The 144,179-nt window shown below is 36.0% G+C and overlaps 2 protein-coding genes and 1 non-coding gene across 4 annotated transcripts; 2 read left to right on the top strand and 1 right to left on the bottom strand.

Annotated features, from left to right (window-relative positions):
* Nucleotides 1-28,393: 28,393 nt before the first annotated feature.
* RpS17 (ribosomal protein S17) lies at nt 28,394-56,176 on the top strand. Its single transcript, XM_069840246.1, has 4 exons — nt 28,394-28,545; nt 28,768-28,919; nt 55,800-55,971; nt 56,054-56,176. The coding sequence occupies exons 1-4, from the start codon at nt 28,543-28,545 to the stop codon at nt 56,120-56,122; spliced, it is 396 nt and encodes a 131-aa protein (XP_069696347.1). The 5' UTR covers nt 28,394-28,542; the 3' UTR covers nt 56,123-56,176.
* A 614-nt stretch (nt 56,177-56,790) lies between these two features.
* Nucleotides 56,791-116,930, top strand: LOC138709460 (ubiquitin carboxyl-terminal hydrolase 3-like). Of its 2 annotated transcripts, XM_069840244.1 has the most exons (12): nt 56,792-57,057; nt 74,801-74,948; nt 86,371-86,592; nt 89,939-89,983; nt 90,072-90,233; nt 93,069-93,296; nt 95,434-95,611; nt 103,949-104,087; nt 104,597-104,715; nt 109,977-110,170; nt 111,274-111,314; nt 116,024-116,930. In XM_069840244.1, the coding sequence occupies exons 1-12, from the start codon at nt 56,967-56,969 to the stop codon at nt 116,146-116,148; spliced, it is 1,692 nt and encodes a 563-aa protein (XP_069696345.1). In that variant the 5' UTR covers nt 56,792-56,966; the 3' UTR covers nt 116,149-116,930. The 2 variants fall into 2 exon arrangements, with proteins under 2 accessions (XP_069696346.1, XP_069696345.1); XM_069840245.1 differs by lacking the exon at nt 89,939-89,983 and having other exon boundaries at nt 56,791-57,057.
* A 13,461-nt stretch (nt 116,931-130,391) lies between these two features.
* TRNAT-CGU (transfer RNA threonine (anticodon CGU)) lies at nt 130,392-130,464 on the bottom strand. The gene has a single exon. It is a non-coding gene; the product is annotated as a tRNA-Thr (tRNA).
* Between the last annotated feature and the right edge of the window lie 13,715 nt (nt 130,465-144,179).

The raw sequence follows: 144,179 nt of genomic DNA, 5'->3' as shown, positions 1-144,179 counted from the left end.
ATCAATTTAGAAAGCGTACTAACACGATACGTTATAATTTTTAAAAAATCCTTAAACATTTAAATTAAGTCAATCTCTATTGAATCTACGTAACTTAAAGATTAATTTTTGGCCCTACAGAATACATCTTTTATGGTAACAATGATTATTAGAGGAGAAAAATTCGCTCCGGCGCCGGGGATCGATGTTTCTGTAGGACCAAAAATTAATCTTTACGTAGATTCTTCGCCCAACGGTGCATATTACTGTGGAATCCCGGCCACCAAAGTCACTCAATTGAGTGCGCTCCTTGTATAATGGCAGTTGACTTAATATAGGCCGATTATGTCAACATATAATCTGTCGAACTTGGGGTCAGGCCACAAAGGGAAAACACTAAAGGAGAGAGATTCTATCTAGTGCTGTGGATTAAACTTCGGCGTAGCTCTGTGGTTAGAGCACTTGGTACGTAGAACCAAGGATCCGAGTTCGATCCCCGGCGTCGGAGCGAATTTTTCTCCTCTAATAATCAATCTCTATTGAGTTTTCTATCCAATATAACATGCAAATTACCACAAAAAATGTAGTTAATACAGAATATTATTATTACCATGGATCAAATTTAAATAATTTCAATAAAATACTCTATGGAACGTCATCCCGAAGTCAATATGCCATGTTGTAAAATATAGGTACTGTATAGTTCACTGGTTACACCCTTTAACTTAAAGGCTATTCGCAAAAAGTTTGTTTCATAATGAAACGTTAAGTTTACTTGTCAATGAACTCTGTAACAAACGCTTATTAATTCCAGCAAATAGCTACGTGTCTGTTCCCTCCTAACACGTGCAGACGAAAGAACTTGACAAGCATCATTCAATTTAAAACGAAATGTGAACTGAACATTCAACGTTCAGATGAGGAAGAAGTACACACACGTAAAGCAAACCACGTATTTTCTCCTACGTCTGACACCAATAGTAAGGTTCCTTCCTGAAACAAATTATTATTATTATTATTATTATTATTATTACTTCGGAAAACGTGTTATGTGTCTTTCACGTGTTAAGTGATATAGTGTTAAAAGTTGTGTAATCAAGATGTATTATTATTACATTCTCACTTTACTTCAAGGGGTTTTCAGAGCTGTCTAAAAACAGTCCTGACTTCAGATTTATGTCGGAACATAATGTCCGTAAAACGTGCGTTTCGCTTTAAAATATCCAAGTGAAAGTGAAATACGGTAGATTCAGCTAATACCTCCACAGAATTCCGTTTAAATATGTCAATGACGACGGGAACTAGACACTTTACGATAATTAAATGTACCGCCAATTGTCTTTGTGCTAAAATGCACAAATACTACACAATTATCACATAAATAATAAAATTCTTCATATTTCACTTCAGATGAAAGGAAAGGTTGAGAAGATTAGACTGAAAATGTAATTGGAGGCGCAGTGTAATTGTGTCGTATAATTGAGTTGATAATTAAGTTGATATGTTAGCCTTAAATTACAATCCTAGAGGCAAGCGTGAGGTGGGAAGACCCTGGAAGAGATGGACACCCGCTGAGACATCGCCGGAACAGGCCGAAATGGCCTAATCCATGACGTTGATGATATGTAATTAAGATGATATGTAATTTAGTTGATATGTAAATAAATTAAGGTGATATGTAATTAATTGAGATGATACGTAATTAAGTTGGTATGTAATTAATTAAGGTGATACGTAATTATTTAAATCAGTAATAGTTGGGTGAAATAGAAGTAATTATACGTTAGATTTACTTTTGCTTATCGTAGGCGTTATTATAGAATAGTTTTTATTTATAGTCCTAGGTTTATTTCATCTACTATTTATAGATTTACGTTTATTTCATTTCATTTATGTTTATTTTATTTTATTTCATGTAATTGTAATTATTGTATATTATATATCACTGCCACCGGGTGTATACCCAATTGTAGTGCTAATAAATACATACATACACAGATCGTTATTCCTTAGCAACAATTCACTTGTTGAAACTAAATTCTTCCACTGAAACATTTCTCTCGTAAGTTATCTGGTTCACACCTGTGGAGTAACGGTCAGCGCGTCTGGCTGCGAAACCAGAATCGGGTTCGAATCCCGGTCGGGGCAAGTTTCCTGGTTGAGGTTTTTTCCGCGGTTTTCCCTCAATCCAATACGAGCAAATGCTGGGTAACTTTCGGTGCTGGACCCCGGACTCATTTCACCGGCATTATCACCTTCATATCATTCAGACGCTAGATAAGCTAGGTGTTGATACAGCGTCGTAAAATAACCCAATTAAAAAAAAAACAAGAATCTGTAATAGCATATATATTCGAGATATAGCCTACAACAGGCGTCCTCAACTGACCGTGACATTTTAGTTATGTGCAGCACCTCGCCTGCTGTGTAGCGAGTCTGCAGGCGCAGAGAGACAGTTCATTCTCTGTAGTAGGGCTACACAGTGGAGGACCAGAAATGTCAGAAGAAGGGATGTCAATAATCCATCCACGCAATTGAATTTGTTATTATGGGAAGAGTCATTTCTATTTGCTGAAAAGTCGGGAGTGCCCACGTATTTGATTTGTGGTGAAGTTCTGAATAACAGAAGGAATTTTAACCTACAATGATATTATTCGTCCTATCACTCAAATGATTATGAAAAATATAAGGGAACAGAGAACGAACAACTCTCATCCAAAAATTACTTATAACTAATGTGCATAATAATAATAATAATAATAATAATAATAATAATAATAATAATAATAACTTACTTACTTATAAATAGCTTTTAAGGAACCCGAAGGTTCATTGCCGCCCTCACATAAGCCCGCCAGCGGTCCCTATCCTGTGCAAGATTAATCCAGTCTCTATCATCATATCCCAAATCCATTTTAATATTATCCTCCCATCTACGTCTCGGCCTCCCCAAAGGTCTTTTTCCCTCCGGTCTCCCAACTAACACTCTATATGCATTTCTGGATTCGCCCATACGTGCTACATGCCCTGCCCATCTCAAACGTCTGGATTTTATGTTCCTAATTATGTCAGGTGAAGAATACAATGCGTGCAGTTCTGCGTCGTGTAACTTTCTCCATTCTCCTGTAACTTCATCCCGCTTAGCCCCAAATATTTTCCTAAGCACCTTATTCTCAAACACTCTTAACCTTTGTTCCTCTCTCAGAGTGAGAGTCCAAGTTTCACAACCATACAGAAGAACCGGTAACATAACTGTTTTATAAATTCTAACTTTCAGATTTTTTGACAGCAGACTAGATGATAAAAGCTTTTCAACAGAATAATAACACGCATTTCCCATATTTATTCTGCGTTTAATTTCCTCCCGAGTGTCGCATAATAATAATAATAATAATAATAATAATAATAATAATAATAATAATAATAATAATAAACTAAACATTACACATTCTTTCCCTAACTCTATCGGTAAAAAAGTAACTAATTTTTGCAATTCGTTATCTTAAAGTAAGTTAAAGCTCATTTGGCATGTACTATGTTTCTAGAAAGGAAAAATGTTTATTAGATATACTGTACAGGAAAACAATTCTCTTATATAGGATGTAGTTCGATGGAGAACAAGTATTGAATATAGTTTATTAATTTTTAATAGCTGTACATATTTGTGGCCCTTATTTTCATATAATACTTCAGTTTACGGTTGTTGAAAGAAGGAATAATTTATGTTAAACATAAAATTTAAGAAACTGTTTCCAGCTTTAGGAACAAAATGGGTTGTTAAACTCAGTGTATTATCTGGGTGATTTCAGCATATTTAATGTGCTCGGTTTGTTTACTAATTTGCCTGAATAAATTAATGATTGCATGTTTCAAATTCTTTAAGTTATAGGATAAATTTTATTACGTATATTTCAAATAGAAACACATGGAATGATGCATAACCAATAGGCTATAAGATTATAAGGGATACGGACAACGCTTGAATAACTGTACTGGTAGACCGCCACTGAGCGGGTTTCAACTATCATCCCCTCCCCTCCCCTGCACAGCAACAAATTCACGTGTAGACTTGTGCACTGTGCAGCTCCAGCCAGCACGAGTGTGCGATCGGTTGACGACGCCTGGCCTACAAGGACGGATATGTCAAATGGAACTTCTTTTTCTCTTGTACGGAGGCTTACACTTCAACCTGAGGCCTATTGTGCAAGTGGAACTTACAGTTCTGCAGTACAACTCGAATTCAAAACAAGCAGGGCCATATTCATAGACATTCTTAGCGCGGGCTTCCGGTGGATGATCAGCGAACTAACGTTTTTCGTATTCATAAACCAGTGTTAGCGATATGATATGCAGACCCCGGAGAAAGAATTGCTTACAGGGAAACGCGCGATTTAGTATAGCTAATGTTTATGAACTGAGGACTCTTGCACGCATCACTATGCAGGTAGGAGTAGTGCCGGCGTAGCTTAGTACAACGCAGTCAAAAGCAATCGACACGGGTCTTCAGAATACCGAAACCAAAAGTACGCAAGATAGTAGCACTAAGGAAATATGTTCGTCAATATGGAGAAAATGTGTTTTCCATCAATAGTAATGAACTATTTTGTGAAATTGGCAGCCGACATGGCATGCAACGTTAAGAAGCATATAAATAGCAATAAGCATAAACTCGTATGTAACAGACAACAGAATTTAAGCAAGGTACACCAGGAATCTCCTGCACAATTACTTGAACGAACATTTCGAAGACGTGTGTGACGCGTTTATTGCTTCAAATATTCCATTAAGGGAATGCATAGGTGAAATTACTAAATCTTACAGTTTTCATTTTTTTTTCTCAAAGACCAAGGACACTAGAATAAAATTATGTGACACGTTTCCTTATTAACCCTTTCTAACCCAAATTAAATTTACAAGCAATCCATGTTGAAACAAACAGCTGTATTAGGACCAATTCAGTGACCAAGTTACGGGAGTGGCAACATTTGAAACAAAACTATATTGATGAAAATGTATTGAAATAGAAGTTATCCAGCAAAATTTACTTCATATGTAACACACATATATATAAATGCTATAAAGTTAATTATTGCCATATGGTATCTATAGGTAAGAAAGGGTTAAGATGAAATAAATGGCAGGAATTTTTTTCAACGTGATTTTCTTTAATTTTCGACGTGTGGAACCATAATTAATATATAAATGGTTCCACACGTCGAAAATTAAAGAAAATCACGTTGAAAAAAGTTCCTGCCCTTTTATTTCATCTTAATAAGGAAACGTGTCACATAATTTTATTCTGGTGTCCTTGGTCTTTGAGGAAAAAAAAAATGAAAACTGTAAGATTTAGTAATTTCACCTGTGCCTTCCCTTAAACCAATAATAAAATGCGAAACTCCGTGACTTTTCAGAAAAGTGCACTGGAAGACAAATTCCTAAAGAAGAATACTGCGGAAGAAGTATGTGCAATATGCATATGAGAAATGTCTGCGTGAAGTGAAGTGTAAATTACAAAATGAGAAGATATTGGTTTCTTTCTATTGATGAAAGCATGGACTCCGTTGGACGTCATGTTGCAAATGTAGTTGTGGCTGTCCTTAGTGCGGAATGTTGCTGTAGACCCTATCTTTAATAAGTGAAGTGTTAAAGAGGGTTAATTATTCCACCATATGTGAATTTTTTTATAGTGCTATGGAGTTGCTATGGTCATCATGTGTGCAATTCGAAAATGTGTTACAATATATTACAGATGTTGCAAGCTATATGAAGAAATCTGCTAAGTTTCTTGAAACACGTTATCCGAATATGATACACGTTACATGTCTTGCATATGCATGTCATAGTTCATTGCAACGCATCAATACGTAAATAATATTACCAGTATGTGAAGTACAATGAAATATTTAGGTCTCTTAATGAGAATAAATTATTAGAATTGCACTTTGTATGCTTCATAGTTAATCACTGGAAACTAGTCAAAAGGAAGCACAAATAATAAGACTTTCATGTATTACTTCATTTCTCACGAACCAAACTGCACACTGCCAGCGTCACGCTGTCTATCGTTATTTACCCCAACCCTCTCAAAGCAGGTATGCTATGTTGCATACTAAGCTGATAGCAATACTTTTCCCGGGGCCTAATGATATGAATCTCGTACAAATAACCAGTCGATAGCCGGGGCTAGTTTAGCACGCTCGTAGCGCGGGCTAGCGAAATATCTATGAATAGCACCCGCAGAGACAGATTATGTAGAAATTACAGTAGAACGATCGCTGAATTGCTATCCATCAACCTGACATCTTTACGAAACTCACGATGGTAATCAGAACTGTGCACTCACAAATATGTCATGGTGACAACACGATAAAGGGAAAGGTAACAACAAGAGAAAGACAGTTGACTTTAGACTTCACATAATTTTATACTACATTTTTATCCAATGTGAAAGTGGATCAGAAGAACGTGCACTGTTTAATAGACAAACACATTTGCGTGTTCTGACGCTATGAGAGAAAAAAAAACGAACATACAGCACTATTCGTCCTTCTAGCATACTGAGTGGATAAGTAAAAGTTTAGCTTGTCCTCGCAAATTGATATACCGGTCAATTTTTCTTCGCGACGTGGCAATGAAGAATTTCATCGGCCTTCACTTTCAGAAGAGGAGAATTATTATGATTATCCGTCAGGTACACCGAGCAAAGAATAAATAATTGTAATGACTTTAGGCTTATGTAAGTCTTTCTGAACTAAATAAGTTTAATTGGAACATAAATAATTGATGAAGTAAAAAAAACGTGAATAACACCTTGACCTGAAATAAGCTTTAAAAATTAAATCTGTAACATTCTTCCTAAAAAGAATCAATTACTCAACAACTAAAAAGAAATTCCAGAAGAGATTTTACTGATGTGTTAGTCGAATTCACATAAACATTGCTTTTAGAGTGGATTACTTTAAAACATATATAAAGGATAAAAGAAAACGTACAATGGGATATAACTCTAAGAAGAAGCATTTGATATCTCCTAGTTTAAATGATGTTCAATACAGAGACAAAGTCGTTCTACGCACTAAACTAAGGAATTCAAGAAATGTATTTCACGTTGTGTTTAATTATAAAGCTTTTTCAACAGTATCGTAATTTTATTTTATTTCTTAAAGTCAAAGGGCCGTTTCACAGACATTCTTAGCGCGGGCTTCCGATGGATGATCAGCGAACTAACGTTTTTCGTATTCATACACCAGTGTTAGCGATATGATATGAATCCTGTACAAGTAACCAGTCAATAGCCGAGGCTAGTTTAGCACGCTCGTAGCGCGGGCTAGCGAAATGTCTATGAATATCACCCAAACAGTTTAATTTGAATTATTCACAACACACACAAACATAACGCAAATACTCGTTCGTACACACAGTGAACCGTAAATGTCATTAATTTCAGGAGTTATTCTTTGAGATATTTCAAATAACAATGTTTAATACAATTTTGCTCGTTTTTCTTTCCTTTTCGAGATAAAAATTGTTTTATATGGAACATTCCATAACGTTTTTCGGGAAAGTCATTGATTTAATTCCCGATATACTCGGTCAATTTAAGAGAGCAGAGTATTATGATAATAAGTGATTGAAAAAAATAGTTTTGTGCTTTAAATGTGCAGAAATTTGATTCGAACAAATGCAACTCTTCGTTCTGCAAAGGAATTATACAAAGTTCGGATCAAATTTGTCCTTGCCATTGATTTAATTCCCGATATTCTCAGTCAATTTAAAAGAACAGTGTATTATGGTAATAAATGTCTGAAATAATTTTACTTTGTCCGTTAAATGTGCAGAAATTTGATCCGAACAAATGCAACTCTTCGTTCTGCAAAGGAATTATACAAAGTTCGGATCAAATTTGTCCTTGCCATTGATTTAATTCCCGATATTCTCAGTCAATTTAAAAGAACAGTGTATTATGGTAATAAATGTTTGAAAGAATTTTACTTTGTCCTTTAAATGTGCCGAAATTTGATCCGAACAAATGCAACTCTTCGTTCTGCAAAGGAATTATACAAAGTTCGGATCAAAATTGTCCTTGCCATTGATTTAATTCCCGATATTCTCAGTCAATTTAAAAGAACAGTGTATTATGGTAATAAATGTTTGAAAGAATTTTACTCTGTCCTTTAAATGTGCCGAAATTTGATCCGAACAAATGCAACTCTTCGTTCTGCAAAGAATTATACAAAGTTCGGATCAAATTTCGGCACATTTAAAGCACAAAGTAAAATTCTTTCAAACATTTATTACCATAATACACTGTTCTTTTAAATTGACTGAGAATATCGGGAATTAAATCAATGGCAAGGGCAATAGTTATTTAAGAGAAGTTCGTAAAAGTTCTCTTTACGAGGGCCAAAAAGAAGACTTTACGAATGTGTGTCATACAATGTTTTTTCTACGATGGCACAAATTTACATTAAATAAAAATTTCAAGTTGGAGAGGTTATAAGATCACGATGGCATCTAAGCTTAAACTATTAAGAAGTAAATATCCATGAAATGGCAATCTCTTTTATTCATGTTCACGATTTCATGGGTGTATAAACTGGCCATATAATCAACAAATTGGTTAGAAACAGTTCAATGATAAATCTTGTTACAATGAGTACCACATGTAACTTCATAATTAAAAGGGATAAAATGTGGATATGAATATTAAATTTGTTAGGTCTGTTTATTTGTGTTACGTGTAATATTTAAGTACCGATAACGAAAGATCGAGGTGAAGCATGAATTTCTTACTGAACAAAGTTTGTACAGTGAATATTACATTTTCTTTGGCAGTGCATAAAATGAATAGCAGTGTTTAAAGTGACTACTTACTTACTTTTTTCTCACGCAGTAGTGTTTTAAAGACTCACTTTAGCCACTGATAAGTCTAGGGGGCGGATGTTGATGAAAAGTCTTCTTATTTTTCACATTAGGACGATGCCTATTAATATAGAAAAACTTTCTATGTCTATGTGAATATCAACGTAAAAGAATAATAACTTCTATATTGCATTTTTTGACATTTTTTAACTAACAGGTCATTTTTTCGGCATTTTTTGGTCATTTTTAATACTCTGAAGAACTTTTAGATAATTTGAAATGCATTTTACTCTTTTCTTTACCGATAGATCTGTTAAATCATTTTCTAAGCAAATAGGTCAGTAGTACTGAATAAGTGAATAACAGTGAAATTTGAGTTTTATAGTTTGGAACAGACTCTAAAGTCCATCCCTCATTCCACTCAAGGCTTCACACAACGGAAGTAATATAAAATGCTTGACAAAAGCTTAGTTTAAGTGAGGGCTTTGACCGACCACTCCTGATTGAAACACATTGTAAACCCTCATTAAAATCTAGAATTTTTCCTTAAAACCTTCATTTTGTTGCATGTTCTTTCCCTTTATCTTAGCTAAATTCCAGGAAGTTGCCTCCTCTCTCCGAGATTTGCAGGGCAGTCATTGTAACAAGGTGACTAATTTTTAAGAAGTTGTGGTGCGAGTACGGTGAATAATATTTAAATGTCATTTTCTTTTAATTTCATGTCATTTTTCCATTAATTTAAGGGCATTTTAATGATAATTTTAAGTAGATTTTTAGGTCATCAACACCCGCCCCCTACTGATAACGTGGGTAAAATGCAACTTTACGCACTATCGTAGAAAAAAATATTTTAGCAAGTTACGAGTACAACCTGGTTTGGGAAATTCTATTCCGACAATACTATGAAACTATCTACGATACGGGATAGCTTACTTCCCCTTCAGGGGAAGCGACGGCAAGGATTTGATCTATTGCTTTCGGCCGGTCTGAACCCGTGGAACTCGAATCAAACAGCAGCAGTAACCACTGGATCTCCGAGAACAAACGTGTGCAGTAGGCGTTCACCTGTTTTAATAGCAACAATATCTCTAATCCCTCTAATGTCTATAGGGCTCTATGCTTTCTTGACCTCCGCACTACCCATAGAATGAAATGCGACACCTTTTGCCTCCGGAAAAAACGCGGTACTCAATTTCATGGTAGGCTGAGTGAACTTCGGGGCCGTTTTCGGCATCGATAAATTCCTGTTACCATCCAGGATTAAACCCTGGACCTTCCAGCCAGTTGTTCTACGAACTGAACTATCCGGCCGCCTAAAAATGTAATATGTTTCATTACAATAATTTGGCATCGTTAACACTAATTTCACACACCTTTTAATATTACGGAAGTAATTATATATTAATAACTGCTAAACAATTAAAACTGTGTAATTGTTTAATTAACTAATTTATAATGATTTAATTAAATAATATGCACACACCAGTCCCTGTCTGGCACAATATTGTTTTTCAAATCACTGGCAAGGGAACTGTCCCAGGTCGTGTAGCTTGAATTTAATGAAAATGCTTATTTAAGCTAATGTTCGTTCGTTGAGAAACGTGGTGATGCTCGTCCGTTTCGCTTTTTCATCGTTTACGAAATATACCGACTTGAAAATCGTTGCTACTTATACCACTTCTTGCGCGCACTCGGATCCTCATAGCTCCGTGACACCGTATCACAGCTCTCGCATTAATGCTCTAGTCAATTTGTTTTCTCTTAACTCTAAGTAGTAGAGCAATCCCTGGCATCTTTTACTCATTCGTACACCGTCTAAATCCATTGGTATGCAGTTGGAAGTCTAGGAACACGACTAGGCTACATATACACTCAGGGACAAAAAAACCGGACACTTTAATATTTGCTGGTATTTTGCACAACATTATCTTATCATACAATATTATGGTAGCCATCTGTTGTTATGGAGACGTGTATACTTTGTTGATTGTTTTTTGTTTTATAATCAAGCCATTACAACCAAATATTCCAATTTTGCTTTCGGAGTCTCAGCTATAACAATTTTGTCTCAACCATTTTGTGCTTCATTATCGTTATCATTCGTTATTTCTTTATTTTTACATTTTCTGAGTTTAAATGGGGTTGTAACATTTGTCTTAAAACAAGATGCGACCTGAAGATGTGGCTCGAGCTGTAGCCCTTTACGATGATGGACGCAGTGTACGTTACATTGCAAATGTTATGAATATGGCTAGAAGCACAACCCATGATGCCTAAAACGGTATAGAGAGAGACCCTAGAATATACCAGAAGACCAGGTTCGGGTCGTCCAAGAGCTACAAATCCAAATGAAGACAGGTATATGGTGTTGAGAGTTCTTAGGGAGCGCAACCTGCCAGCTACTAGTGTAGCCCAGCAATTTGTTAACATGCATGGACGCCCAATTTCGGCCAAAACAGTTAGAAGGAGGTTGAAAGCAAGTGGACTGATATCAAGTAGACCTGCAACTGGTCCCAGACTTCTCAGGATGCATCGAGTTGAACGACTGCGTTTTGCAAATGATCACAGAGATTGGAGAAATGGACAGTGGAGCTGTGTTCTGTTCACAGATGAGTCCCGTTTCAATCTGTGCTCACCTGATGGACGTGAAAGAGTTTGGAGAAGGAGGGGAGAACGATTTTCACAGTGTTACATTTCCGAAAATGTGCCGTATGGAGGTGGTGGAGTGATGGTTTGGGCAGGAGTGTGTACGGATGCTCGTACAGAGTTGGTTTTTGTTGAAAATGGAAGACTAACAGCTGATAGATATATAAATGAATGTTTGGCTGATCATGTTGTGCCATTTGGCCAATTTGTAGGCGATAATTTTGTTTTAATACATGATAATGCACGGCCGCATATTGCCCATGCGGTCGGAGATTATCTCCAAGAAGTGGGAATCCATGTTCTTCCATGGCCAGCAAGGAGTCCAGACATGAACCCAATTGAACACGTGTGGGACGTGTGGGACATGCTGGGACGGCGTGTTAAGAATAGACGACCGAGACCAGAATCGTTACAAGAGTTGAGGCGAGCACTTGGCGAAGAATGGGAACTTAATCCTCAAGAAGACATTGATAACCAAATTGAGAGCATGCCAAGACGTATGGATGCAGTTATTCAAGCCAGAGGGGGTAATACCCGTTACTAAAAAGAGTTTTTAATGTTTAAGGCACCATAAAATGAAAAAAAAAAACAGACCAAACGATGCCATAGTTATACGCCCTTTGTAATTTTTTGTAAATTTTCTCATCAGAGATTTTTTTTTCAAATGTTGTCGTATAAGGCGCTAAATGAAACATTATTTTGTTTAAATGGGTTTTGTTTCATTTTGAAATAATTGGCAACAAAATACAAGCAAATATAGAAGTGTCCGGTTTTTTTTGTCCCCGAGTGTATTATGCTTTCAAGAACCGAAAGGGGAATTTGGACCTAAAGTAAAACAATGTCTAGACAGTTATTATAAGACATTAAATGTCGTGGTCGATGCAAGTACCTAGTTCCGGTAAAGTGACAAAAAAAATCACGTGAAAAGATGGTTAAGAGATGCATTTCTCCCGGATATTAAAAAAAGACACTACTTTCTCTGGATTCCAGGAGTGGTCAGATAGATGACACTATATTTACTTTTGAAGGAGTAAACAATACTTTAGATGGCAAAATAATTAAAACACAAATTATCCCTCCAAAAACTACAACATTTTGGATGTGTAATTTTTTACGCAATATAAAATTGTAATTCGACGGCTAGAAGAGTACAGTGAAACCTCTCCTTACCTTGCGGACACCCCAAAGATACGGACATTCCTCAAATACGGACAGATTTTTATGTCCCAACTAAAATAATATAGAAATAATGATAAATTTAACTCTCGTTTACGGACACACTCAGATACGGACAGCTGTTTCACAGTCCTAAAGCTTGCTTCACCTCCTGACTGTGGACAGAACTTGATTTTCAAGACCTAATGTGTTACAATAATGGAAAATTTAGTTTTGAGAACTGTACAGAAATTCCTTAACATGAAAAAACATAACATAAGGGTCTCGTAGGCTACCACTAGCCCAGCCGGCTACCCCTTGTTAGCTGGAAGCGAGTGGATAAACAAAGTCATAAAATTTAACCTGTCTGATGGGTCCAAGGTTTCCGCGATCGTGAAATTGTATTCGACACATGATAGGGTTAGTAGGATTATTCTCTTCACTTCAATCAGTTGTTCTGTTTCGAGAGACATGGCACCTGAAAGTAAAGGTAAGTTGAAAACTGTAAATTACAGTACTGCATAACTGTAGACCTAGAATAAAATTGCATGGCACAGTACTGTATTTGCATTTTTCAGTTTTATCTTCAGTACTAGTTCAGAGTTGTAAAGAATTTACTGTAGTACTGTATTTAAAATTAAACTACAATAATAAATTGCATTTAAAGCGTGAAGGGATACATAATGCATATTATAAATTTACTGTTAGATTGGGGAGCCTCCCTTCCAATGAAGGACACCTCCCAGATGCGGACAGATTGTTACGTCTCTTCAATGTCCGTAAATGAGAGGTTTCACTGTATTTCATTACTTACTTACAAATGACTTTTAAGCAACCCGCAGGTTCATTGTCGCCCTCACATAAGCCCACCATGGAGGCTTATTATATGAAGAGTCCACTGCAAGAATGATGGATGTCATTTGGAATACATTTTGCAGGAGAAGCAATTGAAAGTTTGAACTGCTTAGCGCTCAAAGCTTAACTGAGATTTTCCGATCATTACTGGACAATGACTATCAGTGTTAATGCCATATAACTCTGTATGTACAATTGTACATTCTATATGTCTTAAGCTATGCATTGACAGTCTTGGTTCATTTTCGACAAGAAAGTGACATCCATCATTCTTGCAGTGGACTCTTCATATGGATTCGTAACAAGCTGTTTTTTTTACGGTGATGGGTTGTTAGCCCTTCGCCCAACCCCCAAGCTGGAGGACCACCCCTTATCGGCTGTCCACGACTGCTTATTCAATATATTCGCAGCGACCCTCCATATCTGGAGGCCGTCTCCTCTATCCGCAACCTGAGGACGCGCCATGCCGTGGTGATAGGGACCCACAATACATGGAGAAGAGTATTTCATACATAAAATTACCTGTGAAAACATTCCAGACACATTTCACGACAATGGCATCATAATGACATTCCATTCTGTTGTGTAGCAACAGTTTCATTCACCTGTCTGAAATATATACTAATATACTCGTTTGATAACGTTCTTGCAACAATGTTGCAATGTTTGTTTGTACTGTTCAATGGCTCTTTGTTCCGCCCACTTCATTTTGAATCGCACTATCATATTTAAGGCGAGTCAGAAAGTTAATACATATTTTAAATTGAAATTGAATTTGTATTTCAGCAAGAGTATTCTATTAATGTGAGTTAAGAGAAAAATAAAATAGACTACAAAAAATAGATAATGTAGAGCATTAATGCAGGAGCTGTGATACGGTGTCGCAGAGCTATGAGGATCCGAGTACGTGCAAGAAGCGGTATAAGTAGCAACGATTTTCAAGTCAATATATTTCGTAAACGAGGAAAAAGCGAAACGAACGACTATCACTACATTTCTTAACGAACGAAAATCAGCTTAAATATGCATTTTCATTAAATTCAAGCTACACGACCTGGGACGGTTCCCCTGTGAGTTGAAGCTACTAATTCTTGTTATTCATATTCGATGATAATGATTCTACCTTCAATATACCAGGGTCGTTTCGTCTGTTGTTCTTATTAAATTTAGTAATATGATTATTCTTTCTTCTTCTTCTTTTCGGTTTACCCTCTCTTTTTCCGTCTTACACGCCACTCAGGGAAGGGGAGGGGAGGAAGAATCACCGAGTAACACACTAGTGCGGCTCTTCCTCATCATGTGATCATTATGGCACAGAGCTACCACAAAGACATCACAGGACAATCACAAAACACCCAGTCCCATGGAGGGAAGATAAATTTATTCCATTTCCCACGCCGGGATCGAACCTCGAATCGCTTGGTCGGGAAGCGCACGCGCTATCCACATAGCCACAACGGCGGACTTAGTATGATTGTGATTTTATTAATCAACGCTATAATATTCACAAGCAGCGGGATCGCTGGTCATGCGGTAAAGTACAGAGGATAGCCATCACAGCGCAAACTTAAGACAATGAGTACGTTCAACCTCCAAGAAGGAGAAGAAAACTCGCTTTCCCCTACCGGGTATCAAGCATGGATCTGCTAGATTCGTAGTTGAAAATGATAGTAGGCCTACTTGTCATAGCGGAGGACGAACCATATAGTACCGTTGCAAAGTAACAGCACAGTCTAGTATATAGTCACGAAGCTCAATATGTGGTAAATATGCATCCATAGATAGTTGCTAACCACTAGGATCGCTACTATCGCCTCATTACAGACAATGCGAAATATTACCTGCACAGTCTATTGTTTCTGGTACCCTCATAAACTCAAGCTTCGTGACTGTATATACTAGACTGTAGTAATAGCTGCAAAGAAAACAATAGTATAAAATATGAGGTTGGGAGTAAGAAGCCATACTTTACAATATGTCTGGGATTAGATGGAAGATAGGTCCTCGAAATAAGTGAATGACTAAGTCGTGTGTTTGATGACACGCAAACTATTTATAGATACTACGAAGTTCTGTTAAAAAGTCCACCTCTTTTTGTAGAAATAGCAGCATAATGATAACGAACTTGCCCAACACGTATTTCTCTCACAAGCAAACGTTCTGATGGGGGAAGATAGTTTTTTTTTTCTTCCACCATGTTAATAATGTCAAAAGATGTTCTTATACAAATTTTGGTCACTCGACCGCAATTACGAGGGCCGTAAAAATTAATTCGCCAGTGTTCGCTAACAGAAAAAAAAAACACAATTTCATTAGACAAATTTATTGGAACTGACACAGCAATTGTTGAGCTATTTTTCAACATATTTTCCATCGGAAATGAGACATTTCTCATGTCATGGGATCGACAGAGAAAGGTGCAGACGCAGTCAAACGCTGGTTCCGATCTGAGGCGACTGACTTCTACGACACAAAAATTGATCCCATGGTATGACAAATGTCTCAATTCGAGTGGAGGATATGTTGACAAATAGCGCAACAATTGCCGTAGGCCTATCTGTTTCAATAAATATTTCCATGAAATTGTGCTCTTTTCTAAAAACGGCCCCAGGGAAAATCACTTTCTGGACGACCTCGTAATTGCGATCGAGTGGCCAAAATTTGTATAAGCACTTCTTTTGACATTATTAATATGGTGGAAGAAAAAAATTATTTTTTTTTTATCTGCCCCCATCAGAACGTTTGCCTGTTAGCCGATCTAGGTTGCACTGTGCTGTAACTAATCTCAGATGAAGAGGCTAGATAAATGTATTCTGCAATGTGCAGTTCCAATCACATTGCAACATACTTTCATTCTCTATTCCAAAACACGCTAAAATTCAGCATTTCTACAAAACATGGTCAAAGCCCCTATCAGATTTATATACGCTTTAATGCCTCTAACCACGCACTAATTGCGTTTTCCTAAAGTACAGTACCTTCAATCTATCTCTCCAACACATTTTAGAGCGGTAATGATTATTTCAAAAGAGTCCTCTGACCGGGAAAATTACAACCGGAAATTGTCGACCCGTTTCTCTTTTATACCCAACTGTGCAGTTACTAAATGGATGTCAATAGCTGCATCACACACCTAAGTCAATTCAATAACATTACTAACTTATTTATAAACAGGCCTACACACAAAAGTAAATTCTAAAACGAAACGCTAACAGCGCTGGAAGACGCTACATGTGATTATACTATAGTTGAAATGGGATGCATTCTCAACAGCACGAGAATCTATTGGAAATGAGTCACATTTGACCCTATATTAAACTACTGTATAAGCCAAAATGAAAACGGAATATCGGCAGGCAAAAGAAACACTAAGGCCCAATTGTATAAAACTCCCTGTTAAAGATCAACTTTGATCGAAAATAGGAAAGTGAACTGAGTTCAGACACTTCTTCTATTGTATAAAACTTTTCTGCGATCAAATTACCTTGGTTCAAATGCAATCTAAGTTCACGTGAAAAGGATATGGCAACATCGCATAAACAGGTGAAGTATGTGATGCGCGGGCCATGTTGTACAGGTTTGTTCAGTGTTGCCAAATTAGCGACTTTAACTCTTTTTCAACGACAATTTCTTTTAACTTTCATATTGCTTAAATAGGGATTTAGCGACCGTTTTAGCACCCCATAGTAACAAAAACGTAATCTTTCTTTGTTGATAATAAGAAATCTAGAGACTTTCCAGCTACTTTTTGGCGATTTTCCGTACTCTGGAGACACTGGTTTGTTTCGTGCATTGTAAATAATGGCGGACAATAACAAGAAGGTTGATCGCTCTCCAAATTGTTATCATGTTATGGTGTTTGATACTGCTAAACATAATAAAGCTTTATAAAACGGCAATTTTCGTTTAGTAATATAGTTAATTGAAAATTTATGAATGTACCTATCATATCCATTAATAATTAATAGTTATTACAAACATAATATAATTATAGGTTATGTTATTTGATACTACTGAACACGATAAAGCCTTATAAAATATAAGAATGTTTGTGTATTTTTAAGGCAAGAAATTGAAAAAAATATATATAAATGTAACTACCATATCTATTAATATTAATAATAATGGTTATTCTTTTTGCACAATCTGCCACTCGTATATTTCAAACAGAAAAGAAATAACTGAACTTGGATCATCTAACTTAATCGGAGAAATTTCTTCAGTCAAAGTTGACTTTAGTTTAAGACAAATTAATCTCAGATTATACTTTATACAACACAAAATTCCAAGTTCAGCCAGAACGAGGATCAATTTAACCTCTGATCTAAGATTAAATGGTTTATACAATCGGCCCTAAAAATGTTAGCTTTAAACTAACGAAACCTCAAGGATTAAGACCGAAGATCTATATCGTATGGTTTATATTATTATTTGAAATAACATCGACTCTGAAAGACTGCAAATCACAGACGGAACTATAGATACTAATTCCATGCGCAACTTTCCCATCGAGTAGGCCTATTTGGTTTTAAGAGTAACAGAGAAATCGAATTTAAAAAATAATAAAAAAACCATTACTTTTAATTTTACTTTTATAAATAATCTAAGTCTAAATTTGAGTTAGCGCAAGAACAAGACGTTAACAGAAACTTTAATACATGTTTTCTTGTGTAAGCTTAATGAGTTGCTCTATAGTGTTCTTTAACCCTTATTGGGCTTTAATTTAATTTGTAATATTGTTGTCAGTGTTTGTATTTTATATTTATGTGTACTATTTAGTAGGATGAAAGAGAAGGCCTTAATCCTATCAGATTAAATAAATGAACTATATAATAAAAACTAATAAAATACATGATATAGTCCACACCTGTGGAGTAACGGTCAGCGCGTGTGGCCGCGAAACCAGGTGGCCCGGGTTCGAATCCCGATCGGGGCAAGTTACCTGGTTGAGGTTTTTTTCCGGTGAGCAAATGCTGGGTAACTTTCGGTGCTGAACCCCGGACTCATTTCACCGGCATTATCACCTTCATTTCATTCAGACGCTAAATAACCTAGATGTTGATACAGCGTCGTAAAATAACTCAATAAAATAAAAAATAAATACATGATTTATTAGAGTAGCCCTTAGAATTTTGCAAATACTTTTTTTTAAGCTAACTTAACTTCCCTGTTACTTTTAGTTGCTCACTGTCAAAAGAAGACACTTGGAAATTATTTATTTTTTGTTCCAATTAACGCATATTACTTTTATTTGTGTTGTATACTTTTCCATTACACACACACACACACACACACACACACACACATATATATATATATATATACATACATACATATACATATATATTCAGATGTGGCCTCCACAATCTCCAGATTTCAATCCGGCCGACTTTTGATTATGGGGTTACCACAGTCTAGTATATACAGTCACGAAGCTTGAGTTGTGAGGATGCTAGGAACAATAGACTGTACCGGTACTATTTCGCATTGTTTGTAATGAGGCCATATTAGCGATTCTAGTGGTTAGCAACTATCTATGGATGCATATTTACTACGTATTGAGCTTCGTGACTTTATATACTAGACTGTGCTACAACCACGATCGCGATTAGATCGATAATCGAGATTAGTGACTGTAGTCTAACACTAGTATAACGGACTATGGAATGGAAGATCCCAGATTCGGGTCAGGGTAGTGGCAGGATTTTTGAGTCATCATTACTTCCAGGAAGACTCCGAAGTGCATCCTTCTGTCAAATCGAATATCGGTTCTTCCCGGGGGTGGGGGGGGGGGGGTAAAATAGCGGCCGAAGCGTGGTGCTGACATCACCTCTTCCTCCTGCCAATGTGAAGAAAGCATGTAAGCTTTACCTCCATGCGCCATTCGACAACACGGAATACCTTTGTATAAGTTGAAATTATATAATTATATAACACTTGTCAATAGGGTCAGTATGAGAGTTCCTTGTAGTTACATTGGCTGTAAGAGTAGTGTTATTTAATTATTTAGGATTTCAAAGAACTTTGTCGAACCATCCGACATAAGGCTATAACTGTAACAATTTAATATAAATATTTGTTTACTAATCTATACTAATAATAAATCTGTAGCCAAAATTTTTCTGGTAATTTTTTATTTTCCATAAATAATAGGTGTTAACATGTATAATTAATCATCCTGAAACCGAAAATCGCTTTTTTGAAATTTTTGTTTGTTTGTATGTCTGTCTGTCTGTCTGTTACCTTTTCACGCGATAATGGCTGAATCGATTTATATGAAAATTGGAATATAAATTAAGTTTGTTGTAACTTGGATTTTAGGCTATATGGCATTCAAAATACTTTATTTAAAAGGGGGGGGTTTATAAGGGTGCCTGAATTAAATAAATCGAAGTATCTCGCTTATTATTGATTTTCATGAAAAATATTACATAACAAAAGTTTCTTTAAAAATAATTTTCGATAAGCTTTATTCTATACAAAATTTTGATAGGACTGATATTTAATGAGACAAATGAGTTTTAAAAATTACAATAACGCCATCTCAGGCGCTGTACTGAAATAAAAACAAATGACTTTGTCTATAAGGGGCCTTGGACAACAACAATCGAAAGCTATTAAACATAGCCTAAGAGAATGTCTCTGTGTTTGTATGAAGTAATATCGGAAGCTAATTAATTGTTTAATAATTATTTCATCATTGGAAAGTGTAGTGTCTCTAGATGGACATAATTCTACAATGTTATTACAGTAACTTTGAAACATATAGCAAGTAATATAAAGTATACACATTAAATCTAAATGATATGTCAATCTTCATTAAACTATGGTTGCATAAATAACAATTAAGAAACATGTTAAAGGAATTGTCATTGCACCAAATGATTGCTCTCTGGACCAAAATGGCCGCATTTTAATTAGTTAAATACAATTTAAATTAAGTAACATATTAAACGATTTATCCTTCTATCAAACACGAATGTTCCCTGGATCAAACGCCCTATTTTAATTATGTAATATATATATATATATATATATATATATATAATTTGAACTGGTAATGGAAATTACGGGAAAACGGCTGAACGGATTTTAATAAATGCCCCTCATTTTGAAGCTTGGAACCCAAAGTTTTTCGGAAAAGTAGTAGTTTTCAGTGAAATGTCAATTTTCCTACATCATTTTCCTTTTTTTCCAAAATCCATCTTTCGTCAGTTTTGAGAACTAATTAATTGCATTCACGGCCGACTTGATTGAATTTCAGAACAAAACACACACTACAATAAACAATAGGCTATTACACGAAGGCCATGACCTGCAGGATTGCCGACATATTTAGAGCTCAATTCAATTTCTTATTAAAAACTGATTCTGCAGTGTATAATTTTCTGAGTACAACCGTGTATTGGATATTCAAATCTACGAAACTTGAGGTGGTTTGATGACATTGTTACCATTAGAAATTAAATATTATTATAGTTAATATCATGATGCGTTTATTTTTCATTAATTGTACATAATATTGATGCTATATTGATGACATGAAAGTGAAACGTTTTGTGGTTATGTAAGTAAATGTAGAGAATATCTTAATTTAGATCTTCATTTCTATAATTTACTGAGTGGCTGCTATATATAACTACAAAACTTAAGTAAGATAATAATATTGTTATTAAAAATCAAATATTTTTATACTTATTAACCCAGTGTGGTTGGGTGTTTTTCCATATACTTAATGACAGTGTAGTGTAGATATTTATATGTGTCATTGTCTTCAGTATTGGCTCGAGAGAGCGCAAAAATTACAGTTCCTAAGGAAAGATAAAAAGGTATTACTTACTGATAAAATAAGAGGCCTAGAAAATGTTGTAGTCTCCAGATCATTTCAGCAAGATCTCTTAGTAGGATAAAATGATTTTACGCTCTACATTTCAAGTTCTACATGCAGCAGCTATACGAAAATGCTATTGTTCGAAAGCTTAGCAAACCTGACATATTTTTTAATTTTGCCTACAATCCACAATGACTGAAATAGCTACTGATATCGTCCTGACATTGATACTTGCGTTTTCGCGTTGAAACTAAAAAACTGAAGTTGGATAGGTTCAAGAAAAAGTATTTGGCCTAAAAAAATCCATTCAGAGGGAGTATGTTTCATTATTATGGAAGCAAATAACTATCAAAAAGACCAGTATAAATCTGAAAAATATTTATTTGAACGTCTAACGAACTTAGTTTGCAGCAGCATTTGCTGCACAAGCCACTAGTTACTTTATATTTATATCTAACAGGTGCAGCGGAGCGCACGGGTACGGCTAGTTCACTTAATAAATAGGCTATATAAAGCTTGAGGGCAATATACATTACCTATATCTATTAATTATACGTATTAGTCTCTGTTCTACCTTAAGAACGGTATTTTAATCCTATTGTTGTGCCCAGCCTCCGACTTCGTCTTCAGATGTAAAGAGAACACAATGACGAAAGCAAGTAACGGTACCTTTTAAGGCTCTGTCGCTACAGTAAATGCATGACGAATATAAACAATAACAGTACAGTATATCAAACAATGGCATAAATGAATTTTAGAAAGTTAAAAACAAAGCTCTTTTCAATTAAAATGATTTCGTTAACAATAGATAAGAGATGCCAACTGCAACATGCATCGTCCTTGTGCTGTCTGAATAAGTATCGGTACAGTGTCCAATGCAATATCTTCAACTTTCTAATGCGGAAAGGACGAGAGTAGTTTTATCAGTCGCAACTCTTGTAAGAGGCTCTTATCTGAATATCCACTTTCATTAATCACTGATCATTCGTAAAGTCAACGATTGGCAAACACACTCAGTCGATTTGATCTACTTAAAAATACCGATAATCAATTAATCGTTCTTTATAATATTTTAACATTCATGTAAAAGAATTAAGTAATCTTAGATTCGTTACATTCTTCTGAATCTCGGTTTTACAGCCACGAGTGACCAATTATCTAACATATTATGTACATGAATTTTTTTATCCTCGTGAAAGTTAAGTACACGGTGGGATTCCCGTAACATGTGGTTGACCTCCACCTAAGAAAATATTGGAAACAATGAACATACATGCTCTTGACAGAATTCGATTCTACAACCATGGTTTCCGCGCTGCATTAGACCTGCCCCCTTGCCGTTGCGAACATAGTACCTTAGATTGACTGGATTTAAACAAAAGTTTCGATAAACTTAATTCTTATGTCGCGACGCTGTTATTCCCGGCGTGGCTCCTCCTCTTTGCTTACGTCTTGGGAAGTGAAGGCTCTATAGTCTAGGTAGGTAGTATCGTTCACCATTTTTGTTCTTTCGTTGCGAGTTAACATACGAGGAATCTATTTGCCACACCGTCAAACATTATCATGTCGTAACTCCTATGACAATAAATCAAACGCACTGTAATTCAGCAAATAATTGAGCGGCAAATGTCTTCGTGTGCTTTCTGCGAACGCCAACGAAAAAGCCAAAATGGCGGGCGATTATATTATTTATCGAGCCTTAAGAAATGAATAACGTCTTCAATAGCGAATCACAAGACGCACACGTTTAAATGCAGCCGATCTGCAACGCGATTGGCTGCCGGAAATTAGAGCGACGGGACTATAGCTTTAAAATCACTCACAAGCTGATTTAGAATTCAATAAAAACTGACTGAAATAAAACCATTAACGTCCTGAATGTATAATCAACTTCGACCATTAAATCCAACGATAAAAAAATAACTCTTTGTTCTCTTCTATGCGCCAAGTTATTATTATTAATATTATCATTATTATTATTGTGAAAACATTAGCTAGGCCTAAACGTCAATGGCTTCAAATTTAAACAGAAATACTGTACTACTTTTTTCAAGATTAATTACCGTAGGCCTATTTTCTACATAAATAGATGTGGAAAATAATACATAAAATTATTTAATAAAATAAATAATTCTGTTAAATTTGAACGGCAAATTCTGTTAATTCTGACAAACTTTTTTTTCTTTTTCCTATAACAGTTACACTTCTTTTTAATTTTTCATAAATACCTGTTATATCTTAGGACTTCAATAGAGAAAAGCAGTTTTGAAAATCAAGTGGACACAACTTTGTCTCAATATGATTTTAAATGTACTATACCTACTCAAGACATCATATTGACAATGGAGAAATATCAGTAGATACCTCATGTGGCATTTAAACCCAAACTACTGCTTCCACGCTTATGTTATACTGTAGTCTCGGCCATTGCCTACAGCTGCCCAATTCTTTGCAACTACAGAAGTTACTCGGAATCAATGAAGGGAAAAGATGGTAATCTTAATTATGCAATAATGCAGGGAGCTGGAACCTTGATCAACTATTAAGATAACTTGCTTATTACGTGGGATCATCATCATACAAAAAAAAAAAAAACATTAATAAATGTAACATACTTCTATGTTGTCTGTAATGTAGCTACATCAAGTGAAAATGGAAGTTTTTAAAGTTAGATTAAAAAAGAGTTAATAATGCCCTAATTATTTTCAACTTAATTCCAAATCTGATCAAGAAATGTAAATAACATAGTAATTAGATATACCTACTGAGTGAAATAGGGCTCTGAAAACTACAGAAAACTGAAAATACGAGCATTAATCGCAATCAACTCGCCGAAAATTAGTAAAGAAGCTTAGAAGAGATTTGGAATCTAAAATCTTTTATCGTTAATGAAGTCAAGTTGTAATATCAAAACTTCGTAAATAAACATACATTTCATCTTATTACTAACAAACTTATTCACACATTATTATTCTAAGCCTATTACGTAAATATATATTTAGGCCTATACAAAATACTTCTATAAATTACTGGAAGACGTAATTCGGATGATTTCACTTCATTAATGTTCGATTTCATAGCACATATTAAATTAAATAATCACGAAAATATTTGCAACAACATTTCTTAAAGCTGAAAAGCAATGATATCACTGTGTTCGTTTAAAGTGCGGATTGCTGACTTCTATATTAAATACAATATCTCTAAATAGGTAGGCCTACTGAAAAAATGAAAGTTTATTTATGGGGCTATCGATTATTTATATTAATATGATACATGAATAACAACTGAAAATTTAAAATCTGCCCATTCAAACAACGGTTTAGATGCAAGTTTATCTACATTTATTTAACAATGTCTAATCAGAGCTGAAATCTGATATACAAACAGACGAAAATAAAAAGTTTCCGGGAAAAAAAACAATTAACACAAATAGTTTGTGGCTTAAAATAAGAAGAAAAGTCGATAAATTCGCACAGCTTTTGATGGTGAGAACGTCGGTCACCATCTTTACACTACTCCAGTGGACGAACTATTATGGTAATTTTAAGGCCTAAATATTCTTTCACCGAAGTGTGTTTCCATGTTATGCATTTCACTACCGGTAACCTATTTTATGTTGGATGTTTGTAGAATACAGTACTATGACGGGCTCATGTTTTCTTTCGAAGTTTTAAATCTTAGCCTACTTTTAACACGGACAACGGTAACTCATTAAACCTTCAGTGTCAAGTAGCTGTTGATCTTTCCAAATGACCTCAACACCAGTAAAAAACCAAAAGCTTTTGTAAATAGTAATATAATTTCTATAGTAAAATAATCGTTGTTTTATTTCAAATCACCGAATAAAGATCGATAAGAATAGTTATTGCTCTAACCTTACGTTATCGCTAGCAATTAATGAACGCGACACGAAAGCGAAAACAAAATACCGAACAACTGGGATAGCTTTGTTTCATTTTTCACAGTGTCTTTCACGGGATTTCATTTAATACTTCTACAAATCCAGAAATGCATTAACTAAACTTTACCACACATTTTACGCGTGTTTAACATCTTTTGTCGGTTAAGAAATCGTTACTGTTCAACACTGTAATTCCATACACAATTACAGTGGGTGTGGCTCAATATTTATAGTATAAATACAAAACATATTCCACATGTCATTATTGGCAAAGAAATTATTGCCTATTTACTGTTCCAATATGGCTCATCAGATTTTATTTGCAAGGAAAGTAGTAGTTACTATCGAATAAGAAAACTATGCAACACGAAATTAAAATGACTACTAATATGTGTAAAATAACGACTGAAAAGTATTTAGGTGAAAGAGAATAAAGGAACTACAGTACCACGGCGATATAATTCTAAGATCGGAAGATATAGATACAACAACAAACTATTCCGAAGGAATGCAAGTGAAAGTTGAGTAAGCTGGCGATGCGTTGTACTTGGCTTTCTGAATAGTAACAATATTGCCATAATGGGATGTCGCAATTTACTTGTTACCGCGATATTCACGTCATACTGCAGTAGTGTTTTTAAACATAAAAATATAAAATAATAGTAGTACATTTTGCAATGTCAGCCGATAATCCCACGTTACATTAAAAGTTTTAAATCCGTAAGGTTACAGTGAAAGTTTAGAAAGGAGTAAAAATTTCTAAAACACAAAATGCTTAGCGTGATGTACGTACCGATCATCATGTTTAAGTGATAAACAATGAGAAATCAAGACATTTGCTTAAGTCACATTCCCTAAAGTAAAATCACAATTAGTTATCAAGATCTGTCGAAAGAAACGCATCCATACGCACTTCGCGCAACAAAATCAATGACTTCAATAAATTCAGTCACATGTCAATATGAATATCCTACAATAATCTTACCTGTCCATGATTCCTAAATCCATGTTTTACTGCAATTGCATCTGCCTCTTCCTGTCCATGTGGTATATGCACAGCGAATTGATTCTGGTACACTGGCGGTTGCCGACAGTGTCCAAATGACAGAAACGCCACGAACAAACACAGGCACGAAATATAACACCACTCAGAATGAAGTTTCATCTTGAATAGTTTTCAGCAATCTTCAAACTATGGACAGTTGCCACACCCCGCGTATTTGATCTGCAATAACAGAAAAAAATAATGCTTTGGAAAGTGTTCCTACATTAGCCAAAATGATACACATAAAACATTCGACACACGTTCTGCAACATTAACTTCCCCACTAAAGAGGGGGCGTTTCCCATCCCGCATAAAACAGCCGCTTATTTATATGTATTTAATATGTTTCTGCTCTAATATACTGCATAATTTCCTATAACTATTTTACATCTATTGGCAGATTGCAGCAGGGCTCTAATATTATGAAATTACAATGTCATTAGCCTCCACCAATAAGTAAATAGAATTTAATAACCGAACTGTATTTTGTTGTGAATAGTTTCGTTTCTTAGGTATTTTGTTATGATTCTAAATATCTTCTGTATAACATCGTAATGTAAGTAATGCCATCCAAAACTACTCATGTACACAAAACAAGCAAACCTGTTCTGACAGAAGTTCGCCAACAAGTTTGAGTGTTCTACTTTCGACTACAAGAACACGGTGTTCACACATTCATAACTAAACGCACAGATTGTTGTTACGGCAGCTATTTACAAAAACTACAACGTTATCTTTTTGTTCTTAACAACATGTTTGTTTAATGTTTGCAAACATTCGTAACACACGCACACGAATAAAATGTAAATTACTTCGGAGCACCGAACTTCCCAACCACCACAACCCAAGTGTCGTACCTCACTATTCTCCAAGGTGACGAACAAATGCCTGTAGCTTTGTTTCTCAGGGCTACCAACTGCACAAATAAAGCGCTAACACTTTGTATGACGCTAGATTGAAGGTAAAGTTGAGCCACAGCGCAAACTCGGCTCCCAGCCCCAATTCAATAAATTATTGTCACCTGAAAGAATTCAGTAGCTGAGAGAAATGAAGCTAATTCGAAGCAGGTTAAACAATAGCTATGAAAAACATATAGTTCTTGTCTTGAAAAGATGTAGAGAGAATACCTTTCCATTATCAACATAATGTCCAGAATATCGAAACTTGTAATTAAACATTTATCTTTGTTCTTAACGACAGGAATATGTATATTTTATTTTCTTTGTTGATTGATGCATGTCATATATCGTAGTACTCATCACCTCCGTTGTCGTTGCTGTCACCATCATCATCATCACCACCACCACATTGCACTTTATTTCTCTCTTCTTCACCCTCATTTTCCTGCTATAATCTCCTCCTCCCTTCTTCCACAATCACTGCATTTTCTGGCTTAATGTAGATATGGATCATTTTTTGCTTTCCTGTATCTTACAATTGACAGTAAAATTCCATTATTCTGTTCCAAATGATGCAACGTTACAGCATAGGAATTAAAATAGTGTTAAAATTGTATTAATTTTTTATTCCAAATGAGTACGAGCATTCACGACACAAAATTTACTGCCGTTCTATTACTTATTAGCATATTCCTTGTAAAATTCATTACTTTAATGGTCTTAAATGGACAATACTCAAACTATTTTGAAACGGCTTTGTTTTAAAACGAGTCGAAATGTCATTGATAGGAATTCGAGTCGTAGCAGAAGATGTTTGAAATACTGTTACATTTTTACTCTTCGTGTACTGGTAAATCCACAGAACGATAGTCTGCAAAAAGATTGTCTCTGTGTACCTTAACCTCTAAATATGAACGAACGGTATCCCACATAATATATCACTGATGACGAGATAATGACTTCAGACTAAATATGTAATTATCGAATATGTTTCACTATGAAAATACATTAAACACTGACATGTCGTCTGCTTCTTGATCTTACGTCAATTTCTTATTTATTATTACCTGAAAGCCTTTTGAGTGAATAAATAAATTTACAATACATACCGCGAAAATCTGTAATACCTGTCATTCATGTTGTACTTAAAAATTGACATTGATGTACATAATTACTTATTTCAGTTTCCCGCCTTCAACTCGAGTTTATGACGTCTCTTGAAATGTGTTCTATGAATGTTGGATGCACTGCAAATGTTACGACGTATATTCCATCTGGCGATATATTTGTGAAGTACTAGTGGCGGAAATACGTCAGTTACCCATCGGCCACTTCAAGAGGTTCTTTTTCCTGAATAGGAGACAACATGGTATGTATGGTGTTTGTTATTGAAAATTAAAACTATGTTTCATCGTCAATCCTACTGCATAAATACTATACATCGCATGTTAATAACGTAATTACAAGTTTTTACATCCTGTTTTGAATTATATCTCCTAGCTGGTTATAACTTTTAAGATGATTGTGTAGAACATAACATAACCTTCCGTATGTATCACTATGCGTTTTATTATTTACTTTTGTTTTACAGGGTCGCGTCAGGACGAAGACTGTGAAGAAAGCAGCAAGAGTTATAATAGAAAAGTATTATACAAGATTAACATTGGATTTCCATACCAATAAAAGAATATGTGAAGAAATTGCAATCATTCCAAGCAAACCATTAAGGAATAAGATTGCTGGGTAAGTGGTGTAAACTTAATTCTCCGAAATTTAAATGAGATACAGTGAAGTTAAAGTTTGCACTGTGTAATTTGATATATGTAATTTAAAATTTCACTTGTATTTGCATTTCGAAACAATTTGAGCTTTGGTAAGTTCAATTTTGGCGCTTTATAGCCTATGTAAGTTAATAGCGGTAGGCCTATGATTTATTCCTTTTATAAGTTAACTGTGCCTGTTTTGAAAATATTGTCAACACATAGTGGATAGTATCTTAGAATGTTTGAAGATTGTTGTCAACACATAGTGGATAAGTATCTTAGAATGTTTCTTAGCCCTGAAAATCAAAACTAAAATAAGGTATAAATTAGGAAGTGTGTTGAAACATAACTAGTATTAAACTATTTTGGGAAGCAGTGTTTATTTTTCTCTACAGAGGAATTAATACATGTTTATTCTGCACTTTATGTAGATTAGCCTATTTATTTTACGTTAACCTGAAGAGGGACTGAAAATTCACTTTCTTGGTTTTAATCATACACGTTTTCTTTATTTCGTCTTGGAGAATAATTTTTATTCTCCCTTACAATAATATTTCGATTAAATATATTTATTGCTAGTCGTTAGCGAGTGAGAATACCAAGTAATTATATACAGGTTGATCTCAACATTTTCCTTGTACCGCTACTTTTGAAGGTTACACCTCTACCATATTTCTTTTCTCAATTGTAATCTACCATCTTGCATACCTTCACAATAGATAGGCCTACAAATTACAAGACTAAAACGATGTGATCAAGTTGCACATATAGCCTGCAGTATAACTTGCTACATTGTATAGGCTGTACATTTTATTCTTAAAATGTCCGAGACAAAGGCAACAGCACAACAAGAGAGTTTTGTGAACTTACATGAAGGCGATGACGATGGCTAAAACGTGCTTATATTTTCTGCCTCCGAAAAAGTTGTATCATTATAATAAACCTGCTAGTTCATACCCATAGAGTTGGTCTGTTGGATATAGACTGATACCTATATGTTCATGTCACATTAGACCTCATACACTACATTAATCTCACTGTTGTACTGCAATGAACAATTCAGATATCAAATATTTCACCAAACTGTTAATAAGTTCTGCCGAGTATTGTGCATATGTTCAGTAACTACGAATGCAAAAAATCCATGTCGCTCTATTTAATTTTGTTGAAAACAAATGAAACAGCGAATGATTTCATGACGTGTATCATGTGCTGCAAATAGGGTTGCCAGATTCTCAAATTGAAAATGAGGAACAAAACTTATATTTACTGTTTACTGGGGAAAAATATTGCCTTTAAAATATAACCACAATAAAAGTTATTACAGTAAACTTTTAAGATATTAGGGAATTATTTACCTATTAGGTATGCATGGGTTGTTCTCCTGAAAAGATACATTTTACTGTCACAGAAACGTTTCTCCGCAAATACAGCTCGTCCAAGTTAAGTCTGCGAGTGGGGATATCGGGATGGAATGTAGAGGCAAAACACAGTTGCCACATAGGTCATTTGACGCTCAGATTTCAACGTGTGCACATCGTTTAAAATACACTACAGAGCGCACACATTTGTTGTCCTTGTCTTCAGATAAAGGCAACAGTTACGCTGTCTCCCCCCTCATGCAACTTCCTCTCCTACGCCCATGCTTGCCAATCAGAACGCCAAACCTCACTGTCAAGCAGAAGTAGAAGTACAGTCTATTTCAAAGCATCTTAAATTGTTACCGCTCTATGAACTGAAGCACAGTAGGAAAAATTTGCTGTCATATGAGACTGTACTGGTCTCCTCTAGTTACCACCTCCTTTCACTACAGAACTGCCTCCAACTTCCCCTCTCGGCTCGCAGACTTAACTTGGTCGAGCTGTAACTCTTATCATTCAGTATTTATACTAAAATTAAAAGTAAAACTAGCTGAACATACATATACAGTTGAAATTGTAAATTTTATTTTATTTTTTTATGTTGTCAAAGAGCGCGAAAAGTCACGTTCGTGGACTGTCCACCGACTTGACTGAAATTCTTGTGACAAGTGTAGTAAAACTCATTGTTTTGATATCACCTACTGTCACAACCCTGAAGCAGATTAATATAAGAGGTTGTAAATCAAAACTGGAACTAAATTATAAACCAAAACCGCATTATTTCAAAGCAACTTAGTCAAGGATGTGAATAAAAATAAGTGACATTATTTTAGCTACTGTTGTGATAACAATAATTTACTGAAGAGTATCTGTGACCGTTTGAGTATGCAATAAGCTTGTTTCTCTCTTGAGCCCCCTTTTCTTGCTCTATCACAATATGTGACAATATTATTTATAATAATTTTACAGAAGAAACAGTTTGAGCTTAACTTTTTTACCCGGCCTACTTGGATATTTATCCTCTTTACACCTGGTAAGCCACGGAATTTTAGTATCCAGTATTCACATCTGAGCGCCAATTCGTTATGTTAATAGTAGAACCCATGAGAATCTGACAACGCAATTAGTCGGCCTGGGTAGTGCAGTCGGTATAGTGCTGGCCTTCTGTGGTCGAGGTTGCAGATTCTATCCAGGCTCAGGTCAATGGCGCTTATGTCAGTAGATTTTCTGGCATGTTAAAGAACTCCTGTGGGATAAAATTCCAGCTCACCGGCGACACTGATATAACCTCGGCAGTTGCGAGTGTCGTTAAATAAACCATAATTTAAAACAACGTAATGTTGCACTCCTCTGATTCACTACAGCTGTTAGGCCCTTGAAGGTCATATGCAGGAGGTTTGTAGTCTAGAATAGAATTATATGCCATGGTCTTATTGTTACATAAAGTCAATCGTACTATAAACGAAAAATGCGTGAAGGACTTACTGAAAAATTTTATAGAATGGTGCAAATAGCCTACTGTAGACTCTTGCTAATGTGGCCATTCCTTGCACATAGATGTGGCCGATTATTGAGAGTGTTTAAAAATGTCATTAAACTTAATGTTATAAGCTGCTCCAACTACTATATTTGCACTTCTAAATCGAAACTAGGATGTTCCACACATGGCCGACGTGTATACGTGTCCACTAGACTCTCGTCTGACCCTCAGCAATCTGGCCTTTCAATTATTCAGCCTCATACTATCACTTCTAGTGTAATAGTTCTCCGGGAAATTTGCACCAATGTCATGTGTTGTTACACTATTACTTACATATGTATACACTCGTCAATTTCTTTTTCTCATTCCAATCATTTTAAGCATTTTGATACACATAACTATCTCTCTGAATTAATTCTAGAACACGCGACACTGAAGTTTTTTAGGCGAAAAAAGATGGAAAAATGGTCTAATTAATATTTGAAATGAAGTGGAACGCTTAAAAAATAAAAGCAAACCATAACTTTATTTCACTTAATAGGCTATAAAATGCAAGGCATTCCAAAAGCCTAAACTAACCTAACCTGTTACAGATTCGTACATGCAAGGTATATGGAAAGCCTAAATTAACCTAACCTAACTAACCTGTAACAGATTCCTGCACTGTAGAACTTGGAAAAATACAAGTTGGTTGTTACAGTATTGCATGCTATAGAAAAGCCAAAATTGCTTCAATAGTCTTACAAGTACAGATGCCTCAAACTAGCAAGCTGCCTCGTTCGCGCAGGCGCATAGAGCACTTCTCCCCTACCACTGTCCGCCTACTGCTGTGCACTGTGGACTAGAACGGTACAGTTCAGTTCTAATAACAGTCGAGAAGACTGTATTCTGTGTAAGAACGTGTCTATGTGTGGCTGTCATTTGTGATAGAAATATTTCTTCTATTATGATGAGTAGTACATTATCAGGCAAAGTTCTCCATAGTCAAACGCTATAATCTACAGTATAATTTGGGCACATATAACTAAAATAATGATGGAACATTTAAGTTAGTCATATATTATACTAATGAATATACTTTTGCAATTAGAAAATAAATCATTAACACCAATAACATTAAACGAATTATTATGTATTACAACACTGCTCAACATATTATAGGGAGGATGCAACTTGAATACATTGCCAGGAAGTCAACTTTTCAGATAATATGACTATACACGGGTATCGGAGCGTAGGTGGGCCCCCTTCTTCAGCTGTACTAACTCTCCTCTCCAGGCAGCTTCCTAGCTTGAGTTATCTGTACTGTACTGCATTTCACCAATCATGAGCTGCACATCAGTTGCGTGCCTTGTCATTGACCTAGTCCACACTGCCACACTCTTTCAGTATTTCACTGTATTGAAACAGGGGTAATATGTCTCGAGTTAAATCTGCTTTTGGAGAGTATGTGAACTATAACATTATCAGTGTATGCTCCATGGAGTCTCATTCTCTCCTCCATGGATGCATAGCAGTGCCGTGATCTTCCCCTCATCGGATGCAGATTTAATTTGGTTGTCATTCACATGAAACACTTCTGCTATACTAACAGACTTACTTCTTTTTGTATACGTTAAGTTCCTCTATGAGGAGTGATTGTGTACACTTTACTTTTTAATATTACTTTGAGATAAAAATCACTGTGTGGGATCTGGAGAACGTGGCCACAAATACCTGCTAATATCCAGGCCATGAATACATCATAGGCATCCAACAAGGAAAACTCTGCGCAGAAACCAGCGGGCATGATTGTCTCGTGCAGATGACGTATGCTCCTGTTCCCAGCATGCTCTCACGCCTACTGCAGGGGTATAGCATGCGCACCGCAAGGAGTTCGAGCTGAGTTTTGCTTGTAGGATACCTATAGTAATATGAGTTGTGACATTGCCTTGCTGAAAATAAGCTGTGGAATGTTACGCATTCAACTGCCTTGGTGGCTGTGTTAGTGCATTGAGCTTATAAGGCACGGTGCCCAGGTTCAAATTCTGGTTGATCCACTCTGAATTTATAATTTGTATTGGGCAAGCTCCTGGTCACGGCAGCACCAGAGTTTTCTCCTCTGGGTACTCCAATTCCCTCATGATATACCGTCAATACTCCATTATCATCATTCATTAAGAGAGTAATGTGCCTGTGATGACTGAGTGGTCAAACTTTCTGCCTGTCATGCATCCAATCTGGGTTCGAGTCCATTGCAGAATTCTAGTGACACTTGTGGCGGGCAAGATCGCAGTTCGTGTTCTTCTCGGGGTTCTCCTGTTTCTCCATATCACACATTCAATTCAATCCAATCTTATTATCCAGCTGTTTGCTGACAACATAAAATCCACTATAGTCTATTCATTTGTTGTTTTTCACGAGAAATGAGGGATATTTTGATCGGTGTTCAATATAGATACCTATTGCCAGTAGCCAGAGGTGGGGTGTAGTCAATATATACTGCAGGGCTTAAAAACTATTGATTCCAGAACTTCAGAAATTACTGATATCATCATAATTGCAGCAAAACAGTCTATTCCCACTATCAAACAACAATCTTGTAGGCCTATGAACATCTGGTGGAATAATGATTTAACTTACATGAGAAAACAACAGCAATCTGCTTGGCGACAGTGGATGAAAACTAGGACAGTTGATGACAAAATAAAATATAATAAAGCAAGGGCAAATCTCAGAAGAAATATTCATGAAGCCAAAAGAACAAGCCGGGTCTTTAAACCCAAATACTCCGCCTACAACTGTATGGAAAAGATTTAAAGCCATAGAAGGCAAGGGTTACGAACACATCACTCAAAGATAGTAATCAAACAATAATAACAGAAAATGCTAAAAAGGCAGAACTCTTAAATTCACGCTATGCCCAAAGGCTGAGTAATAATTCATCATGGCCTAAATATATGAATAAAGAAGAACAATATCTTACAAGTAATTTTCAACTCATTTTTCATCATAATGATATAACAGACAATGCCTGTACCACTGAAGAAATAAACTTGGTAATATCAGAGCTACACAATTCTGCTACGCATCTACATCACTCTCAACATTTCTCCATTCCCTCATTCCATTGAATTCCCGAATAGTGGCTGGCAATGCATGGAGGTAGCTGGCCTAGGGACGAGTGGGGTTGCCTGCTCAAAACCTGGATATGCAGCAAACCTAAATGTAGTTGGCTGGTGTGGGTTTGGGAATGCACTGGCTTGAGGGTTAGTGTAGTGATCTTTGAAGGTCGCAGTGCTAGGTGATAGTGCCTCCCTCCTGAAATTCCACTCCAAGAGTGTGAAGTATATTCACTATCACTATGTGCAGTTCGGAGCTCCTTTGAACACTCACTTAACAGATTTACGACTTGCTACAAAATACACCTCTGACCATCCCATCCCATTCCCCCATTTTCATGCTCACAGTTGCCACAGTCAGTGACATTCTTGTGCTAACTGACGGGATTCTTGGAATTCGGAAAAGACGCGGCAAATCTCCCTCCACGTGGATATGAAGGGAGTCTGTCAATTTTTCTAAACACGGGTTACAATTGGTTACTAACAGGCGAAGACAAGATTTCTATCACAGTAAGGAAGACATTTATTTATGACAACCAATTAGTAGTGGACAGTAGGTCTGTCAGCAAAGTCTTTCTGTGAAACTGCACTCCATGATATAAAATGAATGTGGATCTACCACCTGTGGTGTACTCTGGATAGTCTGACGAACTAACTGATCTATTCTTTCGGCACTAGCGACATTTATAACAACTATGTGAATGACAAGTTAAGGAACCTGCCGTTGGACAAAATTTAATCGTTCTGTGTAATGTTAATTGTTGAAACTGTTCCAAAATATGTATTTTGTATCTCGCATAGTTGAATTTTTGTTCATGAGAGAATGGCCCAATAATTTTATGAGCACTGAAAGGACACCATACCACCTTTTTTTGCATCATACAGTGAAGTCTCATTCACGATTGCTGGCTGTGCTGACTAGTATCTGTTATGTGATGTTACATAGCCATTCAGATGAACCAAGCCTCTTCGGAGAAGAAAATTAACCTGGAATAAATTTTTTTGCTATTTATTTTACAGAAATTAGGTCTGACAATCGTAATCTTTGTGGCTGTAATTCCTGAATTTCTGTTATACTGTAGGACTTTGTCAGCAATTTTGTTCCCAGTCCTGCATGTGCTTTAGAAATTCCTATTTCCTGTGCTACTTATCTCAGGGACTTCAGAGGACTATGTTCCAAGCACTCTGTGTTTTTTATTTTTCGGTCATTCAAATAACCTATTTCCACTTCTTACTGTAGTTCTTTGTTGTTTTTTTTTTTTGTCAATTTACGTCAATTGACTCATGCCCTTAAAAGAAAGGATTCGTTTAAATATTATATCAATTAAATTTGTAATTCTCCAGAAAAGCTACACCAAAGAAGGCACAATTTTCTCTTGCTTTATTGGCTTCTGTGAGATTTTTTTTTTTAAACAATGCCACCAGGTTGTCTTTTCGACATTTCTGGTCTTCTCTCCTGGCTGTGGCTTAATTGTAACCCACTTCTGAGATTGGGGCACCTGGAAGGCAGAGTTACATTACCCCGATGATGTGATAGGATGATTATGATAATGTAGTGTCAGGAGAGGTCTTAAATCTAAACTTAACCTAAATTCCAGACCATGGACGAACACAGGAATAATCCCCTTTAAGGAAAAATTCCTGTGCTCTAACCGGGAATCGAACCTGGGACCTCATGAACTATAGCCAGAAGCTCTGACCACTAGACCATGAGGCTGGTCCTTCTGTGAGATGTATAAGGTGATAAACGCGTAGTTTAGTTTGCAGCCACAAGCATAAGAATCATTACATACTTACCTCTATATGGCAACACTTGAGACGCAATACTAGCAAAACTGACCATTTCCCTAGTAATTCGTCCTGGACTTCTCACATGTTATGTTGGTAATTACAATTAGTAACAGCAGGAGGAGGAGTATTTGTAGGAAGTATTTGTGGCTGCAAACTAAAACCACGTGTTCATCACTATATACAGTAAAACCTCTATTAACCGTGGTAATTAAGGAGGTGAACTGAATGGTTAATCGAAAAAATCGGATAATCCGTATCATAAAATAAATTAAGTGAACAATATTTGTACTTTCGTAATTTTCTCCGTGATCTTGTGTGTAACTTGCAAGGTAGTGGATCAGAAGTTCATTCATTCAAGTTTGGTTGTCAACGACTGGTTTTAAGGGGCAAGGAAAGTGCTTGTAATGGCTGTCAGTGGAAGGATAAGAATAGTAGAGGTCTCATGCTGTCGATTTACGTACTTTATACACTTCATCCTTGATTTTTTTATAAAATCGCGCATAGTTGTAACACCATTCTCGTATTTTGATCCAAGATGAGTCACAGTTTCTCTTTCTCCAAACTAGTCAATTTTATTTGCACTTTATTCGATACTTAGCACAACACGTTTTCTTTTGACATTTTGGAGTACATTTTACACAGAAATTGAGTAGACTAAACTGTGTAAGTGAAAAGGCATGTAATAACACTCTCTAGAAAAAATACGTACTAATATAACGTAAAGTAGTACTTCATATGTTTCTGTAGTAAAAAAGAGAGAGAAGTGTGAGACAGTCGGATAATCCGTCAATCGGTTAATAGAATGACGGATAATTGGGGTTCTACTGCAGTACATCTCACAGAAGACAATTAAGCAAAAGGAAATTGTGCCTCCTTTGGTGTAGCTTTTGTGAAAGAATACCAATAAATTAATATAGTATTTCTACATGCAATCGTATGTCTAATTTTTTGCCTTGTTTTGTTATACGACTTATTCTTTATGTATGTATGTATTCTGCATGTACAACAGAATGGGCAGGAAGTCCGCATACCCCTGTCATCAATATAGATTTAAAATGATTTGACTTCTACACACACACACATACACTGTAGTGCCACAGTTCTTGTAGGATCTTAGCTGCATACATATGTTCTTCCAGGTACTTCTGTTCTCTACTTTTCTTCATCTCTTTACTCCCATCCATGTCACTCTCCACCCCATCAATCCATCTTGCATGCAGTCTTCCTCTAAATCCTCTTTCTCCTGGTTTCCCATCTATTGCTTTTCTTGGCATTCTTTCATCAGGCATTCTGTATACATGCTCCACTTTAACCTTTACACTTTGATTGATGTTACTAAGTCCATTTTGTTATAGAGTTCGTAAATTTCTTTATTTGTTTTTGACCTCCAATCCCCTCTGCGTTTACTGGCCCAAAAATTCTTCTCAGCACTTTTCCTTCCCATGTATTTGTCTTTTATCAGTCTTTATAAGCGTCCAAGTTTAGCTTCCAGACATCATACTAAGTTCTATTATAGTTTTGTTTTGACTTCTACAGATCTAAAATATCGGTATATACTTTTATATGGTCTCTGCATAGACCGATGCGTCTCCAAGTCTATTTGCATGTGGTATTACAGCCAAGACATTGCTCACAGCATTCGTCAACTCAGTGTTTGAAATGTAGTGTCTTGTGCGGTCATTCTGCTTTACGATTTGCCAAAGAGAGTTGAAGACCTCCCTCAAAGAAGATTGTATATCATATACTTTTTCATATGATACACAACCTTCTTTGAGGGAGGTCTTCAGTTGTCTGGCGTGGTGAGATTTTGGCTTCGTGATAGCCATGTTGAAGGTTTTGCAAAGACCATGGAGTACATGTGGATGTTTGGATCCATAACAGGCATGCCATATCATTGTAAATTTATATTGATAACTTTCGCCGACTCCGTATATAATTGTGTTCCCTCAATGAACATTTGTTGACCATTGGGTGGGTGGGGGGGAACTCCGCTCAACCACAGTAAAAGTTGAGGCATTTTAAGTTTTTTAGTGAACTACTTCCAAAATGAAATACAATCTTTTAAAGTGAATCAGATCTGTGCCTGAACATCACAACAGTTTATTTAAATTTTAAGATTTGTTTTATTTATGTAATTGAAGTAACATTTAAAACTGTCCAAAGCTATAGAGTAATGGTTAGCATGCCTGACTGTAAACAACCGTGCCTGGGTTCAAATTCTGGTTGAGGTTTCTTCCAGGGTTTTCCCTCATCCCATTAAGAACAAATACTGGGTAACTTTCGGCACTGAATTCTAGGCTCATTTCGCTGTCATTGTCACTTTCATCTCATTCAGACCTTACATAACTATAGCAGTTGAAAAGGCGTCTTAAAATAACCAATTTAAAAAAAAATTAAATTTACATCCTTCGGGTAGCAGTGTACTGTTGCAGTCCCGGAAACTGTCCATTGGGAAATTTATACAAAATGTACAACCTGTGATGAGCTGTATGGACAGTTTCCACATTTTGTTGAAGCCTCAGATTTTCTGGCTGATTCTGCAACTCTTGAAATGTGGAGATGAAATTCTCAATTTATGAATTTCATTATGCATTCGCTATTGCTGTTTTAGCATTAGAAATTAAAAAAAAAAAGCCCTACTATACCAAAAGCTAATTCTTTTCGTTATGTAGACTCTAATGGCTTTTCATTAATTACTCGTGGATTTTCCGCTGACCAGTGTCTGTAGTTCTGTTTCTTAAAGAAAACTCACAGAATAAAAATTGGCTTCATCACCCATTAAAAGATTGTTGAAGTTCAGATCTTTCTGTGTTATAAACATTCTATTTCAAACTAAATCCAATACCATAGAGCAGTTGTTGCTACTTGAAACATTTTTGCCATGGCCTTCATTAATGTGCAATTCGAAATTAAAACTAATTCGCTTTATACTTCTGTTGTGTGTTTATCAAAACACATCTGAACATGTCTTGTACCCCCTAAGAGATTGCACAGCATTGCAACTGGGCAAGCGGCTGATGTGTTGCCTGTTATGGACCAGACAAACATACATAGTATAATTTTGGTTTTGGAATGTAGAATGTTGTTTGAAGTTGTCACACGTCCAGTAAAAGGTAAATATCTGTGGCCGGGAGGAAAAAGGTCTTAAGTCAATTTTTGTGAAAATGAGATTTTTATATATTTTGAAAGCGGAAACAATTCTCTACAATCAGGTAAAATGGTTAAAGTCAAATAAGACTCCTGACTGGATTTATAGAGCGTTACCAAATGTCCTAAGTACTTTTTGAATCGAGCACACACAGAATAAAGGGCTGAAGAATATTTAATACTTTATTCCTTACAAACATCACATGTTTACTTTCCATGCTTTCCTATTAAAAAGGTCTAACTTGTATTTCAGCTATTTTATCACATACTGATGCCCTTTCTTTTTAAAACTTTAAGCACTAGATAAAGAGTCCTATATTGTTTAAGACCTATTTTGCATTCCTAATAAGTTACATTTCTCGTTTATTTTGACATGAAAAAGGTCTTATGTTACATAGTCCCTTCTACTCAGTTAGGGTTCTAGTCTTAAAAGGGCTTAAGTGCGGCTATTTTTTAAAATAATCAAGAAAATTGTTAAATGAGCAGCATTACTTATTTTAGAATAAATATAAACAAATAATATCCAGGAAAAACTTCTTAAGTAAAAAACCTCTATAAATAATTGACATCAATTTCAATCTTTCTGCTGCTCTCCTGAAAAGTATAAAATTTTTTACTTCAGACCTTTTTCCTCCCGGCCACAGATATGTTGAAGGAGGCCATATTTTTGTGAAAACTTTTCCTTTATAATTAGATTTGAAATCACATTTGCAATTTGTACATAAAGTAAAATATCAAACAGCAATTTCTCCTGTTATGAAAGAGGTAAAAGGAAAGTAATTGAAACTGCATATCTTCAGTTTTTAAACAATTCAGGTTAGGTTGGATTAGTTTTAAGTTAGATGTTTTACATGGGTTGGATAAAAAGTAATGGCAACAGTTCGATATTTCTGACATGGCTTTATTCACAGGGGTACAACATTTACGTACCTTCTATATAGTCGCCCCCCTTATTTATTACCTTTTGCCAAATCTTTGTAAGGTGTCGTACACCATCAGCGCATCCATCTTTGTTGATGTTCCGTATTGACCGCCCTAAAGCATGCATAAGTTCATCTCTGGTATTGTACTGGGTCCCTCGCAGTGGTTCTTTCACTTTGGTGAAAAGATCGTAATCGCATGGATCATATCGGGTGAGTACGGTGGATGTTCCAGTAGTCCGCGTTTTCCGTCTGCCTTGGTGGTACAGCATGGTGCAGTATTACCCCATCAATGTCATACGCCACAATGAACATCTCCTTCACAGCACTTTGTGTAGGGCACACTTTCTTTGGACGAGGAGAACCGGGATGCTTCCATTCATTTGATTGGCGTTTCAAGTTTGGTTCATACGAGCGAGTCCAGGTTTCGTCCATAGTGACGATTCGTCCAAGAAAGTCGTCACCTTCCCTTTGGTATTGGTGCAACAAGGCCTTCCCGGAATGCTTTAACCCATCGTGCAACTGTGCGATATGGCAATGCTGCATCGCCACATGCTTCACGCAGTCCCTGAAAACATTCTTGTGCACTATGACCTCATGCCATTTCAATTTTGATCCAGGAACGTTGCTTTAGTTTTGTAAGGATGGTCTTAGGGCGCTCGCACTATCCCTATGAAAGTGAACATTCTACACACTGCAGTAGATTGACGGAGTACTGTTGCTGCTGGCTGCACTAACTCATCTAACAGTCCTTGTTCATGTCCACACAGCTGGCAGCTCTCGAATGCACCATCGTCATGTGACAGCAGTGTTGCCATTACTTTTTATCCAACCTATGTATTAGTGTTTATCTGCTTCTGTATTCCTTACATAGTTTGTTTTAATGCTAATTTTTCTCATAATTACAGTGCTGCATTACACACAGGACATTTTGTGCATTGATGGCAGAGTGGTACTGTTGTGGAAAGATGCTCCATAATTTTAATAAGATGTTCCCCCCCCCCTTTCCAATGGCGGGTACTTGACTATTCGTCATTCACCCATATGAAGCCAGTCATGTAGACCAATTTACAGTTAGTTGTTGTCCAGGGTGCTCCAGAGGAGGCTGGTCTAAGCTACACCCATGATGAGATGAGATGATGGAGATTTGTTGGGATGCTACGGGAGAACTGTGGAGCTCCCAGAGAAAAAAAAACCACTTGTGATTTTAATACAATGATCCTACATTTTTCAGTCCTATAGAATAGTTCTGATAGCATATCCAACAGGTTCACTGTGTTATGCATAGACTACTCTCTTAAATAGTGTGCCAACAGAAATGTGTATTTTAACACCAAAACAATGTATACAGTGAAACCTCTCCTTACAGACACCCCAAGATATGGACGTTCCTCATATATGGACAGATTTTTATGTCCCAACTGAAATAATATAGAAATAATGATAAATTTAACTCTCGTGTACAGACATTCTCAGACACGGACAGCTGTTTCACAGTCCTAAAGCTTGCTTTACCTCCTGACTGTGGACAGAACTTGGATTTCAAGACGTAATGTGTTACAAAAATGTAAAATTTAGTTTTGAGAACTGTACAAAAATTCCTTAACATGAAAGAAGACAATGAGGGTCTCGTAGGCTACCACTAGCCCAGCTGGCTACCCCTTGTTAGCTGGAAGCGGGTGGATAAACAAAGTCATAAAATTTAACCTGTCTGATGGGTCCAGGTTTCAGCGACCGCGAAATTGTGTTCGACACATGATAGGGTTAGTTGGATTATTCTCTTCACTTCAATCAGTTGTTCTGTTTCGAGAGACATGGCACCTGAATGTAAAAGTTAAGTTGAAAACTGTAAATTACAGTACAGCATAACTGGACACCTAGAATAAAATTGCATGGCACACTACTGTATTTTCCTTTTTCGGTCTTATCTACTGTAGTTCAAAGTTGCAAAGAATTTACTGTAGTATATGTATTTAAATTAAACTAAGTAATACATTTCATTTAAAGCGTGAAGAGATACATAATGCATATTATAAATTTACTATTAGCTTGGGGAGCCTTCCTCCCAATAAAGGACACCTCCCAGATGCAGGCAGATTGTTATGTCCCTTCGATGTCCATAAATGAGAGGTTTCACTGTATTCATCTTTAAAATTTAATGAAACTAAGATATCTTGGTAAATGATTAGTATAGCTCAAGAGATAGTGAGTTGAACTTTAAATATGATACAAGTTTGTATCCCGATCTATAAGATGAACGTCAGGTTATTCCACACAGTGAGTCTTGAACTCGTTTTGCTATACCACTGACAAGCGCAATAAGCCTTTGGGCTGCAGTCCAGAACAGGCATGCAATAAAAAAATATGTCTTTCCGTAAAACCTATGCGACAAAAGTCACGTGCTATGCTATGATTAACTGAAATGCTATTTTTCACTTCCACCCATCTTATGACAGTTCTGTACAGTCTGTGCATGAGTACAGATGAGGAGGCAAGACCTGGCATGATGTTAGCTGTGCGATAGGCAAAAAAATTAGCTATTGAAAAGAGAATTTGTTTCATGATGGTTAATATTATAAGAATCTACCAACACAAAAGTTCATCTCACAAGGGAACTGTCAGTGAGTGCATATCAAAACCTGCCTTGAAATTTCACTGACAAGAGGGACATCTTGTAAGAATGTCACATACCAAAAATCAGCTATGAGTTTCAATTGCAAGGTCCTGACATCGAAGCTGCAGTGTCACCTGATAAAGCAGCCATGCAGCAATTGGGCACCGCTCATCAGCAGTAATGGAGAGAGTCCGGGCGTGCTCTGATGCTGCTGAGCAGCCGTACAGGGATGTACAAACCCAGCGATAAACCTTCATACTTTTTCTGTAGTGGTTTTTGGCGTATGGGCTTTCTATAAGGTGTAGATTCTGTCAGCTAAATTTCAAGGCAGGTTTCGATATGAGCTCACTGACAGTTTCCTTGCCAGACTAAAACCTGTCTTCCCTCTCCGTACTCGTTGGTGATATAGCTACAGCACATGATAAGGTTACAGGACAGGTCTTGCCTCTTCTAGTATAAATTTACAAAAGAAATTGCTTCAAACTTATAAGCCTTTGACATTGTAATTAGAAACACCTTGTTGACTTGGCTTCTCCGGGCCAAACCTGGGATAGAGTCTTACAATGACACATTGTGCGTCCTGTATGCATAGATTATCAAAATCCTAGGTGGCCTGTGTGGCTTTCGTGAATATGTTTTTGACAGGTGGGCCAACCTGCCTCAGCCCTGACAGAATCCCATCCTCAGACGAATACCTGATAAACCCCTGGGCCCAGTGTCCCAAACTCTTCCTATATCAGCATTGGAAACTCGTACTACCGAACTCCAAGACTTTGCTCCAACCTATTTTTAACTATTGTATTTATTTACATTCCATGATATTTGTACAGCTAGAATATGGAACATGTCAAAAAAATCTTACTAGTGCTACAGAGTCTTAATTCATGGTCATAGTTCAGTTGAACTATAATATACAGAAGGGTATTACGAAAGGTTTTACAATATACAATTCAAGGGGTTAGTATAGTCGGACCATCAGATCTGTGCCCCCGTAAGATATGCGAACTGAACTCTAATTCCTTCTCAGCCTCGGTAATTCATTTCTCTCCCTGCATTCCTATCTCTCTTTTTTTTCTACCTCTCTCCCTTTCTGTCCCCCACTACTCACAATTTTGGCCTTCTTGCGGGACAGTTTACAATATTTGCACTTGCAGTCCAGTGTTGTCAACTCAACATGAATACTGTAGCACGGAGTGGCGAAAGAAATATTATTAAGCAAGTACGTAATAGCATTTTGCGATGAAGAGAAACAAACAGGTCAATATCTGTTTCCTATAAATCAGGCAACGAAAAGAGCAATTGATATCACAGGCGAGGCTTATTTTATTTCAATTGATTATTAAAATTTTGAGTATTAAAATTACTTACTTAACTAATACTAATAATACAAAATTTTATGTAATTTATATAGACAGGTCAGAACTCCTAATAAAGAAAATCAGGAGAGAGGGAGTCTGTGCAGGAGATGAAAAGCTAGAATCACCAGGGAAGAACAGACCAAGGGAACTTTTAATTATTGTAGATGATATGAACCGATGTATTTTAAGAAGAAAGATACAAGAATTTTATACTGTTCAGAAAAAAGTTTCAATATAGAAGAAATTACTGAAGCTTGCGAGAGAAGTAATAATTTCCAAGGTTGGAGAGAAAAACTACGGAAAGTGATTCGAGACATGGGATTTAGGTTTAAAAAATGTAGAAATACAAGAAGTATTTTGATTGAAAGAAATAATATTGTAGCATGGAGGACCAGTTATTTATGACACCGTTTGACGGAAGTTTGGCAACATCCCTATTCGGCAAGGTTTGTGGCCTGCTGTTTAATGTGGTGGGAGGAAAGCGGGTGGAATTGAGTTAGTACATGCGTTAACTTTTCCAAGAATGACGACAGCGCTGAAGGGGCACAGATCCAATGATCCGACAATATTGATACTTAATACAAAACAGAAATATTCATGCAATGTTGTTGAATATCATAATTTCATCTACAGGATTGAAGGCATGAGAAATTAGGTACTTCTTTAATTAAAATACAGATTGCAGATGATAGATGAAATGAGGGGAAAATGTAGGTGGAATGATAGAGGAAAATGGGAATTCCCCGACAAAATCTCTTAAATGTCTGCTTTGTCCACCACAAATTTCATCATGACCTGGCTGGGGATCGAACCTGGCTGTCTGTATGGGAGTGCTTGAAACACAGATGCTCAATCTACAAAACAATCTGTTTTGCTTCTTTATTTTCTTTTAATTATATTTTGAATATGAAATGTTTATATAATCACAATTGTACACTTAGAAAAAAACTATAATTGAATCGGGGATTGCAGAAACAGCACATGTCAATACACCACACATAGTGACATGTGTTGTTTCAATTGCATGATTGTTTCCCTTTACATATTAAGAATTATTGTCCAGCAATAGAATACTGACAAGATAATAGACTAACTTTTCTGTTAAATTAATTTTTCAAGCTTGCCTTTTTTATAATATTAGGATATGAACAATCTTAAAACCTCACTATCCGAGCTTCTGTACGGTTATTTAAGAAAATGTGCATTTGTTTACATGGTTAGCATGTTCTGTTTTGCTCAGTTACAGATAAAAGAACATTATTTGCACTTTCCTTTTTGAAATATTCTTTCATTAACAGTTACATGTAATCAGATATATGCTGATACATGCAGTTATTGTCCCTTTTCTTCATTCATCAGTAATAATATTTTGGTCTAATGATAAGTAATTTACATAATATGCAGAATACTACTTTGTCTTAAATGCCTGGTACATTAATTCTAATCCGAAAATATTTCTTTTAACTTCATAAACAAGTTGCTTGAGATGTGTAATAAGTTTAAAGCACCAGCAATCAAAGTAAGCTTGTATTTTTTAATGTTGCTTTTACTTTGTGTTTTGAACATACACTCGATATTCAATTCAATTTTATAACTTTATTTTTATTACTGAAATAGTGGATTACTTTTCAAGTTGGACTTTCATATTTAACTGAGATCTATTGGGAATATTCAAAGTATGTAACTGGTAGTAAATTTTATTAATGGATTATGTCTGAAAAATGTTAATTATTTTATAAAAAGTAATTTAAATATCTATTTGAAAAGACTCAAATAAGCCATTGTTCTTTTCGCATGAAAAATTTATTTGACCATCTGTCTTTTCATTGTATGTAACATCATAACTATTAAATTTTAAGAGATACTACGAAAATAGATAAATTTTCTAAAAAATACCTTACGAAGTGGTGAGTTTTCCCATATTGATAATGAGAATGCATAAGGACTTGTTAATGTTATTGTTTATGTTTTGTTTTTTGATTTTAGAAAATTTGTTAGCTATTGATGTTCCTGCTATGAGGATAAGTTCTTTATTGTGTTTCACTAGACCACTCTGTGAATGCTTAAAATTATCTCTGACATATAATTGGTCTTCCTCATATTGGTAAGAAATATGAAATATTATATACATGCCATTCCTATAGATGATTGTGCGATCATAACTGGTAATATCATCTTCGCTCACTAAGTTGGAAATGTGTAATTAGATCAGATTGAATGCTTAATACTGACGTAACGCAATTGTTTGGAATTTTGTTTTAATGCAGATCAGTGCAAAGGACCATTAAGTGCAGGGTGTCCACTAAAATACTTCAAATTTGTATTACAGTGAAACCTCTCATTTACAGACATCGAAGGGACATAACAATCTGTCCGCATCTGGGAGGTGTCCTTTATTGGGAGGGAGGATTCCCAATCTAACAGTAAATTTATGATATGCATTATATATCCCTTCACGCTTTAAATGAAATGTATTACTGTAGTTTAATTCTAAATACGGTATACTACAGTAAATTCTTTGTAACTTTGAACTACAGTAGATAAGACCGAAAAATAAAAATACAGTACTATGCCATGCAATTTTATTTTACGTCTACAGTTATGCAGTACTGTAATTTACAGTTTTCAACTTAACCTTTACGTTCAGGTACCATACCTCTCGAAACAGAACAACTGATTGAAGTGAAGAGAATAATCCTACTAACCCTATCATGTGTCGCATACAATTTCACGATCGCGGAAACCTTGGACCCATCAGACAGGTTAAATTTTATGACTGTGTTTATCCACCCGCTTCCAGCTAACAATGGGGTAGCCAGCTGGGCTAGTGGTAGCCTATGAAACCTTTATCTTCTTTCATGTTAAGGAATTTCTATACAGTTCTCAAAACTAAATTTTCCATTTTTGTAAAATATTAGGTCTTGAAAACCAAATTCTGTCCGCAGTCAGGAGGTAAAGGAAGCTTTAGGACTGTGAAACATCTGTCCGTGTCTGAGAGTGTCCGTAAACGAGAGTTAAATTTATCATTATTTCTACCTATATTATTTTAGTTGGGACTTAAAAATCTGTCCGTATCTTGGGGGTGTCTGTAAAGAGAGGTTTCACTGTATAAGTAAAATAACTTCAAATTTTTATAATTCAGTAAACATAGTGTCATTTCTTGGAGTATATCAATGCTTCGCCAAATGCCTTATTGTTTGTGTCTGCAATTTTGATACAGATACACAAATACAGCTCAGTTGAGAATTAGATTAATACAGATTGGATTATTTAGATTTTGGTGAACAAGTCAATTTTGATACAGATACACAAATACAGCTCAGTTGAGAATTAGATTAATACAGATTGGATTATTTAGATTTTGGCGAACAAGTCAATTTTGATACAGATACACAAATACAGCTCAGTTGAGAATTAGATTAATACAGATTGGATTATTTAGATTTTGGTGAACAAGTCTTTTTTAATTTTATGGACCTTTTATTGCCGAAATTCATGCTTCAGATATTTTATTCTCAGTAGTACATTATGCAGTCATGAATGCCATTTTAAATCATTAGGTCCACAAAGATAAAGCAGTTTTTCTGATGAGAGTTCAGTCTTTGCATATGATTGGCTTAAGATACAGTATTTGGGCTATGAAGATGTCGTGAGATTTAATTTCCTTGACCTTCATTGGACTACTTACAGATTTCATCCTAGGTGTAGTATTGCTTGAGACATGAAAGAATAGGCGACTATGCTGAGAAAGGAAGTTGTAAGTATAGAATGTGGTATTCCATCTCTCCTACATCCCACTCAGCAGGCAAAGATGTATCACTACTGTGTAGAAGGTTGAATGAAGACATGTTACATTTGGTGGATTTTAAAAACCTCTGACTGTAATTGTACATTTCTAATGCAAACTTGAATGTAATCATGTCTGACATAAACAGAATCGAGCATTCAGAATAGGGAATGTATTCATATTCTGTTGTGTTGTTGTTAACTGATGTAATCAATTGCGGGAAGGACTTGGTTATGTCCTATCATTGAGGTGGTTAATTTTGTTTACATTTCGCATACTGTAGTGTGGCAGTAATTTTGACATTGTAAGCAAATTTTTCGGTACTAGTTGGCTCCTTGTATCTTCCAGGATAAAGAATATACCGCAAAGACTGTAGTTTATCCTACGCAATTTGATTCACGAACTTATATTATAATGTTACACCTATTATGAGATTGCCTGAATTATTTTCTGGTTCCTAGCTTTTACACTAACTTCGTTTAAATTCTCATTCACAACATAAACGTAAATATACTGTACCATGAGTTCATTCAACTTTCTGTTTACAAGTGATGCATTATTACTTGTCAAGTGGGGTTTGGCAGCACCAGAACATCACAAAAACAAAATACTGGGCCACCAGTGTGGCTCAGTCGGTTAAGACACTTGTCTGCCGGTCTGAAGTTGCGCTCGGGCGCAGGTTTGATCCCCGCTTGGGTTGATTACCTGGTTAGGTTTTTTTCGAGGTTTTCTCCAACTGTAAGGTGAATGCCAGGTAATTTATGGCGAATCCTCGGCCACATCTCGCTATCACCAATCTCATCGACGCTAAATAACCTCGTAGTTGATACAGCGTCGTTAAATAACCAACTAAAAAACAAAGTACCGTCAGTAGTTCTGAAATGTTGGGGAAATAAGTTTCAGCACATGGCTGCTGCAATACCGAAAATCTTCACATCGTGATTTTTTTTTTATCTACTACAAAAGAGAAAACAATGTAGGAGAACATTGATACTGACATATGATAGGAAATAGATCAGGGTTTGGGCAGAATTATGCACTCTGTGCTTGCACGGTGTACTACGAGAGACGTGTGCTTATAGAGTGCACGAAAACCGGTTTATTCAAGTTGCGGTACGTACTGTATGTTTCAAAAGAAAATGTTATTCTGCCGAACTAAATAAGAACACAAAGTAATGAAACACTTATTTAAACACAAAACAAAACATTTCTGTTGCACAATAATTCATATTACTCAATTTCTCAAGATTTGGAGAAACTGTATTAGCACAAGCTATGTGAAGAACTGCCGTTAAAAGCCAATCATTTCTTGTTTGAGATTGGTTTATTTTCGTAATAGAAAATAACTCTTCATATCTATAAGTGGAACCAGATAAACACAAAACTTTCTCACACAGCTTATGCAGATTGGGAATCCGTCATAAAACTGAATAAGACTCGATCTTGAATTATATTTCGCTCGCATCTCTCCGATCACATCGCAGGTCAATCAATTCACACTATAATGAAGGGGGGATGTTATCAATAATCATTTGGAATCAGAACATGTAGCAAAAATACGCAAATCCATTTCCAGACAATCTAAATTGTGGAATCTTGATGTAAATTCCTCTAATAGACTGGTTAGAATACATGCATACATTTCGAAATTATCATTGTTCAAAATTCTATGCGCTTAGGTAAGGATGGGAAATGATATATTTCGCACTTTTGCATTTGACATATCTATAACAGCAATTTCTCCTTAGAAGCTACAATTCTATCTGCAATTTGTGTATTAAGAATTTCTTTTCCCTGAAGTCCTAAATTTAGCTCATTTAAAAGCTGTGTGAGATCTGTTATAGCTGCTGGCACACTACAGCACACTACAGTGCTCGCACTTGGAATTCCCTGTGCGCACGGAGGGCAAATGCACTCAAATGCCCATCGCTGAAATAGATGATAGCACAGATCTTTGTTTTTGTGATCATGAATGGGACTCAAATGTGTCCTTTCAGTATACTACTTATTTGTCGTAATGAATTCTGTCAAACATATTTTCGAAGGACTTCTGTTAATATTTCAGCATGTATAAGACAGCATATTTATTCCGTGAAATTCTTATATTATTTAACTCTGTGTTAATTATTACATCTGTCATAATTAAAAAAAACTATTCACCATCACTTAATCTCTTGTACTTCTAATATTGAAAGAAACAAAATGTTTCTAATATATACAACATTTCCTTACATGAAGCACTGATGAGTGGACTACTGTTTATAATAAACAAAGAGTTTTGGGGATCTAAAACCCCTCCACCTATATAGGATTAGTGACACCATTGATAGAAGAAGTCGACCTGGTTGGCAAGTTGGTATAGCGCTGGCCTTCTATGCCCAAGGTTGCGGGTTCGATCCCGGGCCAGGTGAATGGCATTTAAGTGTGCTTAAATGTGACAGGCTCATGTCAGTAGATTTACTGGCATGTAAAAGAACTCCTGCGGGACAAAATTCCGGCACATCCAGCGACGCTGATATAACCTCTGCAGTTGCGAGCGTCGTTAAATAAAACATAACATTAACATTGATAGAAGAATATAAAAATTCTATTACATGTCATGCACAAGTTCACACTGGAACTCATAAAAGTAAAAATACACAAGCATGTAAAATATTGAAAAAACGGACTAGGATTGAACTTTTGCTGCTATGAAAACAAAACAGAGAAAATATTGAGTTTATTCACTTGTGTTTTAATACTCTATCCGAAGAATAGTATCTGACAAAAAATTATCATTCGTCTAACAGTAGAAATTTTATCTAAGATGGCAAAAGTACAGTAGATATGCAATTCTGAGTCAACACTGCCTGTAAATATTCTGTAATACCTACATTTGAATTATTGTTTGCATAGGTTGACAAACCTATACTATTCTCGAATGTAAGTGATTATGTTACCTGTTCATTTTGAAAATTGTTTTACAAAATACCCATCTTTCATTTGCCACAAACGTTACCTACACTGATTTCCAGTGAATGTAAAGTAGCCTAAGAAATAGTGTTAACTCTGATCCTATGGACTTGAAAATAGTATGAAATGTCATTTTCTCGTTAATATTTTAGCCTTTATTTGTAAAATTTAATTTTTCACAGAATTTGCTCTGTCATCTTTAAATGATATTTCTTACAGAATTCATTTGACTTGATACAATTTCTGTGTGCAGTCATGGCTGTGTACTGTATTAATTTCCATTATCATCATCTAGATGCAACTACAGAAGCTCTGGGCGAAAATCAGACATAAGGTTCTTGTGGAGAAAAAATACTTATTAATTGTTAAATAATCTACATTGAACATGACACTTTCAGTTGCGTAATTTTATCTCTTCTGTATTTGGCAATACAAAATTCGTTTATACCAGATGAATAATCAAATATTCTATCTAAGCTTTGTTCGGTATAATTGCCAATCATGATTACCTTCGTAAATCCTAGATTATGTATAATTTTTTTATTGCTTTTTTTTTAATGTCGTTCTGCCAAGCCCCTTGTTTGTGATTTACACAGTTCGTAATGAAGTATACCTTAAAATATATTTCAACCAAATGTTGTATGTTTAGCAATTCATATCTATGTGAATGTTGGCAAAAATATTCCTTTCGAAGTTGTGATAGAATTAGAGCCGCAATTTACATTATTGATATTCAGACAGCAATAAGATCGCAGATTACAGTCATCAGTCATGTTGGCTAAATGTTGTTTCAATTTGCTTGTTCCATTGTTTTAATTAAATGTTCAGCTCTTTAAGTTCTTTACAGATAGAAGAACGAAGTCTAATGTGATTCCTGATAATGATAATGGAGAAATGAAATACCTGCGAAGATTTTTAACTTAGCTTTTATTTAGCACTGAAGTGAGCTGATTTTTATGTTTTCATTAACATAACACTTAAAATTAAATGCTGTATAATCTTAGTCCGAATCTAATATGATTTTGAATATAATAGGATCTAGACTTTGAAAATGTTGTGGAATGAAAAAACTTACAAATTTAAAACTATTTTCAAGTTTTCAGTTCCAGTTTTCAGCAGGATCCCCTTCTAGTTATCACGCACAGTTACCATCTTCCCTTCCTCCTGTTGCCTCATATTCTCAAAAACATTATACTACATTTGGGCCGATACAGTAACATTCCTAACAAAATCCATCTAGAATAGTATGAGGGCAAATCGAAAGTCCTTGCCCCCATTTTTTCAGCTACAATAATAAACATACAGGGAAATCGAAATACAGGCAGTGTTCTAAATTCTTTTGACTATTTTTCCACAGTCACCGCCGTGATTGAAGCATTTGTCTATCACACCGCTAATTTGGAGATGCCGCTGTTATAGAATTCAGCTGATCGAGCACATAACCACCACTGGACAGTGGTCTTTGCATCTACAAGCTGTCATCAGGAAAAAGCACCAGGGGATTCACATGGACAATGTGGTTCTCCTCCATGACAAGTCCAGGCCTCACGTGACACGCAGGACCGCTGCCCAACTGCAGTCATTTGGAAGGGGGATTATGGAGCATTCACCTGTCCAGGCGAGCCCCAAGAGATTACCATGTGTTCGATCCACTGAAGGAGTTCCTGGTAGGCCAGAGGTTCATTTTCGACGATGACATGAAGACCGCTGTCTGGCAGTGGTTCTGTGATCGACTGACCTAATTCTACTACAGCGGCATCTCCAAACTAGTGGTGCAATGGGACAAATGTCTGAATCATGGTGATGAGTATGTGGAAAAATAGTCAAAGATACTTAGAACACTGCCTGTATTCTAATTTCTCTGTATTTTTATTATTGTGGCTGAAAAAAAATAGAGGCAAAGACTTTTCGATTCATCCTCGTAGATGTATCCTGATATGCTGACACATTTTGGGATGCTTTCATGCAGTATTTTGTAGAAGGCTCAAAGATGCACATAATAGCCATGAAATTTGTAATGCTCGATAAAATTTATACCTGTCCTTAAGTATTCAGCTTGTCTATCTCGACAGCTCCTAAATTACCAACCAGAGGTAGGAGTTCTTTGGGGAAACTTCCAAAATGCTTTCAAGAAACCATAACAAACCATCGGATGTAATTTATGAGAGGCTGATAAAGATTCATTTTGTAATTTATAGAGTACATTTATTAGAGCTGCCAAATTGACTACTTTGGAGGTGGACTGCTATGAAGTCAACGTTAAAGAGTATAGTTATTTCCCTGCCGTCATTTCAGTTATGTTACTATCAAGAATAGTATCGAGAGAATGTAGCAATTAAGTAATTTCAGTGGTTGAATTGATAAGTGTGTCTAATACTCGCTCTATTAAGTATGTAGCGATAGGCAAAACAGAGTAAGTTGGAAGTGACTGTCATAAGATTAAGTCAACTGCCTAAAACCATATACAAATTATAATATTGTTATTTCCCCTACATATACTATAGGTAATTGTTTGCAGTTATGTGAAATTGTCAGTTTCGTAAATGCGTAATTATCTTCCATTATTTATTATGGATGACAAAGTGCCTGTATTACATGCTCATAATACAAGCAATACAAATTCAACACGGTTCACTTCTCAGCAAGATAAAGTACAATCATTGCTCTTAAGGAAATGTTGTGTGGGCTCTTAAGAGGAGCATGCAGTGCAGGCACTTTTGTATCCCTGATTCATAAAGTCAATTGTATTAAATGACCACAAGAATTTCTGTTATTTAAAAAATGGTAGTCATTTCAAAGGATCTCTCACAGTATATATTCTAATGAAAATAACTTTAAATTAGTGAATAAGAAGTTATGTTTGTTTCCAGGAGTTTTAATAGATGATAACTACGGCGCATTCAACTGTTCCTTCTGCAGTGCACTGCATATTTGTAAGAACGATACATCTTTCTCTTTTTTCGACCTTCACCCTTGTATGACTAGACCAGACACTGTTGAGGGATTAGTTGAATGCACCATATTTTTATAATAGTGTAACAAATTGTTCACAAATGATATTTCTTTTTCACTTTCATTAATTACATTTACATGATCTCCTTAACTTAGAGCTATTATCTTTATTTTGCTTTAGGCTTTATGAACTAAAAATCTATGGATTTCAGTTCTCTCATACCCTTGAGTTGAGCTGTGCGAAGACGTAGAGTTTGTTGGCAATTGTATAGATACTTTTACCGAAAGCACTAACCGTAGGTAGACTATAGTTCACATTTCTGAAATGAAATTAGACTGTACTTAAAGTTTTCTCCGACTTTTCCTAAACTTTGTATTTCTTCCAGGAGTATTACAAAATTGGGATGAACACAGCACCAAGAACATCTTTTATATCGCGAAATTCTAGGTGTCCACAAAGAACGACCTTTCTCTTGGAGTTAGGGGTGGTCTTAGGATAAGGATTTAAAAAATGCAATTTATTGATATTCCAATTGTTTCTAGAAAATATTGTTGCCCTTTAATGGAAATGATTGCTTCTGCATGCATACAGGATCTGAGGTACAGTTTCCTCCGACGAGTTTAGCGCTGGGACCTGAGGTATTCTTGCCATCGGTGCGGGGGGATTGCAGGTAGATTCTTTTGTTGCTACAGCCAAGCCGAACGGAGTGGGAAGTATTAATCGTCCAAAAATATGCAGTCTTCAGTTTGTAGTAGTGTATGTGTACATCTCAAGTGAGTTCAGCAGTACAGTATATTTAAATTGATTACTTTACAAATTTAATTCAATTCTACTAATCACTAAATTTTATAATATGATTCTTCTTTTCATTTATATTATTGTAGTTGTACAGTATTATGATTTTTCTTTTCCTTTATTTTATTGTATTTGTCTTTTTGGTGGTGTCATGGCAGTAACTTCACCAGAATAGATAGATAGATAGATAGATAGATAGATAGATAGATAGATAGATAGATAGATAGATAGATAGATAGATAGATAGATAGATAGATAGATAGATAGATAAAATTTTTCTACAATACTTTTCTTCTCTGAACATGTACGTACGAATCTCGCCAAAAATACGTTAGAAAACTAATAGGCATACTGCTCTCGTAAATTGGGCGATTGTTTTCAGTATGATTGTACTTCCTTCCAGACTGCTGCTGTCACTATTCCCTCCCACTCCAGCACCGCGCTAGACTAGTCAGAACCGCATTCCTCTCAGCACTAAACTCCTCAGAGGATGACAGTACTAATCACTGCATGAAGACCGCAGTGGTATGAATTCTCGCTCTTTCAAAGATAACAGCGCAGAAGCTTCATTTAAGATCCAAATTCTCACTTCTGTTACCAGGTTTGTCACTCACCTTATGAAACGCCTGCGGCACAGTCAGGTGCGTGGAATCTCCATTAAACTGCAGGAGGAGGAGAGGGAACGTCGTGACAACTATGTCCCAGAGGTGTCTGCTCTGGAGCATGACATCATTGAGGTGGATCCTGAAACCAAGGATATGTTGAAGATGCTGGTAAGTGTTATTTTATTTATTTATTTTTTTCTTCATCACGTATTTGACATTCACTTATTTGACTTTTTTTTATTATTTTCAGGACTTCAACAACATCATTGGCTTGCAGCTTACACAACCTGCAACACAATCCTTCGGGCGTCGACCATAAATGTTTCATTTTTTTGTGTTCATAAATATAAAATAAAGATGTAAGCTGATATTACACTGCTTCTTTCTCATTTCTTTTCCTTCCTAATCCTAAACTCACTTTTCCCATGAGTGGCATTCCACCACAGGACGTGTTATAACCTAAATAGGGACAAGAAAGTTAATGTATTTGTAACAATTGACCTTTTTAATGATTTAATAAATATTGTATGGGTGCCTTAATGGTGAAGGTAGTGATTGGCTGTAAAGGAGTGGCTTTACATAGTTTAATCTTTAGTGAATGGGGATATTTAAACAGATGAGAAATGTGGAGGATGTTTTTGGATTAAATGTTAGCAACACTGAATGCAGTATTACGGTAATTCGACTTACATAAAAGCCCAGACGTGTGCTTGAAACGCTCGGAATGATGTGCGTAAAATTATAGAAAACGAAAGATTCATAACAAATCTTAAAGCTGTATAGAGTCCATAGACCTTGAACATGTAAATGCAATATTTAGAGAGAGTTAATATTGATTTAATTATTGCTTTGGAAAATAATTTGTGTGGTATTTTAGTATTTCATAGTTATATTTTGTCCGTCACAGGTTACTATAATTTTTTTTCGTCACTAATTTGTAAAAAAAAAAAAAAAATCCTCCACTTCGACCTATGCATGCAGACGATTTTGGCAGCGCGCAAGGATACAAACAGGTTCTTGAGCTCGAGTGTTGTGACCCGTAGTTTGGGTCGAGATTGGATGGGGAGTAGGAAATACTGTTCGAAACATCGTATCAGTGTGATAATTATATAAATAATTAAAACTAAACTAGGACTTTAATGAATTCGTAGTTGAAAACACAAATGGAGTGCCCACATCTCGCTGTAAGTGTAAAAATTCAAAATAATCTCCGCAAAGAAAGCACCGATGTCACAAAGGAATGGCATTGCGCAGGTAAGTGTAGGCCCAATATATGTATTCTACGTATATTTTTGGATGTATTAACATGAATTTAAATATGTACTATTTTGGATTTAAAATTCGATTGATATCTACTCTGAAACTTTTAAATTATTAATACTGATTTATGAATATTAACATGATGTCTGTTGACAGGATCAATTAATGATTGTTATAAATTTAGTCATTGATGTAATTTACATTGTTGCAGTTATTAAATGACTCGGAAATATAAAGTTTATTTATAAATATCATAAACAATCTATTACGTACGATTGTCAAAATTGTTCATATAACCTAACCTATCCGTTACGGTACTGTTAGAACTGAGCCTTTGTACGAATTAAAACTGCCATATTATAATAATCCGAAAAAATCGATTTGAATTGACAGTTATACGTTACTTTATTAAAAACTTATACGTTATATTTGTGGCTAATACGTCATATGTTTCAAAAGAAGTCAGCATATCATTCCCATCAGCTGTTCTGAACCGAGCCTAAGGTTATTGATTTTTTGTTCCGAGTAAGAAAATAGTAGCATCATACGTTTCATGAATAAATATGTTGTGTATTTTTATTATTAATATTATTCCTTTTATTGGTACAGCGATAAGTCTTGTTAATCGAAGTAAATGTAATTTTATTGAGGATCATTTCAGTGACATTTTACATTAGTAATGTCCTCTTCATAAATAATATTCTCTTCCATTATTGTGACCTATTGTGTGAATAAATAAATTTATATAGCAATTAATTTATATTTGTTCGTTAATAGTCCAGTTAACTGATATGAAAATTCCCTATAAGCTGCAGAACTCCAGGATTATTAAAATTATTATCATGCTTGTAGGACTATGAAAATATGTAGGCCTACTGCCATAGATACCATAAATAGTGCAAAACTGTAGGACTTGTATCAGGAAGAAGACTTTGTTCTGAAATAAACAAGATGACAGTAATCCCAGTCATACTATCTAGTCCTATTCTTTAACTTCACTAATAACTTGGTACTGAATAGAAAACAATGTTTGTAGTGGTATCATTATGATGAATTGTTTGGTAGGTAGTTGGCTACCCGACTAATATAAAAGAGATTTTGTAGGTTTTAACTTAATAGTAGGTCAGGTTAATGTTTCGGCGGCTGAGCGCTTAATTTTTAAGGTAAAACAACGTAAAACATTTATTCAGATCTTAAATATTAAGATATTCTTCACTTTTAGTTGTAAACATGAAATCAGCATTATGACATTACTGTGTGATAGATTATAATTCTGAAATATTGCCTCAGAAACATGCATTAAAATTTTGAGGTAATTTGTCAGAAGCTTATTGTCAATGCAATGACCTTACTCTTGCATCATAATCGAAATATCTGTACAGAAGGGCTGAGTGTTTCTGAATAAGGAGAAGAAAATTAATATTTTTCTTTTTAATCTCGTTACTAAACAAAGACACTTAAGACCGTTGTTGATAATATTACTGTATGGATGTGAAAGTTGGTCACTCACGGAGAGGCAGAAACAAAGGCTTTGCGGTAGAGATGGATTGTCTTAGAAAAAGCTGCTAGATATCTAGGATTGGAAGATAAATGAGGAAATAAGAGGGCGTATACATCAACCTGAGAGTGTAGTGGAAAGGCTGGTGACACAGGCTCTGCAATGGTAGGCCTACTATCACAAAGTGGAAACTGTACAATATTGTTATATAGAGAAAGATTTTTAAGATAAATTATATTTTAAGTATTTTAAAACATTATAAGAATCACGTTGACCTTTAACAAATCGAAAAAAATAAAATAAAAAAAATAACAATCCCAATGATGAACATAACGGTCAATCAGTACCTATTAAAATACTAAGCTGAAACTTGAATCCATAAACAATAAGATTTGGTTCAACAAAATATATTTAAAAGAAAATTTAAAACAAATTAACTTACGTCAAAATAAAACCAAGAATTCCATAATTTTACAACATAGCTATAATGAGTCGGTGTATCAAAGTTTGGATTCAAAACGAAAAAGGAAAAAAAAATAATCTAGGCAATACAATATTATATAACTTTCATATAAAGATCATCAATATGTTAGGCAACACCCAATAAAATGGGAAATGGTTTAAAAAAATGATTACCGTATTCTAAAATATTAAGAAGAACATTGGATTTCAGTACTGGTACATAAAGTAAAATAGGAACTATTTAATTGTGCAGATTATAAATAACTTATACCTTATTTGGTTTCCTGATTGTTGGTACTTCTCTGATGACCCAATTTGTTTGAGCAAGGAATGTTATTAGTCACTCTGTAAGTTAAATACTCGTGAAAATCCACACGAGATGTCTTATATTAAATTTTACAAACATAATTTCTCTAAGGGACTCCATACATAATAATAAAAAAAAAACTTGATCGAATGCTTTGAGCTATATTATTATTTTTTTCCATTATTTATTGTGATATTAATTTGTGGAGAATTTTGTGTTGAAATAATGTTCTTCCTTTTTGTAAAAGAGCTAATTTCTTAAACTTTAAGAATTTACAAACTACAACTCATTTAACAAGTGGTTCAGGCAACTGTTGCGAACTGGCTGAATGACACCACTTGTAACTGCTGAGGAAATGGATACATATGGGAACAAATTAATTTTTATACTTTTTGACGTGAATACGTCTATAAGTTCAGTCAAACTACAAGCTATATTCCACTGAAGTAAATGGCTATCGACATATGAAGCAGCTGACGTCATCTAGCGATATGGGGAGGAGGGAAGTTGCACAAATTGGCGGGTCATGTGACAGCCGAAGCACTAACTCGAGAGTGAGAAGCGATAGAACGTTCGCAGTAGTGTCACGATTCGTAACGAACTAGACCACAATCTCAATTGAGCAGTAATTAGGAGTCGACAAGTTAAATTGGAACAATTCGCGATTGAAGCTGAGTGAAAACTGTCCAGACCAAAACCAGAAATCTGGTCAGCCTATATATGCCGGATTTTGTCCATTTTCAGTTACGACTTTGTTCATGTGGAAAGTGTGACCATAAACTTTAGCTTTTTCTTTTTTGCTCTAATAATAAATATTTTGAATAAAGAGTATAAGGGTACAGTACATCAGTTATTCATAGATTTCAAAAAGGCATATGACTCGGTTAAGAGGGAAGTATTATATGATATTCTTATTGAATTTGGTATTCCCAAGAAACTAGTTCGATTAATTAAAATGTGTCTCAGTGAAACATACAGCAGAGTCCGTATAGGTCAGTTTCTATCTCATGCTTTTTCCAATTCACTGCGGGCTAAAGCAGGGAGATGCACTATCACCTTTACTTTTTAACTTCGCTTTAGAATATGCCATTAGGAAAGTTCAGGATAACAGGCAGGGTTTGGAATTGAACGGGTTACATCAGCTTCTTGTCCATGCGGATGAGTGAATATGTTAGGAGAAAATCCACAAACGATTAGGGAAAACACGGAAATTTTACTTGAAGCAAGTAAAGCGATAGGTTTGGAAGTAAATCCCGAAAAGACAAAGTATATGATTATGTCTCGTGACCAGAATATTGTACGAAATGGAAATATAAAAATTGGAGATTTATCCTTCGAAGGTGTGGAAAAGTTCAAATATCTTGGAGCAACAGTAACAAATATAAATGACACTCGGGAGGAAATTAAACGCAGAATAAATATGGGAAATGCGTGTTATTATTCGGTTGAGAAGCTTTTATCATCTAGTCTGCTGTCAAAAAATCTGAAAGTTAGAATTTATAAAACAGTTATATTACCGGTTGTTCTGTATGGTTGTGAAACTTGGACTCTCACTCTGAGAGAGGAACTTAGGTTAAGGGTGTTTGAGAATAATGTGCTTAGGAAAATATTTGGGGCTAAGCGGGATGAAGTTACAGGAGAATGGAGAAAGTTACACAAAGCAGAACTGCACGCATTGTATTCTTCACCTGACATAATTAGGAACATAAAATCCAGACGTTTGAGATGAGCAGGGCATGTAGCACGTATGGGCGAATCCAGAAATGCATATAGAGTGTTAGTTGGGAGACCGGAGGGAAAAAGACCTTTGGGGAGGCCGAGACGTAGATGGGAGGATAATATTAAAATGGATTTGAGGGAGGTGGGATATGATGATAGAGACTGGATTAATTTTGCACAGGATAGGGACCAATGGCGGGCTTATGTAGGGCGGCAATGAACCTTCGGGTTCCTTAAAAGCCATTTGTAAGTAAGTAAGGTAAAATATTAATAGCCCTTAGATAATTTAAAGTTGTAAGGTGTGTACTAGCATGTAACATTTTATTACGATTACTTACTGAAATAATGTAACGGATTCCTAATGGCATAATTTTAGAATAACTGTGAAAATTCTCAGTATACTACAGAATAACTGTCTTGAAAACATCAAATTTTTACAGTTCAGTCTGTGATGTTACTTCGTCAATGTAGCAAGGATGAAAGTAATTAATAAAGAAAGAGACTAGATAAATAGAGTCATTGCAAGCGTAGTGATTTTGAGTTGGTTGTGAAGATGTTGCTGATTTGTTAGTAGATCTACAGATAGATTTGGAAGGCGATTTTGTTGACTACGGTATTTATACGCGTATAATATACTGGTACTTCATCACACCAAAAGGTATAAACTACTCGTAGCTTGATTAGCATAATGGTGTGGTTACCAACTTTTTGAAGGCACGACCCACTTTTTGACTAGACTTTTGTTTGCAACCTCCACTACCGTATCGGTACTTAACACAAAAACCTGTAAAATCGAAAACAACTATAATTTTACTGAAAACCAGTGGAAATCATCCAAAGAACAACCAAATCTATACTAATAATAAGTCTGTAGCCGAAATTTTTCTGGTAATTTTCGATTTTCCAAAAATAATTGGTCCTAACATATAATTAACCACTCTGAAACCGAAAATCGCTTTTTTGAAATTTTTGTTTGTATGTCTGTCTGTCTGTCTGTCTGTCTGTCTGTCTGTATGTTACCTTTTCACGCGATAATGGATGAACGGATTTCGATGAAAATTGGAATATAAATTATGTTCGTTGTAACTTAGATTTTAGGCTATATGGCATTCAAAATACATTATTTAAAAGGGGGGTTATAAGGGGGCCTGAATTAAATAAATCGAAATATCTCGCTTATTATTGATTTTTGTGAAAAATGTTACATAACAAAAGTTTCTTTAAAAATAATTTGCGATAAGGTTTATTCCTTGAAAAATTTTGATAGGACTGATATTTAATGAGCTAAATGAGTTTTAAAATTTAAATAACTGCCATCTAATAACTGCCGTATAATGAAATAAAAAACAAATGACTTCGTCTATAAGGGGCCTTGGACAGCAACAATCGAAAGCTATGAAAGATAGCCTACAGAGAATGTTTCTGTGTTTGTATGAAGTAATATCGGAAGCTAAATTAACCGATTTGTATAATTAATTATTATTTCACCATTGGAAAGTGTAGTTTCTCTAGATGGACATAATGCTATAATGTTATTACAGTAACTTCTGATATAATATAATATAATATAATATATGTAATATAATATTATATAATATAATTTAAGTTATTTGAAGGGTTCAGAACCATAGTGGGCCAAACGCCATTTACTGAATACGTAGAAAACAAGGGTTAAAATTAAGTTATTACCATAATTCAATGGAAACCTATAACAAGTAAAATAAAGTATACACATTAAATCTGAATGATGTCAATGTTCATTAAACTATGGTTGCATGTAATAAAAATTAGAAACATGTTAAAGGAATTGTCATTGCACCAATGAGTCATCTCTGGAATAAAATGATGGCATTTTAATTATTTGGATGCAATTTAAATTAAGTAACATATTAAACGATTTATCCTTCTATCAAACATGAATGTTCCCTGGATCAAATGTCCTATTTTAATTATGTAATTACTTTATATTTATTTCTAACGGGTGTAGCGGAGCGCACGGGTACGGCTAGTTAGAAGTATGTGATGAAACAATAACACGAAATATTACGCAAATATACTTTCTAGTATTTTAAACTATTACCGCCATGGAGTAATAGTTTTTCAGTTACGAGCATAACTTTAATGTACAGGTACCTGCAAGACGAGAAACTGGAACATGCAAGCTATTTTCAATTCTCTTTGACTTGTTAGACTGGCCTTACTTGCTGATATTTTCGAACATTTAAACACCTTGAATAGTATACAAATCTGGCTTTCTCAGGTAAAGCTGACTCGAATAATTTCATGGGAAAAATTGTTCCAGGGACAGGTATCGAACCCGGGACCTTTGGCTGAGCGCGCCAATGCTCTAATTTGTATAATACGCATTACTGTTTCGATAACAGAAAACCACAAATATAAGTCACACAGTAAGTGTGCACTCAGTGTTGGGCTCTGGCATTCTGTCAACCCACTTGAGGTGTGTGGATGTAAGGGGAAAATCGAGTCGTGGCTGGTATAGTTATTGGATAGTTCAAATAGTAGAGCGTTGGTGCGCTCAGCTAAAGTTCCCTGGAACAATTGAATTGGTCATTGCTAGAAGGCCCTTTGTCCAAAAATGTTAGTTCTGAATAAATCGAAAAAAACTGTTTTTAAGAAATATTAATCTTCGTAGAGCAATGTGGTGACTATCCATCATAAAGGTATATTTGTGCTTTCTGGAAGCACAATTTTTATTTTGTTGTCATATGTAGTTTGTATAATATTATTAATTAAAAATTCAAATTTAAGGGCCTTTTAGCAGTGAACTTAAAATAATTTCACATTTGGTTAAAAATGGAGTACTGTAATAAAATACAAAATTGTAAATAAAATAAACTACCATTATTTCAAGTTAAAAGTATATTTCTCTTCTTAAAATATATTTTAATTACGTATTACAAAGTTTTAGGCCCTTGTTTTAAATCTAACTTGACGATTTCATTCTGTATTTTCTCTATGTTCTGCTAGTGGAGAATTTACAACTTTCTCATAATAAGGTAACTGTTCATGGGGAATGTAGCATAGAATTTTCTTGATATCCTGCATTTTGTCTGGGTTGATTGCAATCAATTCATCATAAGTAGGATGTTGGGGAAGGACTATGTTTTCAATTCCAGGTAGACAAAGAGCAAAGGTATGCCTAATACAACCATCAATGAACTTGGATGTTGAAACAATATGAGGGAGAGTGGCATTGTACATATATTCATAATAACTCGCAGGGGAGAATGACAACTTCGAACACCGAGGTACCTTTCTACCATAAGATTCTACAGAAAGACCTCTTTTGTAAAACATGGGCCACCAGTTAATGAGTGACTTTATTTTTGTGCATGCGTAAATATTTTATATAGCCTATAAAGATTTTTGTGGCCTAAGGAAATAACATTTTTATGCAATATTCATTTACGTCAATGATTCAGTGTAAATATTCTGAACTTACCTACAATCCTCACCAGTTCGTCTTTCAGCCACCAATTCTCCAGAGTAAGTCACATGTTCAGTGCCTTTAACTTTGGCTTTCTTTAATATATTTCGTTTCCAACTGCAAGTATCACATCTCTTTTTGCTTTTCAAACTCTCAGTCTCCATTTTAATTAGCCGAAATTGCGTATAATATAATAATTTGTATTAAAACACAAATAAAGATCAGAGCAGAATAAACAGACCGCTTCAAACAACGAAGATAGCTGATAGTATAGTAAGTATAAAGGTTTGTCATCTGATGGAAACACCGCTAAATGACAAGATCACAGCTAGAAGGCCCTCTATCCTGGAGTAAGGGCATTTTAGCATGACACGAAAAATGAAATGCTCAACTATGCGTGTGTATGAAGGCTTGAGGAAAGTCCTTTTAGCACAGATTGTGTATTTATGTGTAAGGATGTTGAATCTGTAGTTAACTCATTTTTGCAAAAATACGGAGAAAGGGCCTTTTAGCAATGACCAATTCAATTTTCCCCTTGAAATTATTCACGTTGAGTAGTAGTTTGCAAGGTCAAGATGTTAACATAACAGCCAGGAACAAAGTAAACATTTATTATAAATAAACCTGTTTTCTGATCGACATTACTCGACAAAAAGAAATTAATTAATTTCAGTGTTCTGTACAGAAGAAACAATAGAACATTTGTATGATACGACAAATACGGAGTTTATTTTTGTGAATATGCAATTAAATTTACACAATTTTAAATAACTTTTTCAGTAAGAAAAAATAAATTAAAAACAATTACGACAGTCACAGATGAATACTGGAGTCCACACCTGTGGAGTAACGGTCAGCGGGTCTGGCTGCGAAACCAGGTGGCCCGGGTTCGAATCCTGGTGGGGGCAAGTTACCTGGTTGAGGTTTTTTCCGGGGTTTTCCCTCAACCCAATACGAGCAAATGCTGGGTAACTTTCGGTGCCGGACCCCGGACTCATTTCACCGGCATTATCACCTTCATATCATTCAGACGCTAAATAACCTAGATGTTGATACAGCGTCGTAAAATAACCCATTAAAAAAATACTGGATCCGTTTTTAAAAACTTGCGTGCAACTGGCTGAAATTAAAAAAAAAAATGAAAGAAAGAAATATGGTACCTACTGATGGAATGCTGAAAGTGGATTTTTTTTCGCAAGCGTAGACTGTTTTCTCTATGTTACCTATTCTTATTTTACAATTTTCCCATTTCGTCAATTAATTAATTAATTAATTCTAAATAGCATATTTAGTTTAAAGTTACTATTTAGGAACTGCCTACCATAATCTAGTATACACATTCCAAATTAGTGACGGAAATAACGTGCCCTCCCAGGCATCTTTTTTGTGGAGAGCATAGACGAATTGAAATGAGTCTAAAATTAACGTAAGAAGTTCCAAAATTTGTCTGGATAGAAACACCTACATTCTGATATTCATAAATTCTGTGTTGCGCAGTGACATAAGAGCAGTAATAAATTAAGGTAACAGAATTGCATTCCCTCAGGTATATTGGTGTATTCTATGTACACTTAGCGGCAAAAATAATGAGCCGATTCTTGGTCGATAGAAATGCTAAGTTCTATCGCGCGGTTGACTCATGTAAATGCACTGCAATGGAAGGCATTGCTGTGGTGTTCATTGAAAGTCGTCCGTCTACAGTGTAATGAACCTTACGAGCTGTGTGTGGCCCAGTGGTAAGGTGTCTGACATTCATACCAGAAGTTGTGAGTTCGCCTCCTGGTATGGAAAAATGATTTTTTTTTCATTCTAGTTTTTAATTAATTTATTAGTTTAAATGTGAAATGGCATTTGTTCATAAACTTCGTTATGCCTGCCTTTTAAAAATATTATTGCCCATCACCTGTAGGCTATTAATAAGCGAGACCTGGCCTGTATAAACTAAAATACTTGTTTCACATCCTAAAAAACCGGACGCATATCAAACCTAAATAAATAATTAAATAAACAAAAAACAAACAATTTGTTAATATATTGGCAAAAAAGCCTGTGGTGGGGACTAGTATCTCGTCCACAAACCACCTGCGTCAACTGCCCTCATTCTGCGCGGCATGGAGTCCACAAGATTATGGAACAGGTCTAAATTCATGGCCACCTCCCATGCTTCTAGAACTCTGTTGTCCACACCTGTGGATTAATGGCTAGCGCGTCTGGCCGCGAAACCAGGTGGCCCGGGTTCGATTCCCGGCCGGGACAAGTTACCTGGTTGAGGTTTTTTCCGGGGTTTTCCCTCAACCCAATATGAGCAAATGCTGGGTAACTTTCGGTGCTGGACCCGGACTCTTTTCACCGGCATTATCACCTTCATCTCATTCAGACGCTAAATAACCAAGATGTTGATAAAGCGTCGTAAAATAACCTACGTAAATAAAAAATAAAAACTCTGTTCCACAATTCGTCAGCTATCCGAACGGGTGGTTGTTCTGCCCAGTTAGAGCATATGATCCGTTTGACTGTAGTCCAAAATTTTCAATCGGATTCATATCTGGTGATTCTGGAGGCCAGTCGATCAGGTCGACATCAGGCGTCCTCGTAAACCATCTTTGAATCCGGTTGGCGATGTGTACTGGGTGATTATCCTGCTGGAAGAAAAGTGTTCCTTCTGGATATTATTCTCGGATGGAAGGGATCATTACATTTGCCAAAATGTGTTCGTAGACTTCTGCTGTAAACCGACCGTGGATGCGTTCCAGAAGTCCTGCCCCATCGTATGACATCCACCCCCCAACACGCGCTGCTCACACGATCCGACCTGTTAAGTCGCCTCATGAAGCGTTAATCGTATCTGTGATCATCATACGATAAACTAGGGGAGGACAATTACCTCGTAGGAGAAAATGATATTTCTCCAATCGAAGTCCTGTCTAAGAGTAGCATATATGCTAGACTGTCCACGGCATGCTCCATCGTCAGATGTTCTCTCCTCACAACTCGACACCGTATGCCACGCTCTCTAAAACGCCTCCCCACGGTGTGTGGGGAACATGGAAAGTTGGACGCCATCTTGAGTTGAGAGGCAGTTCTGAAGGGGTGGTTCTCAACTTTTCTCAATAACATGGCGTTTCCTTCCCTTATAGAGATGCGCGGCCGACCAGGAATGAGACGTTTCACAACTTCACCATTCTCGGTAAAAAAAAAATGTAGCCCACCTCTTAGCAGTTTACAATGGGACTCAATCTCTCTGGCCGCCATCGACGCAGAATAACCTACGCGAACCAGGGCAATAACTTATTGACGAAGTTGTCTCTGTGCCATTTTCAATCGTAATGAGACAGGATGTTTTATTAACAGACAGTAGTATTGCTTGGAAAAAAGAGAGAGAGAGAGGTTTATTATTTATCAGAGTTTGGGCATATTCTAAGAGATGTCGCTACATAAATATAGTTTTGCGAGATATATATGGTGGCAAATTTTTAATTAAAAAAAAAAAAAAGAAGGTTGTGGGAGATTCGAGCCTTGAGCTACTACTATTAACTCGTTCAACAGACTACTGCCTTAACGACTTACGCTACTGAGCCTGTTCATGTCGTTTTGGCATAATACGTGGTTTTCCTGTTCATATTCGCTTCGGTTGATTTTGTATTTATTAATTTCATTATTATTTCACTCTTCAGAGGCTCTGATGTGTCTAGAATCAACCCTCCATTCGGTTTGATAACATATTTTAGACTCTTAAACAAAATACAGCAAATTTAAGTGGTTTAATGATGTGTTACCTGGTGAACTACGGCTTTGACGAGACGTGCACGCGCAATGTTATGTATCTGGAACTTAAAAATTGTTGACAGCCCATTCTTTTTGCCTTAAGTGTAGATGCATGTGCTTGTAGAAGCAGTTCCGGAACTATGGAATTATTCCACAGGTGCGTCTCATAGACCAGTGGTAGAGTGCTCGCTTCATGATTCGACGGTTGTGAGTTCGGCCCTTGTTCAGGTTTTCATTTTATTTTTTAATCATTCTTTAGCGATATAAATAATATTCAAATTATCATTTATATTCTGTTTCGTTCTTTAGCGTTATAAATAATATTCAAGTTATTTATTTTCTGTTATTGTTCTTTCGCGATATAAATAATCTGTATTTTATATAGGCCTAAGTAATTATTATAATATAAATGACCATTTTCTTTGTAAAATAGGTTATTTTATTTAAATAATTCATTATATATTTTATAATATCATATGTTAATTAAACAAACCGATATTTATCATTTATATTCTGTTACAGGTATCGTTCTTTAGTGATACTGTATAAATAATATTTAAGTTATTTATATTCTGTTATCGCACTTTAGCGATATAAATAACATAAATTTAATATTGGGTTTGGAACAATACAGTGCGTAATACTGGTGTTAGTTTTTTTCTTTTTATATTGTTACATTATACCATCTTGAAACACAATAAAATGAAAAGGAGTGACGAGGAATTTAACCTGAGACGTGACATCTAAATTCCGATGTTCTTCCGACTGAACTACCGGGGCACAAGTATAGAAACATTTGCAGAAAAATTGGCCCAATCCCCCTCCAAGATTTTCTGATGATTTGTAGAAGCTCGCTCAAGATGGGGGAACAAAGGTTAATTGGGATTTCCCGATCTCTGATCTGATCAAAAACCCTGATAGAACTAATATTTAACCCTTGCGGTGAATTTTGGTGCAGTCTGGAGGGCCCAATTAGTCAAATCCACTCACCTCACCTCCATGTTTGGGCCCCCTGGGATCTATTAAGATGCGAAAGAGACAGTGGTGAGCAGAAAGCAATGGGAAGTTACCGCATTTTTCGTTCCCAAGAAAAACTGCAAACATGAGCAAAAAAAGCTTTTAATAGAAAAAGGAGCATCTTCTTCGGACCTCTGGAAAAAGAACTAAGGAAGAGACTAGTGAAGTGCTTTGTGTGGAGCGTGGTATTGTATGGGGAAGAAACATGGACATTACGACGAAATGAAAAGAAACGAATAGAAGCATTTGAAATGTGGATGTGGAGAAGAATGGATCGTGTGAAGTAGACAGACAGAATACGAAATGAAATTGTGTTAGAAAAAGTGAGTGAAGAAAGAATGATGCTGAAACTGATTAGAAAGAGAAAAAGAAATTTGTTGGGTCACTGGTTGAGAAGAAAGTGCCTGCCAAAGGATGCACTGGAAGGAATGGTAAACGGGAGGAGAGTTCAGGGCAGAAAAAGATATAAATAATAGACGACATTAAGATATGTGGATCATATGCGGAGACTAAGAGGAAGGCAGAAAATAGGAAAGATTGGAGAATGCTGGGTTTGCAGTGAAAGACCTGCCCTTGGGCAGAACATTTATGTATTTATGTCCAGGATGCCTGGAATGTCGTGGCTGATAACAGTCACTATTTGAAAAGACTAGTAGATTCCATACCCATTCGACTGCAAGATGTGATCGAGATGTGAAGATGATAGACTAAATATTGAATCGTGGTTTTTTGTTTTCTTTTTGAATGCTTAATTGTTTGAATATTCTAAGGCAAACGCCAGTAAGTTTGTTTTGTTTATGACACGAAAGATTTTTTTTTTTTTGAGAATAAAATCTTTTTTTCTTTCCATTTGCAGCCATAATGTCATAATAAATAATGATAAAATCATAGCATAATATATGTTAATTACTAAAATAATCATAAAAGAGACAGGAGCAATTATGTATATTTTCTCTCTCTCTCTCTCTCTCTCTCTCTTAAAAGCAAAACAGAAAAGAACATAAAAAGCACTAGGTTGTGTTCGAACACAGGACCTCACAAATACCAGGCCGGAACGCAACCACTACGCTATAGAGTAATACACAGAATACTTTAATTATAAATGTAGATATCAAACAACGTAGTCCAACAACATGTAACGTCACCTGTCTCCGAATTGTAGCGAAGATACCTGAAGGTAACTTGTATCATTTATCTTGTGTTATGGTGCTGACATGACCAGAAAGTCCTGCTGCTTGTAAATATAATTCTGGTTCAAAACGACTTGTCATAATAATGATAGAATTTACCAAGACAAGATCTGTAATTGTAGAGAGCCTTCAAATAGACGTTCATCCATGAGTGTGCAGCCACGCATGGCGGCTGGAAGCACACATTTTGCTAGCAGAGTTAGATATTTGTTCGTTCATTCTTCTGAATTTGCTGAAATTTCCCTTCTTATATTATCTTTCAGTTCTTCCAACATATATATATATATATATATATATATATATATATATATATATATATATATATATGCAGATCATTCCAATACACTTCATTTTATAAGTTCCTCCATAAATAGAAATCGCAGTCTACACCCGTGGAGTAACGGTTAGCGCGTCTGGCCGCGAAACCAGGTGGCCCGGGTTCAATTCCCAGTTGGGGCAAGTTACCTGGTTGTGGTTTTTTCCGGAGTTTTCCCTCAATCCAATATGAGCAAATGCTGGGTAACTTTCGGTGCTGGATCCCTGACTCATTTCAGCGGCATTATCACCTTCATCTCATTCAGACGCTAAATAACCTAAGATGTTAATAAAGCGTCATAAGATAACCTACTAAAATAAAATAGAATAAAAAAAATAGAAACCACATATGGTAAGATCTGGGAATCACACTGGCCATATTCCCTTATTGATGACCCTATTGTCAAAAGTTTCCACAATTAATGCTAACGAGAGATCAGCTATATGCGCTGTAGTGGATCTTTGTTGAAATAATGCCTATGTACATTCAATAGCAGATAATTTTTCTAGGAATGCTGTGATTATGTTATCTGTACCTCTGTGAATTCACGGTATTTAAAAAATATATATAGGCCCTATAATTCTGTAAACACTTACTATGTACCATGCACCAATTTTTTGTCATGCAATGGCATTTCATGTACAAGATTGATTTTTTTCTGCACTCCAGTATCATCACTATATGACCATGTAATAAAACCATTCTTCATCCGTGAAAAAAATTAAATGTGGATCAGTAGAGCCATTATTAACATTATTTCACACCATAAATTTACTCTACTCACATTATCATGTAGCTGCAACAAATAAAGTGGTACATGGCTATTTTTTATTAGGTAACATTAATTCCGAAGTATATGATTATGTCTCGTGACAAGAATATTATACGAAATGGAAATATAAAAATGGGAAATTTATCCTTTGAAGAGGTGGAAAAATTCAAATACCTGGGAGCAACAGTAACAAAATTTAAATAAATGATACTCACGAGGAAATTAAACGCAGAATAAATATGGGAAATGCCTGTTATTATTTGGTTGAGAAGCTTTTATCATCCAGTCTGTTGTCAAAAAAATCTGAAAGTTAGAATTAATAAAACAGTTATATTACCGGTTGTTCTATATGGTTGTGTAACTTGGACTCTCACTTTGAGAGAGGAACATAGGTTAAGGGTGTTTGAGAATAAGGTGCTTTGGAAAATATTTGGGGCTAAGGGGGTTGAAGTTACAGGAGAATGGAGAAAGTTACACAATGCAGAACTACATGCATTGTATTCTTCACCTGACATAATTAGGAACATTAAATCCAGACGTTTGAGATGGGCAGGGCATGTAACACATATGGGCGAATCCAGAAATGCATATAGAGTGTTAGTTGGGAGGCCGGAGGGTAAAAAGACCTTTGGGGAGGCCGAGACGTACATGTGAGGGCAGCAATGAACCTCCGGTTTCCTTAGCCAGTAAGTAAGTAACATTAGTTCCGAGATCTTACAATGGATATTCTTGTAATACCATAATTATGCGATTTCTATTTATGGGAGAATAAAAAAAAAAAAAATAAAATAAAGTGTATTGGAATAACTCGCGTATGTTGGAATATCTCCCATATGTTGGAATAACTCCCATATATTGGAATAACTGAAAGACAATATAAGAAGAGAAATTGTAGCAATTGCAGAAGATGAGCGGATACATGTTAATGCAAATTTTCTTACAAGGAATGAGAGATGTGTGGTGGTGCAAGGACATAATTTCCAACATCTTCTATGAAGAAGATAGATTATTATTGTGATTTGCATGAGGAGTCTATGCACTTGACTTAAAGGGGTATGAATATCTGACTCTGCCGGCAAACAGTATACTTCCAGCTATGACGTACAGTCATCCTCACTGAAGACTCTGTACTTCCAGTAAGATTCAGTATTAAATTCCCGAGTCATTTTACTTTCTCATTATATGTAATTTAAAGAGAAAAGTATAGTGATATCACAATCGATTGCATGAAAATACTGATTTTGTAATAGCAAAAAAGTGATTTTCGGCTTGTCATTTGTCTGTGGGCATACATCATTTTTTTTTTTTCAATTATTGGGTGGGTTTTGTTTATATTCAGTATGCACGAGTCATGTTTTCCACATGACACTGCTTTTAGTGAAATATTAATGTACCTTTATTTGCAATAAAAAAAAAACATTTAATAGCAATTTAGTCCAAACCAAAACCAAGTAACAAGATAATGAACGAGAAGGAAATAATCCTGAGATTTTCTAACGTACAAATCCAAAGTTACATGAAAGACTGACAGAAGTATAAAAATCTTGGAATCAAGCTCCAGATGAAATCAGATTGTTAAACTGCTGTGACAGTATAACAAGGAAAATAAAAATTTAATTTTATAAAATATACTAATCTGAACTTTAATTTTTTTTTTCCTTCGGAAGAGCGCCCTTTGGGCAAGCACCACAGCCTTTAGACTTGTAGTGCAACTTCTTTATATTGGGATGATTTTTGAAGACCCTAGGATCACTTTTTTCAAGCATGTGATTCACTTCTCGGTACCATTGTATCAATTCAGCCACAACATCCAGGTCTGACAGGAGACCATATCTCTGCCTCCCTGTGATGTCCGTTTGTAGTCTTCTGAGATCGGTGGCATCTGTTCGCAATTCACATACTTGAATCTCTTGCATCCTTAACCAGAGAGATGTGCAGCCATCAATTCCGCAATCTACCAAGGTGCCATCTGTCCAAGGGATTTACACTATTCTGTTAAACCGCAATTCGCTTATTCAAGCTTCTTGTGTATTTTATTTTTATTAGGTTATTTTACGACGCTGTATCAACATCTAGGTTATCTAGCGTCTGAATGATATGAAGGTGATAATGCCGGTGAAATGAGTCCGGGGTCTAGCACCGAAAGTTACCCAGCATTTGCTCGTATTGGGTTGAGGGAAAACCCCGGAAAAAACCTCAACCAGGTAACTTGCCCCAACCGGGAATCGAACCCGGGCCACCTGGTTTCGCAGCCAGACGCGCTGACCATTACTCCACAGGTGTGGACTTCTGGTGTATGTGTGGCTCCTGCAGACAGGTGGCATCTGTAGGCGAATCCCGGAACTACATCCACCATGTTCTTCTGGTTAACCTGTAACTGTTAAAGATGATTAATGAAATGATGCTAATGAAGGCGAAATTAGTCCGTGGTTCAATGCCGAAAGTTACCCAGCAATTCTGCTTCAAGTGATTAAGGGAAAACCTCGAAAAAATCCCCAACTGGGATTTGAACCCTGGCCTTCTTGTTTCTCTGTCAGGCAAGCTAACCATTACTTCACAGTGGTGAACAAAACTTCGTCTTGAAAATACGTGAACCAATAAGAGACATTGTCTATTAAAATAACTTTCAGGATATGGTATGAAAAAATAATTTATATTCAGATAATGCAGCATATAGGCTACAGTATGTATTCGTAAAAATAGAGATTAACAACTCGAGTGTCATAAATAATTAATGTGGAACTTGAAAACCATCTATTTTTACTAGAATATAGCTATGAAATATAGGATTTCTCTGATGGTTCCGATATACGAAGGAGATCTTTCATATTAATATTCAAATTAATGGTCACTTGCAAAATAAGTGCACCCACAATTTTTGTTAAACAAGAGAGATTGATTGATTTTTTTTTTTTTTTTATTAAATACTGCAAAAGAGACTTATAAACGTATCGATATATAAATAATGATTAAATAACAGTTTTTAAGTATACATTAAGTATAACTTACAGAGATCTTTTCTTGCCACACCTGGATTATTTTCAAAATTATGTTTCAACTTTGAAAAATAAAACATATTTAGGTATTCATTACAATCTCTTCCAGAAACTTCAGTTATTCACCCCATCTCTTCTAGCTAATCTCAAGATTTGAAAATAACTAACAATAGTATTCATTTGTAATAGGCCTATATATAAAAAAATATTTGTATATTAAACGTGACTTGATACATTTTCTTTACAGTTTGCTCAACTTCACAAGATCCATGGTTGTGTCTACATTGCGGCATGGTGAATTGTGGTCGCTATATTAAGGGTCATGCAAAGGATCATTATGAACAACATGATAATCATACTGTTTGTATGCAGTGTGTGAACTTGGCAGTGTATTGGTAAGTGAAAAGTTTACAGAATAATATCAGTATAAACCTTCTTTATTGTAAATTGTTGCTACAAATATGTATCTAACCTGGCCAATCATTAGCAAAAAGTGTCAGGACAGAAATAAGTTCCCTACATCGAGGATGCATATATCTAGCTTTAAGTTCCTTACAGAATCATCACTCCAATTACAAAGAATTAGTTTCATCCATACACATTAAAATCAGGCATCTAGACTGTTGAATCATATTATGATAGTTCAGTGTTAAAGATATGTAAAAGAATTTATTCAGTAATGAAATTGATTTCTTTATGAAGATTTTATAATATTGATTTACCAGTAACTTATACATTTTTTTGAACATAAATGTTTTCAGTAATCCTTAATACTAGAAAAAAGAAAAAAAGGAGGAGGCTTTGGATTGGTTTCCATTATCTTTAGACATCATCATCTAGATTCTAGGACCTACCTGGACGTTACTGGCAGTGTTTTAATTCCATTTTTGACTTGGGTACACGTATGCAGCACAATGTATTACCCCCAATGAGAGAATGATAAGTGAATACAAATATGACTATAAGAATTAAATTATTTTTTAAAATTATGTTTATTATTAATTTTTCAAGTAATAGTGTCTCAGTGAAATGTAGAACAGAGTCCGTATAGACCAGTTTCTGTCAGATGCTTTTCCAATTCACTGTGGACTAAAGCACCTTTACTTTTTAACTTCACTCTAGAATATGCCATTAGAAAAGTCCAGGATAACAAAGAGGGTTTGGAATTGAATGGGTTACATCAGCTCTTTGTTTATGCGGATGTTGTAACTATGTTAGGAGAAAAGCCACTAACTATTAGAGAAAACACGGGAATTTTACTTAGAGCAAGTAGAGAGTAGGTTGGAAGTAAATCCCGAAAAGACAAAGTATATGATTGTGTCTCGTGACTAGAATATTGTACGAAATGGAAATATAAGAACTGAAAATTTATCCTTTGAAGAGGTAGAAAAATTCAAGTATCTTGGAGCAACAATAACAGATATAAATGATACTCGAGAGCAAATTAAACGTAGAATAAATATGGGAAATGCCTATTATTATTCGGTTGAGAAGCTTTTGTCATCCAGTCTGCTCTCCAAAAAGCTGAAAGTTAGAATCTATGAAACAATTATATTACTGGTTGTTCTGTATGGTTGTGAAACTTGGACTCTCAGGAAGAAATGGATTCGGAACACCTCAAAATCTGTGCTTCAGTGGCTGACCGTGACAATATCTTTGAAAAATATTGTAGTGCAAGAGGTCAAATGACCTGGCATTAGAAAACAACAACAACTTCGAGAAAGGAACAGAGGTTAAGGGTGTTTGAGAATAAAGTGCTTAGGAAAATATTTGAGACTAAGAGGGATGAAGTTACAGGAGAATGGAGAAAGTTACATAATGCAGAACTGCATGCATTTTATTCTTCACCTGACACAATTGGGAACATTAAATCTAGAAGTTTGAGATGGGCAGGGCATGTAGTATGTATGGGTGAATCCAGAAATGCATATAGAGTGTTAGTTGGGAGGCCAGAGAGAATAAGACCATTGGGGAGGCTGAAACGTAGATGGGTAAAAGGTAAAGGTATCCCCGTAACATGCCATGAAGGCATTTGGGGGGCATGGAGGTAGAGCCCCATGCTTTCCATGACCTCGGCACTAGAATGAGGTGATGTGGTCGGCACCACGCTCTGACCGCCTTTTATGCCCGGGAAAGACCTGCTACTCAATTTTATAGGAGGCTGAGTGAACCTCGGGGCCGTTCTGAAAGTTTGGCAACGAGAAAAAATCCTATCACCACCTGGGATCGAACCCTGGACCTTCCAGTCCGTAGTCAGCTGCTCTACAAACTGAGCTACCCGGCTGCCAATGTAGATGGGAGGATAATATAAAAATGGATTTGAGGAAGGTGGGATATGGTGGTAGGGACTGAATTAATCTCGCTCAGGATAGGGACCGATGGCGGACTTATGTGAGGATGGCAATGAACCTCTGGGTTCCTTAAAAGCCATAAGTAAGTAAATAATTTACAGATACATCCTATATGTTAACAATGACATACCCATTGGGTAAATAATTAAACTTAGTTTGCTTTCTTGTAGTTGTTGTTGTTGTTGTTTTCTAATGCCAGGTGTTTGACAATAAAGTCATTTCACCTCTTGCACTCCAATATTTTTCAAAGATATTATCATGGTCAGCCATAGAAGCACAGATTTTGAGGTGTTCTGAATCCATTTCTTGGTTTGAGTTGCACAATGGGCAGTTAGGGAACTGATATATTCCAATTCTATGCAGGTGTTTGGCCAAACAATCATGGCCTGTTGCCAATCTAAATGCAGCTACAGACGATTTTCGTGGTAAATCGGGAATTAACTGTGAAAATGGCAAGTTGTAGCCGATTTAAGTGAACACCATATTTTAACGTTTTGGTGGCTATTTAATTAACACACAACCCCCAGAATGTCTGGAGGACCACACCTGCTGTTGGTCGACGGGTCCATTGGACCTAGCTGGGAGATCTTGTTGATCACCAGCTTCCCCTCCTTAAGCCACTGGAGGACGATTTTAGTGCCATAGCAGGTCAGCACTAGGAACAGAAAAATAGAAAGAGGAGGAAGGAAAGTGAAAAGAACCCCTAGGCCTCGAATTCTCTAATGCCGTCGGGGACGAAGAAAGTAAGAGTTCAGTCAGAGGACTGGATAGGAAAGGGTAAAGAGGGAATTAGGTATTGAATAGAGGAAAATTATACCAAATTCAGTCATTAACTCATCAAGCTGACCAGTGCTAATTGATGAGTAGCCCCTCCCTTTAGTTCAGCTTGCAAAATTATGCTTACTAACAGCTGCACCACGGGAAGGTAGGGATGGGACGTTGGGTATTTGTCCAGGTTGGTTCCATAAAGCCTTCAATGGGAAGGATTAATGGCTCCTGTATCCGATAGATACCCTTTTGCAGCCGCTTTCTTGTAGTAAGTTGTATAATGCTTGTAGTCCATTTTTTTTAATTCAGAATGTTGTTTTTTTTTTTTCTTTTCAGTTTGTTTTATATCATTTTTTAGTTAACGTCTAGTAGTAACTTGCTATGCTAAGAGAAGAGTCACTGTACTGAGTGCATCAAGTTGTTCTACTTGTAAAAATGTAGCAAGAAGATTGCCATTAACTTAAAATGAGTAATCCAGACCGAAAACGTGATCCAGTTTGGAGAGAATTAAAAATTGTTTAATTTTTTCCACTTCAAGTGGAAAAGGCAAGAAAACTAAATGCAAATGTTATGGTTTATAAATGAGAGGAATAGTTGCAATAATGAAGTTACATATTCAAAAATGTAACAGCATAAAATATAATAAAGAAAAAATTAGGATGAGCCTACTCCAATGGCTGACAATGAAAATAAAAATTTAGAGACATGTCCAGTAGTTGCACCTTCAGTATCAAAACAAAAGAGATATTTAGTTACGGATCACCTATCCACTAAGAGACCATCTCTGAAAATTAAGTGATGCCAACTTAGTCCCTTTCTTGTCTAAACAAGTGAAGAACAGGAATAGGATTTTAGATAAACGTGTTACGAAATTCTGTTATGCTACATACAACTCCTTCTGTTGAATTCATCTGTAAGACAGAAGAACTGATTCAAAAATATGTTGTAATGTATCATACCCTCAATTCAAATTATTATTAAAACACAGGTGCATGTTGATTGATTCTTCATTATTCATTCTAGGTACTTCATAAACACTGAAGCATACATCAATCTGGGAATAGTTTCAAATGATTTATATAAGCGAAAATTTAATTTTAAAAAATTCCAATTTAAATCAAATAAATCTGATTTAAATAAAAAAACATTGTTTTTCATTTTTTAAATAGAAAAAAAAATCATTATTTTTTACACCCTGACCTTAACCGATGACAGATTCTCTGATTTCTGATGCATAGCAAACCTTTACGCCTTTCAGCGTCATTTTCAATTTTCCATCCTACGCACATATATTCTATGAGAAGATTGTCAATCAACTGGAATTCTTAGTGTTAAGCTGATGCATGATTCTATCCAGTTTGACCATAATTTGTTGTCTCAGATGATCGAAACTTCTTACTCCAATATGTATCAAATATTCTTACTCCAAGTTAGTACTGCTGATTATAACTTTGATCTCCACAGCTAACATTAGGCAGATGCACAGCAAACCATTTTAGTAAAATAAAAAAAAAAACAGTTTGACTTGGTCTCAGTGACTGCTCATTCTGCCTTTGGGTTTTCCAGGTTGTTAATAAGGTGCAGAGATATAAGAACATGAGACAAACACACACACCTGCGCTTAATCTCTTTTCTAAATTAAAGTGTCCATTTGTTTTGACTGCTGATGTCTTCACCTTGATATAAAAATTATGAGTTCGCATCCCAACTCGTAACAGACAGAAGTCAAAAGCCTCGAGTTCGAGTCCTAGGGACTGGCAGACGATCCCAAGGTGTAGTTAGTACCTGTGACTTAGAAAAATTTATGGTTTGTGAAGTAGTGCTTCTTGGTAAAATGTTAATCCTTATGTGTTTCTGTGGTTTACATCGTCTTCCCCCCCCCAGAATTATTGAAGCTTGTTCAATGAAACAGTTTCTCGAGAGAGAGAGACAGATGGCGAATTGATCAAAGCTTACATAACATTTCTGTCGCGAGATCTCGTGAACAACTGTGTACGTTAACAGAAAACCACAATTCCAAGTCACATAGAGATTGTGTGCACTCGATGTGGGTCTCTGGCGTTTCGTCAGCCCACGCGAGTTGTGTGGATATAAAGGGGAAAGTTCAGATGGTGTCGGGTGGAGTTCCTGGGTAGCTCAGTTGGCAGAGCGCTGGTACGTTCAACCTGAGGTCCCGGGATCGATACCCGGCCCCGGAACAATTTTTCCCTTGAAATTATTCAAAACTGCTTTACAGGGAGCTTTACCTGAAAGACTAGATTTGCATAATTGTTTGTGTGTTCTCTCTCCTATCTTCTGTATTGTATTTTCAATAGTTACAGTGAATTAACAGCAATTGAAAGCATTGCTGAAGAAAATAATATTGCTGCTGCTACTGCAACAATGAGTTGAATTTATAAGTGTTACTGCCTTTATTATGAAAAATGTCTATTTTTGCTCAGAGTTTTAAATTAAAAATAATCATGAAGCTGATTTCCTTGAATGTTGTTCATATACTTATTTTGTTTAATATTACCAGTTATAGTTAAGAAAACTTGGCGGCTCCCTGGGAATATATTGGAACATCTCATTCTTACTCACAGTGTGTGATGTCCCAAGTTCATTTGTGGCCTCTTACAGGTGCAGGATACCCGTTTTCAGGATGACCTTGCTAATGTTGCAACAAGAAGCCACATCCTCCAGCCTACGTCATTTCCATTTGTCTCTCAGGAAGTCCTTTCACTACAACGGATCTAGCAATAGGCAGGAATACTGTTAGTGTGAATGGTGACATAACATGTTATGTCGTATACGTGTACTTCTGCAATTTCTTGTTACAAATATTGCTGAGCATATAGTGAGAGAATAGAGATGTACAGGCTAATGAGTCTCCTAAAAAAACTCCGCCGATCACTGATTCAATGATGATGTCCTACAAAAAGATTTTCATTGTTTTAGTAGCTAAGGATCTTCTTACAAATACTTTTATCAACGAAGAACGCTCGACAGTGATTCTAAAACCAGCTCCACATATAATCCTAACAGCTCTCTTTTGCAAAAGTAGAAGTCACTTAGTTGAAAAATGGTTGCCTCACAATAACATTACATAATTTAGGCTGTGATTATTACTTCAACTGTCACGTTATTGCTTAATATTCTCAAAATATATACTTAAACCACAATTTCCTTTTTTTGTAACATGACTAATATGTGAAGTCCAACCTTGCCCGGGTTTAAGATAAATACCAAGAAACTTAGTTGAATCATTAGAATTTCCATTAAATCTAAGGTTAAATTTAATATCATTGACTTTATCTAGATTGAGAGAAAGAGGATTTGCATTGCACCAGTGTAGTACGATGTTAGTCAAATGATCTTTTTTTAGATTATGAAGTTCATCATTGAGATTAATATTAACAACTAGATCATCAGCATACAAGTATGGTTGAAAACATTCATCTTGAATATTAGCAGAAAGGTCATTAATATAAATAATGAGTAATAAGGGACCTAATACTGAACCCTGTGGAACACTATGCGTAATTAATTTGTACTCATACTTATTACATTCATTGATATACACTGACTTAAATCTATTAGTATGATACGAGTTTAGTACCGGTAAATAAAGGGATGAATTATTAAATCCATAAAACTGGAACTTTTGCTAAGTATTGTGTGTGATACCATATCAAAAGCTTTCGTCTTGTCAAACAATCTACTTGAAACTATCGCCATGTTCAAGATATTCAAAACTATATTTAAGAAAGGGAACAACAGTAGCATTAGTACTACAAAGCTTTAGAAAACCATACTGGTACTGAGATTTAGAAAACAATGCATAATCTCGAAAATAGTTATAAATTTGTTTTTGTAATAACTTTCAAATAGCTTAGAAACAACTGATATGATACTAATAGGTCTATAATTCCCTAAATCACTTCTGTTGCTCCTCTTAAACACAGGAATGACTTTTATATATTTGGAAGGACCAGGAAAAACACAAGCATTAACACATGAATTAAAGTTATGTGCAAGTGGATCACACCCGTAGTTGAGCACACATATATACAGTAAAACCTGCCTAATGTGGAACTTGAATAAACCGGAGACCTATCTTAAAAATAATTTTTTCCTCGTTCCCCAACATTTTATATAGTTTAAAACGGAAACCTATTCAATGCAGGAATGGAACAATATTGCCATTCCCACGAGAGAAAAATAATTGCATAAAAATGGAGTCCTACCAATATAATTCAATAAATAAAAATAAAATGCTTTAGAAGTGACAGGCAACAGTCAATCTATAATGGTTCTTGATGCAATTCATTGCCTAGTCCAGTGATCACCAAAAGCTGTGTCGCGACACATGCCCCTGTCTCCACTCAAGCGTAACCTGGCATCATACCCCCACACCCTGTTTACAGCCATCACTTCGATATAAGTAAAGACATTTGTCAGCAGCGGACGTACACATATAATGTTACAAGTGTGTAGGATAATATGTTTCGATGTCTTTTCGAAAACAGATAATATGTAAAAACTTAATTTTAAGGAACATGGCAGGAAAAGTATTTATTTTTTGCAGATGGCAAAAATATGAGATACTTAATTTGTTGTATAATTTTAAATGAAGTATAAAAGAACAATGTACGTTGTCATTATTCTTCTTGTTATGAAGACTACCACATCCTTTCCTGTAACTTGAATATTTCATTAATAAGCGAACAATAAAAAGTATCGGCTTTTTCAAATATCTGGTCATATAAAGTACACGTTATTTTTATGGTAAATAAGAAAATATATTTTATTTTATTAATAACAGACAAAAATAATGAATAGGAGGATAAAAAGTTAACACGAAAAAAGTGTGTGGAGTTAGTAAGTAGAAGAATATAATATTGTTTTTGTTTTTTGGTCACAGTCCGTATCTGCATTGCCATTCACCGCATTACCTGAGGAGTTACCCATTCCACCCCTCTCCCTGCGATAGTGGTGTGTGGGTTGCATTTCTGTTACGTCACAATTTCGTGATGTTTGGCAACCACTGGCCTAGTCAAAGCAGTAAAATCCATGAAGCTCAGACCATCGAAGATTGTTTCAGGCAGGCCGGTTTTTCATCCACTGATGTTATGTATGAGTCGCCATTATCAGATAATGACATTGAAGATGTAGTCCATGACGTATATTGACTAAGTATGATGATTGAAGAGAATGGGGAGGATGTAATGAATATTGACAAGGATATATTTACAGATGGTGACATTGAAGATGAAAGTGATAACATTCCTACTGGATCAGATACTCAAGAAGATGTCATAATTGAAATTACTATTCCTACTGTGTGTGCATGTAGTGAAACATTGCAGTCTGTTCTGCGATTGGAGGAATTTGTATGGACTGCAAATAATTCAGAACTGCTACTGTGTCTTTCATCAGCAGGAAGTGTAATTGAGAATGTAACCTATTAGTATCCGGAAGAGTTAAGGCTGGTTCACAATAAACCGGGAACAGAAACGACAACGAGAACGGAAATATTGTTAAAATAAATGTTTTTAAATGATAGCATTCACAATTAACTATTGTGAATGCTCACATTTAAATACATTTATTTTAACATTATTTCCGTTCTCGTTCTCGTTGTCGTTTCCGTTCCCGGTTTATTGTGAACCAGCCTTTACAAAGCAAAAATCATTGGAGGATTTTGGAAAAAATAATACTGTACTATACAGTTTCATGGCATTGAAGTGCCTTTGAATTTTCGATAAATGTCTGTTTTCATATTATAATGTGTTGTATGTTTTAATTAAATACCTGTTAATCTTTCATCAAAATTATTAAAATTTTCAATGCGTGACTGAAATAGTAGCACAGAGGTATAAAAAATCAGTCAACTTTGCATAAAACGGAAATTATTTCTGGTCCCAAGCACTTCCAGTTTAGACAGGTTTTACTGGGTGTGTATGTATATATATATCTTCACAGTCACTCTTTCAGCATACGAATCTAGATTATTTATAATGGTACCTAGCAGTGGAGTAAACAGTTGATGATATTTGCCAACGAAAAGTGGTTTTACTACGTTTTTTAAGAGATAAAATTCCAATATTATCTTAAAGAAACCAAATTACAGGAATGTTAAAAAAAAAGAAAGCCATTAACATAGCTCAGTTGGCTGAGGCACTTGCCTGCCGACCCAGAGTTGCAGTCAGGCGTGGGTTTGATTATCTGGTTGGTTTTTTTCTGAGGTTTTCCCCAACTTTAAAGCAAATATCAAGTAATTTATTTCGAATCCTTGGCCTCATCTCGCCAAATGCCATTTCACAATCACTAATCTCATCAATGCTAAATAACCTAGTAGCTATTACAGCATTGTTAAATAAACAAGTACAGTAGAACCTATATTATCCGTAGTAATGAAGGGGATTGACTGAACGGTTGATCGAAAAAATCGGATAATCCGTACAATGAAAGATTTGGTTATTTCCTGCATGGTCTTGTATTTAACTCGCTAGGCATTGGATCAGAAGTTCGCTAATTTAAGTCTGGAAGTCAACGACGGATTTTTAAGGAGCAAGGAAACCCTTTGTAATGGCTGTCTCAGGAAAGATAGGAATAGTCTAAAGGAGATCTCATGTTGTAGATTTACATACTTTTTTACACTTTATCCTTGTTTTTTTTTTTATTAAATCGCGCAGTTGTAACTCCAATCTCGTATTCTGATACGAGATGAGCCACAGTTTCTCTTTCTCAAACCATTCAATTATTTCCATTTTTTTCGATACTTAGCACAACACGTTTTCTGTTAACATCCGTGGAAGACATTTTATATAAAAGTTATATTTATAGAACGGCAATTTGAACAGTAGGCAATGTTGTGTAACGATAAAGGCTTGTAGAGCTGAGACGAGATGTTATGGCACCAACATGCGCGAAGTTTTAAATTGCCGGCCAGCAGGGTAGAGGAGTGGGGGTTGTTTGGGTTACGGTTCTCAAGCTCAGAGCGGCAGGCATATCCGTTTCATCTCTTTCCAAAAACATTCGTCTTACCTTAGTATCACCACTTTCCTACTCAAGAGTCCGAAGGTACCTAATGGAATTACGCCCGCTATTCCATCTTTACATTCTTATTCTCCGTCCGAATCAGACGACTGATCTGTGCTGGAATCAGATGTCCCTAAGTTTATGGAAATGTTCTAAAAAATACTGTCCATCACGTGCTCAATTTCAATGTAATTATTCTCTACTTTCTTCACATAATCATACACTGATATCCATTCTTGGAAGAAGCGATTGCAGAGTCGGCCTCTGCTTATGCGTAGCGTAGAAATTATAAATGAGTCTTCTTATGACTTCCTCATCAAAACTGTCTACAGCTGCAACAATCTTCTTCTTCGGCTGTGATTTTTCCGGACTGGAGAAAGATCTGCTGTTCCTGCCTCAATATTTTTCCCTTCTTTCCTGATTCTTGCCAAGGTTCGCTTTGAAATACCAATGGCAGCCAGTACTCTTGCACACACGCTTTTCAATGGAACTGGTATTCCGTTTACAGCCTCTTCTGACATGAATTTCCATACATTGTATGCTATTTCATGTCCTTGACTATGAACTACTCCATGATTTCACACCTTAGACAATGCCATAATGAGGGCGGTCAGAAGGAGAATGTTTTCAGTATTAGCAATAGCGGTAGTAGAAGAACGATCTGAACACTCGGAATGCTAGTAACCAACTAACCCAACACCCCTCCAGTTTACTGTGAGGGCGAGTCCAAGCAAACGAACTAAAATGCGTCCCTCGCGCCGGTGCCATAACTTCTCGTCCGGGCTCTAATAACACTCTCTAGCAAAAACATGTAAACCTACTTGCACAAAAGAGTACTTCATAAAAGTGATTTATTTCTGAAGAAAAAGAAGAGCGAGAAATAGACAGTCGGGTAATCCACCAATCAGTTAATAGGGTGACGGATAATCGGGGTTCTACTGTAAAAAAAATAAATAAAAAGAGTTTGTTAATATTTAAGATAACAATTTTCATTGTCCTTTAGTTATCTAGAGATCACTTCATTGTAAATATCATCTCCTCACTTGCAAAAAAAAAAAAAAAAAAACACGCGCACACACACACACACAATTTTAATTTCCATTCAGGTCTATAGTCTACCTGTTGTTAAATTTTGTGATCGTACGTTATGTTGCTGTGTTCCAGTAATGATTTTGATAATCTAAAAATTTTCTAAACCAAACAGGAAACAGTCATAATTAGCTCGAAATTGTGGAGTTCTACTGTATATTAAATAAAGTTACGCAATAGTTCAAGGGTAAGAAGCTTTCTGATCTGAGGCTGGGCTTTGGCGTGGGTTTGAATCCTGCTTGGGTTGATTACCTGTTCCCCCCTCCCCAGGATTTCCCCAACTGTAAGGCAAATGTCTGGTAGTCCGCGGTGAATCCTCAGTCTCATCTCACCAAAATATATCGTCTTACTGCCACCAATTTCACTGATGCTGTATATCTTCATGGTTGATACAAATTCGTTAAATAACTGATTCGAAAATAAAATGAACTAATATAAGCGTGTGCGAGCTAAAGTCTGCATCACATTGTTTTATTTTTCAGAATTGAAAACAAGTTTGTAACTATTCTAAATCTAAAAATTATCAAAGCCATGACAAGTGCTGAATAGCTTCATGAATTACTCTATGTCTATTTTCTTTTTACAGCTATACATGTGACGAATTTGTTGTGAATGACACTCAATGTGGGCTCTTGGAGAGAGTACGACAAGGCTGGTTCCAAAGTGTTAACAAGTTTGAGAACAGTGCTACTGAAGATAATGACTGTCCTGTAGCAGAAGATGATGATCAAGGGTCGTGGAAATCCGATTCTCTTACAAAGGAGATTCAAGAAAATGTAAGAACATTGAGGCCAAGATCAAGAAAAAGGTACATTATAGAATGTTTTCTGTATTTATATACTGTAAGCTATTTTTAGCTATAGAAAAATTTAATTTGTCTCTTCTCTTACTATCATGAGACCAGTAGTTAGTTACATTTACAGAAAAGCAAACAAAAACTGCATTTTTTTTTTCTTCGAAAAAAACCTGGACAATTAGGATCTGATGTGTTAGTATAATAAAAGGACACTGGTTTGTATAATGTAATTCGAGGAGCAGATATTGTAAGACATATTAATACATAAGGAATTAAATAACTTGCTCATTTAATGCGAATTTATACTTACAAAATGCACTACCAATAAACAAGGCGATGTTAAACATAAGAATGCAATTCAAGTATGTATTATAGGAGATATTTATCAGGATAACTCATTTACACCTCCAAATTATTTCTGTTGCACTTTATTTTATTTACCAACTTGTGCCCACTTTTCTAGAGAGCACCTTCAATATCTTACGAGGAAGGCTCACCAAGTGATAATGGATTTTCACAACGATTTCTCCTCCATATGTTCTGCATATAAATTTCTACATCCAGAGAAGGCCTAGCCTTCGAGATATAATTTTTCAAAATAATCACTTGACACTCATACAAGTCTCGTATCTCTATTGCCATCATGAGGAAGAAAATGTTTATGCACTGCCCTGAAAATCAGCTTGTGAAAACTCACCTCTTCAAGTTGTTTCAAGAAGTGTAATCTGTCATTGATCTTTTTGTAGATTTGTGGACCAGTTACTGAGATGGACAGGCTATAGAAAGAATAACTCCAGAAGGTAAAACAGTGGAAGTGTTAACAATTCCAAAGCACACAACTCCGATTGTTCAGCCTCTTGACGTTTATGTAGGCCTTGGAAAAATTTCATTTGGAAGTTCTCTGATACTGTTTTGTTACTTGACACAAATATTATGTTGCATCAGAGAGATAAAGTGATAAAATTGCAGTCCTTAAAACATAATCAGTTCTCATCTCCTAGATATATGAATATGTTTCAATAACTTATGGCTGACATAAAGCTGGGTACCTTGGCAACAAACTTGATAAATTCATCACTCCTGTAGAATTCTGTTTTCACGTTGATGTGCAGAACTGTTCTAAAGCTGACTGCGAGAAACTTATTTTTCTGAAATGTTCTTGGTGCAAAGTTCCACTATGTTTTCAGTATTTTTACGATTTTCACTCCTGTTATTACAGTGAGTAGTTTCAGGTATGCTTACAGTTACTTACCATTTCTTCATAGACTATTCTAAAGGGTGCGTCAGAAAGAACGGATGGATTTCAAACTATCGATACGCAACGAGGAGAGAGATATAGTGAGGGGGGACCACGACTGTTGGGTCAGCCATAGAATGCAGTTTCAGTTGAGAACATGGTGTTGGTCTGGTGTACAACGTGCTTTCATCGTAGAGACATTTTTGAAAAATGAAGAGTCTGTGATTGCCACTCAGGACTCATTTCGACATCGGATGTCACGCTAGGATTCCAACTCGGAATACAATTTTGCGGTGGGTGGCTTCATTTCGTATCACAGGTTCAACATTAAAGAAGAAAACACCTGGACGAAATTCTATTGCACTGAGATTGTCCGAGGCTACGGTAAGATCTCGCGCCCTGCGACTTCTTTCTTTGGGACCATTTGAAGGCGTAAGTTTGTAAACATCGATCACATACACTGGACGAACTGAAGACAGCGTTTCGTGAAGAAATCGTGGCAATTGCACCAGCTATGACTGTGAAAGTGATGGCGAACATCAGAAAACGCCTCGATGCCTGTATTGAAAGCCAAGGACATCATATGGATAATGTTGTTTTCCATAAATAAACTGCATGTATTGGTGAATATGTTGATAACAATAAATTTTTGATTTGATGAATCTTTACAATTTTCTTGCCATGTGAAATCCATCCGTTCTTTCTGACACACTCTGTATAATCAATTTCATGAATATTACATGTATCATTTTCATAACTTATATTATTATTATTATTATTATTATTATTATTATTATTATTATTATTATTATTATTATTATTATTATTATATCTTTGAATAATATTGGAGTGCAAGAGGTCAAATTACTTTATTGCCAAATGCCTGGCATTAGAAAACAACAACAACAACATATTATTCAAGGACATTTGCAGCTAAATGAGATTTATTGCTTGATACGTCTAGCACATAGCACTGTTTGCATTAGATGTTACAGCTCTGGATTGAAGAATTTGAAAAAAATCATATCTCGAAAACTAAATTCTTTCCGGATGAAGAAATTTATATTGAGGTTTCTCATTTCAAATGGAACGTATGGGGGAAAAAAATATCGTGAAAATCCATTATCACTTGGTAAGCCTTCCTTATTAGTATCATCATTTATTTAAAAGACCACTATGGTCTGTGAAGGGGTTCTCAATTTTTTTGGTTGTCATACCATTAAAATCATAATTCATACTCCTGCTGTACCTAAAATATAATAATTATTTTCATAATTAAGTTATTTAGAAAATTAAACTAGAACATATATTTCAGAAGTAGCTACTGGTATGCAGTAATAACTTTCTTAATAAAGTTATTGAGAAACGAGAATTATAATATAATATGAAAATCTGATGTTTCAATTAAGGAAGAAGATATCTGGAAATAACCTATGATCTGTTGTTGCTCTTTTAAATTTTAGGAACAAAAAAGCTATGGTGTTTTAATATGGAGGCTTAGCGTAATTGACCAAGCAGTGTACCCAATATCAAGTTCAGTTTTTGTGTATTCATCCATGTATTTATTTTTTATATAAATTAATTAAAATTGTGTTGCATATGAGCCACGAGGGTTTGGCATGCCAAAAGTATACCATAAGTTGAGAAACCCTGTCTAGAGTTTATCTATGTTTGGCTTCCTTGAAAGCGGAAGTAAAGTCAGGAATTCTGTGCCATAGATTTATGTTACGTAAAAGAATCTTGTTTTTGATTGAGACAGTTCCATACAAAATTTACCAGCCACCTGTATCTTAGTTCACCAGTGTTCTTGCTTTACAGAGAGCTGTCGTGTGGTCCAGCATATTGATTAAGGCTGCAGTTGTCTTTGCAAGACAATGTATCATGAGACTACAGCTGTGATTGACAAAACAGAAAATAAAGTAGAAAATGTGGGGGAGGGCACAGAAAGCCAATACACTATAGTGTATCTGAGGCTGATTAGTGTTTTTCATATGCATTTAAAAGAGTGTGTGTTAAATGTAAAGGGAAAATATGGTAAAGAAACACATAAATTACTTGCAATACTTTCCTTCTTCTTCTTCCCACAAATTTTGTAACACAAGTATGTGTTGTATTTTGTAGGTCACATTCTGTGGATAGCAGTAGTATGGAAAATCGGGAAATATGGTAAAGAAACACTTCAATTATTTGCAGTACTTTTCTTCTCCTTCTCCCCCACAAATTTTGTAATACAAGTATGTGTTGTATTTTGTAGGTCACATTCTGTGGATAGCAGTAGTATGGAAAATCGTCAATACAAAAGACAACGTGTGGGAAAACTGAAGAGCTCCAGTCCAAAATCTAGAGAAAAGAAGGTCGTAGGTTTAAGAAATTTAGGAAACACTTGCTTTATGAATGCAGTACTTCAGTCATTAAGGTAATTTTTGTACATACTGTATTTTTAAAAAGTTTTACTTATTCGACAGCAATGTATTGTAATTTTTTTATACTGAACAACAATGTAATTTTATTATCTCAACAATAACTCTTCACTTTCTACAATTTAATTCCACTCCCGTCAACAATGGGATTTGCTCTCCACACAGCAACACAGTATTCGTTATTGCACTCCACAGACGACAATGACAATTTACTTGGAATATTGAGAACGACAATTAACTGTTAATTTTAACTAATGTTCACAAAGCACTAAGGTCTGTGGCAGAGACAGTCCACTGTACTCGAACTCAGGTCCTCCAACTGCGGTCCACTGCACTCGAATTCAGGGCTTCAAATGCTCACACAGCTGCGGACACAAGTCGGACTCCGATCTCGAAGGAGGCTTCACTGCTACACAAGACTGGCTGGCTTCCTGTTCACTAGCTACAACACTGCAACTACTGACTGACTGACTGACTGTTCTAGTTCACTTGCGTGTCGTAATTTATAACCACAGCGACATAGACGAGAAAGTTCGAGCTCTGGATTTTTTCACTTCGACGGACTTCTGGACGATTCTGTTCGGGAGGGTCCCTCCCCCCCCCCCTTCACCCCGCAGCAGTTTGCTTCCTTCCGCTCTTGGCAAGCACCAGATGCGCGCGCATCCTCCCCTCGCCGCCACACCTAAGCGACCAACGTTTCGTCTGCTGCGCGCCCTGTCGGACACTCGTTCGAATCCCGCACAATCGACACCCTGCTGTCACAGTATATTAAATTTACTTGTGACCTAGCAAAAGAATGAAAAATCCTAAAGATGTGAATTAGTCACATCTTTATAATTATGTAATGCGATAAATGTCATGAAACCTATTTTTATAGGAATAAATGTGAAATGTGGTATCATTAAAATTTGTTTCACATGTAATATAGGTGACATTGCTGATTTGGGAATATATAATTTTCTGCTAACACTGTTTTCATTATCATGTCACATTTAATTTCTTTGTGAAGGAGATAAATAAATTCCTGTATTGTATTGATACTTAGTGTCTTTGTATCCTAATAGGGCATGTCTTGTATACCCTGTATATTTTCTAACACTATGAAAGAAAAATGGAGTCTTTCCTTATATATAAGATTCTTGTGACTAAATTATGTTCTTTCAGGCTGCAATGCAGTTCACGCTCAGATGCTCTTAAATGTGGAACTCATGGATCTTATTCGTGACATTAATTTCAGTATTAAAAATTATGAATATTTATAAACTTTTAATATCATTATTTAGCACTCCATTGTTTGACTACTCAGAGATATGATTTTTGAGCATTTGCACTCTGTCATAAATGTAGACATCCGCTATTTCAGAGTTAAATATGGACTCCATCATTATGGAAGACAGCAAAACTGAGAACCTGTCAGTTGGATTCGTTACCAAGAGCTGCTCGCCAGGACTGGTGACGGATTCATCAGTTAGATTTCCCCTTTCCCTGTCTTCCGATGGAGTCTGTGATTAATCCTATATCTGTGACATGGTGCAGATACCTAAAAAACGTATTGAGAGATACGTTCAACTTTGAATACAGTACTTTGAGAAGTGATACTTTTGGAATTATCATTTTCAATCAATTTTCTTCTGCATTAATTTTCATGCTGCTCATTTTACAAATTGTCAGTGGCTGTGTTAACATTTTCTGGGGATAAGGGACAACATATTTATTTGTATTGTATTTTATTGTATTGTATTTGATTGCCAACATTTACATCCATGTAATGTGGATCTCACAATTTTTGTATCCAGTGCCACAATTACGTTCATTACAGATATACCTTATATAGACGCTCTTATAATTTGCCTTTAGACCCCATTTAAATTGATTATTATTTCCATTTTTTTTAAAAAAACCTAACAGCTTGATTTAGATCATTCTAAATTGCCACTTTTACGACTTTGTTCTTGAGTTTCAGTACACTTATATTGAACACATACTGTTTCTGGTAATACTTATTACTGAAACATACTACCCCATTGTCCAATAAGTTCATTATTATGTCTGTTTGTTGTATGCATTTTCTTTTTCAGATCTCACTAATTTTCTACATATTATACTTACTATCCTAGCTAGCCTCCTCCGCCATACTCCTCACCTATTTTCAATTATCTCTCTTGTTATACTTAACTTCCTATTACACTTCTCTAATTCATTCAGAATTGACACTTTCATCACTCTGTTCTTGATTTTCAGATCACTTAGACTATATCGAACACACACTGTTTCTAATAATACTTTATACTAAAACTTATTACACCATTGTCCAGTATGCTCGTTATTATGTCTGTTTCATGTGTACCTTTCATTTTCCGATCTCACTAATTTTCTACATATATTATACTACGCCATCCTAGCTAGCCTCCTCCCCCATATTCCTTACCACATTACATATTTCTGTCCACTTCTGTGGAGTAACGGTCAGAGCGTCTGGCTGCAAAACCAGGTGGTCTGGGTTCGAATCCCGGTCGGGGAAAGTTATCTGGTTGAGGGGTATTCCCTGAACATGATACGAGCAAATGCTGGGTAACTTTCGGTGCTGGACCCCGGACTCATTTCACCGGCATTATCACCTCCATATCATTCAGACGCTAAATAACCTAGGTGTTGATACAGCCTCATAAAATATTTATTTGTAGTATTACTTTCTGTTTTATTCTTTGGTGTGTAGAATATATTATAAATAAGATCAAATTACATTTCTTTTCGTAGTCGATTTTTAAGTATAGAATTTCTGACAGACTTTTCTCTGTTTATTCATGCTGAATTTTTATATATTATTACAGTAACATAGAAGAATTTTGCTACTACTTCAAACAACTTCCCTCCTTAGAGAATGCTAAGAATAATGGAAGAAAGGTTTATCAGTCAAGAAGCTTGAGAGAAATGAATGATGCGTTGATGGCTGAAGAACTCAGGAAAATTCTAGTTAGTTTAACACAAGGTGGATCAAAAGGAGCAATATCGCCTGAATCCCTGTTTTTAGTCATCTGGAAAATAGTACCTCGTTTTAGGTGAGTTTGGCATGCAATAAGGCCTACAATGGAAGTGTTAAAAAAATAGGAAATATTCACTCATAATTAAAATTTGTTAAAATAAAAATAACCGATTCATAGCAATAATTTAAATACATATACGGTTTTCTTATTATGATACAGGATGCTTAAAATGACAGTTGTTGAAAAACTTGCTGTGCCTTTATTTTCAACATTTACGTACCGGTATATTGATGTAATTGATAATAGAAATAATAATACATTTTTTTTAAGTTGTTTATATAACAAATTTAAACAAATCTCTAATGATACAAGTGTTAAAAATGTTTCATCAAGGTATATAGAAATACGAGGGTCATTTCGTAAATCATGGGAACTATGTTATGTCTTCTGAATAACCGAAAATGTGGTTTCTTCAGTATATACATTTGAAAATCTGTTGTACACTATATGAGATGCCACCACCAGATTGTGTCTGTGTGCATTGGTGGCTAGTTGACAGCACACGCAAAAGTTAGTATGCTAGAGGCTGTGCTCCAAGATGGATGTAAGTAAAGTTGAACAGTGGTCATACGTGAAAATTGCATTCTTCATGGCAGAAATGTTCGTCAGTGTCATTCTGAACTACGAGAAGCGTTGGGTGATAGTGCATTGGAAGTTTCTCCCTACTCGCCTGATCTCAGTCCATGCGACTTTGATCTCATTCGGCAATTGAAGAAGCTGTTGCATGGGAAGCGATATGTAAACAGGGAGGACATCTTAACAGCGTTTCGAGGAGAGGTGGTACACATAGACGAATAACACACAGCCGATGGTATTCAATGCCTGCATCATCATTGGCAAAGATGTGTGGAAGCCTTGGGGGATTATTTTGAAAGGTGTTAGCTGTGAGTAATGTACTGGATAAATTGTAAAACAGCGAACACCAGTAAGGAAAGTTATCCCCATCCTAGCTGCTCGGCACCTCGCTCGCCTGCTCTCTCTCTCTCTCTCTCTACTATCTGTCCCACTTTGGTGGATCACTGCCTACCGCCTCGCTAGTATTTCATATTTTACAACACAATACAACCAAATTAATGTGCATATCCAATGACATATCCAATGATACACATTGCATTTCTGCAATATGGTATGGCAGTTCCCTTGAACATAAATGGATTCATTTTCCCTTCTACCACCAACTCGTCTCGGTAGCTGAGAGGTCTAAAGCGTGCGTGGGTTTTGTTAGGAAGATCGATGGATCGAATACTGCTCTCCGCAAAGTCATAAGAAAAAAAAAAGAGAGAGACATAAAGCAGAGAGGAGAGACAGAGGGAAACAGGACGAAGTTCCTCTTTTGCTTCATAGATGCCACATTCACTCTTTTTGTTCCAATTTCCTCCACTAGATGTCACCCCACCCTAAACCCCTATTTCCACTCTTTCCCGCTAGAGTGTGTGGTGAGCTTGTAGGGGAAAAGTGGAAAGGGGTCGTGGGTGGAGCTTTGCGTTCGCTGTTTTACGATTTGCCCAATGTACTTTGTTTCCTTTTGTGCATAATAAAACGATTTCTATTTACGCATCTTCCAATTTTCCTTACCCATTACCCAGACCCTATTTGGTACTAGCATTGCGAAGCACATTCCAGTGACGTTCAATCGCATATAGTGAATTTATATTCCTGCAGCTTTATTGGCTGACATAATATAGTTGCCATGACTTATGAAATGATCCTCGTATAATACTAATATAATATTTCATATTTATTTTGCATTAGAAATTCAGTTGCGTATTACATGGCTGACTAAATTCTGATACAAAAAATTTATGTATTACATTGCACCAACCAGGAGGGAAAGAAAACTTGGCAGTCCCCCAAAATGACTAACAGATGAATTACCGCAAGTAATGCAGCTGGTAACCTGGGAATTCAAGTAACAATTTCTTTGTTTATTTAATGTATTACAGCAAGTTTTTGATTTATTAAATTTTTTACATTTATGACATATATTACGCATTTAATTTTTGATGTGTAACTTCCCAACCCTGCCGACAGATCGCTTGCACATCATGTACTGGAAGGAAGTACCAATATTTTTTCTTATTTTAATTTGCAAATAAAAACAGGGCAGGTTGCTGCAAATTAGATCTAACGATTTTGTTCTTGGTTTTTGCAGAGGCTATCAGCAACAAGATGCTCACGAGTTCCTAAGGTATATGTTGGATCGACTTCATACGGAATTGCTCCATCTACTGCCAGACTTCACACTCAAAGACAACCCTTACATCTCTCTTGGTCACAAGGGTAGATCTTCAATAGTGACCAGTGTATTCGGTGGAACACTACAAAGTGAAGTGAGCGTCTTTTTGATAATGTTATGTGAACACAAAATGTTAACTGAATCTTTTTTGAAAGTGAGATGAACATGTTTGTAAGGGTGTGTAGAGAAAAAGAACTATAGCTTAACAACTGCCAAAACTCCGCTGTAGGAGGTTACTAAACCTTACCGCTGCGCTGGAAGTGGAGTCTTCCTCCATTAATCTGAACTATTATCGCACTGATTGACAAGTCATCTGATGCATCACTGCTATCACTAAACTTCTAACGAAATTATTCTGTCAGTTTCACTGTCTAATATATTAGCACTACAAAAATATTGTTCTTAGTTATTTTTAATGTGATCAACACATTTCTTTCACTTGTCTTTTCCATATTCTGCAAAAAGGCGGCGACAGAATCTTTCCTTCATGTTAAGTGGGATTTTTGTTACAAAAATCCAATCGAAAAGACTGAAGACAACTGGTTAAACATTTTAGTCTGGCCCTTAAGTAAATGAAACTAATCAATACAATAAATCCTTATTTTTAAAGCACTGTTGAGTTTTGAAGATAAATAACATTTATGTACGTGCACGCTATATGATGGACCACTAGCAGACATAAACCTTTAACAAGTGATAATATATTGTAGACTCATTCTATTAACATTGTCGTCCTGGGTAGCATAGTCATATAGTGCTGGCTTTCTGTGCTCGAGGTTGTGGGTTCGATCCCGGCCCAGGTCGATGGCATTTAAGTGTGTTTAAATGCGACAGGCTCATCTCAGTAGATTTACTGGCATGTAAAAGAACTCCTGCGGGACAAAATTCTGGCACACCGGCGATGCTGATATAACCTCTGTAGTTGCGAGCGTCATTAAATAAACCATAATTTAAAATTTTCTATTAACAAGGGGTTTTTTTCAACATGAAGTACAATGTATTTAGATGATTTCATACACTGCAATACCCACTTATCTTTTCAAGAAAAAAGTCCGTAATTTTACTACAGTTTTTGCATTTGATTTGCTAATACTGCAGGCTGATTCAGGTCCTATGTAGGAGCTTTTTTCTCATTTTGTAGCCAGTTCGTCTGCTTTTTCATTCCTTTCTATACCCTGATGATCTGCACCCAACTCAGCTCCATTGAGTTCTGTGACAATTACACTGTAAAATAACTAGAGTGACACAATCTTCACTCATCTGTAGCTGGTTACATACTCTGTCACACTACATTCCTGCAAAAGAAAAAAATGGCGTCACTACCAACAAAATTTAGCATGCCACATCAGAATGGAAGTTGGTTTCTGAATAGCTCTCATCCTCATACAATGATAAGCGAATATGATGATTAACCAAGTTGAATTTTTACATGAGATCCTTAACTATGTTTCTGTCACTGAAGATAGCCGTACTAATAAAGGAAGCACACACCCTGTTTGTGTTGAAACCCTACAGGAAATTTTGCACATGTGTACAGACCAATTATTTAGTCCTGACAGCTCGACGACGCGAAAGAGGGGAAGTAATAGGAGTAGTGGGGAGAGCTCCGGAGTAGAGATAAAGGCAAGCGGTCAGTAAAGGAATGCAGTACAACTTAACTGTACTGGAAACATACAGCTCTACCTCACGCATGACATCCAATCACTCTGAAGGCAAGTGACTGACTAACCCAAACACTCTTTGATGTAAGTAAATGGACTCACCTGACCCAGGTGCACATTGCCAGCGACTGTCAGGACTAAATAATCGTACTGTAGATAACCTGTAAATATTATCTGCAAATTTCAACTGTAAGACCTGGAAAAGTTAATAAAATAGTGCTGATTGATATTGATAAGTCTTTTCCAGCACAGCATCAACAGACTTCACTCTAGCTTCACCCTCTCTCTTGGCAACCTGTGGCCCCCATACCATGTAAACTAGCTGCAGAGTCCTAATTCTATAAAATTATTGCAAATGTGACTTGTGGTTGAAACACAAATCAATCTTGTACCAAGCACACTGAATTAAACCATTTTTATCACACTCAACTCGCTCACAGTGGTTACATTGCTTGTTCAAACAAAATTCTGTGGAAGTTTAAAACACTGGTGGCCACTCTGATGTATATTTTGTTGCATACCATGGATATTCAATCATATTACAGGATCGTGTAGAGGCAAATTGATAATGAATAAAGAATTGCAGCTTTAAGATGGTGTCTTTATGAAAAACATTTACTTCAGGGGATATAAAACTTGTCAGAAGTTCTGAAGGGCACTGGTATGAAAACTTACCTGCCGGAAAATATCTGTCCAAAGGTTGTTTTTTATCAGTTGTTCCAAGAGGGATTTGGAATAATGCTACTGTTTTTCCTACAGGAATGCCTACTATGCAATAAGTGTCACTATAAGCAATCTACGACTCTAAAAGGAGTGCACACTTGTCTCCAATAAATGAGATTCTTGGTATCACTCTTGTAATTATTTTTTCTCAGTTTTCCCCGATTTTGTTGTCTTCACGATTATGTTATCTATGTGAAACATTGTCCTAAATACTATGGGACCAAACGTTTCTGTAGACTATAAGAAGTTTAAGAAGTAAAGTTCCATCCATACTTATTGCAGACATTATAGTATATGAATGGAAAAGGTCACTAATTGACTGGACCATAGTTTCGATATGTCTTTCACCAAATCAAGAGAAGTTCCACTTCTGTTCTTGCACCTACACATTTCGTTAACAATTTTTATTCATCACTTATCTCTCTTGTAGCAGAAATATTTTTTTCATGAAAATACTGTAATGCGAATTCGAGTATATTGAATTCAGCAACGTTCTGCTGTAAAAAATATCACTTTCAAATTTTACGTCTTTGTTAGAACACAATTATTGCAACTAAACTAAAGAAATATACAGAAAACCAACCACCACCACCACACACATACACAACACATCTAATCACCCTACACAACACAAACATGCTGCATTCAGGACAATGGTACACAGATTACTCAACATACCCATGAGCCAACAACATTACAATGAAGAAGTGAACACAATCAAATACATAGCACAAGAAAACGGTTACAACCCAAACATAATAGACAACATCATAAGGAAGACAAAACAAAAACTCAACAAACACAAAAACACACAACACAAACACAAGAACACAAGAAATACATCACACTAACATACGAAAACAAAAACAAAAACAAGATCGCACCCTCATTCAGAAAACAGAAATACAACATAGCATACAGAACAGAAAACACACTACAAAGACATCTCAACACACAAACAACACAAACAAATAAATACAACCACACAGGTGTATACAAACTCACATGCAATAGTTGCGACAGTTTCTACATTGGACAGACAGGCAGATCATTCCAAACCCGATACAAAGAACACATTAAAGCAATAACCAGAGGACACAATACATCTACATATGCCGAACACATAACTAATGCTAACCACACATACAATAACATAAATACAGACATGGAAATCCTATACATACAACCCAAAAACCAAAAACTCAACACACTAGAACAATATGAAATATACAGACACACTATTTGACGCAACTCTTCATCACACGAACGCACCCACACAACAGGCAGCGAAGTTGAGATAGCGCCGAGATCTAGTACGCTCTGAGGATGGTGTTAAGTAGCACCGAAACAGCTGTAAGCCACACATGCTTACGTATTTAACACGAGTAAGATCGCCATTTAATCAATTATTTAAAGAAATCAGTACGGTTTCTGTCAAGCAGGGGACAGGAAAGGGACCACCAGCACACAACAAGGAAATAAAATTTTTAAAGCTTATTTGTTAAAAGGAGAGATGGGTATCATAGATACAAACAGAGTTTATAAATATAAATGAAAACGCTAACATTGGGTTTGAAATTTTCTTCTACAGCGTGGTGAGGGGATTGCTTGTTATTGTGTGAATTCGGTTATCATCATGTGCTACTGTCAGGAGTGCTGTGTGCCGCTGGACTCCGCCTCTGCTGGGGATGCAAGGCCACTCAACCCATTCTCTGCGGCCTTTATATGTAATTGCAATTTTTAATTACGAGCTCTTACAGTTGAAATTTGCAGATAATGTTTACAGGTTATTTTTATTTCTTAGGTTTCTAAGCATGTACAAAATTTCAGGTAGGGTTCGTCATGAGCAGAGTGTGTGCTTTCCTTCTCAGAATTTTTATCATCCCTAAAATCTATGTCAGTTTCATCATAAAAAATTCATTTGATAGACAAAGTAATTGTCTCTGAGAAAGTGTTTATTGTATGTCAAACACATGGTGTATATTATTGATCAAAGAATTGTACAATTATACCTCATTACGAATGTGTAATTATTCATTGCAGTATGGAATGAAGCAGAATAGTAAGTCAATGTGTAAAAAAACACCTGCTAATTTATATTCAGATCAAGAATTTGTAATATGGTTGATCGTATGGTTTACAATGTTCAGGCAATTACAATAAAACCTCGATAAGACACTGTTCAAGGGACTGGGTGTAAAACGCGTATTAACCGGGATCGCGTATTAGGCAGGTATACTAATTTTGACTTATATACAGTATCTATTAGCATTTTTCTTTATTGAATTACATGATTCATGAAAGGTAATACAGTATTACTCCATTATGTAATTACTGTACTCTACGTCAAAGACATTTACAATATGTACTGTACTTAATTCTTTCGAAAAAAAAAGCCATTTATAGATGTTTGCCGTATGCGTATTTTCAAAGTCCTCATGTTTACCAAACTTCAGTTTCTGCGATTACATTCTCCCAACGTCGCAGCTGTAGTGATTGAGTCGCGATTTTTTTATTATCGTTCTTAATGTCGATGATGGGATTCCTAATGAATCAGAAAGTTGTTTCTGAGTAAGAGTACTGTTCTCATCGTACTTTCGTAAGATTTCCAATTTTTCCGACACAGAAAGGGCTTTTCGTTTAACACTATTGTAATCACATTCACAGACACTTCAATACACAAAAGGACAACAAACTGCCCAGCAAAAATTTCCAGAATTTTATTACGGCCGAGTGAGGAATGTTGTTTGAGAGAGAGGGTTAGCAAGAGGGTGAGGTATTGTAACTGTATGTAGGCTTTAACCACGCAGATAAGGAGTCGAATAAGAGAGCGTAACAAGAGGGTGAGGTATACTGAGGTATGAAGTATGAAGGTTTAAATGCGCAGATAAAGGGTCGAATACCAATACTTTTCAGGTTAATGGCACCGTGAGTTCAGTGACCAAGATGTTTCATTGCTGTTACAGTACATTGCTCAAAATTACATGGAAAATATTCCATAAAAACAGCGTATTATGCGGGACTTGAGTGCAACAAACGGGATCATATAATGGTGTTATATATGAAATGTGCAGGGACCGGACAAAAAAAGCGTATTACACAGGACAGCGTGATAAGCGGGCGCGTCTTATCGAGGTTTTACTGTAACTTCATATCACTCACCATCATGCAGTCTAGTAGCGTTAAATGTTATTAATATTGTTAAGAAAAATCTTCACAATTTAGTAGGTGACTCGCAGACTTAGGGGACTATCCTTTATTTGTATTTTCGTCAGAACACTTAAAATCTATTTTTTCTCTTCTGATGTAAATTTGACTTGCAGCAAAACATATATACCAGAATCTATTTTAAAAATATGTTATTCAAGAAAATGCAAGAGCATTGCAAAATTGAAATTGGAAAACCAAATTTTTTTAACGCACGAATCTACATATTTTAAATTATTAATTATAAATAATTTTCTAAGTACTTGTCACTTCGAAAAATACTGATTGATGTATGCATTACAGATGTTTACCAATGATGATAAAAAGGTTTCAAGTTTTACATGCTGATATCCTTTATAGTTCTAGACTAGACACCAGTTCAGAAGGCGGTCAGCTGCTAGCGTTTGCGTCGAGAGAGACAGATAGTGAGAGAAAGGCAATGTACAGCATTGCCACATCGTACTTCACGCGTGCGCGCAATACAAGTAGCTGAGGAGAGAATTTAAATTTTAAAAAGACAATAATGACCTTAGCCGTTGATTACTGCAAGCATGACGAACCTTTTATCAGAACATTATCAAATCTTACATTCTATTAATAATGCTTATACCAAGTTTTAAGATTTTTTATGTGCGGTAGTATTATTATTATTATTATTATTATTATTATTATTATTATTATTATTATTATTATGTTATTACACAATTTTAATACGAAATGTATACGGTGTATTACTAGAAAAAATGGTACACTATTTAAGTAGAAATTGTATTTAGGTCTATTTCTAGGCGCAAATTATTTTGGCTAGTTAAATACCTTAAAACAATAACTACGAGTACCATGTTATATTGTCACATTTCGGTCACATTTAATATAAATTAGGATTTAATAAATACTCAGTACTTGGTTTTAATCGAAGTCGCTGATTCCCTCATCAGTCCAGTCAGATTCTCCAGAGTCGGATTCTCGAAGGTGCATATCTAATACTGTACGTCGCAGCACACTTTTATTAAAATCATCTAATTCAGAGACTGTTTTTTCACGACGAGGATGTTTTCCAGGAGAACGAAACATGGCAGTTCCACTCACATTAAAAGATTTGTTTCCTTCACTAACAATTCTTTGCACCGTTCACAAACCCACACCACATGCTTCTGCAGTCGTCTCCTGCGCGTTGGCAACGTTGCGGCCAGCACTATGATGCCCGGCAGAGTTCTGCTCGTTAATGTTTTTAAAATAATTATACACCTTAAACACTATTTCCCGCGCCTGCCTGTGCAGTACTTGCTTTTTTTATAGTATCTCCTTCCATTTATTTATCTTATACATACATAGTATATGTTAGTTTTACTTATTCGATGTTTTAAAACACTCACACGTGAACAAAGTAACTCGAGAAGCACTTGTTACTGACTGATTCTGATTGGTTCTCCTGTTCAAGCTTGTGACGTCACATGCCATACAGGCTACGGCGCATCTAGTAGCTGTCTGCCTTCCGAATTGCCGTCTAGTTTAGAATTGAAAAAAAATCTTCGCAGAAACTCCATTTTTTGTAAGAAATGAGAACATAGCTGGGAAAATTATGGTTACTGACAAACGTATCCTTAGATATTGACATTGTGTGATAAGAAATGGGAAATATATTGTAGGAAGATTTTAAGTGCCAGTTGAAAAAGATTGAATAAGCCACAATTATTATTTTCCTTCAGGGCTTTGTGTAATAAATTGTATATTTCAGAATCAAACTGAAACCCTTTAAGAAGAAGAGTATTAGAAATGATTGATGGAGGTTGTTATACAAAAGCAAAATACACACATTTCAGTTTCTTCAGATGCATTTTACTCGTACAAAGAAGTTCTTAACCACAACTGGCTTTCATATGGCCACTATTATAATAATTATATACAATAAATTGTTTCATTAATGACATTGTACTTGCATACATACATGCCTCATATCTTTGTAATATATTCTTTAACATAAAAAGGAGTTTAATTGCTTCTCTTTAATGTATTATAAGTTCGTCTAGAGAATAAGGGTTATTCTTACTCACTTTGTCTTAAGATTTCCCAGTAGATAAAAGACCACATGGATTTAAGTCAGTGGACTTTCAAGGTTATAAACCATTACTTACAAGTCAGCCTAATTGGTGCAGTCGGTATAGTGCTGGCCTTTTGTGCCCAAGGTTGTGGGTTTGATCTCAGCCCAGGTCGATATGCTTAAATGTGTCGGTAGATTTATTGGCATGTGAAAGAATTTCTGCGTGACAAAATTCTGGTATACCACTGACGCTGATATAACCTCAGCAGTTACGAGCGTCGTGAAATAGAATATATTTGATTTGATTACTTACAATATCTATTGAACGAAAAATTATGGGTCCAATATTCTTATGAACACCCTACTAAGATTTTTCCAACGTTTTATTAGGAAACTTCTAACAGAATTGTCTCTGCCTTTTTTCCATGAAGATCGCTTCATGAATGTCTGACAAATAAAAAGTCGTATTAGATAATCATATTTTCTTAACTCGACTATAAATTGATTGCATTTGTTTGGTCTTCGAAACAGTACTAATATTCGCCTAATATCTGTTGATAGTGCAATTGGTAAAGGTGTAATGTCAGTAAAGAGAAAAGCCTCGTCGAAAAACACATTTCCGCAAGTCCCATGGTATTTTTGTAAAAGTACGCTGTATATTTGGAGTAGTAAATTAAAAAGACTAGACCAAATTATTTTATTTAGAAATTAATACCTGGTTTCTGTTGTCTTATATTTTTTTTAATTCAAATTTTAGTTTAAATTTTCTCTGTTTTAAAGCAGCTTCATAATGTTTCAGGTCAGGTGTTTGAATTGCAGTTCGGAATCCAAAAAGCACGATCCTTTCCTTGATCTCTCTCTAGATATTCCGGAAAAGTTCCAGATTCCCAAGAAAACAAAGGACACTGAAGAAGCACCACCTTCTTGTAATATATCTGGTTAGTGAATAATTTCGTCAATTTATTGTTTGTTGAATAATGTTTCAAAAGACACAGAAAGAAGCAGTTTAATTTGTAATACAGTAACTTCTTTATCAGTGTGTTTTTGATGTACTAGTCTCACATGAGTCATGTACAGTGTGTAATATTTTCTTAGAAACATTTGCATTGTATAAGAATACTTCATTTGGTTATTGTTTTTAATTGTTAATAATTTAAATAGTTTCAAAGTTCTTGTAGAGGTGACCCTGCCTCAGAGTCTTAGTTTATGAGCTGCAGTTGCATTTTACAGTATGTCTTTAATGTAAGGAATTTATATAAACACTTATTTACTTATATAATTGACTCTTATTATAATATAACTATATATGTGTGTATGCAGACGTCATGTGTAATTTGAAACAGTTTTCATTGAATAATGTTATGTTATTTCCTTTATCACGTGCTTTACCAAGGACGTAGAATATATGTTCCTGTAAGTGCTACTTCATCGTTTCTTGATGTTACAGATTGCTTGACGAGCTTCATAGAGGTAGAAGAATTAGCAGAAACGGAATTGTATTATTGCAACAATTGTAAGAGTAAGCAAAGATCCACCAAGCGATTTTGGATCAGAAGACTGCCCAATGTAAGCATAAGTGAAATGAATTTATTACTTTTCATGCTCCTTGGCAAATTCCAGTCTGGCACATTTTTTTTTTAATGCCACCAGGTTTCTGGTCTTCTCTCCTGGCCAGGCTTAGTTGTAACCCACTTCTGAGGTTGGGGCGCCTGGAAGGCGGAGTTACATTACCCCGATGATGTGATAGCATGATTATGATAATGTGGTGCCAGGAGAGGTCTTAAATCTAAACTTAACCTAAATTCCAGGTCATGGACGAACACAGGAATAATCCCCAAATTTACATGGTCATATTTTACATTTAAGAAAATTTAGAGTTGAGCAGAAATACTGTACATGTTTTGAGATTGCGTGAGCATTGTTGACTGTAGTCTAAAGCAATGTTTCCCCACCTTTTTGATGAAGAGACCCCTCTTTTCCTCACATTACTGGCCATAGGTGTAGAATATCGTCAATTTAGAGTGTAACCCTGCCTTACTTACTTACTGGCTTTTAAGGAACCTGGAGGTTCATTGCCGCCCTCACATAAGCCCGCCATTGGTCCCTATCCTGAGCAAGATTAATCCAGTCTCTACCATCATGTCCCACCTCCCTCAAATCCATTTTAATATTATCTTCTCATCTACGTCTCGGCCTCCCCAAAGATCTTTTACCCTCCAGTCTCTCAACTAACACTCTATATGCATTTCTGGATTCGCCCATACGTGCTACATGCCCTGCCCATCTCAAACGTCTGGATTTTATGTTCCTAATTATGTCAGGTGAAGAATACAATGCGTGCAGCTCTGCGTTGTGTAACTTTCTCCGTTCTCCTGTAATTTCATCCCTCTTAGCTCCAAATATTTTCCTAAGAACCTTATTCTCAAACACCCTTAATCTCTGTTTCTCTCTCAAAGTGAGAGTCCAAGTTTCACAGCCATACAGAACAACTGGTAATATAACTGTTTTATAAATTCTAACTTTCAGCTGCCAACCGCCAAAAAGAAACTGTTACGAGGGGAGCAAAAACTGAGTTTAAATTAACTCTGAAACTTTAGGACCAAATCCAAAGTAAAGGTACAAATGCCACCTGTACTTTGGATTTGGTCCTAAAGTTTCAGAGTTAATTTAAACTCAGTTTTTTGCTTCCCTTGTAAAATTTTCTTTTTAGCGGTTAGCAAGTTTACACTCTAAGCCGACAATACAGAACATAATACTTTTAATGTGAAATTTGGTACTTCAAAAATATACATCCATCTAAATGAATTATTAGAATATTGTTAATAAATGTAGGTGTGGAGTAACTTCTAATGTATTTTCAATTGTTCGTAGATAATATCAGTTTAAGAAGAAAATAATGTAGTTATGTTTTTATTTAACACACAATAGTCGGATATTTAAATTTTCATAGAACAATTTTTATAAATTATTATTATTATTATTATTATTATTATTATTATTATCTTTTTTTTTTTTCTTTTTTCGTGGCTTCCCATTAACTGCTCTTTGAGCCCCCAGAGTGACCTGGCACTCCCTGGTTGAGATTCACAGGACTAAAGGTTTTCATTCTTACCTCTAGGCCCAATTATTATCGGTGCAAACTTGGATTCTAAGTTGTTAAAAATCCAAAGTTAGTAAATAACAGGTCTGGACGCTGTTAACTCAATTGAGTCACTACAAACCACTCCGTAACTTCCCACTTCACCTTCCCTGGCTGAGACAGTTTTTGGTCCGGTACAAATGGAAGGAAGGTCAGTGACGGACTGTATGAGGCTTTTACTGACTTTCGGCTCTCGCTGATGCCTGAAATCCACCACTGATGCACAGAGCCTTACTCTGCATTTCTTTATAAGGAAATGGGTGGGGTTTTTACGTCCCTTTCACTTCCCCCCTTATGCCCAGGGCTGGTAAATAAGGTGAATTGTATTGTAGTTATTTACTTTTCATAGTATTCGCACATTGCTTCACAATTAGAATATGGAACATGTCAAAAAATATTAATAGTACTAGAATTAGAATTAGAATTAGAATTAGCCCTAGAATCCCTGTAGGGCAAGGACCTCTTTGCTGGCAAGGTGGTTATTCTGGCATTCCTGCGTAGCCAGTTCGGGAAAGATCCTCATTCTTTTGATGCTGCATCTATCAGTAGTCTCCACTCTTGGCGGTCCTTGGCTGTTGTCTTCCAGTTGGATCCAAAGTGCAGTTTCAAATCATCCGCCTATCTTTTTTTCTGTCGGCCTACTCTCCTTTGTCTGGTTCTTGGGTCCCAGGCTATTGTTTTGTACGCCCATCTGTTGTGGTTCATCCTCATGACATGGCCCACCCACTTCCATTTGATGTCGCTGCGTCTTTGATGCCTGTCATCTTCCTCAGGTCTTCGTTGCGGATTCTGTCATGGAGGCTGACGCCTAGAATCTTTCTCTCCAACTTTCTTTGGCATGTTCCTAACATTTTTCTTTCTCTGTCTGTTAGAGCCCAGGTTTGGGCTCCATATAGTAGGAGAGGAAGAATGCAGCTGTACAGTATATCTTTTTTCATTCTTATACTGTATTCTTGGCTTGTGAGGATAAATCTCAGACTCCAGAATTTTGACCATGCTGCCGAAGTGCGTCTCTGGACTTCTTTGCGGGTACCGTTGTTGAATGTCACTATTTGTCCTAGGTAGGTGTATTCGGTGACGTATTCTAGTTCTCTGTTGTTTATTTGAATAATTTCCTCGTTGCTGTTGGTCATTAAGTTTTGTTTTCTGGAGATTTAGTCCAGTCCAGCTTTCTTACTCTGCTGGGCTAATTCTTGTATGCCTCGACTTAATTCATTCGCGGACGTTGCAAACAGGATGATGTCGTCTGCGAACCTTAGATCTCGGAGTTTCTGCCCATCTATCTGGATTCCCCAGTCCATCCTCATTTTCCGAAAGATGTCTTCTAGCAGGCTAACAAACAAGCTGGGCGATATGGGGTCTCCTTGTCTGACTCCTCTTGTTAGCCGAAAGTTGTTGCCTTCTCTCTCCAGTTGGATTTTAGCTTCCATATTTTTAATAGTACTACAACATCCTAATTCATAGTCACAGTTTAATTGAAATATATACTGAAGAGTTTTACAATATCCTAGTACAATACAAAGGGTTAGTATTGATACTTAATACAAAACAGAAATATTCATGTCGCATTGTTGAATGTCATAATTTCATTTACACAGTATTAGGCGTGAGAAATTAGGTACTTCTTTAATTTGGCCCTAAATGGTCTTATGTTTTGAGTTAGATTTTTTATATCCATAGGGAGGCAACTACAAATTTTTACTGCGATATAATGCACTCCTTTTTGATCGAAAGATATATTTGCCAGTGGAGTATGAAAGTAATTTTTTACGAGTATTTGTACTATGAACTGTTGAATTAGTTGCAATAGCTCCATGCAGTAGGTTTATTTCGTAACATAACATGTTGTTGTTTTCTAATGCCAGGCGTTTGACAGTAAAGTCATTTGACCTCTTGCACTCCAATATTTTTCAAAGATATTATCATGACCAGCCAATGAAGCACAGATTTTGAGGTGTTCCGAATCCATTTCTTGGTTTGAGTTGCACAATGGGCAGTTAGGGGACTGATATACGTGGTACAGTCATTAAGTTCTGACACTGACGCCTGAAGGGTAGGCACCCACAAGAATCTTGATGTCTCAGAAGATGCTGCGTGATACGGTGTACACTTAAACAGATCGACATCCTCCCTCAATATAGTCGCCGTTGACCGCTATGCACGTCTGCCAACGTTGGTGTAGCTGCTGGAAGCACCGCTGAAAGATGTTGGCAGGAAGATGCCGTACGGCTTCTCTTGTGGCAGTCATGACTTTTTCGGCCACATAAAAATTACGCCCACGTAGGATTAATTTCATGAGGGGAAAGAGAAAAAAAATCGTATGGTACGAGATCAGGTGAGTACGGAAGGTGTGGCAAAACAGCGACCTGTTGCCTTGCAAGTTCCTCTTGGACAAGGATGGAGCGATGTGCAGGGGCGTTGTCGTGTAGCAACAGCCAATTCTTCCTAAGCCCAAGCTCAGGACGCTTACGACGAATTGAATTGCGTAAACGGCCAAGAATCTCTTTGTAGAGGATCTTGTCTACAGTTGCACTTTGTGGGATGAATTCTATGTGAACAATTCCATTTGATTAAAAAAACTGTTAAAGCATCACCTTGCCTTTTGACCTGTCTTGTTGCGGATTTTTCTGTCGTGGAAATAATGGCGTTTTCCAGGTGGCGGATTGTCGCTTCAGTTGCGGATCGTAAAGGAAACACCATGTTTCGTCTCCAGTTATGATTGGTTATAGCAGTTTCGCCTAATTTCTGACAGAACGTGACGTTTGCCCATTGCTCAAACTGCAACATACTCGAGTTCCGACGCGCGCATTCAAATCACCATCAGAACAATGACCGTAGTTCTGCTTACACTATATGCACGTAACTGTATGATGCTGGGACGAGAGACTAACTGACAAGGTACCATATCACGGTGCCACCTATCCGTTCTAGTGCACCACACCGCCACTATGCCCTCAGTCTCAGGACTTAATGAATGTACCACGTATTCCAATTCTATGCAGGTGTTTGGCCAAATAATCATGGCCTGTTGTCAATCTAAATGCAGCTACAGACGATTTTCGTGGTAAATCGGGAATTAACTGTGGATTTTGATGCAGAGAGTTCCATTTTTTCCCTTGAGATTGTGTTATCAAATTTTGTTTGTTGAAGTCTAAGTATGTAGATTTAATAAATCTTTTCACGGAGCAATACTTAGATTTAGTAACAGGTCTGTAAGTAGCAGTGCTGCCCTTCTTTGCTAAAGCATCCGCATTCTCGTTTCCCAGGATTCCACAATGGGATGGTATCCATTGGAATACAATTCTTTTAGTAACATAACATGTATTCCTTGTTTGATGAATGATGAATAAAGATAAAATTCTATATCTTGACCCACCAGTTACTTCGTTCTCAACTGTTAGGAACAGATGTTACCATGATAGCAACTGTGAAAGAGTTCATAGAAAGACAGAAGGAATATATCAATTCAGAATCTCACTGAACCTCTATGAAGATTATTGGCCACTGATACTCGTAGATTACATGTACTTGTATATGAATGAGATGCAGAAATTTGAAAATGACTATGAAATAAGCCGAGATCACTTCAGAATATCAGTGACTTAATTGTCAAATGTTCTGCATTGGAAACAAATCAACTCACACCCAACCATGTTATTTATATATTCTTTTTTATTGTTATTTTCAGGTACTGTGTCTACATCTAAAGAGGTTCCGATGGCACAATTTTTTTCGCACAAAAATAGACACAAACATTTCATTTCCAGTCACGGCACTTGACATGTCACAGTTCGTTTTAAGCTCGTTACATGAAACTCGTCGTTCAGGAATGGGAAGTAATCTTTACGACTTAGCTGCTGTTATCGTCCACCACGGTTCAGGGTGAGTAAGCCTGAAATGAAGAGAGATTATATTATATAATAATTGTGTGATAAATGCACAGTGGCATGTTTATATAAAAATAATAAATAATTATAAGTAATTGATTAACTAGTGGACTTACTCGTGTTAATTATGTAAGTCTGTGCGGCTTACAGCTGTTTCGGTGCTTCATCACACCATCCTCAGAGCCTACTAGATCTCGGCGTCATCTCGAACTTCTCTGCCTGTTGTGTGGGTGCGTTTGATTGTTGAAAAGTGCACATCTAGCACACATCACCCACCATACAGAACTTGAAGAAATCATAACACACACCAACGAAATAATATTGAACATCAGCCACAAAATAAAGAAACGACACAATACCAAGATAGCAAAACTAAAAATTACAACAAACAAAAACACACAAATCAGAACACAAATTCCACCCAAAAATACACAACACAACAAACATAACCTTTAACTGCATCGAAACCATTCTACTGGAAAAGGATTAAAACATAACAGACCACACAACAACACAGGACCAAACCAAAAAACATAGACAATCGTCAACACGGAAACAGCAATGCAAAACACAAAAACAGAACACCAAGTAACACGAGTAAGTCCACTAGTTAATCAATTACTTATATTCAAGTGTTAAAAGTAGTGTACGCAAGATTCAAAATGAAATAATTATATTTCACTGACATAACATATTTAATTTCTGTGCACATTATATATTCTACAGAAAATCTTGGATTATACACTAAAAAGAAATCAATAAAAATATTAACAGACCTCTCACATTTTGAGACTGTCAACAGAGAAACTCTGAAATACTGATAAATTATAAACTGAAATGATACCGTAATGTTGAATATTGTATGACTATGTGGGACGATGAATTCTCTAAAAGTTGGTAACAGACCTAAACCCATGAAGTAAATGATGATGGTATTAAACTCGAACTTTGTCACATGATACATTAATATATACTGTATTTTTACTAATTTCATTTAGTTTTAATTTGTGTTAGTTTTAATTGGAAGTTGGTAATGTGGCATTAATTGCTTTTACTTTAATAGTCATTATAATAATTATCGCTTTTCACTTTTTACAGGGCTGGATCTGGTCATTATACAGCGTTTGCAATCAATGACGGTATGTTTTGGTTCTTTGCACTTGTTTATAATTGTGTTTTACATTGTAATTTTTATTTTAATTGTTAATTTTTCATGTAGAATTCATTGGTGAGCACTACACCATTTCTCGGCTCCTGTAATGACATAAACAATCAAGAAGCTGGTTACCACACATTGTATTCTGTTTTGTGCAGATTCACTGCGAAAATAGTCTGTCAAAGCCCAGAGTTGTTACAGAATAATCCAACCTAAAAATTGCGTTATGTAATTTTATTTGTGTCGTTCTCTCATAATACAAGCAAAAGTTTGAACTGTATTACAAGACATTCCTTACATAGTGTAGTTCTCAAACTTATTATAGAGTTGAGTAGGGGGTGGCTCCTTAAGGTTGTAACAAGTTTGTGCTACAACCAAATATTGTAGAAGTCATAAACTGCTTAAAATAAGAGTTGAAGTAATATAGATCATACGAACATAACTAGTTTGCTTCAGAGAATCGCGCGAATCGTTTGCAGGAGCCTCATCATTGACTCGCCGGACTGAATGAATGTAATTCTTATAGGAATAGGATGAATCTTAGGACCCTTCCCGTGGGGAAGGGATGAATGAGGGTTTCTCTAGCACAGCTTGAGAGTTGTTGGTAAATGGAAATCTAAAGGTACGGTCACATGTCGCTACTTTTGCTGCGCAACTTTTGTACTGCAGCTGCAAAAGTTGCGGTACGTGTTAACACGTAAGCCGAAAGTAGCACGCTGCTTTTCGTGCTGCGCAACCCGAGTGCTGCAAAAGTTGCAACTGGAGGTTGCGAGTCTGTTCACACACAAGGCGCTACTTTTGCAGCCGCAGTCATGCTGCAGGTTTCCATCTCCGTGTTGACTTTTCAATATACATTTTGTGGTTATGTTCGCTTTCTTAAGAAACTCATGCGAAAGCTTACTTATCTATTATTTGCTTTTCTGTACTAACTAGTATTCAGAAATTGGCATTATTTTTATTATAAAGCTTTTTAAAAACGCCTATATACTTAAATGATAACCAACAGCATATTCACATAATCATTGTTGGCAACCCTCCCGTTTGAAACCATGATACGGAAAATTAAAAAAAAATTAATTATATCGTCAGCAAATATGCTTAGACTGTGTTGTGTATTTAATAACTGTTACAAATAATTTATTTTCATCACATCTAACATTAAAATATATCCAAATAATAAAAGTATCATTGGCACATTTGGGTGGCAACACTGGTTGTAACCGCAGCAAAAGTTTCAACAAAACCGATATCAAAAATGTTGCAGCTGCAATCCTGAGAACCCTGTTCACACGTCGCTACTTCTAAGCTGCACGCAGCATGGAAAAGTAGCGGGCAGCAGGTTCGGCAGCCGCTACTTTTCGAGTTGCACCGTTGTTCACACGTCGCAGTACAAGAGTTGCGCAGTTTTTTGTACTGCAGCGCTGCAAAAGTAGCGACGTGTGACCGTACCTTAAGATCTCAACATATAGGACAGGGGGCAGTAGCTATCAGCCAGGTTGGGGCTGAGGGGCAGAGGTGAGTGAAAGAGACAAACAGCACCCTCAGAAACAACTTCCTCACTCGCTCTGTTGTTGTGGTGAGAGAAACAGGTTTTCCCTTGGTGGTGTAATCATCTTCGGTCTTACTTTCATTTCCGGTTCTGATTCTTCATGATTGTAACTGCTTTCAGGTTCATTTGCTTGACTTACATCTAGTACATGTCAATATTTAATTAGGCCTAGTGCTAATTATTGTGTTGTGGGAGATAATGCTTGAAGATGACTTTCTTCATGTTTTAGTTAACAAAGATGAATAACTTACCGCATATTTGTTTATTAGAACAGATGTTTTCAGCACATACTTTGGAAGGAAAAATCTTAGATTAATTGACTTGGCAGACCAACTCCATTTCCTGAAATTTCAGAATGTATTAAAACAAAGACTAGGTCGTTTAATAGAAATTTTAATCCAGATATAAAATATATGACAATTTTCAGTGATTGTGCAAGTGTGAAGGAAAAAAAAAAGCAAGGCTTTGTTTTGCTTGTTGTTTTTTTTTTAAGTAGAATGCAATATTGGTCTGTTACATTCTTGTAAATATTTTCTCGTTTTTAGAATGGTTTGATTTAGCATCAGTATTATTCTTATGAAATTATATTTTTACTTCACAACGTTCTGTGTTATGTTGTGCCCGTGACATATTCATGCAGTAATTGTATAATTCTGACTGGTTGGGATCTATAATGTAATATACTGATTTTATGAAAGTAAATGATCAGATTTTTCAATCACCAGCCGCCACTGGAGCTGAGCATCATGTAGGTATATGTAGTTTATGTTTGGTATTTGTATTTTGAACAGTTCTACATGCTATAATTGGAAGAACTTCGTTTAATGTGTGTTAAATTTATTGCGTTCACTAGAGTGTGCCATTAATAAAGTTGTTGTTTTCTAATGCCAGGCATTTGACAATAAAGTCATTTGACCTCTTGCACTCCAATATTTTTCAAAAATATTATCATGGCCAGCCACTGAAGCACAGATTTTGAGGTGTTCCGAATCCATTTCTTGGTTTGAGTTGCACAATGGGCAGTTAGGGGACTGATATATTCCAATTCTATGCAGGTGTTTGGCCAAACAATCATGGCCTGTTGCCAATCTAAATACAGCTACAGACGATTTTCGTGGTAAATCGGGAATTAACTATGCATTATGATGCAGAGAGTTCCATTTTTTCCCTTGAGATTGTGTTATTAAATTTTGTTTGTTGAAGTCTAAGTATGTAGACTTACCGGTAATAAATATTTTCACAGAGTAATACGTAAATTTAGTAAGAGGTCTGTAAGTAGCAGTGCTGCCCTTCTTTGCTAAAGCATCTGCATTCTCGTTTCCCAGGATTCCACAATGGGATGGTATCCATTGGAATACAATTCTTTTATTGAGTGATATTAATTGAGAGAGCATTTTAGTTATTTCTGCTGTTTGAGATGAAGGTGTGTGTTTAGAGACTATTGATAGAATAGCTGCTTTGGAGTCTGACAATATAACTGCATTCTTAAATTTATTGATGTGGCATAGAAGATTCCTGAGACAGTCAATTCTTCTAGTATCTGTAATTGCAGATTGTAATTTTCAGGGGATGTGTACATAATATTAATAAATACAACATTTATAAGAAACACTAATAAATTAGTAGGCTACCATCTTTATTCGAATGTAAGACGACTTTTATCTCATTTATATTGCCGAAAGTATGAGGTCATACTTATTGATATAGAAATGAAAAGGAAAGTAAGGTACCATATTAAAATAACATAATAATAATTGCAAATATTTAATATTTATTTATATATATCTGATTGCTGGTACATTGATATGAGATCATTAATCATAAAACTTTCCTTGAGCAGACTGTTCAAGCGTTGACAAATTATGATGAAATTCAATACAATTTAAATGTCTCAAATTATATAGAACACTAATAGGTAGAGCTGAGACGAGATGTTATGGCACCAACCTGCGCGAAGTTTTAAATTGCCGGCCAGCAGGGTAGAGGAGTGGGGGTTGTTTGGGTTACGGTTCTCAAGCTCAGAGCGGCAGGCATATCCGTTTCATCTCTTTCTAAAAACATTCTTCTTACCTCAGTATCACCACTTTCCTACTCAAGAATCCGAAGGTACCTAATGGAATTACGCCCGCTATTCCATCTTTATATTCTTATTCTCCGTCCGAATCAGACGACTGATCTGTGCTGGAATCAGATGTCCCTAAGTTTATGGAAATATTCTCCAAAATACTGTCCATCACGTGCTCACTTTCAATATAATTGTTCTCTACTTTCTTCACATAATCATACACCGATGTCCATTCTTGGAAGAAGCGATTACAGAGTTGGCCTCCGCTTATGCGTAGCGTAGAAATTATAGATGAGTCTTCTTAGGACTTCACATCAAAACTGTCTACAGCTGCAACAATCATCTTCTTCGGCTGTGATATTTCCGGACTGGAGAAAGAATCTGTTGTTCCTGCCTCAATATTTTTCCCTTATTTCCTTATTCTTTCCAAGGTTCGCTTTGAAATACCAGTGGCAGCCAGTATTCTTGCACACACTCTTTTCAATGGAATTGGTATTTCATTTACAGCCTCTTCTGACGTGAATTTCCATACATTGTGTGTTATTTCATGTCCTTGACTATGAACTATTCTATGATTTCACGCCTTAGACAATGCCATAATGAGGGTGCTCAGAAGGACAATGTTTTCAATATTAGCAATAGCGGTAGTAGCAGAACGATCTGAACACTCGGAATGCTAGTAACCAACTAACCCAACACCCCTCCAGTTGAGTGTGAGGGCGAGTCCAAGCAAACGAACTAAAATGCGTCTGTTGCGCAGGTGCCATAACTTCTCGTCCGGGCTCTACCAGTACTTCTATGGTTTTTATTTTAAATTCTCTCTCTTTTTTCCACTGAGAATTTATCAAAGAAAATACTCTCTTTAACTTCAGCATTATGTCGTGTAATACAAAAGAATAATTATCAGTTTTAACAGCATAGAGCAACAATCAATAGTTGGTAATCAATTGATTTAACTTAAGAGATAAAAATGCTGTCATTTACAATATCGTTAAACATATTAGAAGTGAAATTTAAAGTCAAGACAGAGTGAACGGAACACGTCATGTGACGCTAATGTCTGCTGTTTTTCTTGCAGGTCAGTGGTTCCATTTCAATGACAGTACAGTTCGCCCTACAGAAGACGAGGTTGTGGCCAAATGCAAGCCATACATTCTATTTTACATTCGTCGAGAGTTCCGGCTCCCACATCTTAACTCATGACAACTTGCACATGGCACCTGGAATCACGCTCCATCTAAATGTAGTTAGAGATTCCTGCATTTGTAGAGGCTCCACGTGAGATTCGAGCCTCCTCATAGCACTAACTTAACGTCATAATACAGGGGTTGCGTTAAGTTGGAAGCATAGTTTTGGGATTCTTTTATTTTTAAGGGGCTTTACTGTGCTTCGTATAAGTGGAAATTTAAGTCAAAAAACATTCATAAGCATTCCTTGTTCTCTGGTATTTTACGATTTTGTTCTCTGTAGTGAACCTGTTTTGAAACCTTTTATATGGTACGAAAATTGGTACATATTGAGTTTGTTCATTTCAGTATGTTGTAAAATGAGTATTCAGTATTGTAACTTCATAAGTATTTATTTATGGGACATTTCAGGTTTGTTCAAGTCAAGAAGAATGGTAATAAAATATATTATTTGTATATTTCGGTGAATTTTCTTGAACAGACCTAAAAGCTTCATTTGTCTTACAAGTAAAATTTACATTAATTTTAAATGTCTAAAAGACGGCAACTACCATCGGAAATATGAAATGAACAGAAAAGGGTGGAGAAAATATCTTTCGTAACTTGTTTATTCACTGGATGCATTTACTTTGATTATAAACTGAAATGGCAAAGCCGTAGGGTGGATGTGAATATGACATCATTATTATTTAAAGACTCTTCCATCATATTCAACATAAACCCTATAGGCAGGCTTTAAGGTCTTTTGTTCTAAAGTGTATAATCTACAATTAGAACATAAACTTTACTTAAAAACCAGTCTTGTCTTATTATTTATATGATAACCTGATCACCTTTTTCTTTAAGCTATACAGATTGTGGCACTTTGTGCTAATTCATATTTGTTTATACATGTGTATGCATTCATGATCATAAATGCAATTACCTTCAATACTTGTGTTTTGTACGATTATTCATTGTCTTGATGCGAAAAAAAAAAATTCATTATCACTTGCCAGCATCTTCGCAGACATATGCAATTTTCTGGTTCTGCTGTGTCACTCGAGTATGTTAAATTAATATCAGATTCTTCACTTTGACTTGCATTATATTGTTCCCTTTTAAATACGTAACTTCTTTTTTTGGTACCTACAATCTCAAGTTTCTCAATTTTTACTTCCATAATGTTCCATTGTTTCACTGTATCAGTTTCAAATCCTTCACTAATATATATATTTTTCAGGTTTCTTATGCTTAAATTGTGAGAATTAACATTGACATTCGCGGATGTGTTACATTGATTTCTATTTAATCCTAAAATAGAATCTGCTCTTTCATTCTGTTTCTGCAGTACTGACTTCTTTTCAGTGGAATGTACCTCGACATTTTTGGAGTTTGTGATTCAACATTGCGCTCAGACTCTATACCTTGACCAAAACTACTTCCGACTTGACAGTTTACAGAGAAGGGGGAGCAGTGTTGTCATGTTGCCCATCTTTCGTGTAAGCGAGCACGCTGCCGATAGAGTGCAGTAATGAACGGCTGACATGAATGTAGACTATACATTGCTAACCAATTTGTTGAATACTATGCATTAAAATTTGTGTATATTATTATTTTTATTAGTCTATTACTATTATTATTATTATTATTATTATTATTATTATTATTATTAGTAGTAGTAGTAGTAGTAGTAGTAGTAGTAGTAGTACCAGTATTTTTCAATGTAATACCTTAGAAAAGCGTCGAAAGGACTGTAAACTGTAAAAACAGGTGTAAATTTAAAATGAAGCCTCTACTTTCATGAGTGTCGGCATTCTTCAATGTGATATTGTTAGAAAGGCGTTGAAAAAATTGTAAACTGTAAAAATATTTATGATTAACAATCTGCACCATCTTTTTCTTTTCCAATATCGATAACAATGCTCTTATTAATTTTAACACAAGCAGCAGTTCTCATTACGACTTACGCCAAAGGTAAAAGAGGCCCGCCATTTCTTTTTCCCCTTTCAAAATACTCTCTTACATTACAAATCATCTCTCGCGCTTGACTGTTTAACGGGACACCTTGTCCAATATTCTTTGTTCTCCGCCTGCCTTTCCTTCCTTCTGACATTGCACAAGTCATCTGTTTAGAAACTCTCGCAGAAACTAGAAAACACACACTAGCCACATACTCCACCAATGACAACGAAGATAATATGTGTAATATAATTTAAAAACAATAATTATCGATACACTAAAACAATAATACAACTAAATAATATTTTTAATTCACACAAAGCACGCGCTAACCAAAGTTATTCCGGGCACTGTATTCACCACTAGGCCGTGGTATTCACGAGCAACTTGTAAACATAGACACAGCAACACCATCCCGTTACCATGGTTACGCGTCTCTTGTGATTGGTTGATTTGAATGGTTGTCATGGTAACATGCTAAAGGCGCCATTTGTCAGGTCGGAAGTTGTTTTGAACAGACCATAGATCAATATTTGTATCATTATTATGTTCATTTTTATGTAAGTAATTATTTTTCGAAGAGGACATTGTGGTACCTTGACTGATGTGTCTCGATGGTTTTATATGGTTATCATTTCTTTATTTGATTTATCTTCGTGTTCATGTTGATTTCCTACATTTACACATTCCTCCTAGAACCACCTATTACGAATAATTGTTTGCATAATGTGTTTATCTTCATTAATAACCTGAAATTTATAGAAATGTGCATCTTTGTACTTGTTAAGTCTTAATCTTATGCTGCCAGCACTTGCATTCCTATTAGCAACATCAAAATATTTTTCAGCATGGGCTTTATTTTTAAAAGCATTAAAAAATAAACATTTGAAAGTATATTCTTTTTCAGATGAGTGTATTTCTTTATAGCAAGTATCCAGTTTCTTATGTGAATTGAAGTTACAAGTGCAGCACTCTCTTTAATATCTTCCTTCTGTAATACTAATTGGATTTTGCGAGAAATAGATTGAAGAATGAGCTGTGCTGAGCATATTGTTCTTCATCATTTGAATAATCCAATAGTATTAAATTTTCCTTGCCACTTTTTTCTGCCATTTTTCTGTTTAGAGCACAACTTTCTTGCTGTTCAAAATACGTATCAGCGAGATCCTTGTTGCTGTAATTTGAATCCAAGATTGACCAGTCATTTGAACGCATTTTGCAGAAAATTCGCGAAGATATCATTTTTCACACTACTTGTTTCTGATTTGTATGTTGCAGGAGAGGTATATATATTGTTTTCAGATTTTGTCTATATCAGTTCTCGGAATGTTGATCATTTCTGGAGCAAAATGAAGCTTCAATTCATTATTCAACTCATTTTGTTCTTTATTTTGTAATCTTATTTGATGATATTTGACTATAATTATTTATTTGCTGTGCCACCTTTGCTTATCTTAAAAGTTAATAATTCACATTAACGTTTTCGATACATTTGTATCATCTTCAGATGTAGAGTATTAAATGAACATTTATGTTGAAAACCTTGCCTTATGGTATGGAACTTATTATGATGGTTTTCGGATCATGTTAGTGTGAATTGCTCTAACTTAACTTAGGTTGGTCTATGATACACATGTTATATAAGTTAAGATCACTTGCAGTGCATGTAGTACAATTAAGAGATTTAAAATTATTTAAAAGTTATATAAAACTATAAATGTGATCAGAGAAATGTGAAACATTGTAAAAACACTTTTAAAAAACACTGTAAACACTTGTTGGCTATGTTGGCCAGTTTTTGATTTCGTTAGATGGGGCTGCTTCTGTTGATCTTGATGTTTAACAACATTGTGATGTTTACAGTGTTTTTACAATGTTTCACATTTCTCTGATCACATTTATAGTTTTATATAACTTTTAAATCATTTTAAATCTCTTAATTGTACTACATGCACTGCAAGTGATCTTAACTTATATAACATGTGTATCATAGACCAACCTAAGTTAAGTTAGAGCAATTCACACTAACATGATCCGAAAACCATCATAATAAGTTCCATACCATAAGGCAAGGTTTTCAACATAAATGTTCATTTAATACTCTACATCTGAAGATGATACAAATGTATCGAAAACGTTAATGTGAATTATTAACTTCTAAGATAAGCAAAGGTGGCACAGCAAATAAATAATTATAGTCAAATATTAACAGCTTATCGGCATACTACAACATGAAATTGATTTATTTGATGATGTTTGTTCATCTGCAAAGGAGGCAATTTGGTCAGTGACTTTTGTATGTACACTTGTTGCTCTGCTTCATTCAAATAAGTTTCTTCATTTTGTGTGACCATTTAATTACAGTGATGTTTTGAATTCATTATGCTAGGTACTCTTTACTCTTCTGTCGTTACTCTTAATAGATAGAAGACTTTTGCAGCTTGCAGAATGTAACATATTTTGTTGGGAATTGCAACTCCCGAAACTGAAGGCTTCATCTTAACATGCCATAACATTTATATTTGCAGTCTGCACATTTTGAAGTATTTTACTGTCAAAATAGGAACTACTAGCGCTCCTACTACTTCTGTCTGATGTTTTTGCTGTTGGATTAAGAGGTGTAACTGTTACGATGGACTCTTCAAGACATACAAGTAATGTCCGACATCTAATTCTAGCAGGTCTGCATCTGTTGTCCTTATAACAGTTATTATTATAATTTTCTTCATGATGATTAAAACCACTTACTTATAAAATTATATTATATTTGTCGTGTTTGATTTAAGCCTGTAAGTTATAACAATAATATGGATGTAACACTATTATTACCAGTATTATTACTTTTATTATTATTATTATTATTATTATTATTATTATTATTATTGTTGTTGCTGCTTTGTTGTAAGCACTTTGTATTTTAATGATCAATACAATTGAAAGTGAAGTTTCCATTACAAACAACTACCCAAATTTTCTAAAGAACACGAGCTCCCTTGATTTAAGTGATAAAAGACCCCAAACGCAAAATTAACACTACTGAAGGCTGAATGACAGCTGTAATTCATAAAACCTACTACCACAGTATACTGTCAAACCTTCAAAGTTAGAAAATAGGTCCTTTTGTCCAAGACTTAGAGGCCTTCATGGAGCATCCCTTTCAAGGTTTCAGTTTAGAAAGTTGACCTCAACATTTTTTTTTATCTCGAGAAAAAATATACAGAAATGTTTTCGCATTCTTCTCTCTTTTTATGATTTTATTCACAGCTGACTGAAATAAATCAAAACAGGTCCTGTACCCTTCTATGACCCATTTCTCACCTTAAAAAAAATCAGTTCTTGCAAAATATGGGCAGTTCAATAAGTATGTCTAATGCATATCATTTTTTTCTCGGCTGCCTTTCATTAGCAAATAACGAAATTTTATACACATCATCTTTAAATCTTCCTGCAGTTCATCATATAGTTATGCTGTTTTTCATTAGATGGCTGTGATGTAGTTTAGTTTTAAAATGGCGACTGCACATGAAACACGTACAAAGCAAAGAGCTGTGATTGAATTTCTCTTTGCGGAGCAGGAAAACATTGCAAACATTCACAGGTGCTTACAACGTGTCTATGGTGATCAAGCAGTGGATAGGAATACTGTCAGTCGGGTTAGCAGAATGTCAGCGACATAACGAGGTAAAGCGAGACTGTCAGATTTCCACACTCAGAGTGGTTCTGATTAACACATTGCTAGCTCATGAAAGAATAATCTCAGAAGTTTACATCAAGACTCTGAAGAAGTTGAAGAGATGATTTAGACGTGTTTGTTCCCATAAAGATGTCAACAAAATTCTTCTCCATGACAATGCAAGGCCATACACAAGTGTGCGCACCTGTCAAGAAATCACAAAATGGGTGAACTGTCCTTCCTCACTCGACCTACAGTCCGGATCTCGCACCATTTGACGTTCAATTGTTTGATCCCTGAAGGATGCGATCCATGAGAAGCGATATGACGATGATGAACAGATCATAGACCAGCTGAGTGGTACCGAGATGGCATAGGGCCATAGATTTGAATGGATACTATGTGGAAAAATAGGTATTTATAGGAAATTAATTGTGGAATAATATAGTATACTTAGATTTGTAATAAAAACAAACTTTGAATGAGAAAAGAAAAATGATGTGCATTACTTATTGAACTGCCTAGTATAATGAGGTCATGGACATTTTTGGTGAGGATAGGAACCGATGCCAGGCTTATGTGAGGACGGCAGTGAACCTCCGGGTTCCTTAAAAGCCATTTGTAAGCAAGTATAACGAGACTGTCATCTTGACTAGGCTATCATTTCAAGGTCCCCTTTAGAAAGTTTAGACTGCTCTTTTTATGACTTTATTCAGAATCTATCCAAGAGATTGATAAACAACTTCCTTCCCATTTTAATGACCCTGCTTTGAACTTGTCTTACTAAATAGCCTACATCATATTTCAGACAAACTTTCAAAATTGAGAAATATTTTATTATGTCATATGGTCTAGTCTCGAAATCTCTCACCATAAAGTGTAGTTTTAGATTTAATTGCTGTGGTGTGACTTCCACCATGTAATGTCCGTGACCGAAATGTCTGTCTCCATTATAGGCTATGAAGATAGTTGCGCACTATCTGTTACACCTGGACATTTTTGGTGTGGACTAAATTTTATGGACATCACGTCTTGTAATCGTGGTGTGAGTCGCTTCATACGCGATTATTCATATTTATCGAGTGTGAAAATATGTCGATACATATCAGTAACGGATGTAGCCTATGGCGCGAAAGTGACATACCGGTTTGAAAATAATGCTCAGGAGTGATTTTTTTACAGTACGTAAGTAACTAGTTCGTTTCAAAGTCGTGACTGTTCTCGATATATTCAAGAAGGTGTAGTTTCAGTTCTGATTACGTTTCATAATAAGTTACGTGTCAGCAGTTTCCTCGTATTATCCGTGTTTCAGTGAAAAAAGTGAAGTGGCGATAAACAGTGAGGTGCTCTGCATATTCTAATAAGTAGGATTGTAATAAGTGCAGTTTAGGTTTAGTTGTAACTTAAACGGTCTATCAGCGATTTCTTTCAACCCTAGCAAAAGAAACGAAGTGTAGCTTATAGCGATAATGAAACTGACTGGCGATACAAAATTTGCTTCGTGTGAACGTTAATTTTCGTGTGTGCGGAGTATAAAAAACATACCGGTATCTCCGTAACAAAATGATAAACAGGTGCTTAGGAGCCTAGCAATTCTTTATAACTCAGGCTATTGGAAGGGAATTAACCAAGAACCTCAACATGGACACCGTCGTGGACAAATTTGATGCTCTCCACAACAATAGACGCATCAGTCTACTCTAGCGTTCGTACCGAGGTAAGCAATTTATTAATTGTGTAATGCTGACAAAAATTAATGAATGTGTAAATCTTTACAATAGCGTTACCAAAGGAAGGCGGATAGCAAGGATTTCCCACCAAAGACACTAAGGCAGTGGTCGTCAGCACTCGCTGAAATGTGCAATGGGTACGTGGTGCTGTCCCATGTGCACCGTCGTGCAGCAGGGAGAGATAGAGAGCATAACCGCTAGCAGCTACGAGCGCACCATGGTGCACTGCGTTTTCCACGGGTAAGATACGCTAGCCCCAGCGTGCTCTGTGCTCACGACCCCTGCACTAAGGGATAGCGAGGGAGAGAGACATTTGGGTAGGGTAGTGACATTCTTAGACAATAATTGTGAGTATACGCAAGGCATACCAAAAGCTTAAATTAACCAAACCTAATCTGTCACTGATTCGACCTTACGAAAACTCGAATGTTCTCTGTGATCAGTAAGGAAACGCACGAAAATGACTATGTTCTGTGAGGGTTACCAGACGACCTGGATTTCCCAGGATTGTTCCGGATTTTAATGAATTGTTCTATGTCCTGGATTGAGTTATAGCCTATTTGTCCCGGAATATTAAAAGATTGGAAAAATATATTTTTTTGCCCATTTGTAAAAAAAATATTTTTAACCTTTTCTGACCTGAATTTGTCTGGCAACCCTGGGTTTGGCAGATCTTACGAGATCGTCCTGTCTTTGTTAGCACTGAAGCAGAATGGCCCGCCCGCCAGTATCAGTTTCAGGAATACCAACTATCAGGGGCGGCTCGCCCATAAGAGCTGCGGAGCTGCAGCACTCCCTGCTTTGTCAAGAAAATAAAAATAATTTTAATTTTAATTTGTAGAATAATTTTTTATAGCTTTTCTTAAGTAAATTGCTTTATATTTCATCTGGCCGGGAATATGCACTATTATCTGATGCATAATATTTTTGCGCATCGATTGTATTGGAATTGACACTGCATTCAAAGTCGTCCTGGGATCTGCAGGGTGGGACAGATCATAGAGAGTGTGTCTTGCATGGTCAGGGAGTAGAGAGGTGAAGGGAAGCAGAGGGAAACTGCCGCTGTTTAAAACCCACATTTCGCTGCAGTGGCTTGCAGAGCCAGGCTACAAGGGAAGATCTTTTCTCCCCTCCCACACAGCTATTGTAATGCTGCGTCAAATGGATTCTCTATTCCCTTCAAACTTAATGACAGAATTTTTATTTTCTCTTCACATACTTATTGTTGTAGAATCTTATCGAGTTAATATAACGAAATTAATATCCTCTCTTACCTTATTATTATTATATATCCAGCCTCCTTAACTCAAAATGTTTGCGCGAGTAGAATCCTTTTGATATAGCATGTAAAATACGAAAGAGACCTCTTTCCAGTTTTAGAAAATTGTTGCCCATCAGTATATCCGAGTGTTGCTTTGGTGTGACATCTTAGTACCGTAACTTAACCAGTGCAAATGTGCAGGCATGAGTGTGTGACAATTACAGAATATTAATTTTTCTCAACTTTCCCTTGCGGAGAAGATTGAAGTGAAATTTGTATATACCAAAATCTACTGCAGCGCCCCCAATCCTCAAGTTCACGAGCCGCCACTGCCAACTATCGAACTGAAATACTCGTAATTGTCACATATAGGACGGAGAATAGGCCAATGGAAGCCTAAGGTGCAGGGACGCATTTCAGGTCCATCCAGGGGCGGCTCGTCCTAATGTACTATTGTGCTATAGCACACTCGTAATTTTGTTAAAATAAATGTTGTTGATGGTGTAGGTTTTTTTATTAGGTTATTTTACGACACTTTATCAACATCTATGGTTATTTAGCGTCTGAATGAGATGAAGGTGATAATGCCGGCGAAATGAGTCCGGAGTCCAGCACCAAAAGTTACCCAGCATTTGCTCATATTGGGTTGAGGGAAAACCCCAGAAAAAACCTCAACCAGGTAACTTGCCCCGACCTGGAATCGAACCCGGACCACCTGGTTTCGCGGCTAGACGTGCTAACCTTGATGGTGTAACCGCGACTAATATTATTCTGTAAAGTCTACGAATCGGCTCATTTTTCAGATGGCGTTAGGGTTGCAAACAATATTATACAGTGTACTGAGTTGCACTGTAGCGAGAACTGCGCGCGCATTGAATATTGACGGAGTTTAAATACCCTTAGGCGAATGACGTATTCTCGCAGCATCAGCACGAGAAACCGGTTAGCAGTGCGATATTTTCCCAGTAGAACCCCGAACCTGGGGTTAGTTGGAAGCATCAGTAGCAGAGAGTGAAATATTCTTGATCTTCCAGCAATTCTACGAGCTGATGTCGGACTTACAATTAAGTTTAATAATAAAGAATGTTTAAAAGAGATTACATTGTATAGGCCTATAATTTGTAGATATACTTTTTCCTCTCTGAGAATTCAAGTTGAATGGCATTAATATATTACGTTATAACATAGGCTATTATCACAGTCTAGTATATACAGTCACGAAGCTCCATACATAGTAAATATGCATCCATGCTAACCACTAGAATCGCTAATATCGCCTCATTACATACAATGCTAACTAGTACCGGCACAGTCTATTGTTCCTAGCACCCTCACAACTCACGCTTCGTGACTGTATATACTAGGCTGTGATATTATTATTATTATTATTATTATTATTATTATTATTATTATTATTATTATTATTATTATTATTACAGCTGATGATGCAATGGATTCATTGTGTTTATTAAGGCCAACAAATATATTATCTTCTTCTTTATCTTCTTGTGTTTTACTATTAGTGTTATTCTGTGGACTGAAGTCAGAAGTTTTTTAACTAATCCATTCTGTAAGAGATATATGGAAGAAAAAATTGAAGTGAAACGATTGGAAAGACCTACACTTAATTTGATTATTATTCTGAAAACAAAAGGCATGAAAAACGGTGCGTACAACAGATAATTTCACATAATAGAATATGACAACAGTTGGATATACTGGGTGTTCATTTCAAAGTGTCATGACGTCACTGTTGATGAGTCAGCGATTTGAAGCGAGTTTCAGCTTTTGTGCCAGAGAAGTTGCCTATTAATCAAGGCGTTCAATCTGAACTTGAAAACGTGTACGGTATAACTTGAACGTCGTAGCAACAGATGGCGGTCTGTACGGTCTGCGTGCTACCATAACCTCTTTCGAACTGTGTTTTGCGCTGGCAAGTCGTACATCGGTTGCGTACGGCAACATTCCACAATACAAATCAGATGCTCCGTGTCCATGTTGACCGTCGAAGTTAATGTCAACAAATACGTAAGTAATCGCCTTAACCCTCTCCACATATCCCGACAGTAAGAAAAAACTCACCTCAGTACATGTTTCGAAACAGTTCACATTCCTGCCACTACCGGCGTTACCGTACGTATCGGTAAGTACTCTTCAGAATGAACGCCGTACTTGCTAGGCAATTTCTCTTGCACATAAGTAATATACCTCTGCGGAAGTGTAGGAAGATTGAATTCTCTAGGCTCATCGGCTAGCCACATGATGGCATACAGCGAGCCATGACACACTTTGAACTGAACACCCAGTATATGGTACCGTAATGAAGATACTAAACCTTCTTAAGGAACACCATGTCCCAGGAACGCATCACTGCAGATGATTGTGTCTGGCATAGAAGGATTCAACATCAGAATAATAGAGAAATTCTGCAGTAGGAAGGAGCGCAGTGTAAACTTAATTTTCGACATTAGATTAGTTGCTTGTTACATTTTATGTATGTGTATGATCAAGCTGTAGCACACTCGATATTTTTGTCACCGGCGGCCCCTGAGTCCAGCCCTCGAAATGCCAATCAGCCCAGTTGTTTGGAGTAGTTAGGTACAACAGGCTCAACAGAACAGGTGATACTTCTGGGCTATTTTACCCTGAAGATGGACCTATAGGCCTATGCAGTTACGAAACGTTGGAGGTGTTAAGGTACCATTTGGGTGCACGCGATAGAGACAAGCGACCGAGACAAGGGACAGGCGAAAGCGACACAACAAATCTCTCAGTATTCTAGAAAAGTTTGTTCAGAAAATACGTGCAAATATTCTGTGAAATATGACTACAAAAGTGTTTAATTTCTCAGCAATATCCCTCCAGATGTTATCGCGGGTATTCCTATCCTTGTACGACTCGACCACTGGATTAAACAATGGTGGGTTTTCTGCTACTAATTCTACCAATTGTTCGTCTTCTTCGCCAGTGAATTTAATTTCTGACATTTTGGACAGATGTTTTACTCCACAAAACACGGGCTGCATAAGACTGTCGCGAGATACTACTGGTCCGAAAGCGGTCTCGTGCGCTTTGTCTCGGTCGCTTGTCTCTGTCTCGCGCTCTCAAATCTATACTAATAATAAATCTGTAGCCGAAATTTTTCTGGTAATTTTCGATTTTCCAAAAATAATTGGTCCTAACGTATATAATTAACTACCCTGAAACCGAAAATCGCTTTTTTGAAATTTTTGTTTGTATGTCTGTCTGTATGTATGTTTGTTACCTTTTCACGCGATAATGGCTGAACGGATTTCGATGAAAATTGGAATATAAATTAAGTTCGTTGTAACTTAGATTTTAGGCTATATGGCATTCAAAATACATTATTTAAAAGGGGGGTTATAAGGGGGCCTGAATTAAATAAATCGAAATATCTCGTTTATTATTGAATTTTGTGAAAAATATTACATAACAAAAATTTCTTTAAAACTAATTTGCGATAAGTTTTATTCCATGAAAAATTTTGATAGGACTGATATTTAATGAGATAAATGAGTTTTAAAATTAAAATAACTGCCATCTAAGGCCGTGTAATGAATTAAAAAACAAATGACTTCGTCTGTAAGGGGCCTTGGACAGCAACAATCGAAAACTATGAAAGATAGCCTACAGATAATGTTTCTGCATTTCTATGAAGTAATATCGGAAGCTAAATTAACCGATTTGTATAATTAGTTATTAATTCACCATTGGAAAGTGTAGTTTCTCTAGATGGACATAATGCTATAATGTTATCACAATAACTTCTGAGTGAATCGAGGACAGGTAAGATTAAAATAGATTCTTATGCACAGAAAACCTGATAGGCTATTCTGTATATTCGTTTCCTATATTTCCTAAAATAATTTTTATGACCAAATGAGTGGTCTCTGGATCAAAATGATCGCATTTTAATTTTTTAATTCAATTTAAATTAAGTAACATAATAAACTATTTAGCCTTCTATCAAACACGAATGTTCCCTGGATCAAATGTCCTATTTTAATTATGTAATTACTTTATATTTATTTCTAACGGGTGCAGCGGAGCGCACGGGTACGGCTAGTGTACTTCATATAATTCTATAGGAAGCAGCCAGAAGGCGACTAGTCTCGGTGTCTCGTCTCTGTCGCGTGCACCTAAATGGTACCTTTACGTTTCAGCACACAATGGAATACCCAAAAGTCTCCGTCATCGTTGCGCCAAGTCTAGAATATCTAGTATAAAATCTCGGTAAACTGGATTTGTGCGAAGCGGGTCTCGCACCTCGCATGCATCAGTTCTTAAAAATAAAGTCTTAACGAAGCAAACCTTCTCCATATCAACATTTTTAAATGCTTCTCTTCAATTCGTCGTAATATCCATGTTTCTGTGCCATACAATGCCACACTCCATACAAAGCACTTCACTAGTATCTTCCTTACTTCTTTTTCCAGAGGTCGGCAGAAGATGCTCCTTTTTCTATTAAAAGCTTCCTTGGCCATTGCTATCCTCCTTTTGACTTCGTGGCAGCTGCTCATGTTACTGCTTATAGTAAATCCCAAGTATTTGAAGCTGTCCACTTGCTCTACTGCCTCATTAGAATTCGCAAGTTTACCTTCTTTATTTTTCTTCCTATGGCCGTGGTCTTAGACCATATTAAATGGAAATTAAAAGTGAGAAAGGAAATACAGTATAGCAAGATGTATAACCTACAAAATTTAAGGGTCTGTAGGTAGTCATAAACAGAGCCTGGAAGTTCAGGCATTAATTTTGGCTAAAATAGGCACTTAATATTCAAGAAATAGACAGTAAAATAATGAAATAAGCATTTAAGAATTGCGAAAATATACATTAAAATCATTAAAAAATAATTTAATATAGGTTATTTAATAAACCTGTGTAGCTATCACATTTCAGTACTTAGGCCTACTCTTACTTTCTTGATTACATGCCATAACAATTTTTTTTTTCCAAGTTTTCATCTGTCATAGCCGAATGTCAGAGAGAATGTTTTTCATCACTGAAAAAGATCTTTATACTCCCACTGAAGTGATTGGAGCATAGCTACTTAAAACATGCTGTTGTGGATGAACTCACATCGTTAGCAATAGCGTAAACTAATGTGCCAGTCCTGCTAATTACTTTCAATACGATTCGACCTGTCAGAGAATTTATTCTTTTCCTGCCTCTGAACTCTTTTCTTGGAATCTGTAGAAATTGAATCTCTCAGACGAGAGAAACCAACTGCCTCGGGATGTGACCACAAACTCTCTGGGGCGACTGATCAGCTTAGAGCTGGTCTGTAGACATGCATCCACAAATAATTTAAATTAAATGTCTTTAGACTATGTGGAGTGAGATTCTCAATAGAGATCCCGGTTATGATAAAAAACATTGTTAAAGTTTTGTAATAGGTAGCCTACGTCAATTTTATAAACTAAAAAAATAGTTTTATTTATATTTTTAATATATTCGGAAGTCGTACAATTTTTTTTTTTTCATGTACTGATTATTTAGTATATACATAACAGCAGAAAATAGCCATCAAATACAAAAAATAAAGGAAAAATAAGGCTATTATGGATTTATTTATTTATTTGTCCTACAGAATAATCTCTGTAATGTTGACAATATTTGAGGAGAAAAATTCGCTCCGGCGCCGGGGATCGAACCCGGGTTCTTGGTTCTACGTACCAAGCGCTCTGACCACTGAGCTACGCCGAATTCAATCTACAGCACCGGATCGAACCTTCCTCCTTCAGTGTTTCCCTTTGTGGCCTGACTCGAAATTAGGCATAGGCCTATAATATGTTGACGTATAATATGTCTAGTTAAAAAAAAGTTATGCTTTATTTAACGACGCTCGCAACTGCAGAGGTTATATGAGCGTCGCCGGATGTGCCGGAATTTTGTCCCGCAGGAGTTCTTTTACATGCCAGTAAATCTACTGACATGAGCCTGTCACATTTAAGCACACTTAAATGCCATCGACCTGGCCCGGGATCGAACCCGCAACCTTGGGCATAGAAGGCGAGCGCTATACCAACTCGCCAACCAGGTCGACTATATGTCTAGTGTCAACTGCCATTATACTAGGAGCGCACTCAGTTGAGTGACTTATTTGGCCGGGATTCCGCAGTTATGATGCACTGCTAGCTATGAGAATATTATGGATTTATTCATTTGTTCTACAGAATAATCTCTGTAATGTTGAGAATTAATATTTGAGCAGAAAAACCTCGCTCCGGCGCCGGGGACCTAACCCGGGTCCTTGGTTCTACGTAACAAGCGCTCTGAACACTGAGCTACGCCCAATTCATTCTGTAGCACCGGATCGAACCTTCCTCCTTCAGTGTTTCCCTTTGTAGCCTGACTCCAAGTTAGGCATATATGTTGACGTATATGTCTAGTGTCAACTGCCATTATACTAGGAGCGCACTCAGTTGAGTGACTGAAGGAGGAAGGTTCGATCCGGTGCTGTGGATTGAATTCGGCGTAGCTCAGTGGTCAGAGCGCTTAGTACGTAGAACCAAGGACCCGGATTCGATCCCCGGCGCCGGAGCGAATTCTTCTCCTCAAATATTAATTGAAAAATAAGGCATTAACCTTTAAAATAGGCAACGAAAGCTAAAATAGGCAAAAAAGATTAAATAAAAATCCGGGTCACCGACGTAGCCTATATTGTGATATTTTATTTAACGATGTTTTCAACTGTAGAGGCTCTAGGCTGCCCTCAATTCAGTGTCATATATTGTATTTATAATTTTTAGAAATGATCTGTATAGCGCTAAATGCGCTGATCGATCAATAAATTGTTAAAAAAAACTGTAGAGGTTATTCCCCCGTCTTAAATTCAGTGTGAGTGAGAAATGCCCTATGGTTTTTTAATCTAAAGCGAAGTTTTATATCATGGTTAATGGTGCAAAAAGTGTAAGTTAATACTAACAAGTAGGCCTAAGTCCATTGATATTTGTGAAATGACCAGAAGAAGTAGGCCTAAGCCTATATTTTATGACATTTTTCTTTTTCTTTCTTCGTTTTCTTCTTTTCTTCCTTTTCTATTTCTTTCTATTTTTCCTTTCTCTTTCTCACTTCCTTGTACAAATCTCTATAAGCCTACTTTCTTTCTTCTTTCCTTCCTACCTTTCTCTCTCCCTTTCTTTCAACTTTCCTTTTATTCTGTCTATTTTCTCTTATTTTTCTTATCTTTATTTCTACTTTTATATTATTTTCTTGCTTTCCTCTTTCCTAGTTTTAATTCTTTTCTATTTTTCCATGTTTCTTTCTTTTTTCATATTTTTCTCTCTTCTCTTGTCAAGTAACGCTTAAAAATTAATGAAACTTACATAAATTCTCTTGTTTCCTTCAAATTTATTGTACGAACTAAACTAAAATTGCACTTTTTCAATTCAGATTCCTTTCAGTTATAAGCCCTTTTCTCTGCGATAGTTTTGTAAAAATATATATTTCTTTTCCTTCCTTTTCCTTCTTTGTTCTCTTGATCAACAGATGAGTTTACTATCATGCCCTTTTTATTGTGAATTTTATTTAAGTTTTGTATTTCTTTTCTTTCTTATTATTTTATTACATTCCATTTTGTTATATTCTTCCTTACGTTTTCCATATTAACTATTTGTACTAAATGAGTTTCTTTTACTATATTCCAATGTATTTTAATTTCTTTTTTTCTATTATGGTATAATTTTCATGTTGGTTAGTGTCGATTTTACTATGCTACTATTATTATTTTTTGTAATATGTTAGTATTCTGTTCTTTAACTTGTTAAATTTTCACTGCTTGTATATTTTTGTGACCTGGTAGAGTGTATGAGAAGGCCCTATGGCCTTAGCTCTGCCAGTATAAGTAAATAATTTATTATTATTACGAATCATACACGTAAATCCATCAGAAATCGCTGAGAAACGTAGTTTGAATCTATCAAAATTTTGTAGAAACCTGAAAAAGAATTCCCTGCTTGTATTTTCTCATTTTTATGTTGCAGTAGAAGACGTCAAAACCTTGCCAACAAAGAAAGAATAGCAAAGAAATCGAAAGAAGGCTTTTTATGTTTTAAAGAAACAAGCATTGTTGATCGTTGTGTTCTCTTGGGAAGAAATGTTTTCTGATTCGAAACGAACAAAAGAAGGGAAATGTGACTAGAATTTCAACGAGTATTGACGAGAATGATCCTGTCTTCTGGACCTTTCTTCTTTGATTGTGAGCTAAGTTTTCGGATCACTTCCTTCTCCCATCCCTAGGGACCCACCCGGCCAGCTACTCGCCACGTTTGCTGTAGCCTCAAACTACAGTGTACAAATAGCCAGTAAATTGCCGACTGTTGTTTCGAGTTCAGCCATGCAAGGAGCGACGTGGCAGGCAAACTCAGTTTGGCTGTTGTACTCACTGACCGGGCACGGGTTTGTTTCAGAGAGCCCTGCGGACTCTGACGGGAATTTTAAAATAGTTTGTTTCAAACCACAGCAGTTCTTTTTCTCTGGAAAGGGAAAAAAGTCTTTTATCATTATATTTTCCTCTTGTCGCATGTCAACTGCCAGGATCTGTTATCAACGGTGACACAGAATGACCTCGTTTTCGTTAGTTCTCAGCGATCGATTGTGTAGATGAAGAACCGGGACTAGTCTAAATTTCGTGGGAAAGAAACAGAATAAAATAACACGGGGCTCTGGCCAGAATTCGGCTTGCAGTTACGATGCTATTTTGTTTTGATAGGTATCTTAAGTATGCTAGTTGTATATATATATATATATATATATATATATATATATATATATATATATATTTTTTTTTTTCCACATAAAAACTCTATTTTACATGAGTATATTAGGGTTAAAGACAGTTACAACTAGCAACACAAACACATGAGAAGTCTTACTTACTTACTTACTTGCTTTTAAGGAACCCGGAGGTTCATTGCCGCCCTCACATAAGCCCGCCATTGGTCCCTATCCTGAGCAAGATTAATCCAGTCTCTATCATCATATCCCACCTCCCTCAAATCCATTTTAATATTATCTTCCCACCTACGTCCCGGCCTCCCCAAAGGTCTTTTTCCCTCCGGCCTCCCAACTAACACTCTATATGCATTTCTGGATTCGCCGATACGTGCTACATGTCCTGCCCATCTCAAACGTCTGGATTTTATGTTCCTAATTATTTTAGGTGAAGGATACAATGCGTGCAGCTCTGCGTTGTGTAACTTTCTCCATTCTCCTGTAACTTCATCCCTCTTAGCCCCAAATATTTTCCTAAGAACCTTATTCTCAAACACCCTTAATCTCTGTTCCTCTCTCAAAGTGAGAGTCCAAGTTTCACAACCATACAGAACATCTACATCAATCATAAAAGAAAGCGCTTAATTATACGAAATACATTTAAAAAAATGATATCTGTAAACACAAAACAATTGAATAACGATAACATAGAATTTGGCATGAAATAATACATATAGCGTCCATAAGTTAACAAATATTATGATACATACTAGAGCAATGTGGAATATACAGACATAATCATACAAACAAATATTTCATACACAAGTAAATTTATAATTTACACACATCCTTTTATAGCATAGCATAGATGGACAGTTCATATTACTTTAGGGTTAAAATTTTTAAATAATACACACAATACAATAACGATATTGACACAATTTTCTATTGATGTGGTTAATAAAATTAATTAATATTTTGCGACAACAATTTCTACTGAAAATGTTGTACAATGGCTTATTGTAGCTCATATTACATTTATTTAGGTGCATTTCAATGCTGTATATTAAGCCTACATTTCTTAATTAAGTCAGGTCCTTTCTGCGATCCATGGAAATAGAGGATAAAATATAGTAATCAATCACCTCAAATCATAAGAAATATCTATTAATGTAAACAAATTCAAGTAATGTACAATCCAATGTTTTTAGTTATTTGTTTTCAGTTGGTTATTTTTTAGCGTCGATGGAATTGATGATAGCGAGATAATATTTGGCGAGCTGAGGTTGAAGATTCGCCATAGATTACCTGAAATTCACCTAAAGGTTCCGGAAAATCTCGAAAAAAAAACCCAACCAGGTAATCAGCCCAAGCGGACATCGAAACCACTAGAAAGTAGTTAGTGTCAGTCGCCTTTTTTCTCACAAAATGATGATAGTACGGTTTCCGTGAAATCCGTTTCGATGACGAAGTCAAATGGCAATACGTATTATTTAATCATTAGTGTACTTTGGCCTGAATTGTAAGTAACATTTTATTCTGGGAAATTATTAATTATACAACTGTTTCCTTAATTGATGATGACCAAGTTATTGTAGAATACTTCCTACAATTTGTCCTGTCAAAACTGTAAGAAGCGCACGCTGGTTGAGAAATAAATATCAGCTTTAACAAGATTGAGTAGACTATTTATAAGTATACTTGTAATGCAAATCACACAAAATTGACAGCAATACTCTAGAGTCTAATCTGTAGTATGATCCAATACCTGAAATGTGTAGTAAACAAAGATTTTATCGGATATGAAGAAATTAAAACGACACAATTTATGCAAAGACAAGAACAAATTTTTTAACATAGGATGATAAACATAGTTTAAAACTTATTACTTACGTACTTACAAATTGCATTTAAGGAACCCGGAGGTTACTAGCCGCCCTCACATAAGCCCGCCATCGGTCCCTATCCTGAGCAACATTAATCCAGTCTCTATCATCATATCCCACCTCCCTCAAATCCATTTTAATATTATCCTCCTATCTACGCCTTGGCTTCTCCAAAAGTATTTTCACCTCAGTCTTCCAACTGACACTCTATATGCATTTCTAGATTCACCCATACGTGCTACATGCCCTGTCCATCTCAAACATCTGGATTTAATGTTCCTAATTATGTCAGGTGAAGAATACAATACGTGCAGTTCTGCGTTGTGTAACTTTCTCCATTCTCCTGTAACTTCATCCCTCTTAGTCCCAAATATTTTCATAAACACCTTATTCTCTAACACCCTAAATCTCTGTTCCTCCCTCGAAGTGAGAGTCCAATTTTCACAACAATACAGAACAACCGGTAATATAACTGTTTTATAAATTCTAATTTTCAACTTTTTCGAGAGGAGACTAGTTGATAAAAGCTTCTCAACGGAATAATAGCAGACATTTCCCACATTTATTCTACGTTTAATTTCCTCGTGAGTGTCATTTATATTTGTTCCTGTTGCTCCAAGATACTTGAATTTTTCCACCTTTTCAAAGAATAAATTTCCAATTTTTATATTTCCATTTCGTACTATGTTCTGATCATGAGACATAATCATGTAGGCCTACTTTTTTTTCGGGGTTTATCTCCAAACCTATCTTCTTACTTGCTTCAAGTAAATAACTTTTAATTATCTGAGCTGTGGTATTTCGAAATATCATATATATATGTATAGCTATATATTCATTAATTCATTGCTTTCTACTCAAGGGCAGGTCCTTCACTACAAACCTAGCAGTCTTCAATCTTCCCTCTTTTCCGCCTGCTTCTTAGTCTCCGCATACAATCCATATATTTCAATGTTGTCTATCATCTGGTATCTTCTGCCCTGAACATTTTTCCCGTTCACCATTCCTTCCAGTGTATCCTTCAGTAGACAGTGTCTTCTTAGCCAGTGACCCAGTCAATTCCATTTTTTCTTCCTGATCAATTTCAGCATTTTAATCACTCTTTCTAGCACAGCTTCATTTCTTATTCTGTGTGTCCATTCCACACTCTCAATTTTTCTCCATTTTCACATTTAAAAGGCATATAGGCCTAGTTGTTTCTCTTCACTTCGTCGTAATGTCCGTGTTTCTGGCAGGAATATCATTAACAGAACATATTATGAGAGGTGGAGATATTAGAAAAGAGCTTCAGATAGAAGAAATAACACAATGTAGCCTATATGGATGGAATACTTGGAAAAAATAGAGGAAAGCCTCATTCCGAAGAAAGTATTTCAGTATATTTCATGAGGAAGAAGAAATGTTGGTCGTCGGAACTTTAGATGGAATCAGCAGTTCTGATGGAGACAGAACGGGCCACTAGGCTCAAACCATGTTGTTGGTAATGATAATGAAGAATATAAATATGCTGAAAGATAGTCGAAATGAGACCGAAATAAAGTATGCTTAACAGGCGAGAAAATAAATAGAAGACTGTATACTGTAGGCCTATTGATAAGTTGATCACATTAAATCATTCGCTGGCACTGATGATTCAGATGTCTGCATGCTACACACATCAGTTATCGGATCTGCTTTGCTTAGAGTTGTAATAAACAAAGTATCTTAGTACTACTTAGGTGATTAACTGATTAGTTTTAAATCCATACCGGCACCGATTCTGTGTGTGGATAAGGATGATGTATTGTTCGTAGATTGCATCGCGTGACCAAACAATGGAGTGGTAACAACGAGCTGCCGCCATCTTGTCTGTCCACACGAAACGCACCGGTATAATGCGTCTATTGTGCAGCGTTTGGAAGCACGGATATACAAAATTAATTTGTAAACTGGTTGTTCGTACTCTTACGGTTACGAAGCTGAGTTTATGTGAGGATTTTTGCAACAGTCGAACGCATGCGCAGAAAAGATTTCATTATTTTGATATATTGGTCTACATTTTTCATTATTTATAAATCAAGTAGGCCTACATGTAACTGAGGAGAAAGTATTATGATACATTTCAAGACTTTCATGTAAATACAATCTATGATGACGAGAAAACATTTTTTTTTTCATACACTCAGTAATCTTGTAATCTAATGAGCGGATTTTGTTCATATTCAGTACCAACGAGTAGAGGTATGGTGTGGAACTGTGACAGCTCAAGAAAAATCGCTGTGACAGATAATAGCGATTTTGTCACTGTGATTTTTGCTTTCGGATTATTCTTGGCTATTGTGGGGCTCCGTTTACTGTCTGTAGGCCTATATTTCCAAGTCGTCAACATATCGCTGAACAAACGAAGGAACAAAATATTTACTTGTTTCTAAATTACGCCGAGTTAATAGTCAAGACTAAACCAAACGCGTGTAGTTTAAAATAAAACGCAAGTTTGTGTAATTTAAAAAACACGAATACTTAGCAAAGTTACAAATAATTAATAAAAGTCGTCTCTACTAATCAGAAAAGTCACCACGCCGGAAATAATGACAGAGGTCGATCATAATATCAGCTAATAATAATAATAATAATAATAATAATAATAATAATAATAATAATAATAATAATAATAATAGTAATAATACATACATAGGCCTACTTACTTATGGCTTTTTAGAAAACCCGGAGATTCATTACCGCCATCACATAAGCCCGCCATCGGTCCCTATCCTGAATAAGATTAATCCAGTCTCTACCATCATATCCCACCTTCCTCAAATCCATTTTAATATTATTCTCCTATCTACGTCTCGGTATCCCCAAAGGTCTTTTTCCCTTCGGCCTCACAACTAACACTATAGGGTAAATTAGGGTCTGTTGGACAGTCGGGAATGTTGGACACTTTAAATAATTTCGAGGGAAAAATTGTTCCGGGGCCGGGCATCGAACCCGAACAATTTCTCCCTCGAAATTATTCAAATCAACTTTACAGGGAGTTATACCTGAAATCTTGATTTGCGTTGGGCACTTTGTACTTTAACCTGTTACCTTGCCACTTGTGGGCACCACATTCTGCTAGAAGTCAATGACGGAAGTAGTCCCATTCGTGGCTACTTCCGTCATTGACTTCTAGCAGAATGTGGTGCCCACAAGTGGCGAGGTAACACGTTAAATTACAAAGTGTCCAACATGCCCGACTGTCCAACAGACCCTAATTTACCCTATGTATTTTCGGATTCGTCCTTACGTGCTACATGCCCTGCCCATCTCAAACGTCTGGATTTAATATTCCTAATTATGTCAGGTGAATAATACAATGCGTACAGTTCTGTCTTGTGTAACTTTCTCCATTCTCCTGTAACTTCATCCCTCTCAGCCCCAAATATTTTCCTAAGCACCTTATTCTCGAACACCCTTAACCTCTGTTCCTCTCTGAAAGTGAGAGTCCAAGTTTCACAACCACACAGAACAACCGGTAATATAACTGTTTCATAAATTCTAACTTTCACATTTTTTTGACATCAGACTGGATGATAAAAGCTTTTCAACCGAATAATAACAGACATTTCCCATATTTATTCTGTGTTTAATTTCCTCTCGAGTATAATTTATATTTGTTACTCCAAGATATTTGAATTTTTCCACCTTTTCAAAGGATAAATTTCCAATTTTTATATTTCCATTTCGTTCAATATTCTGGTCACGAGAATCATATACTTTGTCTAATAATAATAATAATAATAATAATAATAATAATAATAATAATAATAATAATAATAATAGACTAATAATAAAGCTGCCGCGGCGGTTTAGTGACTATAGCGTTGAACTTATAATCCTGTGAATCCGGGATCGATCCCTGCGTACCTTTGATTTACAACTTGTGTTAGGCAAGCCCGTGGTCCAGGTAACACAGGGGTTTTCTTCGGGAACTCTGGTTCCCTTGTGACATCTCAACAAATCTCCATCATCATCTTACCTCATCGCTGGTATAGCGACATACTCCGTGCAACGACTCTGTCGGTAAATTGGTCTGCACAACTGGCTTCATATGAGTGAATGACGAACAGTCAAGTACCCGCCATTAGTAAAAAATAATACTAAGAAGAAGAAGAAAATCATGAAAGAAAAAATTATAAATCAAAGAATTAGAAGAATGATGGTGGTAGAAAAGAACGTTATTGAAGTAATTCATGAAAGAATATTAAAATGGTTTAGACACGTGAAGATAATGAAAAAGGGAAGAATGCCGAAGATGATGCTGGAGTGGACTGCGGAGAGAAGAAGAAGAAGAAGAAGAAGAAGAAGAAGAAGAAGAAGAAGAAGAAGAGGAAAACCAAGAGAACAATGGATGGATGGCGTCAGAAGAAGTATGACTAGAAGAGATCTTACTGAAGAAGATGCTAAGAATAGAGATTTGTGAAGGAGGAAAATTTCTTTTGGTGAAGGATAACTACTGTATTTTATAATAATAATAATAATAATAATAATAATAATAATAATAATAATAATAATAATAATAATAATAATAATAATAATAATAATCTCATGGATGAAACTAGGAATCCGTTTCGCTTCCAATATTCAAAGTCATCTTTCCGATTTTCTTCTGGTTCTCTCAACGTCTTTTTCCCGGCTGGAATACTATCCCTATTTTGGGCAATAAGTATTTTATTTTTAATTTAATTAACTTGCGGATAGGCCTACGTAATATGAACAAAATTCGTCTAAGATTTTAGAAAGAAATACTGCACTAATACAAACATTCGACTAGGCTGACACAAGATATGTCGAAAACCATTTCTGGCTAAAAATGGAATTAGCATCGTTTATATCTATCAGAATCTAAAAATTAGATTTGTTTCTCTATTAAATATTTTTTCTAATTACTTGTAAGCCTATAACGAAAAAGTAATAACCACCAGTGTGTGGAAACTTTCGTGAAGCTTCCGTTGAAGGAAACGCTTCCCTCCGTTCCACCGGAGAGGAAAAGTACGTCAGCGAAGACCCCGCCAAGGTGTCATTCGTGATTCGATTAGTTGCTCCCTGATGGAGCGTCTGTGCCACTTGCGCTGATCTAATTTGAACTCAGCAGGGGCAATCACCAGCAGGTAAGTGCGGACTGACCATGCAGAGCGCTCTCTCACTGACCATGCTGATGTAAACATCCTCCCGAAGTGTACACGTCATAGAGAAAATTCTGTTTGTGTTGTGTCCTGGCATTATTCAGACCATAGAACGCCACTTCAGTAATTGCTAATGAATTGTACTGATTTTTAATGTAGTAAATATAATTTCATTTTGTTATAATATATTTACTTTTATTTAGCTAATAGCCTATAAACCTATAGGATGAACCATAAATAATGTCATTAATTTCAGGGGATTATTCTTTGAGATATTTCAAATAAAAAAGTTTAATACGATTTTGCTCGTTTTTATTTCCTTTTCGTTATAAAAATTGTTTTATATAAAACATTTCTTAGCGTGTTTTGGGTTCGCCATTGATTTAATTCCCAATATGCTTAGCTAATTTATTTCATTTTTTAAAATTCTAGTACGTTATTTTATGACGCTTTATCAACATCTTAGGTTATTTAGCGTTTGATTGAGATGAAGGTGATAATGCCGGTGAAATGAGTCCGGAGTCCAGCACTAAAAGTTACCCAGTATTTGCTCATATTGGGTTGAGGGAAAACTCCGGAAAAAACCTCAACCAGGTAACTTGTCCCGACCGGGAATCGAACCCGGGCCACCTGGTTTCGCGGCCAGACGCGCCTAATCGTTACTCCACAGGTGTGGACCTCAGCTAATTTAAGAGAGCAATGTATGATGCTACGAGCACTAAATGATTGAAAGAATTTATTTTTGTCCTTTAAATGTTTCGAAATTTGATCCGAACAAAAAATGTAAATTTTCGTTCTGCAAAGGAACTTTACAATGTTATATTTGTTCGGATCAAATTTCTGCATTAAAATTCTTTCAATAATTTATTAGCCGTATCATAATACACTGCTCTCTTAAATTGACTAAGCATATTGGGAATTAAATCAATGGCTTTTCCAAAACACACTAGGAAATATTTCATATAAAACAATTTTTATCTCGAAAAGGCAGCAAAAACAAGCAAAAGTATAGGCTTATAAACCTTTTCGTTTGAAATATCTCAAAGAATTAATTATTTAATTCATTCATTCATAGTGTTCTGCCCAAGGGCAGGTCTTTCATTGCAAACCCAGCTTTCTCCAATCTTTCCTATTTTCTGCCTTCCTCTTTGTCTCCTCATATGATCCATATACTGTATCTTAATGTCGTCTATCATCTGATTTCTTCTTGCCACCGGCGTGGCTCAGTCGGTTAAGGCGCTTGCCTGCCGGTCTGAAGTTGCGGTCGGGCGCGGGTTCGATCCCCGCTTGGGCTGATTATCTGGTTGAGCTTTTTCCGAAGTTTACCCCAACCATAAGGTGAATTCCAGGTAATCTATGACGAATCCTCGGCCTCATCTCGCCAAATACCATCTCGCTATCATCAATCCCATCGACGCTAAATAAGCTAGTAGTTGATAGAGTGTCGTTAAATAACCGACTTAAAAAAATCTTCTTCTGCCCCGAACTCTCCTCCCATTCACCATTTCTTCCAGTGCATCCTTCAGTAGGACAGTTTCTTCACATGAAACATACCTTAAAACAGTACTTCATGACATGCCTAATTTCACATTTTGAATATTACTAAATTGATTATGAATTTTAGTTACCGGGGTTCTATTACTTAAATATGATTTAAATAAATTGGATGGTGTTCGAGTAAAGGGGGTTAAATAATTTTTTGTGTAACTGGAGTTTTGTTTCCCAGTTGAATATACAAGTTAAATTCTCAAATGGGTGTGTAAAAATAAATGAATAAATACTACTACTACTACTACTACTACTACTACTACTACTACTACTACTACTACTGCTACTACTACTAATAATAATAATAATAATAATAATAATAATAATAATAATAATAATAATAGTCTATGATGTGTTTTGTGTAGAAAATTATTTGCAATAAGATCCCGAAGTTTTATTTTCACTATCTCAAAATTTATGTTTATGACCTATCTCCCTTTATCCAAACACCATCGAAATTATATATGTTTCAAATTAGAGTGTGTTAATTGGATTTTTCACAATATCATGGAGCTTTAAAATGCAATTTTCTCAAAACTATAAATTTTGAGTTTTTTTTCCTTTTGAACTGGCCCGTCCACACCTGTGGAGTAACGGTCAGCGTGTCTGGCCGCGAAACCAGGTGGCCCGGGTTCGAATCCCGGTCGGGGCAAGTTGCCTGGTTGAGGGTTTTTCCGGGGTTTTCCCTCAACCCAATACGAGCAACTGCTGGGTAACTTTCGGTGCTGGACCCCGGATTCCTTTCATCGGCATTATCACTTTCATTTCATTCAGACGCTAAATAATCTAGATGTTAATACAGTGTCGTAAAATAACACAATGAAATAAATAAAAAATATATATGCATATATATATATATGTTTGTGTGTGTTTCAAAGGACCAAATATACTGTAACAGATGTATTTGGACTTTTTTTATTGGACCATATGCATTGCACCATATATACGTACTGTACCGACCATATGCATTGTACAAAATGTCTCTGAACGTTTTTATCATTGGACCATAAGCATTGTACGAAATGTCTTTGAACGTTTTTTAGAACTGGAGGATATGCACTGTACCAAATGTTTTTTAATGAGTATAATTATTGAATCATTCACTCGAACAAAGTTGTAACCACTGAATATGAATTAAAGATGGACCTACATTATGTTTGTCCTTCTGCATGCGATGGGAAACTTTGTTTTTACCGAAATAAACAGTTGGCGACATTACAGATATATGTTATAATTTTAACAATTTTTTTACTCTTTTGTAAAATTTACTTTTTCTTGGTTGCAACGTCGTCCGGGTGAATGATTCAATACAATATTATAAACCTCATGGTAGATAAGACCAGGGTAGACCAAGGAAGAGATGGAGTAACTTATGACGTTGGAACAGGCAGCATTGCCTACTCTTTGAAGTGGAGACGGCGATCTTCTTTCAAATTACAACTCCCCAGTTCTAACTTTGTCTTATAAGAAAGCAACTGTTCTGAAAAAAAACCATTGCATTCATTTCTAAGGAAATAAAATAGTAGGCTACCCGTTTCATAATTAAATGGTGAATTTGCAAAACGACTTAAGTCCACATTTTGGGGGTTTTGAGTTGAGTTGCGTACAAGGAGTATCGTTTAGTAGTATAATGACTTTAATCCACGTCTTTTGTATAGTTTTTATTAGCAACAGAATATTTGGTGAAGGGGTAAAACGACTTTAGTCTTAGACTTAAGTTGTTTTTCCTGTCAAGTACTGAAGAAACTTACACAATATGTAATTTTAATTAACTTATACACTCCACTGACAAATTGTTTTCTGTCTGTTATCATTGGTAATTCTTTCCGAACTTATCTCACGTTTACCATTCCTTCTAATGCATCCTTCAGTAGGCAGTTCTATTCAACAAGTGACACAACCAATTCCCTTTCTACTTCTTGATCATTTTCAACGTCGTTCTTTCTCCACACTTTCCAACACAATGGTTTATCCCCGATCAATGAAACCAAAATTCAAGATATTCGTAAAATGCATAAGAACATTCGTGATGAAGAAGGCGTGAATACATTTTACGAAAACATTATAGCATGGGAGACAACAAAGAATTGAAAGATGAAACTAAGCTGTGGTCTCGTTATAACAC

This window comes from Periplaneta americana, chromosome 11 (assembly GCF_040183065.1).
Source record: "Periplaneta americana isolate PAMFEO1 chromosome 11, P.americana_PAMFEO1_priV1, whole genome shotgun sequence".
Taxonomy (NCBI): Eukaryota; Metazoa; Arthropoda; class Insecta; order Blattodea; family Blattidae; genus Periplaneta; species Periplaneta americana.
Note: the sequence above shows the minus strand (reverse complement) of the source record. Positions and strands in the feature narration are given on the sequence as shown.

What these genes read in the sequence shown, in the direction of transcription:
- RpS17 (XM_069840246.1), top strand. An exon ending in TTAAGGAATAAGATTGCTGG is followed by an intron (nt 28,920 to 55,799) that starts GTAAGTGGTGTA and finishes TTCTGTTACCAG; the next exon opens with GTTTGTCACTCACCTTATGA. An exon ending in AGGATATGTTGAAGATGCTG is followed by an intron (nt 55,972 to 56,053) that starts GTAAGTGTTATT and finishes TATTATTTTCAG; the next exon opens with GACTTCAACAACATCATTGG.
- LOC138709460 (XM_069840244.1), top strand. Translation starts at nt 56,967, where the DNA reads ATGGAGTGCCCACATCTCGCTGTAAGTGTAAAAATTCAAAATAATCTC. An exon ending in AGGCCAAGATCAAGAAAAAG is followed by an intron (nt 86,593 to 89,938) that starts GTACATTATAGA and finishes TGTATTTTGTAG; the next exon opens with GTCACATTCTGTGGATAGCA. An exon ending in ATGGAAAATCGGGAAATATG is followed by an intron (nt 89,984 to 90,071) that starts GTAAAGAAACAC and finishes TGTATTTTGTAG; the next exon opens with GTCACATTCTGTGGATAGCA.